The sequence below is a fragment of the Rhinolophus ferrumequinum genome, chromosome X (genome assembly GCF_004115265.2).
Source record: "Rhinolophus ferrumequinum isolate MPI-CBG mRhiFer1 chromosome X, mRhiFer1_v1.p, whole genome shotgun sequence".
Lineage (NCBI taxonomy): Eukaryota > Metazoa > Chordata > Mammalia > Chiroptera > Rhinolophidae > Rhinolophus > Rhinolophus ferrumequinum.
In genome coordinates, this window is record NC_046284.1 from 53,057,144 (window position 1) to 53,160,298 (window position 103,155).

The 103,155-nt window shown below is 41.8% G+C and overlaps 5 protein-coding genes and 1 long non-coding RNA gene across 8 annotated transcripts; 3 read left to right on the forward strand and 3 right to left on the reverse strand.

Moving 5' to 3' along the window:
* Positions 1–33,588: 33,588 nt before the first annotated feature.
* HNRNPH2 (heterogeneous nuclear ribonucleoprotein H2) lies at positions 33,589–39,424 on the reverse strand. Of its 2 annotated transcripts, none has more exons than XM_033116860.1 (2): positions 39,250–39,424; positions 33,589–35,818 (listed from the first exon to the last, which is right to left on the reverse strand). In XM_033116860.1, the coding sequence occupies exon 2, from the start codon at positions 35,763–35,765 to the stop codon at positions 34,416–34,418; it is 1,350 nt and encodes a 449-aa protein (XP_032972751.1). In that variant the 5' UTR covers positions 35,766–35,818; positions 39,250–39,424; the 3' UTR covers positions 33,589–34,415. The 2 variants fall into 2 exon arrangements, with proteins under 2 accessions (XP_032972751.1, XP_032972743.1); XM_033116852.1 differs by having other exon boundaries at positions 33,597–35,818; positions 39,238–39,361.
* A 152-nt stretch (positions 39,425–39,576) lies between these two features.
* Positions 39,577–47,941, forward strand: GLA (galactosidase alpha). Of its 2 annotated transcripts, XM_033117025.1 has the most exons (7): positions 39,582–39,845; positions 42,915–43,089; positions 44,115–44,292; positions 44,874–44,965; positions 46,720–46,881; positions 47,091–47,288; positions 47,650–47,941. In XM_033117025.1, exons 1-7 carry the CDS (start codon positions 39,637–39,639, stop codon positions 47,917–47,919), a joined length of 1,284 nt encoding a protein of 427 aa, XP_032972916.1. In that variant the 5' UTR covers positions 39,582–39,636; the 3' UTR covers positions 47,920–47,941. The 2 variants fall into 2 exon arrangements, with proteins under 2 accessions (XP_032972924.1, XP_032972916.1); XM_033117033.1 differs by lacking the exon at positions 46,720–46,881 and having other exon boundaries at positions 39,577–39,845.
* A 914-nt stretch (positions 47,942–48,855) lies between these two features.
* RPL36A (ribosomal protein L36a) lies at positions 48,856–51,604 on the reverse strand. Its single transcript, XM_050708027.1, is given in 6 exon segments — positions 48,856–49,002; positions 49,278–49,400; positions 50,713–50,780; positions 50,974–51,079; positions 51,489–51,578; positions 51,581–51,604. Coding segments are annotated over 6 exon segments (432 nt in total). The 3' UTR covers positions 48,856–48,981.
* Positions 51,605–56,269: 4,665 nt separating this feature from the next.
* BTK (Bruton tyrosine kinase) lies at positions 56,270–89,844 on the forward strand. The gene is made up of 19 exons (XM_033110098.1): positions 56,270–56,438; positions 67,685–67,855; positions 68,528–68,626; positions 71,348–71,416; positions 72,943–73,024; positions 79,590–79,718; positions 80,028–80,095; positions 81,005–81,189; positions 81,460–81,522; positions 82,118–82,172; positions 82,452–82,531; positions 82,704–82,831; positions 83,614–83,688; positions 84,180–84,351; positions 84,868–85,081; positions 86,113–86,177; positions 86,792–86,910; positions 87,435–87,592; positions 89,356–89,844. The coding sequence occupies exons 2-19, from the start codon at positions 67,715–67,717 to the stop codon at positions 89,425–89,427; spliced, it is 1,974 nt and encodes a 657-aa protein (XP_032965989.1). The 5' UTR covers positions 56,270–56,438; positions 67,685–67,714; the 3' UTR covers positions 89,428–89,844.
* On the reverse strand, positions 85,069–90,207 carry LOC117024687 (uncharacterized). Its single transcript, XR_004423494.1, has 3 exons — positions 89,957–90,207; positions 88,805–88,948; positions 85,069–85,196 (listed from the first exon to the last, which is right to left on the reverse strand). It is a non-coding gene; the product is annotated as an uncharacterized LOC117024687 (long non-coding RNA).
* A 136-nt stretch (positions 90,208–90,343) lies between these two features.
* On the forward strand, positions 90,344–93,584 carry TIMM8A (translocase of inner mitochondrial membrane 8A). The gene is made up of 3 exons (XM_033110113.1): positions 90,344–90,445; positions 90,799–91,018; positions 92,570–93,584. Exons 2-3 carry the CDS (start codon positions 90,887–90,889, stop codon positions 92,729–92,731), a joined length of 294 nt encoding a protein of 97 aa, XP_032966004.1. The 5' UTR covers positions 90,344–90,445; positions 90,799–90,886; the 3' UTR covers positions 92,732–93,584.
* The last annotated feature ends 9,571 nt before the right edge of the window (positions 93,585–103,155 follow it).

The window sequence follows — 103,155 nt, forward strand, 5'->3', positions numbered from 1 at the left end:
TACCAGCAAGGATATAGAAATCAAAATCACAATGAGTTATCACCTCACACCAATAAAAATGGCTATTATAAAAAATACATACAGGATAGCCGGTTAGCTCAGTTGGTTAAAGCATGGTGCTGATAGCACCAAGATTGCCAGTTAATTCCCCCCAGGGGCTACTGTGAGCTGTGCATTCCTAAAAAAAAAAAAACTGCAGGTGACATCATAGGAATGGCGGCAGTGAGGCGGTCTTCTTGAGTTCTCCTCCGGAACGTACCACAAATTGAACATCTATAACCCATCAAAGGACTCTCTGCTCATCACAAAGAACAGATAAGAGACTCCTACGAGGATTACTTGAAGGTGGGCAAACTGGGCGAGCCGGGCAAGACGGAAGGGAGCCCAGTGGAGACACAGAGGGTCCAAGGACAGAACAGAGACCACAAGAGCCAGGAGGTGGGCCCTTTCCCTGTGTCCCACATCTGATCTCTCCTGCCCAGAGAGCAGCATAGCCAGCATTGGAGGCAGTAACCTCAGCTGAGATCTCCAACTGGGCCGTAGGTCAGACAAAGGACATAAACACCTTACCTGGGCCCCTCCCGCCACTCTCCCAATCCTACCTCTGCCCTTCCAGAGATGCAAGCTGGCCCCTGAACTGAGGAATAGTGTCAGATTACAGAGGAACAGTAGTGCTCAGGATCTGGGAGTACCCGGCTTGCAGCTCTGACCCAGGGAAGAGGGTGGGAAGAGTGTGACACTGCTGGGCTGGGAGAGAGAAGACTCCTCCATTCCCAGCCCCACCCTTTCTGGCCTGCCTAGGGCAGGGCAATTACAACTGCAGAGACACTCCCAGCGGTCAGCAGCAGGTGGCAGAGGCAGCTCGGAACTTTCAGCAGCTCAGAAATCTCGTGCCCTACACACACACACACACACATACACATACACACACACACACACACACACACACACACACACACACACAACACATAGAAGAAGAGCCGTAAGCTCAGGAGATCTGGGCACAAGGCTGACTGTGTTACTCTCAGTGCGCATACGTGCAGGCAAGAGCAGAAACTGCACTGACTTTGTAAAAACTGCCATCCAGACCCCATAGCCCAACTCATCTAGAACTGCAGTCCCAGGGTCACTCTGGGCACCAGGTAACTGGCTCTCCGTGCACAAGACGCAGAGGACTCTTGTACAGCAGAGGACAACCTGCAGATTACTTGGTGGGAGTAAGCCAAGACTGGCGCTACTTTTTTTGTTTCATTTTGTTTTGGTACTTTTGATATTTTTGACTGTGTTGAGTGTGGGTTATCAGTCATTTTTACATGTGAGTGTATTTGGTTTTTTCTTTGTTGTTGTTGTTGTTGTTGTGCTTTGTTCTGAAATTGCCCTACACCAGAGCCCAGCACAAGAGGCACATGGTTCAAAACACCCAGAGGCCAACTCCAGACCAAACCAGAGTATTACTGTGTTTGACTTACAAGTGACACACCCAGAGGGAATTCTCTACAGGCACAAGAGCACATAGGGGCCAAGCCTCATTTGAGCAGTCCACCCTCATGCAGCAGATCATCCACTCTGGGCAGAGCCAAGTCTCACAACTAGTCAAATTAGGAGTCAATCCCACCTACTGACAAACCAAAAGCAATTAAAGTTCAACTTTCACAAGACAACATACACAACACAAGTGTCATCTTCGGAGCACACACACAGGAGAATAGGGAAGTGGTGCAAGTCAAATATAAAGGACACATACTACATAAGATAACCCAGCAAAAACCAAGAAACCTAGGGGATCTACCTAATACATCAAAGCAAACACAGAGAGTCAGCCAGAATGGGTAAACAAAGAAACATGTCCCAAATAAAACAATAAAAGAAACCTCCAGAATTGGAACCAAATGAAATAGAGATAACCAACCTATCAGAGACAGAGTTCAGAACACTGATGTTAAGAATGGCTAAGGAGCTTAGTGATGACATAAAGAATGATAGAGAAATAATAATGAACAACCAGTTAGAACTAAAGAATACAATAACTGAAATAAAGAACACACTTGAAGGAATTACCAGCAGGTTAGATGAGGCAGAGGATCAAATCAGCGATTTAGAAGACAAGTTAGCAGAGATCACCAAATGGAACAACAAAAAGAAAAAAGAATAAAAAATCAATGAAAATGGTTTACGAGACCTCTGGGATAACATCAAGTGCAACAACATGGGCATCATAGGAATACCATAAGGTGAAGAGAGGGAGCAAGGGATCAAGAACATATTTGAAGTAATAATGACTGAAACTTCCCTAACCTGGTGAAGGAAACTGACATACAAGCCCAGGAAGTGCAGAGAGTTCCAACCAGGATAAAGCTAAACAGGTCCACACCACGACACATTATAGTGAAAATGGCAAAGATTAATGACAAAGTGAGAATCCTAAGAGCAGCAAGAGAAAGACAGTGGGTTACATACAAGGGAACTCCTATAAGACTATCAAATGACTTTTCTACAGAAACTTTGCAGGCCAGGAGGGAGTGACAGGAGGTACTCAAAGTGATGAAAAAAAAGGCCTACAACCTAGATTGCTTCATCCAGCAAGGCTATCATTTAAAATTGAAGGAGAGATAAAGAGCTTCCCAGAAAACAATAAACTAAAGAAATTTATTACCACCAAGCAAGCATTGCAGGAAATATTAAAAGGGCTTCTGTAAACAGAAGAAAGATGAAAAGAATCTAACTACAAATTTAAAAAATGGCAATAACTATGTATCTATGAAACATCACTTTAAATGTAAATGGATTAAATGCTCCAATCAAAAGACATAAGGTGGATGAGTGGAAAAGAAAGCAAGACCCTTGTATATGCTGTATACAAGAGACTCACCTCAGATCAAAAGACACACACAGGCTGAAAGTGAAGGGTTGGAGTAAGATATTTCATGCAAATAGAAATGAGAAAAAAGCTGGAGTTGCAATACTTATATCTGAAAAAATAGACTTTAAAATGAAGAATGTGGTAAAAGACAAAGATGGGCACTACATAATAATAAAAGGATCGATCCGACAAGAGGACATAACCCTAGTAAACATCTATGCACCCAACATAGCAGCACCTAAATATATAGAACAGATACTGACTGACACAAAGACAGAGATCAACAGTAACACTATCATAGTAGGGGATTTCAACACACCTCTGACAACACGAGACAGGTCTTCCACACAGAAAATCAATATGGAAACAACGGCCTTAAATGACACATTGGACCACTTGGATTTAATTGATATTTTCAGAGCATTTCACCCCAAAGTTGCAGAATACATGCTCTTCTCAACCGCACATGAAACATTTTCCAAGATAGACCAAATGTTAGGCCACAAAACAAGTCTTGATAAATTTAAGAAAATTGAAATCATACCAATTGTCTTCTCTGACCACAGTGCTATGAAATTAGAAATCAACTAAAGGAAAAAAAAACTGGAAGACACACAAATACATGGAGGCTGAATAACATGTTACTAAATAATGAATGGGTCAACCATGAGATCAAGGAAGAAACCAAAAGACATGTTGAGACAAACGAAAATGAAAACACGATGGCACAAAAATCTATGGGATGCAGCAAAAGCAGTCTTAAGAGGGAAATTCATAGCAAGGAAGGCCTACCTAAAGAAACCAGAAAAATCACTAACAAACAGTTTATCTTCACACTTCAGGAACCTGGAAAAAGAACAGCAAAATAAGCCCAAAGGGAGTACATGGAAGGAGATAATAAAGATCAGAGCGGAAATAAACAAAATAGAGAACCAAAAAAATATATATATATCAATGAATCCAAGAGCTGGTTTTAGAGAAGATAAACAAAATCGACAAAACTTTAGCCAGACTTAGCCGCAGCAATCTTGAGAAATAAGAACAAAGTGGGAGGTATAACAATACCTGACATCAAATTATACTATAAGGCTACAGTAATCAAAACAGCATGGTGTGACGTCATAGGAATGGCGGCAGCAGGGCGCACTTTCTGAGTTCTCCTCCGGATCTTATTACAAACAGGACCTATAACCCATCAAAGAACTCTTTGCTCATCACACAGAACAGCTAAGAGACTCGTGCATTACTTGAAGCTAAGAATTACTTGAAGGTGCGCTAATTGGGCGAGCACGGGAAGGAAGGAAGGGAGCGGAGTGAAAACGCACGGCCGGCTGCGGGGGAAATCCCAGCCCGCAGCGGAGTCTCAGCCTGCGGCGGCGAAAACCGCGGTGGCACCCGCAGTTCCGGGCACGCACAGGATCCCAGGGCGGAACGGAGAGCACAGAGACCAGGAGGTGGGCTCTTTCCCTGCGTCCCACGGCTGATTTCTCCCGCCGGGAGGGCGGCTAGTGGGCCCTGGGGCGGACAAAGAACACAGACTCCATACCCGGGCCCCTCCCCCGCCCCTCTCTTCCAATCCTACCCCCCCTTCCAGAGACTTAAACTGGCCCCTGAACTGAGGAGTAGTGTCAGATTACAGAGGAGCCGTAGTAGTAGTGCTCAGGCTCCGGGAAGCCTGACAGGCAGCCCTGACCCAGGGAGACTGGGAAGTATGTGATTTTGGCTGGGCTAGGAGAGAAGAGACTCGTCCACCCCCAGCCACCACCTTTTCTGGCCTGCGGGAAGAGGGTGGCGCAGCTGGGCTGGGAGAGAGAAGACCCCTCCATCCCCAGCCCCCACCCTTCCTGGCCTGCCTAGGGCGGGGCAAGTGCAACTGCAGAGACACACCCAGAGATCAGCAGTAAGGCAAGCCCAGCTCTGGGCTTTCAGCAGATCAGAAATCTCCCGCCCGCACCCCCCCATACACACACACACTGAAGAAGTGCCCTAAGACTCAGGAGTACTGGACACGGGGCTGGTGGTGCTACTTTCAGTGTGCATATGTGCAGGCAAGGGCAGAAACTGCACTGACTTTGTAAAAACTATCATCCAGACCCCTCAGGCCCACGCATTTAAGTCTGCAGTCCCAAAGTCACTCTGGGCACCAGGTGACTGGCTCTGCCTGTGTAATAAGCAGGGGGCTCTTTGGTACAGCAGAGGACAACCTGGACATTCCTTGGTGGGCTTAGGCCGAGACTGTCGCTGCTTTTTGTTTTGCTTTGTTTTGTTTTGTTTTGCTTTGTCTTTATATCTTTGATATCTTTGCCTGTGTCGAGTGGGGGTTATCGGGTGTTTTTGCATGTGAATGTATTTGATTTTTTTCTTTGTTGTTGTTGTTGCTGTTGTGCTTGGTGATTTGCTTTGTTCTGAAACTGCCCTGCAGGGGCTCAGCTTGAGAGGCACGGGATTCAGCATATCCAGGGACCAACTCCAGACCAAACCAGAGTGCTGCCGGGTTTGACCTGCAGGTCACACACCCAGAGGGGGTTCTCTGCAGGCACTGGAGCCCATAGAGGCCAAACCACATTTGGGTGGTCAACCCTCACGCAGCAGAATGCCCTGCGGGGGACAGAGCCAAGTCTCACAACGGGTCAGCCCAGGAGTTAACCCCACCTACTCACAAGCAAAAAGCAATTAAAGATCTTATTGAACGGGACAGTGTGCACAGCACAAGAGTCACCTTTGGAGCACATGCAGAGGAGAAGGACGACGTGGTGCGAGTCAAATACAAAGGACACATACTACATAAGATAACCTAGCAAGAAATAAGAACTCTAGGGGATCTACCTAATATATCAAAATAAACACAGAGAGTCAGCCAGAATGGGGAAACAAAGATACACGTCCCAAATAAAAGAACAGAAGAAACCTCCACAACTGGAACCAAATGAAGCAGACGTAACCAACCTTTCAGAGACAGAGTTCAGAACACTGGTGATAAGAATGTTTAAGGAGCTTAGAGAAGACATAAAGAAGGATGTAGAAATCATAACAAACAACCAGTTAGAGCTACAGAACACAATTACCGAAATTAAGAACTCACTTGAAGGAATTACCAGCAGGTTAGATGAGGCAGAGGATCGAATCAGCAAATTAGAAGACAAGGTAGCAGAGATCACCCAAACGGAACCCAAACAGAAAGAAAAAATAATAAAAAACAATGAGGATGGCTTAAGAGACCTCTGGGATAACATCAAGCGCAACAACATGCGCATCATAGGAATACCAGAAGGTGAAGAGAGTAAGCAAGGGATTGAGAACATATTTGAAGTAATAATGTCTGAAAACTTCCCCAACCTGATGAAGGAAACCAACATACAAGCCCAGGAAGTGCAGAGAGTTCCAACCAGGATAAACCCAAACAGGTCCACACCAAGACACATTATAGTTAAAATGGCAAAGCTTAATGACAAAGAGAGAATCCTAAAAGCAGCAAGAGAAAGACAGAGGGTTACATACAAGGGAACTCCCATAAGACTATCAAATGATTTTTCTACAGAAACATTGAAGGCCAGGAGGGAGTGGAAGGAGATACTCAAAGTGATAGAAAACAAAGGCCTGCAACCTAGATTGCTTTATCCAGCAAGGCTATCATTGAAAGTTGATGGAGAGATAAAGAGCTTTCCAGAAAAAAATAAACTAAAGGAATTTATTACCACCAAGCCAGCATTGCAAGAAATACTAAAAGGACTTCTGTAAATAGAAGAAAGATCAAAACAACCTAACCAGAAATTTAAAAATGGCAATAACTATGTACCTATCAATAATCACTTTAATTGTAAATGGATTAAATGCTCCAATCAAGAGACATAGGGTGGCTGACTGGATAAGAAAGCAAGACCCTTGTATATGCTGTATACAAGAGACTCACCTCAGATCAAAAGACACACACAGGCTGAAAGTAAAGGTTTGGAGTAAGATATTTCATGCAAATGGAAATGAGAAAAAAGCTGGAGTTGCAATACTTATATCTGAAAAAATAGACTTTAAAATGAAGAACATAATAAAAGATAAAGATGGGCACTATATAATAATAAAGGGATCGATTCGACAAGAGGACATAACCTTATAAACATCTATGCAGCCAACATAGGAGCACCTAAATATATAAAACAGGTACTGACTGAGATAAAGGCAGACATCAACAGTAACACTATCATAGTAGGGGACTTCAACACACCTCTGACAACAAGGGACAGGTCTTCCAGACAGAAAATCAATATGGAAACAACAGCCTTAAATGATACATTGGACCACTTGGAATTTATCGATATTTTCAGAACATTTCACCCCAATGCTGCAAAATACACGTTTTTCTCAACCGCACATGGAACATTTTCCAAGATAGACCATATGTTAGGCCACAAAACAAGTCTTGATAAATTTAAGAAAATTGAAATCATACCAATTGTCTTCTCTGATCACAATGCTATGAAATTAGAAATGAACTACAGGAAAAAAACTGGAAGACACACCAATTCATGGAGGCTGAATAACTTATTACTAAATAATGAATGGGTCAAGCAGGAGATCAAGGAAGAAATCAAAAGATATCTCGAGACAAACGGAAATGAAAACACGACGACCCAAAATCTATGGGATGCCGCGAAAGCAGTCCTAAGAGGAAAATTCATAGCTTTGCAGGCCTACCTAAAGAAACAAGAAACATCACTAACCAACAGTTTATCTTCACACTTAAGGGATTTGGAAAAAGAACAGCAAAATAAGACCAAAGGGAGCACAAGGAAGGAGATAATAAAGATCAGAGCAGAAATAAATGAAATAGAAACCAGAAAAACAATACAAAAGATCAATGAATCCAAGAGTTGGTTCTTAGAGAAGATAAACAAAACTGACAAACCTTTAGCCAGACTCATTAAAAAAAAGAGAGAGAGGACCCAAATTAATAAAATCAGAAATGAAAGAGGAGAAGTGACAACGGACACTGCAGAAATACAAAAAAATGTTCAGAAATTACTATGAGCAACTATATGCCAACAAATTTGACAATCTGGAAGAAATGGACAATTTTCTAGAACCATACACCCTTCCAAGCCTCACTCAAGAAGAAATGGGAAACCTGAATAGACTGATTACCAACAGGGACATTGAATCAGTAATCAACAAGCTCCCAACAAACAAAAGCCCTGGACCAGATGGCTCTACAGGTGAATTTTACAAAACGTTCAAAAAAGAATTATCACCTATTCTCCTCAAACTATTCCCAAAAAATCCAGAAGGAAGGAAGCCACCCAAACACTTTTTACAAAGCCACTATCACCCTGATCCCAAAATCAAACAAACACATTACAAAAAAGAAAACTACAGGCCGATATCTCTAATGAACATACATGCAAAAATCCTCAACAAAATATTAGTGAACAGAATTCAGCAATACATTAAAAAGGCCGTACACCATGATCAAGTGGGATTCATTCCTGGTATGCAAGGGTGGTTCAACATCCGCAAATCAAATAATGTGATACAGTACATTAACAAAATGAAAAATAAAAATCACATGATCATATCAATAGATGCAGAAAAAGCATTTGACAAAATCTAGCAGCCATTTATGGTAAAAACCCTTCAGAAAGTGGGAATAGAGGGATCATATCTCAACATAATGAAGGCCATAGATGACAAACCCACAGCTAACATCATACTCAATGGGAAAAGCTAAAACCATTCCTCTTAAGATAAGGAACAAGGCAAGGTTGCCCACTATCTCCACTTCTATTCAACATAGTGCTGGAAGTTCTAGCCACAGCAATCAGACAAGAAAAAGAAATAAAAGGCATCCAAATTGGTAAGGAGGAAGTAAAATTGTCATTATATGCAGATGACATGATACTATAAAGAAAGAACCCTAAAGACTCCACCAAGAAACTATTAGAGCTGATAGATGAATTTAGTAAAGTAGCAGAATACAAAAGTAATATTCAGAAATCAGTTGCATTTGTGTATACTAATAATAAAATATCAGAAGGAGAAATTAAGAAAACAATCCATTTACAATTGCTTCAAAGACTATAAAATACCTGGGAATAAATTTAACCAAAGAACTAAGAGATCTGTACTCTGAAAATTATAAGACACTAAAAAGAGAAATTAAAGAAGATAGCAATCCTAAGAAAAAAGAACAAGGCCAGAGTTATCACACTCCCTGACTTCAATTTATACTGGAAAGTGACAATAACCAAAACAGCATGGTACTGGCATAAAAACAGACACACAGATCAATGGAACAGAATAGAAAACCCAGATATAAATCCATGCCTATATGGTCATTTAATCTATAACAATGGAAGCAAGAATTTACGGTGTGGTAAAGAAAGTCTATTCAATAAATGGTGCTGGGAAACCTGGACAGAAACATGCAAACAAATGAAGCTGGACCGCCTCCTTACACCAGATACAAGAATAAATTCAAACTGGATTAAAAACTTAAATGTAAGATCTGAAACCATAAAACTCCTAGAAGAAATTTTACAGACATTACCCAGAGTAAGATTTTTACTTATATATCCCCTCGGGCAAGGGAAGTAAGAGAAAAAATAAACATGTGGGATTACATCAAACTTAAAAGCTTTTTCACACCAAAGGAAACCATCAATAAAACAAAAAGGGATCCTACTGAATGGGAGAAGATATTTGCCAATGATATATTCGATAAGGGGTTAATATCCCAAATTCATAAAAAAACTCACTCAAATCATCTCCAAATAAAAACCAAGCAACCCAATTAAAAAATGGGCAGAGGACATGAAGAGACATTTTTCTAAAGAGGACATAGAGATGGCAAACAGACATATGAAAAAATGCTCAACCTCACTTATCATTAGAGAAATGCAAATAAAACCCACAATGAGATACCACCTCACCCCAGTCAAAATGGCTATCATCAATAAATCAACAAACAACAAGTGCTGTTGAGGATGTGGAGAAAAGGGAACCCTTGTGCACTGTTGGTGGGATTGCAGATTGGTGCAGACACTATGGAAAACTGTACGGAGGTACCTCAAAAATCTGAAAATGGAGCTACCTTATGACCCAGCTATTCCACTCCTAGGTATATATATGGAGAAATCAAAAACTCTAATGCAAAAAAACATTGTGCACCCCTATGTTTATTGCAGCACTATACACAATAGCCAAGACATGGAAACAATCGAAATGCCCATCGGTAGATGACTGGATTAGGAAACGGTGGTACATTTATACAATGGAGTATTACACAGCCATGAAGAAGAGTGAAATCTCACCATTTGCAACAATATGGATGGACCTAGAGAATATTAGGCTAAGTGAAATAAGTGAGACAGAGAAAGACAAATACCACATGATCTCACTTATATGTGGAATCTAAAGAGAAGAACAAATGAATGAACTAATTAGAAACAATCTCAGAGATATAGAGGAAAAACGGAGGGTTGCTAGATGGGAGGGTAGGTGATGGGATTGGAAAGCACAATCGGGGGGGCCGGCCCAGTCCCTCAGGCTGTTGGAGCTCCATGCTCCTAAAGCCAAGGCTGTCAGTTCAACTCCCACATGGGTCAGTGAGCTCTCAACCATAAGGTTGTCAGTTCGATTCCTTGACTCCTGCAAGGGATGGTGGGCTCTGCCCTCTGCAACTAAGATTGAACACGGCACCTTGAGCTGAGCTGCCCCTGAGCTCCTGGGTGGCTCAGTTGGTTAGAGCATGTCCTCTCAACCACAAGGTTGTTGTGGGTTTGACTCCCGCAAGGGATGATGGGCTGCATCCCCTGCAACTAACAATGGCAACTGGACCTGGAGCTGAACAGTGCTCTCCACAACTAAGATTGAAAGGACAGCAACTTGACTTGCAAAAAGTCCTGGAAGTACACACTCTTCCCCAATAAGTCCTGTTCCACTTCCCCAATTAAAAATCTTTAAAAATAAAAGAATAATTACCGATCTGTTATAATTAAAAAAAAAAAGGAAGAAAAAGAAAGAAAGCACAACTGGTAACCACAAGATTGCCACGGGGCTATGAAAGTCAATTTGGGATCTCGGACTTCATCAAAATGGCGGTGTGAGGTGAGCCTCTGGAAATCTCCCCTGGAATTTACAACAAATTGAAAAACTATAACTCCACAAAGGACTCCCTGAACAGCAGACAGGGAAGACCAAGAGGCACACTACTGAATTCACATAAAGGGGGGCAAATTCTGCGAGCAGGGGAGGAGGGGAGGGAGAAGTGTGGAGACTGGGCGTGTGGGTGCAGGACGCAGACCTAGCTCAGTGCTCCAAGCTCGCTGCATCCCGGAAATACCGCAGCTGTGGGAGAGAGAAGAACTCAGACTGCTAGGGCTCCGCTTATGGCCCACAGGGCTGAGGGGACAGCATATGACACGGCTGAATCCGACGCTCACAGCAGAGACCTCAAGCAAAGACTGAGGGAAGAAGGCTGAAAATGGTGGTTTAAGCCTTCACTGCCACAGAGAACGGAAGCCTTAGGCACTGAGACTAGCCGCCCCCTCCCTACCCTACCAGAGCTCACCCCGCCCCAACCTGCCCAGTGCTAGAAGTGGAACAGTACCATGTGTCAGATCAAAAGAACAGAATATTTGCAGTTCTGAGAGCTGTGGACCGCAGACACAGATTGGCAGCCCAACTAGTTCCGGCAAAGGGGAGGGAGCTGTGGAAGCAGGACTGGCTGTGGTGGTGGTCACCGCCATTGCTCTGGGCCACCTCTCACAACTCAACCTGCCCCTGGCCCCACCTATCTGGGCGGATCCCTGCAGGAGTAAACAGAGCTGCTTAAACACATGGGCTCTGAATCTGGTGCAGGAGGAGCTTTGTAACTTCAAAAGCTCTCCGCATCCCCACACGGAGGCTGTGCCCTATGACCCAGGTGAACTGTTAACAGAGAAGAAGCCCACCTTCCAGGGAATCCCTCATTGTGTGAGAAGCTGGAATAGTGCAGAGAAAACATAACACAACAGTGTGAGAGAGGAAAAAAGGTTACGGTCGGAGAGAAAATAAAACGTTCTACCAACAGGTACTGGAAAACAAAAGAAAGACCTCTTCCTATCAACGTGTTGCAGAACCCACTCCTGTAAATGTCCAGGAAGAGAAACAATAAATCATTAATTGCCATGATTAACCAAGGCAACAAGACAGCTCAGAAAGAAAATGAAAAGTCTCCAGAAAAAGAACTTAAAGACATGGAAATATGTGACTTAAATGACAGAGAATTCAAGATTGCAGTTCTTAAAAAACTCAACGAGATGCAAGAAAACACAGAAAAGCAGTTTAATGAACTCAGAAACACAATCAAAGAACAACATGAGCATTTGACCAAAGAGACTGAAATTTTAAAAAAGAACCAAATAGAATTTCTGGAGATTAAAAAACTCAATAGAAGAAATTAAGAATGAAATAGCCAGCTTAGGAAGTAGAGTTGACCAAATGGAGGAAAGAATCAGTGACATCGAAGATAGAAACTTGGAAATGACACGGATGGAAAACTAAAGAGACTTGAGACTGAAAAGAAAGGAAAGAACTCCACAAGAACTTTCTGACTCCATCAGAAAAAGCAATATAAAAATAATGGGCATACCAGCAGGAGAAGAAAGAGTGAACGGAACACAGAGTATATTCAAACAAATGGTCGATGAGAACTTCACAAAATTGTGGAAAGAACTGGATCCTCCAATCCAAGAAGCAAATAGAACAACTAATTACCTCAACCCCAACAGGACTTCTCTAAGGAACATTATCCTGAACCTGTCAAAAATCAGCGACAAATAAAGAATCCTCAAGGCAGCCAGGGAAAAGAAGATGGTAACTTACAAAAAAAAGCCCATTACATTATCATCGGATTTTTCAGGAGAAACTCTACAAGCCAGGAGGGAGTAGAACCAAATATTGAAACTATTGAAAGAGAGAAACTATGAGCCAAGAATAATATATCCAGCAAAGATATCCTTTAGATATGAAGGAGTAAAAAAGACCTTTCCAGACATACAGAAGCAGAGGGAATTTTCTAATACACGACCTGCACTACAAGAAATATTAAAGGAGGCTATTCGACCACCATCAACAGGGACAATTTGTGGCAACCAAAACAGAAAAAGAGAGTAAAGGCGTGAACCGGAACATGGGAATGGAGAAAGTAAGCATGCTGAAGAATATGGAATACTCTACATATCAAACTTTCTTTCACATAAACTTAATGGTAACCACTCGAGAAACACCCAGAACTGAAATATGTACTGTAATAAAAGAAGAAACAGAGGGAAAAATCATAGAATACCACCACACAGAAATAACAGACGAAAACAAAAAAGGCAAAGAAACAATGGAGACACAGCCTTACCAGAAAACTAAAGATAGAATGACAGGAAATCCTCACATATCAATAATCACCCTAAATGTAAATGGACTGAACTCACCAATAAAAAGGCACAGAGTAGCAGATTGGATCAAAAAACTAAACCCAACCATATGCTGTCTCCAAGAGACACATCTCAGCTACAAGGACAAGCATAGACTCAAAGTGAAAGGGTGGAAATTCACACTCCAAGCAAATGGTATCCAGAGAAAATCAGGTGTAGCCATAATGATATCAGATGAAGCAGACTTCAGGGTGAAAAAGGTAACAAGAGATAAAGATGCACATTTCATAATGGTAAAGGGGACTATACAACAAGAAGACATGGCCGTCATGAACACTTATGCCCCCAATCCTGGCACACTGATATATACCAAGCAACTACTAAGAGAACTAAAGGGAGAAATTGACCAAAACACAATTATACTAAGGGACCTAAATACATCATTGACAGCTACGGATAGATCATCCAAAGAGAAAACAAATAATGAAATAGCAGCCCTAAACGATACATTAGATGAAATGGACATAATTGACATTTATACAGCACTTCATCCTAAAATATCAGACTATACATTTTTTTTCTAGCGTACATGGAACATTCTCAAGGATAGACAATATACTGGGACATAAAATCAGCCTCAGCAAATTTAAGAAGATTGAAATCATACCAAGCATATTCTCTGATCACAAGGCTTGGAAATTGGATATCAACTGCAAAAAGAAAGCAGGAAAAACCACAAGTACATGGAGATTAAACAACATACTTTTAAAGAAAGACCAGGTCTAAGAAGAAATTAGAGGAGAGATCAAAAGATACATAGAAACAAATGACAATGAAAATACATCCTACCAAAATTTTTGAGATGCAGCAAAAGCAGTTTTAAGAGGGAAATTTATATCATTACAAGCCTATCTCAAGAAACAAGAAAACTCCCAAATAAATAACCTCATGTTACACCTTAAAGAACTAGAAAAAGAAGAACAAATGAAACCCAAGGTCAGCAGAAGAAAGGAAATAATAAAAATCAGAGCAGAACTAAGTGAAATAGAGAACAAAAAGACACTAGAAAAAATCAATGTGAGAAGGAGCTGGTTCTTTGAAAAGATGAACCAAATTGACAAACGCTTGGCTAGATTCACCAAGACAGAGAGAGAAGACACTAATAAAATCAGAAATGAAAAAGGGGAAGTTATAACGGATGCCACAGAAATACAAAAGATCATCCAAGAATACTATGAAGGACTACATGCCACCAAATTCAATAACCTAGAAGAAATGGCCAAGTTCTTAGAAACATGTAGCCTTCCTAGGTTGAACAATGAAATACTGGAATACCTAAACAGACCGATCACCAGTAAGGAAGTTGAATCACTCATCCAAAACCTTCCCAAAAGCAAAAGTCCGGGACCAGATAGCTTCACTGGTGAATTCTACCAAACCTTCAAAGAGGATCTAATACCAATGCTGCTCAAACTCCTCCAAAAAATTGAAGAAGTGACAGTCCTCCCTAACTCATTTTATGCGGCCAACGTTACCCTGATATGAAAACCTGGTAAGGACAACACAAAAAAGAAAACTACAGACCAATATCTCTGATGAATACAGATGTAAATACCCTAAACAAAATTCTAGCAAATCGAATACAACAATGCATTAAAAAGAATATTCATCACAACCAAGTAGGGTTCATCCCAGGGGCACAAGGATAGTTTAACATCGGCAAAATGATCAATGTGATACATCACGTAAACAAAATAAAGGACAAAAATCATATGACTATATCAATTGATGCAGAAAAAGCATTTGACAAGATACAACATCCATTTCTGTTTAAAACACTAAATAAAGTAGGTATAGAAGGAAAATAACTTCACATAATAAAGGCCATATATGAGAAACCCTCAGCTAATCTCATAATTAACGGGGAAAACCTGAAGCCCTTTGCTCTACTGTCAGGAACATGACAGGGCTGTTTCACCTCTGCTTTTCAACATAGTGTTGCAAGTCCTTGTCAGAGCAATCAGGCAAGAGAAAGAAATAAAAGGCATCCAAATTGGGAATGAAGAAGTTAAATTGTCACTCTTTGCAGATGACATGATGCTATATATAGAAAACCCTAAAGACTCCCCCAAAAAGCTATTAGAAACAATCAACGAATACAGTAAAGTTGCTGGCTACAAAATCAACGTACAAAAGTCCATTGCATTCCTATATACTATCAATGAAATCTCAGAAAAAGAAATAAAAAAAAAAACAATTCCTTTTGCAACTGCAGCAAAAAGAATAAAATACCTAGGAATAAACTTAACCAAGGATGTGAAAGACCTATATGCTGAAAACTATAAGACATTTTTGAAAGAAATTGAAGAAGACAGAAAGAAATGGAAAGACATTCCATGCTCATGGATTGAAAGAATCACCATAGTTAAAATGGCCATATTACCCAAAACAATATACAGATTTAATGCAATCCCCATCAAAATCCCAATGGCATTTTTTAAAGAAATAGAACAAAAAATCATCAGATTTGTTTGGAACCACAAAAGACCCCGAATAACCATAGCAATCTTAAGAAAAAAGAACAATGCTGGAGGTATCACACTCCCTGACTGTAGCTTGTACTACCGGGCAACAATAATCAAAACAGCATGGTATTTGCAGAAAAACAGACACGTAGACCAATAGAATAGAATTGAGAACCCAGAAATAAGACCACATAAATATGGACAGATAGTTTTTGACAAAGAAGCAAAAAATATGTAATGGAGAAAAGACAGCCTCTTCAATAAATGGTGCTGGCAGAATGGGAAAGCCACGTACAAAAGAATGAAACTGGACTGCTATCTGTCACCATGTACCTAAATTAATTCAAAATGGATCAAAGACTTAAGCATAAGACCTGAAACAATAAACTGCATAGAGGAAAACTTAGGTACTAAACTTATGGACCTTGGGTTCAAAGAGCATTTTATGAATTTGACTCCAAAGGCAAGGGAAGCAAAAGCTAAAATAAATGAATGGGACTATATGAAACTTAAAAGCTTCTGCACAGCAAAAGAAACCATCAACAAAATAAAGAGGCAATCAACTGAAAGGGAGAAGATTTTTGCAAACAGTGCCTCTGATAAGGGGCTAATATCCAAAATATACAAGGAACTCATGCAACTCAACAACAAAAAAACAAACAATCCAATTGAAAAATGCGCAGAGGACCTGAATAGACATTTCTCCAAAGAGGACATACAAATGGCAAATGGGCATATCAAAAAGTGCTCGACATCACTAATTAGGAGAGAAATACACATGAAAACCACTATGAGATATCATCTCACCCCAGTTAGAATGGCTGTCATCAACAAGACAAATAGTAACAAGTGTTGGAGAGGCTGAGGAGAAAAAGGAACCCTCATACACTGTTGGTGGGAATGCAGACTGGTGCAGCCGTTATGGAAGGCAGTGTGGAGGTTCCTCAAAAACTTACAAATAGAATTACCCTATGACCCAGCAATCCCTCTCCTGGGTATCTACCCCAAAAATATGAAAACATTTATACATAAAGACACGTGTGCTCCAATGTTCATTGCAGCTTTATTTACAGTGGCCAAGACATGGAAACAACCAAAATGTCCTTCAATAGATAAATGGGTAAAGAAGTGGTGGTATATATACACAATGGAATACTTACTATTCAGCGGTAAGAAAAGATGATATAGGACCATTTGTGACAACATGGATGGATCTTGAGATTATAATGCTAAGCGAAATATGTCAGACAGAAAAAGCAGAGAACCATATGATTTCACTGATATGTGGTGTATAAACCAAAAACAACAGAAGAACAAGACAAACAAATGAGAAACAAAAACTCATAGACACAGACAATAGTTTATTTGTTACCAGAGGGTAAGGGGGAGGGGGATGGGAGATGAGGGTAAGGGGGATCAAATATATGGTGATGGAAGGAGAACTGACTCTGGGTGGTCACACAGTGGGATTTATAGATGATGTAATACAGAATTGTACACCTGAAATCTATGTAACTTTACTAACAATTGTCACGCCAATAAACTTTAATTAAAAAAAAAAGAGTCTATTTTGGGAATGTAATCAATAATGTTGTAAATTTTTTGTCGGGTATCCAATGGACACTTGTCTCATTAGGGAGACCACCTCAGGGATGGTGTAGCTGCCTGATGACTGCACTGTAAAGCTTAAGCTGAACAATAATGAATGCCAACTACAATTTTATATATATATATATATATATATATATATATATATATATATATATATATATATTTACAAGAAGTGGAGTACAGCATTAGGAAATGAGGCAGTGGAAATGCAATGGTTATATACAATGTCAGAGGGGTTGTAGATGGGGTAAAGGGGGTTATCACTGTGTGAGGGATATAAATGATAAATGTTTAACTATTACATTGTTTTGTACACCTGAAACTAATAAAAAAAATACTTACAAAAGAAGTACTTTTAATACACTGAATGGAAATAGACACAAAAAATAATCTTAATATATGGAATTAATGTTAAAGGATTGAAAAGGAATGTGAAATTATTTTTAAAGAAACATTTTTACTTCTTCATTCGTCTTGTTCTTTTCTTGTTTTCAGTTTATATTAAAAATTAATATTTTTATCATATTTATTTATTCTATCACTGCATGTTAGAAAAATAAGTATACCATACCAAAGTAAAATTAAATAGTTCATGTCTTTAAGCTTTATTACCTACTGATACACACTAAAAATGCTATTGTATAATAAAAAAATAAAGGTTAACTATGTTTTTTTTCTCAAAAAAAAATCCGTACAAGTAATAACAAGTGTTGGAGAAATTGTGGAGAAAAGGAAACCCTAGTACACAGTTAGTGGGAATGCAAACAGCCACTATGGTAAACAGTATAAATGTTCCTCAAAAAATTAAAAATAGAAATACCATATGATCCAGCAATCCAACTTTTGGGTATTATCCAAAGATATTGAAATCAGGATCTCACAGAGATTTCTGCATGACCATATTCATTGTAGCATTATTCACGAAAGCCAAGATATGGAAAAGAACCTAAGTGTTCATCAATGGATAAGTGGATAAATAAGATATATAATCTATATATCTATATCTATATATATATATGTTGTTGTTCATCTATGAGAAGAGGAAATCTTGCTGTTAGCAACAACTTTGATGAAACTTGAGGGTGTCATGCTAAGTGAAATAAGTCAGACAGAGAAAGACAAACAAACAAACAAAAAAAACAAGACTCGGGAACAGAGAGTAGAGTGGTGCTTACCAGGGGCTCGTAGGCGGGAGGATGGAGATATTGGTTAAAAGGCACAAACTTTCAGTTATAAAATTAACAAGTTCTGGTGAATCTAATACGAGTATGATAAATAGACCAGCCTTTCTCTGTCTCAGCGCCATTGCAGTCACCATCAACCAAGTTGTCTGCCTGAAACCAAAACCATTGGGCTTCACCATAAAAGCAAATCTAACATTGGGCCAATAATCTCTAGACAAAGCTTTGGACAAATATCCGTTTACCTATCCATCCATTTGTTCATTCGTTCAACAAGTATTTATTGAGTACTGACGATGGGCTAGGCCTCATGTGAAGTGTGACTGTTAGCCCTGAATTGGAACCATTTATCTTCCACAAATGAAGCATGACCCTTGTAGAGACCTGAGTTAGGAGTGAGTAGCTTTGGGGTTGAGGATATAGTCTCAGAAGGAAGAAAAGAAATATTTACTGAGCACGGATGGTGTCAGACCCATGGAATCCTGAGACGTTAATTAACCCCCAAGAGGATTCCTAATTCTCTGCCCAAGGCAGCAGCATTTTGGAGGGCTGCCCTGGAGGTGGGGCTCTGAGGGGTCTGAGGCTCAGATGTGCCCCTTTCAGTTTCCTCCTCTCCTCTCTGTGCTCCTGTGTCTCAGATGGTCATACTTGTCTCTGTATCCAAACCCCTACTTTAGTCTATGTTTATTTCCTCCCGTGCTATAAGGATATCTTACTTACGTGGGATGGTCAGACTTGAAACTGGAACTCCTCACCACTTTAGAGGGGCTCTGTATACGAGCATACAGTGTATCTGAGAGAATGAATTAGGTCTCCCTAATTCTAGGGAGACCTAGAAGGGGTTAGGTCTCCCTTCCCTGGGGAAAGCAAACCAAAACAAGTACAGAAATCTATCACTATGACCGAGGTTTGGATTAAAGATTAACTGTGCCTTCCACAGAAGTTTTCCTTAATACATATTTTCTGTATTCAGTCTTGCGCATTGTTTTGTGGCTCTATAACAACTCTGTACTTTCTTCCCAGAATTTCACAATGTTGCCTAAACCACTGATAAAAAGTTAAGGAATTGCCCCACATTCGGTCTTATAAAAGTTTATGTCTCTATGCTGTACTTTACACCCCTGATAGTCAAAAATATTGTAATAACTATATATGGTGCCAGGTGGGCACTGGATTTACCAGAGGGATCACTACTAAAATTAGGTAAATGTCTAACCACTATGCTGTACACCTGAAACTAATACAATATTGAACGTCAACTCTAATTGAAAAAACTTAAAAATATAAGAAATAAAAAGCCTGGAGAAAAAGTTTATGTACCAAATTCCTTAAAAGCAGATATATTGATCACTTTTCCCCTAGTTTTGCAAATAGTTCATTTTTGCTGATCAGGAAGTAATAACAATATTCTCTGTAGAAATTTATGAAAGTACAGAAATACATATGCCAAAGGAAATAACTGTTGACATTCTGGCATATTTTTCTCCGGTTTAAAAAAATCAAAAAACAAATCTTGAATATATAATCTTCCCCAAGCTTTACTGAGATATAATTGGCATATAACATGAAGTTTATGGTATACAACCTGTTGATTTGATACATTTATATATCGCAAAATGATTACCACCACAGCACTAGCTAGCACCTCCATCTTGTCACATAATTACAATTTCTTTTCTGTGGTGAGAACATTTAAAATCTACTCTCTTAGAGACTTTCAAATTTATAATACAGTGTTATTAGATATAATCACTGCTCGTAGACCGCCTATAAAACAACTAGGCCAGTGTTTGACACAGAGCAGTCATTCAACAAACATCCGTTCTCGCTCCACTGAACCTTCCCTAAAAGAGACAACTTTGAGAGCAACTAAGTAGCATAGCTAGCATAAAAATCTCTCCAAAATGGGTCAGCAAACAGGAAGATAAATAGGCACGTGTAGGGGGAATAAAGGCATATGTGTTATGGTTGGCTTTCATGGTCATTTCCCCGTTGTAGGAATGAGTTGTCTGGTGGAGTCTCAGGTAGAAAGAAAAATCATAATCCTATTTTTATTTACATAGGTATCTGCAATGTCTTATTATGCCCCCACAGGACAAGATACAGAATATTTGTCAGTACTAGACTATCACTAACTATAGGATCTTGGCAAAGCCAAGAAGCCTCTCTTGTCTTCACTTCTGTAACAGGAGAACAACAACTATCTCTCTCAAATAGACCACCCAGGAATGTTGTGGTAGCCAGTGAAAAAGCCCTCTCCATTCTTATTTGGTAAGAAAGAGGCTATGTGAATCCAAGGATGGGTCTAAGAGTGATACTGCAAATATAAATTGTCCTTTTAGATGTAGTAGTAATGATAGGAAGGGTTATTTAACATCCAATGGATCAAGGACAGAATGTTACTTGAGATTCAAAGGTTGCAGGTTTGCAACCCTATAGGGAAATAAGAGAGTCATCCAAAATTAAATACTTTCCCTGTGGCAGGCAAAGCGCTGTACCTGTATTCTTTCACTGAATTCTTAAAACAAGCCTAGGAAGTGGGGGTTATACACCCATGTTCTGAATGAGAAAACTGTGGACCACAGAAGTTAAGTCATTTCCCTAGGGTCAAATAGCTAGTAAGTGGTACAGCAGAGATTCGAAGGCAAATCTGTCTGACTCCAAAGATACCAGCTTTTAGAGAAATAACCACAACAGAAGTGAGAGCCCAAAGACATTATACATATCTAATCCAACTGCAAAAGAACAGGAAGAAATGTTCACTCCCAGAAGACATCCTTTAACCACAGACTTCTTTGATTCTACTTCCTGAATAAATTGTCCTCTGCATTTTCCATTTGAGGGGAATGTGAACATTTGATTGGCAGAATTGGGGGTAGAATCAGCTTCAGTGCCTGGATGTGCCATCAACTCTCTCCCAAAAGGATACAAGCAATAAAGAGAAAGGAGTGGAGAGAAGGAGAAAGATAAGAAAGGGTTAAAGGAAGGAAGAAAGAGACTGACTAAAGCATCTGCATCTTCTTTTAACTTTTTAAACTGGGTACAGCATTCACACAGTAAAGTGCACAGACGTTGAATGTATAGCTCAATGAACTTTACATATGCGGTGTGATAAAAAAAATACGGTGAATGTTTAAGTTTTAAAAAATTATTACAGTAAAAGACACATTGACTTTAATCCCCTTCAAAATACTCCCTCTCACTTCAAACACACTTTTCCCATCACTCTTGCCACTTTCTGAAGCAGTTCTGGAAGTCCTCTTTCATCAGTATCTTTAGTTGCACTGTCGTGCCTTCCTTGATGTCCTGAATCAACTCAAAACATTTACCTTTCATGGTCATTTTGACTTTGGGGAAGAGCCAGAAGTTGCACGGTGCCAGATCTGGTGAATAAGGTGGATGAGGACACACCGTAATGTTTCTATTTGACAGAAATTGCCATGCCAGAAGTGATGTGTGACACAGAGCATTATCATGATGGAGGACGAAGTCAAGATACTCACGAAAGAGGACTTCAAGAACTGCTTCAGAAAGTGGCAAGAATGATGGGATAAGTGTGTTTGAAGCGAGTGGGAGTATTTTGAGGGGGATTAGTGGCAATGTGTCTTTTACTGTAATAAATTTCTTTTATTTAAACATTCACCATATCTTTTGATCACACCTTGTATATATCCACCTGTGTAACTGGATCAAGATAGAGAACATCTCAGGGCTGGCCCGGTGGCTCAGACGGTTAGAGCTCCATGCTCCTAACTCCAAAGGCTGCCGGTTCGATTCCCACAGGGGCCAATGGGCTCTCAACCACAAGGTTGCCAGCTCAATTCCTCGAGTCCTGCAAGGGATGGTGGGCAGTGCCCCCTGCAACTAAGATTGAACACGGCACCTTGAGCTGAGCTGCTGCTGAGCTCCTGGATGGCTCCGTTGGTTGGAGCGCATCCTCTCAACCACGAGGTTGCTAGTTCGATTCCTCGACTCCTACAAGGGATGGTGGGCTGCGCCCCCTACAACTAGCAATGGCAACTGGACCTGGAGCTGAGCTGCGCTCTCCACAACTAAGATTAAAAGGACAACAACTTGACTTGGAAAAAAGGCCTGGAAGTACACACTGTTCCCCAATAAAGTCCTGTTCCCCCTCCCCAATAAAATCTTTTAAAAAAAATGGTCAATTAAAAAAAAGATATAGAACATCTCTATCACCTCATGTTTCCTTCATACCCCTTCACCGTTAATTCCCACCCCCCCAGAGGTGACCCACTAATCTACTAATCTGATTACTGTAAACATACCTTAATTTGTATTTCCTAGGATGTTATATAAATGAAGAAATACAGTGTATACTTTTTTTTTTTTTGGTTTGGCTTCTTTCAGTCAGCATAATTATTTTGAGACTTTTTTATGGCTAAGTAGTATTCCAATGTATGGATGTATCACAGTTTGCTTATCTACTCATTTGCTTATGCACATTAAGGTTGTTTCCAATTTGGGGCAACTATGAGTAGACTTGCTGTGAACATTCGTGTACAAGTCTTTGTATACACATTTGCACTTTCATTTCTCTTGGGCACATACCTAGAAATGGAATTGTTGGATCATAGAGTAAGTACATCTTTAGCTATAGTAGATTCAAAAGCATTGAATCTTAGATCTCTGCCCTTTGCCTATCCTGGCTTTTTATTTAGAAAAGGTAACTTCATTTTCCTCCACAAAATGGAAGTTACATATACTCTCTATAGAAAATTGGAAAATACAGCAAAAGAGAAAGAAGAGAAATTATATCAATGACCCCCATTTTCCTAAATGTAATCCAGCCTCAAATAAGCTCTCTCCTTTCTGGAACTAGGTGTTGTCTAGTGGCTGACTTGAGAATGCAGAACCACAGCTAGAGAGTTTCTGGAAAATTAACTGAGCAAACTGTCAAGCATAAAACCAATTTACAAAGCCATGGAGACTCTGTCTATGAAAGAGTCAGGGCCCAGTACACTGTGAGGCTTAGTTTAGACAGAGCCTGTAGTCCGGCCCAGAAAGGCAAACAACTCCATGTTCTCCGCCAGCCTTCCTGAGCTTTCTTACAAGACAGCACAAGAGGGCAAAGGAACATACAACGCAGTGTTTTCCTGTCCTGGCAACTGACTTGTGGCTATAAAAAAAAATACTTAGATTTCATCCTAACATGTACCACATCCATACAATATAGTGCACCATTAAATATATTTAGGTAGATCTATATGTATCAATGGTAAAGTGTGATCAGGACCTGTTTTGGGACATATTGTAATGTAGTGGTTAAGATCATGGGCTTTGGAGACAGTCTATCTGGGCTCAATACCTGGCTCCAACCTAAGCTCTTTGATCTTAAACAAGTGACATTGTTTTGCTGTCTCCCCATTTTATCACCTGTGAAAAGGGAGTTATAATAATACCTACCTGTGAGACTGCTTTGAGGATTAAATAAGATAAAAATCTGGGACACTTAGAAAAGCACTCAGAACAAGTAAAACTTGGTTGATGATAAATTAACCATCAACAACCTCAAATGGTCCATCAACATTACTCCACAGTCCTATTTTCCTCTGGTCAACACACTCTCACTGTTACAACTAATTAAACCTCTCCAATCTCTTCAAACTTCCAACTCCTTCTCTTCCTCATTCTTTCTACATGTAGAAATGACCACACTCCCCTTTACAAAAAAGAAAAAAGAAAAGAAATGGGGGGAGCCTTCAGAAGGAAACTTCCTCATCTTTCCAACACCAAACATTAACTTGCTGACACCTGCACACAAGCTGTTAGACAGATGCTCTCTCCTACTGAACACTATGTCCTCCACCTGTGCTTTGAGTCCCAGGCCCTCCTCTTTCGCAGCAAATGTACAGTATATAATTTATCCCTTCTCTCTACTGTATTTGAACCACTCACTCCCAACAGACCCTTTATTGTAAACTTTACACATCCACAAAATTTATTTCTGTTTTTTTTAAGGCCTCTCTGCACCCCCAATCCCACTCCTGCTACAACCCTGGCATTTTTGTGCCCTTCTTAGTCAAACTGCTTCAAATAGTTGCCTATATTCTTTGTTTTCACCACCTTAACTTCCCCTCTCAGCTAACCACACTCCAATCCCCTCCAATCCAGATTCTGGCACTGTCACTCCATGAAAATTGATCTGGCTAAAGTTGTCGATGACCTCTATATTCCTAAATGCAACACATTTTTTCCAGTCCATGTTTTATTTGATCCCTCAGCACCAATAGACACCGTTGACAGTTCACTCCCTACTTGTTGAAACACTCTCTTTTCCTTCAATGACATGAATCCCTTCTAACATTCTTTTAAACCTCCCTGGCTGCTCTTTCCCTGTCTCCTTTGTAGGCTGATCCTCTTCTACTCCACATTAAATCCTGGAGTTTCTCAAGGCTCCTTCCTATGTTCTTTTACATTCTCCCTCTGATACTCTTCTGAATTTGACAATGTTATCCCCACATATGGCTTCAATTACCACCTATGTGCATAGAGCTCACAATTTATATCTCCAGGCTAGATTCCTCTTCCAAGCTGCAGATCCAGCCACTTAATTATCTATATGGCTCCCTTGGTGTTCTCAAAGTGAGACAGGTTAGTTAGCATGTCCCTAGGTAGACAGGGAGATCCCTGGTGAAATAAACAAAAGACAGCCATACCTAAAACTTCAGGTTTTGAAATCACTCCTTCGCTCCAGGACATAATGTAACAAGGCCCTAAGATTAATCATAAAATTCCTTCTGGCCTGACAAACGGAGAAGATCTCATAGATAAGAGTAGGTTATTTCACTAATTCCTTTAGGATGGGCAAGCAGAACAAACCTGGTGGACGAATTTCATGAGAAGGCACCAAGTTCCCTTCTTCAAACAGTTCCCTTCTCCAAACAGCTCCCTTTCCCCAAACAGGCAAAGGGAAGGTATGAAAGTAGGAGCTTTTGCCTCAGTCACCGACACCTCCATTCGGGACCCCCTCCCGCTCGGGAGCTGCAACCTCTTCTCCTGCCTCTAATAAACTATCCTCTTTTTAAAACTTTTTGCCTCTCCCTAGTCCATGTTTCCATTTTTCAGCTTCACGAGACACGATCCTGGCCCGCACTCAGAAACTGCTGGCAGATCCAACATCACCTACATCAAAAGGCATCTCCAACACAACATGTCTAAGACCAATCTCACAATTTTCATCCTTGAACTTGGTATTCAGTGTCTCTGACCAGCACCCCCAAATATCCAGTGGTACAAGCCTTGACCTCTTACTCTCCCTCACTCCCAACTCCAATCCATTGCTAATTCCTGTGGATTTTACTTCCTATGTAACTCTAAAATATACCAATTCCCTCCATCTAAACCACGACTACCCCAGTCCGATCTACCATCACTTCTACCCTAGATTGTAGCAATGATTTCTAATAAGACTCCCCAATACATTCTGATCCCTTCCCATTCCTTTGTCCACACTGTAGCCATGGTGATATTTTCAAAAGACAAATCCAATCCATTACCACCACCACCACACACACACAGAGGACTGTCAATGGCTCTTAGGATATAGACAAAATGGCTTAAGCTGGCTTGTGTTGACAGTCCAGTCATGACAGTTCACATGTGTCCTGGCCCCTATATACCAGCACATCCTCAACTCCCACCACACTGCTCTTGCACTGCCTCTTGAACTCCAGCGGTATTGACATTCTTTCAGCCCCTTTTACTCACTATGCTATCTCTTAACATATAGCCTTAAGCCTTTTCCCCCAACCCCCATCTCCAATCTAATAATCCTCTATTTTTCCTTTACCTCTCAGCTCAATAATCACATTCTCAGAGCAGAATTCCTGACCACCTTGACTAGTCAAATCCCCCTATTTTATAGGTTCTCATAGCACCGTGGACCCTTTCTTCCTAGTACTTGTCCTTATTGCAAGTACACACTTTTATGGCTATTTGCTTACTATTTGGTTCCCTCACTAGACTATGAGCTCCATGAAGAGCTCCTTGTAGATGTTTTTTGCTCACATCTGTTTCCTCAGCACCCACGACAGTGCCTGATAATAAGTAGGCCCTCAATAAGTATTTTGTGAGTGAATGAATGAATGAATGAGTAGGCGCTTTTCAGTAGTCTGTTAAAAAAGAATTGCCCCCCCCCAAGAAGGCCAGCCTGATATACACTACCAGAAGCACTGTCTGAAAGTGCCTCTGTCAAAGAGAAACAGCCAGATACTAGTTAAAAGCTGTTAAAGACAGATTTTCAGTATTATTACAATAGGGGGAAAAAGAGACTTCAGTATAGAACTGAGTTCAATTCTGAATACAACAAAGACAAGTAGGGATTTGTACCAAGGAACGGAGTGAGGGAGTCAGTGGATGGAAAATTACTGAGACATCATGGAGGTGATACTGGCCAACGAGTAGCCCCTCCACTGAAAAACTTTAAGTTTTCTTTCCTGTAGAAATTTTAAGTTTCCTTTCCCCAGTTTTTAGCTCCTACTCCTGCTTGAGATAATTACCCTAAAACTTGTGATTCATACTTGTTGATTGTAATCATTGAAGCCTAATGTTCTCTCCTACCAGTTCTGGGTCTAACTCCTGGGCAATTAACAACAACTGAATGACTGGTTGAATGGATACAGGTTCTATAGAGCTAATGGATTTATTAATTAAAATCTATTTTTCTTCATTTAGCGGACTTGTGGATACAAAGAATACCCAGCAAGATTGTCAGTCGCAACCAAAGAAGCCAACACGGTCTTCCAGGCAGATCTTGTGACCCCCTTCCTCTCATCTAAGATCAGATAGGGCGGGAGTTCCTTGAATCTCCCAATAGGTAGGGACAGCTCTCCACCCCTGCTCAGCATGAAGCAGATGCAGAAGAAAAGGCTTCCTGTCCCTCAACTTCCCATAGAGATTTTAGGAGGATCACTTCTCCCAAGGGAAAAACAAGGCAGGCAATTAGAGATAGGCATCAGATCTCTGCATTCCTGCATCACCCACAGAATGTGACCGCCCAAAAGACCTCCCCTCTTTGCCCAAAACTTCCCCCTTTCATTGTAATTATCTACCTCTATGAAGAAACAAATGGGTACAAAATACCCAACTAGATTAGACCAGTCACTTGCACCTGCGCAGTAAAGGCCACAACGACCTTCATTTCACCTGGGCCTCATTATACCAATGACTATAATATCATACATATGCCTGGACGTTCATTAATATCATTATAACAGACTGAATTCCGGGAAGGAACATACGCAGTCTAAAAAGATGAGGTAATAGCCTCTTGTCAATCACAGGTGTCAATGAAGTGGTCCCACTCCCGGAAAGGAACAGCCCATTGTAGAGGAAAAAAGGATAAAAACTCCAAGTGCTCACCAGTCCACGCCCTTTGAGCCTTTTGAGCCTTGCTTTTGCTCAGGGGCTCGCTCCAAACCCTTTGGAGTGTCCTTTTTCTTTTAATAATGAGACCTTGAGCCATTCTCTGCTGCTCGGGTCCGCTCCTATTTCTTTGGAGTGTACTATCTCTTCTAATAAACTACTCTTTCACCACTTTATTTCTGTGTCTCATTCAATTCTTTGCTGGAGACGCCAAGAACCTGGACACCGCGCCAAGAAGAGCCCACTGTCCAGTAATAGAAGAGGGGAATTCTTGCTAAACCAACTGAACAAGATTCTTGGTAAAAGCAGGCCAAGGTGATCAGGTATCAAGGGCAGGAGAAAGGTTATTGCTAAAACTGGACTAGGCATGTGTAGGACAGGATCCCGGGACAGGGCCCACGGATGAAGCCTAACTGAAAAGAGGACTTAGAAGAGACTGTCTAAAGTTTGGTGAAGGAGAGAGAGTCTGTCATTTCCTTAAGTTGTATTTTTATTTATCCTGCTAGTCTCTCCATAACATATATTATATGTCCACTATTATTTACTTTTACTCCATAGGATTTGTAAGTTCTTCTTTAAGGTAAAAGTTTATATTCATAAATTTCACCCATTTACAATTCAATGGTTTTAAGCAAATTTACAGAGTTGTGCAAACTATCACCACAGTGAAAGTGTAGGACATTTTCATTATCTCTAAAAGAAGGGAAAAAAAATCATGTCCATTGCCAGTCACTCCTCTTGCACCTACCCTACAGGCACGTTTGAAGCTCCTCATATTTGCCTTAGGATAAAACATACAACCTAGCCAGACAAGCAAAAATCAAAATTATCACACGTGAAATAATTTGAAAACCAAGTAATAATTGTGCAGTCTGATTACTTGCTCAAAAAGATTTAGAGGACAAATCAGTGTGAACTGAGGAGTGGGAAGCAGTTTCAAGGAAGAGGTAGAACATTTTAGGGCTTTGTTGCAGAGAAAAAAGAAATGCAAAAGAATAAAATGAGTTGAGAAATACTCAAACAAAAGAACCCACATGTTTTCCGAACTTTTTAAAGTTCCAATATGGTATTTTGACAGTTAGGGAGCTGTTTGTCCTTGATCCAGTAGGCAATGGGAGTTTTGACAACAGAAGAAAAAGGATTAATCACAATCCATAAAAGTTGAATCAACACTTAACTGAAAATAAACACGTACTGAGTGCCTACTGTGCGCAGGGGAAAGCAGCTCCCCTTCCCTCCTGCTCTCCGGGCTGCCCTGGGGAAAGGGAGCGCTAATCTGGAGAGTCTCGAGAAAGCCCTGGGAGGGGACGCCAAAGAGGTTCCAGGGCCCTCTCTTTCCTGCCCTGTAGCCGGGTTTGGCCTGGGTTGTCCCGCTCCCGGATCCCAGCTGAATCGAAAGGAGTGAGAGGGGCCTGGGAGGGCAGGTGCTGTTCCCGGACCAGTTATCAGGCCCCGCCGCGGTTAAAGTGGAGGTCTCCACTCAGAACTCCGCTGACTCCCTACTCCCCATTCTTCCCCTCGACAAGATCCGCCATTCGCCACGCTGACCACGCCCCCTCTCCAGCCGCCCGCACCAGCCCGGAGCCGCCCGCCGCCCTTGCCCAGGAGGCCTCTTCCGCCTCCATCCCCGGAAACCAAATATACTAAGGGCGAGGATGGGCGGATTGAGGGAAGGGTGATTCTTATCAAACTCTCTCTCCGCCCTCCTGAGGCCCCCACTACCTAACCTTTTCTCCTGATTATCAGAGGGCTTTCCGTAGGGAAACGTGACTTTGGGCTGGAGGTGGGGGGCGGGGGGAAGCTGGACCGAGCGCTGGTCACCGCTGCCCTCACCACACAGGTCCCACGGCTTGGCTACCCTTACCTTATCCCATGCGGGGCTGAGCCATGACTTTCTCTTTCTCTCGCCAGACCGTTTCCTCCTCCCCTCCGGCATCCCGCTTCGTTCCCAAAGACAGAGTTGATCCTTCACCCTCCCTGAGACTGTTTCCTCGTCTCTAAAGTGGGGATAGCATTGACACGTAATGACATCGCGTATATGAGAAACAAGCCCAGTGCAAAGGAGGGAGGGGACAAGAAGAGGGAGGGAGAGAGGGAATAAGAAAAAGGACCGTGAAAAAGAGTCCTCACAATATGCAGGTAAATGTCCTAATTAGTGTATTGGTCCGACATGGCACTGGAATAGGAAAATGGTTCAGAAATAATTACTGAATAAATTACAGTGATTCTCAGATGTTTCTCAGTACCCATCTCTTCTTTCAGAAGCCTAGCATCGAAGGGCTGGTGGCTGGCAGGTGGCGTGTTCCATGCATCTATCTGCCTGTGCAGATCACTGCTGGGAGGCAGGGGCTTCCACACACAGGCTCCAGGCACACCCTAATGATACAGGAGACTTAGCATGTCCCTAGGTAGACAGGGAGGTCCCTGGTGGAATAAACAAAGACAGCCATATCCTAAAACTCCAGGTTTTGAAATCACTCCTTTGCTCCAGGGCATAATGTAACAAGGCCTTGAGGTTAATCATAAAATTCATTTTGGCCTGACAAAGGAGCTGATCTGATAGATAAAGAGCGGGTTACTTTGCTAATTCCTTTAGGATGGGCAAGCAGGACAAACCTGATAGATGAATTTCATTAGAAGGCGCCAGTTCCCTTCTTCAAACAAGTTCCCTTCTTCAAACAGTTCCCCTTCCCCAAGCAGGCAACAGAAGGTATAAAAGAGCTTTTGCCTCAGTCATGGGGCACCCCCCCATTCGGGAGCCCCTCCCGCTCGGGAGCTGCAACCTCTTCACCTGCCTCTAATAAACTACCCTGCTTTTAAAACTTTTTGCCTCTCCCCGGTCCGTGTTTCCATTCTTCGGCTTCACGAGACACGATCCAGGCCCACACCTAGAAACTGTCGACGGATCCAACATCACCTACATCACCCCTCCTGAGTGTGGTCCTGCAGGGCGATAACCTGGTGACCCCTGGGACATGCCCGCTTTACATTCACAAGACTGAAATTCAGTCAGGTGAGGGAGCAGGTTGTGAAATGGCCCTTGTGACTCTCCCAACTTGGTATCAGGCACAGCGAGTGAAATTTCATGCCCTCAGCGGCTATCACTTTTGCAATAGTGCTAGAGGCCCATCTTGGAGAAATCTTCCTTTTTGCTGACAGCTTAGGAATTCTCCCTAATGGAAAAGGACCTTGATTTGTGAAAGAATTTGCAATGCATTTTCGTATCAATTTGCTGGGAGCGGGGAGGTACAGAGGATGTGCCATGCTTACAGATAAGATGGTGTGTGGTTTAGGAACCTCCTTTATGGTTGGATGAATGAATGCAGGAATAAATGAATGGGTGGATAATTAAATCCACGCAGAAGCCAGTGGTTCTGAGTATCAGAATCACCTGGGGGGCTTGTTAAAACAGATTGTTGGGCCCTAGCTCCAGGGTTTCTGATTCAGTCGGCCTGGGATGGGGCCTGAGACTTTGCACTTCCAGCAAGTTCCAAGGTCATGCTGATGCTGCTGGTCCAGGATCCCCACTCTGAGATCCACTGTAGTAATTCATCAGTAGAGACCCCTTTAGGCCATGAGTGTTGTGGCTGGAAACTCTTTTGGCTGATGCTGCCAAGTAGCTCATGGGTGCAGTCTAAAATGAATCCCCTGCCTTGATGATTGGGAGATATGGGTGGGTTGCTCACTTTACCTCCCAGGAAATTCTGTTAGAAGTGGTGAGGAGGAAGGGTAAGGTGTGCACGTGAGCGTCCCTCAGCGCGTGCATCTGTGCTGCGGTCCCGACAGGTACTTCTGTCCCTTTCCACACTTCTAGTGCTGATTTCCAGAACCGCTTGCTGTCTAGGGCCCTTCTGAGTTTTTTATCCAGCAAAAAATGGAAGCAAACTACCTTAGATCTCAGAGCTCAGCCTATCCTTTCCTGGGGTTTGGTGACATCTAGTGGCTAACTGGAGAATCTTTGCTCATAGAGAAAATTAACTGAGCAGCATGGAAAGCAAAAACTGGTACTTGTGAACCCTCTGAGAAAGGTTTCCTGAAGAGCTGAGAATGACTGACTCAATGTAACATCAGTGAAAATGGATTTCTTGCTCTTGCAGCTGTGTCAGAAATGAGACTTCATCAAAGACTTTCCACTTCAAATCACTTTCCACTGTATCCTCAGTGTAAATGATTTTCTAGAAATGGTGCTCAATAAAGTGTACTTGAGGTAATACCAATTTGGTATTTGCTTCCCATCTCAGTGTTTCTCTGGGCCCCAAGCTCTAAATATACCATGGATAACAATTCATTTCCAGTCTAATCCAAACTATAGAGATCTGTGTAAGTTCAGATGCAGCTGGTACTGACCTGAGGGCATCCAGGCCTGAAGATCATTGAGAGGTGTTTTTTATTGACCATTATAGGGGCAGAAATGTAAGATAACCCCAATGTCACAGGCGTTCAAAGTCCTAAAGGGAGATGCAAGATATTGTAAATAAGCATATGCAATTTGTACTTTTAATAGAAAGTTTAAACTGCTTGTTACCAGAACAAGGGGAGGCAATCAGGGATCATGAAGGAAGCTGCTTCTTAAAGCTGCTGTTTTAGGGTTTAGGCAGGCCTTTAGCCATTAGAGCTGTGATGGGTCACAAAACTTACCGTGTTTCCCCGAAAACAAGACCTAGCCGGACAATCAGCTCTAATGCATCTTTTGGAGCAAAAATTAAGACCCAGTATTACATTATAAAGACCCAGTCTTATAGTAAAATAAGACCGAGTCTTATATTAATTTTTGCTCCAAAAGACGCATTAGAGCTGATTGTCCGGCTAGGTCTTATTTTCGGGGAAACATGGTAGTTGTGAAACCAGCACCATTGGCAGATTCTCAAGCACCACCCCAGAACTACTGAATTTCAGAAACTCTAGGAGTGGGGCCCAGTAATCAATGATTTAACAAGCCCTGCAGAGGATAATGGTGCATGCGTAAGTCTGAGAACCATTGGTTTAAATGCCCTGGAAAACCTTAAAGGTTGTTTCAAGACTACTAATGAATTCATGGGGGAGACTGAATTATTTCTGTAACACAGGCCTACTTCTTTTTCAAAACATACAAAGGTGCTTTAAATCTTCTCATTTACAGTTAAATGAAAGAAGATTGTGTATTTGCTTTTTCTTTGAATTTTGGAGAATGCTGTCTTTAGATAGTCTCCAGAGTAGCCCCAACAGTCCTGGGGGCATGGTGATAAGTTTAGAAACAAACAGAAAATTGTTCCACCTCAATATTAACCAAAGAAATACAAACTAAAATAGCAATGGGATACCATTTTCCAACTAACAAATTGGCCATGATCAAGAATGTACATCAAGATTATGGGGGAAAACTTAAAACAAAACACACACACTCCTGGTAGAAACACGAAGTACCATGATCTTTCTGGTAATACAAATCAAGCCTTAAAAATGTGTGTACCTTTGACTCAGCAATTCCACTGCTAGGAATATAGCTTAGAAATAATGATATATGCAACAATGTAGGTATAAAGATGTTAATATGTTTATAATTAAAAAATTGAAAACAACTTAAACTTCAATAGCAGAGAATTGTGTAAAAGAAATGATTCATATGACATAATAAAAATCAAGCTTTACAAAATTATTTTTCCAGTTTTTAAAAGGAAGATTTATTTAACAAGTTTCACTTAGTACAATACATCTAATGGAAATCACAATACAAGGAAGATTTAAATCAAAGCTCCAGAATTTCATACAAATGACATGACCAAACTCCTGAAGTATAGATATTACATCTCAAAATTGTCCCAGACCCAGATCTTAAAAAAAAAAAAAAAAAAAGGAAAAGTGTACGCTTACGTGCCTTACTGGATAGTAAACGAAAAAGCTAGAATTAACAAACATGCCAAATGTTTTCACTTTGAGTCATAGACAGAGCTCCTATATTTGAGTTTTACAAAAAAGCATGTTTCTCAACATGCATCCAAAGTTTTCAATGTATTGTGGTATAAGAGCAACATTTAACATAAGTGAAACTGCTTTAACCTAAATACGCTTACTGCTTAGGTACACTCCTACAACAAAACTAACTTGAGGAAAGCTGAAAATTGTTTTAACAGTTATGGTGAATACTGAACTGTTATTATATCCTAGATGAATGTCTCAGTGTTCAAAATTACTGAGCCTGAAGTCTGAAAACAATCTTGACTTCCATTTTACAGTAAGCATAAATCACAAGCCTGTAATGCAAAGTGTTAAACTTAATCTTTGCTTTCTTAAAAAAAAAGAAAAAAAAGAGGAAGAAAGAAAAAGAAAAAAGGAAAGCTGACCAAGAGTGATCAGAATCAGTATTTCCCATTTTACCAATCATACTGGATATGCTAGACATCCCTCCCATTCTATTCAACTCCCATAAATGCACAGCTTTTATTTCTGTAGTAGCTGTTTAGTGCTCCTTCCTTACCTACGCAAGGTTTGACTGATAGTCACTGGAGTTTTCCTGAAGAACTTGGTCATATCCACTCATACTGCTCTGACCACCATAACCACCTCCATAACCACCACTCAGCTGCTGGCTAGCAGGACCCCCATAACTAGACTGGTTGGATAAGCCCATCCCTCCCATCATTTGGCTACCATAAGCTCCACCACTTGCCCCTGCTGTAGAATTCAAAAACAGTTCCACATAGCTGTGATCATAAGCCCCCCCACTTGTTCCTGCAGTAGAATTCAAGAAGAGCTCCACATATCTATGTTGCATGTTGGCTTTGTCTTTTGCCATAGCTGCCACAGCATCTTCATGAGTAGCAAATTCAACATCTGCCTCACCAGTGACTCTACCATCTGGCCCAATTTCAATGTGTACTCTCATGGGGTTAAGAGGTGAGAAAAAATTATAAATATCATTCTCAGTGGCTCTGTAAGGTAATCCCCTCATGTGTACACAGTGCCCTGTGGTGCTCTGGAAACTGGACCCACCATCTCCATATCTATGATCAGACATTCCTGAAAAACAGTAATTGAGGTCTCTTCCAAATCTATCAGACCCAAAACCATACCCATCATTATAGCCACCATAGTCATCATAGCCTCCATACCCTCCACCATAGGCACCCCGCCTCATCCTTTCGAACCCAGCCCCTCTGCCAATGCTATTATACCCTCTTCCAGCCCCTGGCCTATCATAGGGACCTGGCCGCTGCATAGCCATGAGCTTTCGAGGGGGGTCATAGTGGGTTCGGACTTCAGCTCGGCTGCTCTTAAAGATTTCAATGTACCTGTGCCCTATTCTTTCCTTGTGTTTCTTTAAGGCCTTTTCCGCTATCTCCTGTGAAGCAAACTGCACAAAGGCTTCCCCTGTGCTCCGCCCCTGAAAGTCCACCGGCAATGTCATCCCATTTGGCACAATTTCCAACCCTGAAAAAAACTGAACAATCTCCTCCTTGCTACAGCCAAACGGGAGTCCTCTAAGCCGGACGAAGCCATCATTGGCAGTATCAGGACTATTCGGACCTGTATGCTTCAACACCCAATCCATTTCAACACTGTTGGACTTGAATACTTCAACATATCTGTGTCCCATGGTTTCTCTGTCCTTCTTCAAAGCCAATTTCACTTCATCTTCCGATTCAAGTTCGACAAATGCTTCACCGCTTGGTCTGCCTTCTCTGGTGTAGATGAAACGAATACCTGATGTACCATTTTGGATTTTGCAATCAGAGAAGAAGCGCATCACTTCCTCGGCTGAGCAGGACCAGGGCAGGCCCCTGACCTTCACCACGAACCCCTCCCTGCCTTCCGTGCTCAGCATCATGATGACTGTTAGGCTCTTGGTGGCAAGCTTGGCTCAATGCAATTTCAGTGTAGCTGAAAAAAAAATTAGAACCCTATTATTGTGGAAAAATGTTCACAATATAGTAAGAGACAAAAGCAAACTATTAATGCAAAACTCAAATACACTGACAGCTTTTTTGGTAAGACATTCATATAAACAAAAAGACTGCACCACATTTCTAATTCATTCATTCAACAATTATTTATTCACTACCTATAGTATGTGTCAGATACCATTAATGGTGGTTATTTGTGGGTGGTGGGATTATGGGAGCTTTTTGTTTCAGGGAATGTTTTCTTTGAAAATTTCTGTATGTTCTACATTGTCTACATTGACCATATATTAACATCATAGTCAAAATAAAAAGGTGTAAAAAATTAACATCAACAAAATCAGTTGAAGACATGAAAGAAGACATGAACAAATAAAAAAAATTGCTACATGATTACATAAAAATTAAAAACTTCATTGCATCAAAAGTAAGATTAAACAGAATTAAAAGACAAACAATACACTTGAGAAGATATCTGCAACAAGTAGATTAATATCCTTATTATATAAAGAACTCACATAAATTAATAAAATCAGGGAAATATTAAGGCCTAAGAGACAAATGGGAAAAAGATATTACAGGGAATTCACGCTTTCATTTTACATTTTTCAGCTGCCAGGTCCAGTACTTGGCTCTGGCATACAAGGATCAGTAAGTCCAGAAAGGACTTATGGTCTTACAGGGGCCCTGTCTTTACCAAAAACAGAAGGGCAAATAAACATTATCTCCGCTATGACAGAATTCTGTGCAGGGTGAAAAGGGCGTTATAAAGCAGGACCTCATTGGTCAATTCTATCAGTTGCCACAGAATGGTTAGATGAAACAGACTAACTGGTTCAGGGATCCACAAATAGTTTTTAAAAATTATGATGGAGCAAAAAATAGGAAGAGGCAAGACAGGAGATAAGGCTGGCAAGGTAGAGATCAGATCCCAAAGGCATTTCATAAGACAATCGCTAAGGGGCTTGAAAGAGGGAGTGAAGAGAAGGGAGTGAGGGGTGATGGGAAGGGAAGGGAGTGAGGAGGGGGAGGGAGTGAGGGAAGTGAAGTCTTTCAGATAGATTGCCATGACAACAGTGTGGCACTCAAACAGCGGGGGTTGGGGTGACACTAGCATGATCAGTTAGAACCCTGCTCCTAGAGACAGGGTAAGGATTCACCTAAGGCAACAGCAGTTTTTAAAAAGTGAGGAAAGATGTGATCATTCAAAACAGTGAACTCTGCAGAACTTGATAACAGATTAAATGTAGAGAAACAGAGATATGAGGATACAGGAGTCTGGGAAATGTTTAAACCTCATCAATCATCAAGTAATGCACGTTAAAACCAAAATTGCCATTTTTCGCCCATGAAGATAGTGAAAACTAAACACTGAGGATAAATCAATGCTGATATTCAGGGTTCACAAACTAATAACACTCCCAGAAGTGAAAGTTTATACAGTATTTCTGGAAAGCAATTTGGAAATATGTATTGCTTTTCATACAGTAAATCCACCTCAGGTTATGTGCCCTAAGGAGATGATCTGAAATTCAGACATATTTATGGAGCTATATATTCTTTGAAAGGCATTTTATTAAGAAGGACAGAATATTACGTATTTAAAAATTATAAAAATATTTAATAATATGAGAAATTACTTATGGTATAATCCTAAGTGACCCAAAACCACAGCTACTTTATAATCTCAACCATGTAAAAAACATATATCCTTCAACCCTGCTAGAATTAATTGCAGGACCCAATCAACAGAAATACTCACAAATGTTCACTGCAGCACTGTTAGTAATAGCAGAAAATTAGAAACATAACTATCCATCAATAGGGGGATGGCTGAATGAATTATACTTTATCCTTAAAATAGAATGTTATGAAGCTGTTAAAAAAAGATCTGCCCTGACCGAGGATGATTTCCAAAATACATTGAATTAAAGAATATGCACAGTATGATCCCATTTATTTTAAAATATAAGCATGCATGTACACGTTTACAAATGCACAGAAGATCTGGAAGCATATAATACAAACTTGTTTTTTGAGGAAAGAACTGGAAGGTAGGAAGAGTGAAGTGGATTTTTTTCACCCTACATACTACTATATACTTTTAGTTTTTAAAAATCACTGTAATTGAAATAAAAGAAAACAATGTTAGGTAAAATATATGCAGGGGGAATATGTCAAATATTAACAATGGTTTCTCTGAGTGACAGGTTTATGTTTTTTTTCAATTTTATTTTAATTTTTTGTGCAATCTTAATTTTCTAGAGTAATTACTTTTATTTCAGCAAAAAGAAAACATAAAACAAATTAAAACGTTTGCTTTTCTGGGATCTGGTATTGCAAATTTTATGTAAGTTTCTAATTTGGTATGTGGATGGTTTATCTGACATGGTCTCGGAACAGTGGGCCTCTAGGAAAGAAAGTACAAAGTGTAATAACTGCCATAAAACTACACTGAGGATTGAATTCAACAAACGTTTACTAATTGCCTATTATGTGTCTGGCACACTTCTCTGCAGTGGTAATAGTCTTCCTATAAACCACCTTTTGGTCTGAGCAACAGATTTACAGACTGGTTTTTCGCCTGCCTTAGCTCTTGGATGACCCATCCCATTTAATGTCCCTGCACTCTACGCCTTAATATCCCCTCTGTAGTGGCAAGGACGTTCTGCTTCATTACTGTGTGTGTCTCCAGGGAAGGCCACCAGAACTGTTGCCTGAAGTAGGAACCAGGAATCCATTTGTGAGTTAAGAATTCGTGTATTTATATGTGTGTTATACACATACTTTTTATACACCATAATGCTGAGGAGTTATCTCTGGGTGATGAATTATGTGTATTTTTAAAATTTATAGTATACTGTTATTTTTCGAATGTTCAAAATTGAACAAGTAAATTGTTATAACCAGAAAAATAAACGTTAAACATTCAACTCAGTAAACATTTATTGGGCGCCTCTGTCAGGCATGTTAACTTTTGCCTACATGTGATTTTAGAGATAAAACTGACTTGATGCCTCCCCCCGCAGACAGACAAGATTATCAGGCAGTGGCGACTGAGTGCCTAACGATGGACCAGCACTCAGACCACTGGTCTCAATATCTGTTTTTCCTAAACCAGGGACGTAGTTTTCAAACGTTTTTCACCTTCAGGTTTCTCTTAAGGGCCCCCTGAGACGCGCACCGACAGAAAGATATACAAAAACACATACACAGTCACGAACGTCCACCATTTCCCCACCAGGCGCAGCAAAGGCGGCTTCCCGGCACTGAGATGGGGGAGGAGGGGAGCGGGGGAGGGGAAAGCAGAGAGCGAAAAAGGCGGAGGCGGCCCGCGGACCCCGCTTTCGTCTCCATCATCACCACCCCTGGGTCCCCAGTTCCCACCCACACACCAACCTCTAAGGATACCGGATAATTTTCCTCCTTCTTCCCTCAAACGGCTATAGCGAGACGGTAGACGACGACCAGAACTACTTCTGCTCACGTAAGCGATTGATCACGTGAGCACCTACGTCATGTGAGATCTCGGTCACGTGAGCAACTCTCGGCTTAAACTCGGGATCACTAAAGTGCCGCACTTCCTTTTGGTATTTCTATAGGGCGGGCCAATGTCAAGGAAGAAAGAGTGTGATTGGTTGCGGTGCGTCTTACGTGACTGATCATTGGTCCGCCTCTGGGGATAACCCTCCCAGTTGCTGGAGAAACAATAACGTCATTACTTAATAACTCCCCAGTGATTGGCCCGCCCCTAAGGTTAGACTGAAGAGCCCAGTTTAGCGCGGAAACCTGTTATGCATGATTACAGTGACGATGAGGCTCGCACGCAGAGTCCAGCCGCTGGGTTGCGTGCTGGCGCTTCGCTTCTTGGTCCTGGTTCTCTGGGACGTCCCTGCGGCCTGGGCCCTGGACAATGGCTTGGCCACGACCCCTACCATGGGCTGGCTGCACTGGGAGCGCTTCATGTGCAACACTGACTGCGAAGAAGAACCGGATTCCTGTATCAGGTATCAGAGATATTGGGTACCCTCTTTCCCTCGCCTTTCCGTGTTTGGAGGAATGGAGGGTCTCAGCGGGAACGTTTGAGCCCGAGGGAGAGCTTCCCTACTGCTGCTGCTTTTTTATTTCCAACAAACAGCTCCGGATGGGGACAGCCCCAGACTTTATCCGTGTGAGGAGTCCTGGGATGGGAGCCTGGCCAGCGGCCCCGGCTTCTCCATTTCTGCCGGATTCCCCAACTAGGGATTTTTCCCATTTACCATCCAGTTCCGTTTAGACCCTTTTTGTGAGCCGCTGCTCTGCCTCTGTTGCACAATAAAGCAAAGAGCAATAAAGTGAGATGTGCCTGTATAAAGTTCCTCCAGGTCAGCCTTTCAGCTAGACGCCACATTCAAGGGCGAGAGGGTGGGGAGATCGCAGAGACTCCATGGTGTCTCTAAAATCCCTCAAGTTACAGCAAAGGGACCCAGTGACCCAGAAAAGGAGAAGAAAAGTCATCTGTCTCTCCTACTCACCGCAGCTGTGCTCGCAGTTGGTATCCGCAGATATTGCGGGTTCCCCGCCACCCACCCCCCAAACTACCACCGCAGTAAAGCGAGTCAATCTTTTTGCTGGTGGAGGGTCTTGCCTTCAATTTGTAAAAAACGCAACATCTGTGAAGCGCAGCAAAGCAAGGCATGCCTGGGTATCTTTCAGATAGTATCAACACATTTCTAACTCAAGGCTACCTCCTTGGCACAGCTTCTGGGATGGGGGAAGGCAAGCAGAATGCACAGTCCAAGGACAGGGGAACGGGTGAGGAAACTTCCCATTGCCAGGTCCCACTGGAGAGTCACCGTCTTCTCCCTGACCTTCCCCGACAAGGCTGGATAAGACAGGTATTGAACCTATCTGTTCCACACATTCCTTGTCTGTAAATTGGGAATAACAACTCTTACCTCAGAGAGCTGACTCAGAAGGATCTATAAAATAGTTCTTTAATTTTTTTTCAATTACAGTTGACATAGAATATTACATTAGCTTCAGGTGTACAACATAGTGATTAGACATTTATATAACTTAAGAAGTGATCATCCGGATAAGTCTAGTACCCATCTTTCATGTCAGTTTCTTATTTTAATATTAAGTTTATTGGGGTTTTTGTCTTCACATTTTTCTCCAAGTGGTGTAAGAAGAGTATAATGAAAAGAAAGAGTCCCCTTATTCCACCAGCCAGAAATAATCGTAGTTAAAATGTTAATGCACAACCTTAGAATAGTTCTCTAGTAAATAATAGACTTCTTTTTTTCATTATTTTTTTATTTACTACATTTATTGGGGTGACATTGGTTAGTAAAATTATATAGCTTTCCAGTGTACATTTCTGTAATACATCTATATATTGCATTGTGTGTTCACCACCCAGAGTTTTTTCATTATGTTTCATACAAATGAGATCATGTTTTTGTTGTGAGTTGTTAACAAGACTCTGAATTTTGCCTGGCTGCGTTCAAATTCTGGCTCATCCTGACTTAGCCATGTGACCTTGGGCAAATTCATTACCTTTCCTAAACGTAAGTAGAGTGCCTGGCACAGAATAATAGCTTCATAAATGCAAATTTATGTATATGCCATAATTTAAGCAAATTCCTGCTGATAGCTATTCAGGCTCTTCCATTTTTTCATTATTGTGAACAAAACTGTTCACAATACATCATTGTTTATCATCTGAATCTTTCCTTAGAGGTCTAGTTACTGGGTCCAAGGGTTTGCTTATTTTCTGAAATGCCAAACTATCTCCCCCAAAAGTTTTACAAATGCACATTCCCAACAACCGTGTATGAGAATGCCCGTTTCTCCTCACCCTGGCCAACACTGCATTTTTGTCATTCTTGTAAAACGTTGCCAGTATGGTAGGTGTTTTTATTTTCATTTATTTGAGTACTAATAAGGTTAAACATCTTTTCATATGTTAAATTGGCTCTTTGCACGGTTTCTTTTATGGATTGCCTGTTGGTTCCCTATTTTTCAATTGGAATGTTTTCTTGTTTGTTTGGGAGGGGGGCTTGCTTTTTGTGTGTAGTATTTTATTTTTTTGTCTATCATATGTTGTGAATATGATGGTTCTTGCTATATGTTGGTTTTTATATTTATGTATCAAACATCAGTTTTTTTCCTTTGTGATTTCTGATTCTGGCATTATACTGAGAAAGTCCTCTCTAACCTGAAGATAATAGAGTCACCTACATTTTCTACTAGTATGTTTATGGATTTTTTTAAATATTTAAATCTTCAGTCCATCTGGACTTTATTCTCCAATAAGGAATGCCACATTTAATATGTACTAAAGTCCATGGTACCAACTGGCTGGAAGGATCTCTTTCTGAACTTTCTCTTTAATTCCATTGATTGGTGTATTCTCATGCTACTGGTACTACACCAACTTCATTTATCTTTTGCAGAATGATCACATGTTTAATCTTTTAGGTGAACTTTTCAAATCATGTTGCTAAGTTCCTTAAAAAGGCTTTTTGGGATTTGTTCAGGGCTTTATTAAATGCAGAAGGTGTGTAGGGAGAAGTAGCTTCTTTTTAATATTGAGTTATCCAAGCGCAAAATAGTGTCCCTTCATTTATTCAAATCATTTGGGAACAGCATAGTTTTAGTCATATGGGCTCTAAACGTATCTTAAATTTGTGTCTAGGTATTTTAGATTTTCCTGTTGCTTTTTTGATTGCTCTTGTCGATGGTATCTTTTTCTCCAACTACGTTATTGTTGATATCTAAGGAAGCTGTTGATTATGTTAACTTTGTAGTTTCTGACTTCGCTCAAGTTTCTTCTTAGTTTTCTAATAGCCTTTTCAATTTCATGTATTTCTCATTCCTATTTTAATTGTTCAGGGTTCTTAAGGTAGAAATATTAAGAGGGGAGGGGAAGGAGAAGAAAAAGGGCCCAGTCCATTTTACCTTGCATTGGTTGTGATTACTACCTATTACTGGGTTGAAAAAAATTGTGAAACCCCAAGGTGCCTACCAAATAGGAGGTACTCAAACATTTGTTTAATGGATTGTGATGATTCTTGGAATTTTTCTTTCAGCGAGAAACTCTTCATGCAGATGGCAGATCTCATGGACTCAGAGGGCTGGAAGGAAGTAGGGTATGAGTACCTCTGCATTGATGACTGTTGGATGGCTCCCCAAAGAGATTCAAAAGGCAGACTTCAGGCAGACCCTACACGCTTTCCTAGCGGGATCCATTACCTAGCTAATTATGTGAGTTTATAGATAATTTTCTTTTTCATTCAGGAAACTGTAAGCATTTCTGTATGGAAACTTGTTCAGAAACACTTAGAAAGTAAAATAGTGGCCATTATCGGAACGTTGAATTGTAAGCTTAGCGGGTGGAATTTTCATCCCATCAGCAGATACATGTTTTGCAGTAGTTCTTGAGGCCCATCTTAGAGTTCTCCTTTTGCTGAATTCTCTAGGAGGAAAAAGGAACTTGGTTCTTAACATATGTGTACATATATTTCCATATAAGCTTTGAGCAGTATTGTAGTAGTACTATAAACTAGAATTTTAGAAGATAGGAGGAATACATTCAGGAGGCTGTAAAAGAGTAATAGAGTCAGGCATTAGTTAAGGACAATGAAGACAGATTTTATTCAGCACTATTGCAGTAGAGGAAGGAGCCGAGCTCAATTCTGAATATAATAAAGATGAGTGGGAATTTATAGCCGACCAACAGATTGGGAAGGGTCAGTGGATGGAAAATTACTAAGAGGAGACATCAAGAGGAAGGGGATTCTTGCAAAAGGCAGGCCAAGGACTTAGACATCAGGGTGGGAGATAAGGAACTTGATCACATATCAAGGGTGGGGGGATGACTTAGCAGGATTCTTGCTGAAACTGAACACGGAAGGCCAAGATTGAGGCCTATACTTGAGAAGAGGGCTCAGAGGAGCCTAGGTTTGGTCAAGTAGAGAGTCATGTCCAGACAAATTGCCCTGGAAAGGTAACTTTTAGGTTCCCATCAGAGGAAGATTAGAGTGGCTGATAGCTTTCTCTTCAGTTCTATGCCATAGCTTACATGTGTAGTTTGAACTCAGCAGAATTGTAGAATTTGCTCTTTGTCTTCCAACAAACTCATCTGGATAATTTTGGGGACTTGTGGAAAAAAAAAAAAAGCCCCTGATACCTGGTGAAGTGTAAGTGTTTCTGCCGACAGCCTGGAGTGGGTCTCTCTTTCTACTTCATGACGGCCCTTCTATTGTGGTGACTCTGTCCTCTCATTTCAGGTCCATAGCAAAGGATTGAAGCTAGGAATTTATGCAGATGTCGGGAAAAAAACCTGTGCAGGCTACCCTGGGAGTTTTGGATACTATGACATTGATGCCAAGCTCTTTGCCGACTGGGGAGTAGATCTGCTAAAATTTGATGGTTGTTACTGTGACAGTGTGGAACAGTTGGCAAATGGTATGTTTTATTTAAGAGATTTAGCCATGAGCAAAGAGAAGAACTTTGAGGCCAGGTAACTGAGCATCCACAGAACTAATCTTCCCATTTTTAGTACCAAGTCACAATACTGGAAATAATCATTCTCAATGTGCCAGAGATCCTACCTCTTCTCTTCTTTCAGTTTGTCCATGCACTCATTCATTCATACAATGTTAAATCCATGCTTGCCTAACCACGGCTAATATAGTGCACTTTTAATTCAAGAGGACTCTGAGTTAATTACAAATAGTAATTCTAACTCTCCATAACATCACTTGAGAAAGCATCCAGTATGTCAAACAGTCACAGAAAAAGGAGCATCTTCATTTCTGCCTTTCCTTAATGTATGCACCAGCCCACGCTACATCCTCAGAAAAATCCCAGCAAAAAAAATACCTTTGGGAGGTATTAGACACAATTTCAGCACAGTGCAGCTACCTGTCTCTGCTGCTGGTTTAAAATATAAACATGGCCCTTCCAGGCAGCCTCTTTTTAAACTATACAACCACAGCTGGAAATTCCCTTCTTTCCCTTATTTTACCCATTGTTTTCTTATACAGGTTATAAACACATGTCCTTGGCCCTGAACAAGACTGGCAGAAGCATTGTGTACTCCTGTGAATGGCCCCTTTATATGTGGCCCTTCCGTAAGGTGAGCTAGTGAGCCCAGAATCCAATAGAGCCTTGCTGATAAATTCTCAGGACTTGAGAACAAAGGAGACAAAGGTCTCCTTCAAAGTCCAACCTTACTTAACAGTCTCATCCTCATTTCTCCCAGGAATCCAACCACTTCTCACCATCCCCACTGCTATTATTGGAGTCTTAGCTACCACCACTTGGGCAGTCGGTCATTTTTGAATCTTCCCTTTGTCTCACGTTTCACAACCTATCCACCAGCAGTCCTTTTAGTTCCAACTACAAAATATATCCTGAATCAGCCCATTTCTTTCCATCTCTGTTGCATTCACCCTGGTCTTTCAAGCCACCATCAATTCCCACCCAGGCTTCTCCCAACGGCCTGATCTCTCTGCTTCTACTGTCCCTTACCCCCATCCATTTTCTAAGGAGCACCAGAGATTCTTGTTAAAATGGAAATGGAATCATATCACTCCCCTGCTTAAAACCCTTAACTAGTTTCCCATTGTACTTGGAATCAAACTCCACTGATCTGGCCCTGATGTGCCTCACCAACCTTATTTCACATCCCTCTTTCCCTCACTGCAGTGGTGTTCTTTCTGTCCTTTAAATGCTCCAAGCCTATTGCTGCCTCAGAGCCTTTATACTTGCTTTTTTTCTGCCTGGTACATTCTTCCCCAAGATTTCTCATCTCCTTAACAGTGAGGTCTCGGACCAAATGCCACATACTCAGATGGGACTTCTCTACTCTAAAATAGCCCTCTATCCATTCATTCTTTATCACATTCACCTGTTCAGTTTACTTTTAAGACCTTAGCACTATATGGAATTATGTGTTGACTGGCTTATTGTCTGTCTCCCCCACTAGAATGTAAGCTCCAGGAGGGCAGGGACCTTGTCTGATTGTATCACTATATTCCTAATACCTGGTAAGTGTTGAATAATTACTTATAGAATGGATCCTTGTTATTTGCTTCTAATCTCTGTAAAATACTCTTCACCTCTTTCTCAACATCTTAAGCCTTTTAAATATACAGGTTTTTACTGTGTTCCCGAAAATAAGACCTAACCAGACCATCAGCTCTAATGCGTCTTTTGGAGCAAAAATTAATGTAAGACGCCGTCTTATATTATTTAACATTATATGAGACCGGGTCTTATGTATTATATTGTATAAGACCCGGTCTTATTTTACTATAAGACCTTATTTTACTTATATTTTACTTATTTTACTTATAGTAAAATAAGACCGGGTCTTATATTAATTTTTGCTCCAAAAGAGACATTAGAGCTGATAGTCTGGCTATGTCTTATTTTCATGGAAACACGGTATTCTATTAACAAATTATGTGCATAGGATTCAGATTGCCTTATCATATGTTTGATGAGTTCTATGTAATTTTGCAGCTGTTATTTTTACGTATTGTTATTTCTGTTTATAAAAGTAATACACGTTCATTTTAGAAGTTTGAAAATACAGTACAGTGTGGAAAAAAAAGTTAATCCACCATAGTCCCAATACCTAGTTACTGTTTGGTAAATTTCCAGCATAGTATTAAAGCCATTTTAAGTAGGGGTTTTAAGTTATATTGCCTACTTCTGAAACAAACTTCTTACAATGAAATTCCATTATAATAAGGATTTATCTCTCCTCATGGAGACCTTTAAGCTGTAAACTAGAGAAGGCTACAAGTGCCTCCTTTAAACTTGACTATTTTCATCTCGCAAGAATGTTAGTAGAAAGTAAACAGAAGTTATCTGTTTTCACAGCCCAATTACACAGAAATCCGACAGTACTGCAATCACTGGAGAAATACTGGGGACGTTTATGATTCTTGGCAAAGTGTAAAGAGTATCTTGAACTGGGTATCTTTTAACCAGAAGACAATTGTTACTGTCGCAGGACCAGGGGGTTGGAATGACCCAGATATGGTAAGAACCCAAGCCTGCCTTGTTCAAACCCCTGCAGTGGGCCTGTTTCCTACTTGACATTCAAGGTAAATTGGAAAGTTCTTGGGAGTAGGCTTTATGTGATAGAGTACTCAGAGCAGGGTGCCGTGGAAAGTGGCTTGTGTCTGGGCAACTTTAAGAATGGTTTTTGTCTTCTCTCATTTGAACTCTAACTTCATCCTTTGTCCCAGTTAGTGATTGGCAACTTTGGCCTCAGCTGGGATCAGCAGATAACTCAGATGGCCCTCTGGGCTATCATGGCAGCTCCATTACTCATGTCCAATGACCTCCGACACATCAGCACTCAAGCCAAAGCCCTCCTTCAGAATAAGGATGTGATTGCAATCAACCAGGACCCCTTGGGGAAGCAGGGGTACCTACTTAGAAAGGTATAGTAAATAATGTTCTATGGGAGAAAATAGGAATTGGCCAGGAACATGTTCCCCTGCCTTCTAGTCTACAGTTCATCCAAATGTTTATTTTGGGTGTGTATTTTAAGGTGGCTTTATACACCAAGTACCAAGTTTGTCTTGAGCCTAAATCTGTCACATATTAAGGATATGCACTGATCTTTTGAGAATATTTTTTAAATCTGGGTATGATGAGGCTTTTTGCTAGAATCACTTCCAAAACATGCTACAGTATAATTTTAATTTTCCCTGGAAGTGATAGTTCTAATAAGACTGTCACAAAGCAGTTTATTGCTAGCTACCAAGCTATCACACCTGTTTTTCTTGGTTTACTTTTCAGGAAGACAACATTGAAGTGTGGGAACGCCCTCTCTCAAACTTAGCCTGGGCTGTGGCTATGGTAAACATGCAGGAGATCGGTGGACCTCGTTCTTTTACCATAAACATTGCTTCCCTGGGTCAAGGAGTGGCCTGTAATCCTGCCTGCCATATCACCGAGCTCCTCCCTGTGAAGACAAAGCTTGGGTTTTATGAATGGACTTCCTGTTTAAAAACTCGAATAAATCCCTCAGGCACTGTTTTGCTTCGGCTAGAAAGCCAGACTACATAAAAATAAAAAGCTTCCTTAAAAATTTGTATTTTGTTGCCAAAGTGACTACCCCACTTCTGACCTTTCCTTCCGATTCTCACTTCAGCCGTCCTTTTATTGCCTTGAATAAAATTTTACTACATAAACAGGGCACATGCTCACTCAAAATACAAAGTGTATGTTGTAACAATTCCTTTGCCTGTTGGGTGATTACCAATTAGTTTCAATAAAACTGGAAGACTAATCATTGCCAGTTGATAAAAATTGAAATGAAACTAGTAAACCCAGACTTAAGTCACCTGCGGATATACAAACATGGAAGCAAACTGTTCCATCCCATTGAGATGCACTTCCAGTTACCAAAATGTGTAGCGTATTTGCTTTGTCATCATTTTGCCATGCAAGTATGAAGAGCTAAAATCAGTAAGAATGAAGTATACAATAATATACAAAGAGGAAAGGCATGTGAAATTTGAAACTGTTAGGCATTTTAAAAAAGGGAGATATCCCTGCTAAATTCCATTGGGGATTTTAATTCACTAGAAATATATCCTTTGCAGTTATTTCAACATGCAAAGAATTTATGTTGAACTTAGAAAGGGGGCATGTCAAAATGCTTAGGTGGTATGAGAATGGAGACATAATATATATAGTATGCTATGCCTAGAGAACGGGTCCAGAATTCTTCATTAAATGACTGAAGTAGCAAAGGTGAGAAAATCACTCTTGGTGAACTTTATAATATTCTCTGGATATAACTGTTACTGAGCTCACCGTTAGTGAGTTTCAGGTCTCTACTTACATCCCATGCTTGGGAAGTAACCAATAACCCTTGCTTGGTAACAGCAAAAGGGATCCCATGAAGCCCCAAGTGATCAGTGTCAAAACTAAACCATCACAACATCTGATGTAATTTCAACCAGATTCAGTCCAAAATGAGTCAAGTATCCAGAACCATCAAGCATAAATTTCCCAAGGGAAATTTTTTTAATGACACTAGTTTATTTCCCTCCCCAAAAGACCAACCATATGAAGCAAACATATTCTCAAGATTTTATTGTCTTCACGATAAAAATATGAAGTTTAGAACTGGATCACTTGGCCCTGTAACAGAAAGGGAAAAAAAAAGTGATTTTTTTGTATTTTGAACAGTGTCTATTCCTAACTGGATCACCATCCTTAATAAAGTAAGTTCTCATGCTCCCTTTCCTCTTCATGCCAAACCCAACACCAAAAACCTCACACCTTCAGCTATGGATCAAATTATTTTGACGCTTGCCCCTGATCCTGATGCCACAATAAATAAGTGGGCAGAAATGTTCACCTCTCCAAATAAAGCTATATAGAAAAGACTGCACCTTCCACCACAAATTATGTACCTTTCTCTTCTTATCTCCTCCCAGTTCAAAATGTTTGCATCTCTTAATAGCCAGCATTCTCTTAGATCTGCAGTTGGGCTCAACACATTCAAGCCTCAGGACAATCTTCTTTGTAGTTTTAGCCTGGAAAAAAAAATAAATCAAACTCTTCATAAATCACTGCAGAAAAGCTGTTTTCAAAAAAACATGACTCTGTTTCGTTAATACTACTTAAAGCAAAGCTTTGCAAATGACAGTTGTCACAATTTGTCTTTGGCTATAGGGAGAAAACAAATGTGAAAACCAGTGGATTTAAGAGAGAATAGCAAAGGTGGCAGGTTATCTGTTATCAAGTTCTCCATTCACAAACACCCTAGAGGGCTTATCAAATAGGCACTCATCACACCACCTTGAACTTGTGTGGCCTTCAGCAGCTCTGCATAGTTAAGTATTCCACAACCAAAAATGGGTCATCCAAGTCTATGCAACTATGAAATACACACACCTTTCGCAATTCATTAAATAGGGTTAACAACTGTTACGTAAGACCTACCAGTTCTGAGACTACATACAATTACGTCTAGAATTTGTGTGTATTCAAATTATTATTTTAACACAAGGTAGATGCCCCATGAATTCTCAACTTGTTAAGCCTGCTCCTGTAGTCAGAATTCTACCGCTGCTAATTTACAGCTCTCAAAAAATCCAAAACCTAGCTAGAAGCTTCCCATCTTCTCAACAGATTAACTGAATGTGAAAAGGCAAGCAAGCATTCCTTTTATCACTTTGAGATCAAATCATTTATTGCACCTAAATGAACACTAAAGTCATTCCTTGGTACCTTCTGGAACCAGGCTAACGGAAGAGCAAAGTGCCTAAAGAAATTCTATGGTCCTGGGAATGCTGTCCCGGCACTGTGTACTTACTTTAAGAAGTAGCCAAATAGCCCGGGGTAAAAACACATTCAGCCAGAGAATGACAAGAGTTCAGGCCACCAGTAGAAGGCCTAAATGGCAATTTTAAAGAGCTTTATGACTTCATGAGGTAGATAACCGATTGCAGGCTGAGCTGAGAAGCAAAATAAGAACAATTCTTACTGCAAGCAAGAGCTGAGGATTCACTAGGATATGAGGAGATAGGAACAGGGCAAAGGAAAGGATTTGCTGGTATACTCAAACTTCAGTCCTTAGAAAGGAAGGGGACATGTTTGCCTCTTCAAAAAGGAAAGGACAAAAAACATAAAACACTGTGATGGGGCAGTGTTGTAGACTACAGTCAGACCTGGGTTGTACTTCCCGCTCCACTGCCTACTAGGTATGTCACTGCAGGTGACTGAAGATAACTTCTCTGAAACTATGAAAACATGTATCTTTATCGTAGAGGTGTGTGGGCTAGCAACAAATGCAAGGTCTTTACCAGTCAGTGGGAAGCACATCAAACAGTAATTACTACTCACCTTTTTGCGGAAAATTGGCTTAGTCTGCCCACCATAACCACTCTGTTTCCTGTCATAACGCCGCTTTCCTGGGAGAATGAAAATTATTTGTTACGATATACCAAAGATAATAAATCACAACAGCCACGTGGAAAATCCTTCTTAGGGGTTTTATCTTGAGGTTTCCAGCAGAAATATCAATGCCCAAGAGGCGGGATGGGGGCGTCTGAGCTCGTATGTACTATACAAATGTCACATTCAAACCCAATCACGTAGACTTACCCTGTGCATACAGAGAATCCTTGCCTTTCTTGTACTGTGTCACTTTGTGGGGCTGGTGCTTGCCACACTTCTTACAGAAAGTCCGGCGGGTTTTAGGAACGTTCACCTAATAAACAGTTCAGAACGTGGTGTTATCAGATGCCAAAGGCACAACTCCGACCCAGCTGACGCTAAGGCAGTCCACGAGGACTCGACTCTCAAAATCCTCGCTAAGACACAACGCAGACTAGGTGGTCCAGCCCTATGTGCTTCAAGTACAGCTGCGTCCGACGAGCCCTAAAGTGTTAGGAGAGCATATCCACACCACCACTCACTAAGTCTACCTCTTTGATCCAACCACTTCAATTCCTGGCCCCGAAGCCCGGTCCCTTCGGGGTCGATCCCATCAACACTGGGTTTCTTTGGTATAACGAATCCGCACAGGGGCCCGGACCCATCCCGGATGGCACCGTTGACCTGGGGGCGGGGGGCGGAGATTAAACTGGATGGTACCGCATTCCCACCCCAAGACCTACCATGTTTGTGAGAGCGCTATCCGCGCGGAAAGAAAGAGGCCGGGCTGGAAACGGAAGTATGTAGGCGGTTCCTGGTCGCCCTTCTTCATGTCATGGGAGTCAGTGGGAGCAACCATAGAGTCTAAACCTCTGTGCGCAGCGCCCTCTGGCAGCTGAGAGGACTCGATTCGGAGCTGGGGACGGGAGCTTAAGGAAGGGCTCTGCCGAGGCTAGCACATTCTCTGGGACTTCCTCCCTCCCCCTAGCTTTGCGACTTTTCCTCGCTTCATCACTTTTGGCAGACGCTGATTCAGTGCAGCATTAAGTGAAGGAAGCAGTGCTCTTGCAGACCCTCTGGCCTCCCTCTCCCCGTCCCCGATGGAAGGCAGGACTAGAGGCAAGTGGAGGGGCCCACCACCTGCATGTTCCATTCCTGTTCCACCTCAAGGACACTGGGAACATCTTTTGCAGGAACTGCTGGTTCACTGAAGACTTGGAAGGAGCCAGTGCTCTAGTCCATCTATCACATAGCCAGTTGGTCCACTCAGCAAATGCATATTGAATGCGTATTCTGTGTTGGGCACAATAATCAAATAATCATGCTCATAATGTATAATTACAGACTAAGTACTTTGTAAAAAAGGAACAATGATCAGCATTAAAGCAGCCCCTTTTTGTTGAGGGAACTAGTTGGCTGCCCTAGGTTCTGAAAAATGAGAATGAAATTGTTCAGCTGCTGCAATCAGGTCAAGATACAGGAAGTATCCAGCCATGCTTCCCTTCCCTGGATACCTGTATGAACAAAAAAGGAGCCAAATACTAAACCTGACAAGCTCCTTACAAACTCGGTGATCAAAAGTAACCACACAGAAAGGTCTGGGCAGGTCACGGTAGGTAGTCTCGCCCCAGGCCTATAGCTTCCTCAGCAAAGGTCAATCTTCACGTTAAGTGAGCCTTGTCCATCGTTCTTATGCATCTAGGATAACATACTTCTGAAATGTCTGAGTAATTTTCTCTTATAGACTCCTCGAAGGCACAACAGCAGACACCAGAGCACAAGACCCACCACCAGAGCATGAGAGCACAGAATCCTTGGTTGTTATCTTGTTCTCTGCATACCACCTCTATGTGCTGTCAGTGTTAATTAACTATCCTGTACCCACCAATGTAAAAGAAGTATGTGTTTCTCCATTTTGCTTTTTATCCAATCCTAGAGATTTCCCCATTTTGCTTTCTCCCGCGTCTTTAAACTACCACCAATGGCTTTCATGTGCCTCCCTTACGTTTTTCCTTTTGATTCTAAATGCATAAAAGGAAATGCACAGAATTGTACACCTGAAATCTATGTAACTTTACTAACAATTGTCACCCCAATAAACTTTAATTTTTAAAAAAAAAAGGGAAATGCAAAACTGCCGTTCTCCAGAGCATTTTCTCAGTCTGTTGAGATTTTTGTTTCCGGGCGTGTCCTCAAAATTTTGGCTCAAATAAACTCTTATAAGACGAAATAAGTCAGACAGAAAAAGTCTGTTACTGATATATGGTATATAAAACTGAAAACAACAAAAGAACAAGACAAACAAATGAAGAAACAAGAACTCACAGACATAGACAATAGTTTAGTGGTTACCAGAGGATAAAGGGGTGGGGGGTCCTAGAAGAGGGTAAACTTCTGGGGGCGTCAAATATATGATGAAGGAAGGAAAACTGACTCTGGGTGGTGAGCACATAATGTGAGATATAGATGATGTATTATGGAATTGTACGCCCGAAATCTATGTGACTTTACTAACAATTGTCACCCCAATAAACTTTAATTAAAAAAAAAAAAACTTTTCTATATGTTTGGATGTTTTTTCATTGACAGCTGGCAGAAGGCATTGCTAGGTTTCAAAAGAGTCCAGCAGAGAAAGACTTCAGGGTACTGAGCACTTAAAATGGATTGTCTCATAAAATTCTCACAGTAATTCCAGGAGGTAGGTGATACTATTATTCCCATTTTACAGATGAGGACATTGAGGCTGCAAGCTATTTTAAAAATTTGCCCAATGTTGACAGTATTTAGTGGAGCCAATATACAAACACAGGTGATCTGAATCCAGAGCCTGGGTTCTCTTACCGTTATACAACATGACAATTGTGGCCTGTTAACTATAATAGGTAACAATTATTGAACACTTATTATATACCAGGCATTTTCCTAACCACCTTATATACTACCTCTTTTAATCCTAACAATCCAGGCAGCGTATACCATTATTAGTATTTAACAGGTTGAGAAACAGAGGCACAAGAGGCATTAATTTGCTTACCCAAAGTCACACAGATGGTTATTTTGTGGAGCTGGAATTTGATCCCAGGTAGTCTAACACTATAGCCTTGCACTTAACCACAACATCACACCGAGGAAGCAAGGGCATTTGCAGGGTGGAGAAGGATGAGGAGAGAGAATTGGGCAGAGGTGTAGGAGGAGCTGCCAGTGAATTAAGGGCCAAGGAACAATGAGAGCCTGTGGTCTCCTGCTTGCATAGCCCTCCAGGAGCACCCATGGGTCCTGAGCTGACTCTCTGATCATCCCCTTTTTGTTAGATGGTCTCTGGGAATGAGATAATAAAAACATTACCACTACTTGTTACATTTCTTAAAAGTTTTCTTTGCCAAACAACTAGCCTGTAGTCTCACAGCATTTTCTTCTCTCCGGGCTCTTAGGCAGCGTCACTCACACTGGCCTTTGAGGAGTTTCTAGAGGTTTTAGATGTTAGTAACATGGAAATATGAAGACAGCGAACATGGTCCCTCTTAGTCTAATCAACCTTAGTTCTTCCTATGACATCTCATGTGACATGGCTTTGGTTTCGATTCCCTTCACCAATCCTGGTATCTGTTTTGGACAAGCTCCTGCCCATTAATTTCCCCTAGGGTGAGCCACTCAGAACTGAACACAGGACTCTATATATAGCCTGGTCCTGCAGAGTAGGTGGCCTGTTCACATTCCTATGCCTAGATATTTTACTTCTGCAAGGAAATCTAATATCACTTTATATTTTCTGGCTGCCATGTTACTGACATGACATTTCTCTTGATTACTATCAGCAAAAACCTCTGAAACATTTCCACAAATGCTACTACTACCTCACTTTCACCTGGAGTCATTTGAAGTTCAATGTCAGTGCCCAATTATGGGACATGACCCTTAGCCCTGGTAAAATACATTTTGTTGACTTTGGCTTGTCACACCAGGTGATCAAGATCTGTTGGGAAACTGTTTGCTCTGGTTCTGTCATCCCCATCTAGCTCACAACAGCCTTGTGCCGTTCACTGATTGGCTAGGCTACTTTCTATAGTTTCCTCCAAGGTCATTAATAAAAATGTTGAACAAGATAGCACCAAGCACAGAACCTTATATTATACTGGGAATTTCTTGAGGTGACACTAGGCCATTTATTTGCACTATTTGGATGCAGTCCTTCTGTCCATCTAGCCAAGTGTGTTAAGGGAGTACTCATGGGCAGAAGGTGAAAAAGCACCTAGGTTTACTTTCCCCTTTTCCTTGCCCTGCTCTCCCTTGTCCAGCCTCCCCATTTTATGCCCGTTATTTCCCCGTCTCCACCCCAAGATGCACCTTGAGAAGGGATAGGGCATGTGACAACAAGTAGAATCTGAAGAAAAGGGGAATAAAGGCAAATGTCTGTGACCAACTCTCAGGCAGGTGACTGGAGACGCTGTTAAGAGGTGACTAGTTGAAAGGATATAAATTATCAATAAAATAGGAAGATCGTACAACACTTGCCACCCGTCTATCTTGTGCAGATGTGAGGATTAACCACTCTACAAATGCTTTTTTTAAAAAGTCCTGTTGCCTTAAAAATTCTTATGGACTTCTAGTGAGATCTGTGATCTGTTTCTATATTAGGATACAGCACCTGGGGCAAGTAAACATGGCAGTGCCTGATGTGTCAAGGTGGGCAAGCAGATCGGTCACCAGGGGCTCTGCTGCCATCCTGTCTGCAGCCAGTACTGGTTGAATTTCCTAGGAGAATCCTCAGGGAGAAGACTGCTGCTGGAACATAGCAGAGATAGCTGAGGAAATATTCAGGCTTTAAGTAACACACCTAGTCTGGTTTATTGCTTTACAGGATTAATGTGAAAAGTGTAAATTAGGAGTTAATCTCTGCAGCAGAATCTTTAATGGAGAAAATCAACATCCACAGAAAATAGGGAAGGTCACAAGTCTTTTTGTGGTCTTACATTTGGACATTTTTATCTGTAGAAAAAATGCTTTCTTTGAAAATGACTCAGCAGGGGGAAGTCTTGTCTCTCCTGTCAGGCTCCGTACTTTGGGGTCCCTTCATAAGCACTCTCCATCCTTCAGTGTCAAGTTTAACTGTGTGACCCTGAGTCTCTTTGGCCTTAGAGGACATGAGACTCTAAAGGCTCTCTTCCTCTTTAGTCCCTTTGTTTTGTCTTTGTGGGGTCTGCATTTCTCCTCCTTCCGGTAAGTCTCCACTACCTCTGCTGACCATTCCCACAGTCCTTTAAGCATGTTGTCCCTTTACCTTGAGGAAGTTTGCCTGATGACCCATGTGCTCAACCCAGCCCCATCTAGAGCTTCAGTGGCCCCAGTAATGTTGAGAAGGGTTCTTTCAGAGAGGACTCAAGACAGTAGTGTCAGAGGTCCCAAGCAAATGAAGGGCGGAGACAACTGGGAGGGGGTGGTTAGAATAGGGACAGCAGCAGGGAACCAGATACCATGCTGCTGAGAAGAAGAAAAAAAAGGCATTGGTTTAAGTCAGGAAACGAAAAAAGGGAACTGAGTGGCTGTGAAAGGGTGGGGTTTGCTCAGACTGTCCTTCCTCTCTGGACTGTAAGAATATGTCTCCAGGGCCAGTGTCTTCTGAGATCGAGTCCCACCTTCAAAGTCCTGGCATCTCAATGCATCTGGGAAGCTACCTGCACTAAGTCAGGACTAAGGTGGGTCTGCGGCACGGCAGGGGCTGGGCAGCAGCAGCAAATATCTTTTGTGGGAATCCTGAAGGCCAGAGAGAAGGCATGGCTGCTGCCATGTAGTTGGCTGATGGAGGAGGATGACTGAGGCTGGGAGTATCATCAGCACAAGGTCCCCTGGCAGTCCCCACCGATGATCAGAACAGGCTGTTAGGGTTCTTTCTGAGGACGGTTGTGGGGGAAACCGGAAGAGCAAAAAGTGACATGAGGTGAACATCTGAACAGGTAACAAATGTTGGAAAGGGGCGCCTGTGAAAAAGTTTGCTGAAAAGTAATATTGTCGGTGGCAATAGGATAAAAATAAGGCTTTGTTCAAATATTGCTTGAAGACCCCAAATGTGTACTTGTGTCATTGAGGTCCTTGGAAGAAGAAATTCTAAGGGGTAGATTGTCTGAGAAAATGGTGAAAGCTCCCACACTGCAATAGGCCGTTGACCTTTGAGAGCCGGGGAAAGGTATCTGCTAAACCAGCCTTTAGGCAACCTGCCTCAGGCTGCATCAGGCCCGTGTTACGGAGATCTGAGCTGTCTTGTTGGAAGGATTGTGTGCACCAGCCTCCGTGGTAATAGTGGGTAAGAGACTGGGGCAGAAGAAAGCAGCTTCAGCCTCAGCCCAGACTGTGTGGTCAACCCCTGAGGTTTTCCCTATTACCATTGCCTGCCTGCCATGTGCACGGCTTTTCTCTTGTCTTCATCATTTCTCCTTTCCTCCTCTCCATCCCCCCTTCTCCTCCTCCTCCTTTCTCTGCCTGTACCCCTTTTTCTTTATTCCCTCCTTTATTTTGTTCATTACCACATTCCCTGAAACAGGGGCAGCACTTAATAAATAATTGTTGAATTGCATTGCATTTTTCTTGCCCCTTTCTTCCCCTGCTCTTTTCGCTTTTCCTTCCCCTTACTTGCCTAGTGCTACTACCTTCCCCATAGGATTGTTGGGGGGCAATAAGGGTGTTAATATATGTAAAGCGGTAAAAACAGGGCCTGGCAATAGTAAGTGCTAGTATCTCAGTGTTTGCTCTTATTTTTATTCTGCCTGAGACCTGCCAGTGCCCCCAGAGGGCCTGCCTAGAGCAAATGGTGTGGGATTTAGAACAAAAGGGATCTCTGGCTCTGACCAAGAAATCCTTGGATGTGTTGCTGGACCTCCAAATAGAATCCCAGTCCAGGTTGCCAGCCATCTGGGTCTCCAAGCTCCAAGTCTCTATCCCATGCTGTGCATTTCCAGAGGCAGGGCAGCAGCAAAGCCCAGAGGCAGGGGTCTACCAGCTCAGGGGCTGTCCTCTGTGCTGTTAGCACAGCTCACAGCTCTGTGTGCTAGCTCTGCTCTTTCTCTCCTTTTGCATGCCAAGTCTCTGAACCAAAGGTGCTATAGCCTCTCTGGAGCCTCAGTTATTTGATAAAACAATGCCACCCTCCAAATAAGCCACAAAATGCAAATACTCATGGAACTTAAAGCATTTTACTGAAATAGTATCCCTTAGGGCTAGCCCTATCTGCTCTATTCTGACCCATTTTATATTCAGACTACTTAAACTACCTGATGTGTTAAAGTCCAAATTCCTGTTGCTTATGGTCAGTGCTGTGTTTGTTTAGAATCCTTTGTAAACTCCTTGTGGTGAGAACTAGCACAACTTTCCATCCACTTCTAGGGTCTTGGTGCAATTTTAAAATATCATTACTCTGATTTACTATTTCCATTAGAGCAAATTTCCTATAGAGTTTCCTTTCAGTGGACTAGACCTATACCAGGAAGTGACTTAGGTATAAGAAGATACGGCTTTTGAAAACCAGTTTGGGTGTTCTCCACAGAGTCATCAGATACCTGCTGTTTTTCATCCAGTGATGCCAAGATCCAACTGTTAACTTCTGGGAATCAGGGAGAGCTAGAATTTTCAGTGTGGTAGTGCTCAGCAAGAAGCTAGAGACAGACCTTGACCTAATTCACTCTAAAGTTGCTTGGTTATGCAAATGAAGCCATCAGGGGAGGGGGAGAGAGAACTCCTCTGAGGACCCTGAAACAAATGGGCCACATGTGACTTTCAGTTTCTGTAGAGGTTCATGTGCACTGACTGAGGGTGTTCAGAGAGCACTGGAAACATGAAAGCCTTAATCTCAGAATTTCCTTCTCACTCTCTGAGAGCCGTCACCCAGATGCCCTTAGGGTTAATTTTGGACCTCGAGAAGCTCATCTCACTGCCTTGCCTCCCTGAAAAAGAAATGAACAATAGTCTATTACCGTGTTTCCCTGAAAATAAGACTTAGCCGGACAATCGGCTCTAGTGCGTTTTTGGAGCAAAAATTAATATAAGACCCAGTATGATATGATATGATATGATATGATATGATATGATATGATATGATATGATATGATATGATATAAGACCCGGTCTTATTTTACTATAAGTAAAGTAAAATAGTAAAATAAGACCGGGTCTTATATTAATTTTTGCTCCAAAAGATGCATTGGAGCTGATTGTCTGGCTAGGTCTTATTTTCGGAGAAACACTGTAGCTCATCCCTAGAAGAAGAAAATTCTAGAGTCAAGAGAAGCTAAATTTTAGACCAGGTCGATGTTGGAATATATTGGAGTTCAAGATCACTGGCTCAATGAGAAAACAAATTCATCTGCAATAAAAACAGTAAAAAATTGATTAGAAATGGAGCAGAAAGAGTTAAAAGTATGGGGAAAGCAGACTCTCAAAAATGGCTGTGTAGAGTGAAGTTGGTATAATGTTTCTGGAAACTACTTTGTCAATATGTTTCAAAATGCAAAATGCACACACTTTTTGACTTGGTAAATGATGCATATATAGAGATCCTAATATCATGGGGAAATAATCACAAGTAATGTTAAATAAAAATTTTAGATATTTGGGGGGAAGAGTGTGCTGGATAGATGGGTGGATGGATGGATCGATAGATGCATGGATAGGTAATATAAAGAAAAATAAGCAAACTACAAATAGTACTATGTGCAATATGATCTTAAACATAAGAAAAATGCGCAGAAAAAAAAGAAGGTAATGTGGCCAAATATTAATGTCTCTGGATAATGAGCTTATAATTGGTGTTTTCTTTTTAATATTCCTGTAATTAAAACATTTTCTACAATGAACATGTTATTTTGATATCAAAGGAAAAAAATAAAAATATTTAAACCAGAGAAAACAAAAAACTAAACTGAAAGAAAAAAAAGACAAAGAAGAACACAAGTCCCGAATGAAAGATATACACCCCAGCAGTCACCCTCAGGGCAGAGGGACAATGCCGAAAGTATTACCACCAATCTGATGCTGAGTGTAAACTTGAGGATTGGTTATCTGGCTCTCCTTGCATCATCACTTGGCCAGAATCTACTGTCTCCAGTACAGGGTAGAAGAGATGATGAATCCCAGAGACCTAGAAGTTTCTAGAACCACAGAAGAAAATATAAAATGTTAACAATATGAAATACTGAAAAAGAACCATAGCCCTCAAATCTCTTGGAAACGACTACAGCAGATGAGAATTTCTCTGGTTAGCATGCAGCCAGAAAAGTGATTTTGGCTGGAAGTCTTCGCCACAAATTGGTTTACCTGCAGCACTGACCCTGAAGATTATCATCAAATAATTATGTCTCACTGGAGCCTGAATAGAGCTTCTTGGAACTCAACAAGAACAATTAAGTTTCTTTGTTGCTATGGTAATGATGTTTTAAAGAAGACTTCTCTTCTGCTTCCAGGGCCAGGGCATTCTCAATCAAAATCTCAATCAGAACCTGAGAGATGCTTCTTATGGCTGAGAAGAGATTTTTGGTAGGCCAAATTTAGTCCATCAGTTATACTCCAATTGGAGACAGTTGATAATTCTATCAGATTGCTTAGTAAAGCACCAGGAAGATAAGGACTGAGGAGGGAACAAGGGATAGCACAAAGTGTCTAGTCCAACAGATAAGCCAGACGTGGGTTTGCCACTTTGTCTCAATAACTGAGAATTCATTCTGAGAGTGGAAAACTATGATCACATGTACAAGAATGTTCTTGGCAGAGAGACAACCAAGATGGCATAGTAGGTAAACACTGTGTTTACCTTCTCTCACAGCCACATCAAAATTACAACTAATTTATAAAACAACCATTATTGAGAATTGCCTAAAATCAAGCTGAACTGATGGCTTTCAATTAAGGACGTGCAGAAGAAGCCACCTGCAGACAAGTAGGAAAGTCAGAGACGAGGAACAGGCTGGTCCCACACCCGTGAGTGACCATTAAAGATCAGGAAGGCTATTTCGGCTGTGGGGGTCCATCCCCATCCCCTAGAAGGGTGAGAGATCCCAGCCCCACTCCAGCCCAGGGTCCCAGTGTCGGGGAAAGAAGTCCCCATAATTTTTGGTTATGAAAACTGGCGGAGATTGTGACTGAGTGAGAGTGTGGCTGCACTCACAGGCGCTCTTCTTAAAGGGACTGCGCGAGACTTGCCCACCAATGGATCACTCACTCTGAGCTTCAGCGCTGGGGCAGAAGCTGAAAGGGCAGCAGAAACAGATGGTGGGGAATTGAGTTGTCTGGCTTGGGACAGGGTCTGCAGAGGTGTCTTTTTCCTGGACGGGGAAGCTAGTGGAGGCCATTGTTTCTTTGTTGAGCCCTCCCCCATCCTGGCGTGCGAACACAAGTGGCCACCATATCTAAGTCTCCCCAGTTCGTTTTCCAAACCCCGGTGATTCGAGACCTGACCCTGCCCAACTTTCAGGCACACCCGGGCTGCATTCAGTGGCTTTCTCGTGCAGGCTGCCTGCCTTGGTGCAAGCTGCAGACTTTCCTAGACTCTCAAAGTTTCGCGGAGCCCAGCCAGGCACTATCTGGCTTGGGCATGCCCTGTGCCTCTGGCTGAGGAACCCTAAGCCGGCACTAGCGGCAGCTAGCCATGGTTTGCGGCTTGTGCTCTCAAAGTGCTTCCAAGCACAGCATGGATGATAGTCATTTGCAGATTTCTTTGTGGTTCCTGCTGGGTGGCCCTGGGTGGGACACAGACTGTGGCTGAACTTGACCTACAGCGGACCCCCTCTAAGGTGGTCCTGGGGCTGGCACCTCCGGTGGCCAGCTTCAAAACGAGCTGGAGCATCACCCAGCCGCCTCCTAGAATGACACACCCAATGGGCAGATTGGGCAGGCACCAGAGTCCTGCTGAGGCAGATCCTGCTCCATAAGATCAGCCCCTGCACAGCAACTCTTCCACTGTAGTCAAGGCCAGTCCTCACAACCAGTGAGCCCAACGGTCAGTCCCTTCCATTGATTTGCAATTATCAACCAAGGCTCAACTATTATATAAGAGGAGGGCACACACAACCCGCACAAGGGACACACCTAGAGTGCGTGGCTCAGGGGACCAGAAAGACTGCGCCACTGAACCCCACAGCACACCTACTACATAAGGCCATTCTACTAAGATTGGAAGACATAGCAGCTCTACCTAATACATAAAAACAAACACAGGGAGGCATGCAAAATGGAGAGACAAAGAAACATGTCCCAAATAAAAGAACAGAACAAAGCTCCAGAAAAAGAACTAAGTGAAAATAAATAAGCAATCTATCAGATGCAGAGTTCCAAGCACTGGCTGTAAGAATGCTCAGTGATCTCAGAAAGAACTTCAACAGAGAGATAGGAAACATAAAAATGTAGATGGAAACCAAAAAAAAAAAAAGAATGAGCCAGAAATAAAGACTACCGTAATGGAAATGAAGAATATATTACAAGGAATCAACAGTACATCAAGTGAAGTGGAGGATCAAACAAGCCATGTAGAAGAAAGGGTAGTAGAAAACACCCAACCAGAAAAGCAAAAAGCAAAAACAATCCCAAAACACTGAGGAGTTTAAGGGGCCTCTGGGGCAATATCAAGCATACCAATATTCGCATTATAGGGGTACCAGAAGGAGAAGAGAGAAAGCAAGGAATTGAAAACCCACTTGAAGAAATAATGACAGAAAACTTCCCTAACCTGATGAAGGAAATAGACATTCAAGCCCAGGGAGCACATAAAGTCCCAAACAAGATAAACCCAAAGAGGCCAACACTGAGGCACATCATAATTAAAATGCTAAAGGTTAAAGACAAAGAGAGAATCTTAAAAGCAGCAAGAGAAAAGCAGTTAGTTACCTACAAGGCAGCCCCCATACAACTGTCAGCTGATTTCCCAACAGAAACTTTGCAGGCAAGAAAGGAGTGGCAGGAAATATTCCAAGTGATGAAAAGCAATCACATACAACCAAGATTGCTCTACCTAGCAAGACTGTCATTTAGAATTGAAGGACAGATAAGGAGCTTCTCAGACAAGAAAAAGCTGAAGGAGTTCATCACCACCAAACCAGTATTGCAAGGAATCTTAGAGGACCTTCTTTAAGATAGGAGGGGGGTTAAGGATGGGTGAAAGGGGAAGGGATTAAGAAGTACCAATTTGTTATTATACAGTAGTCATGGGAATGTAAGGTATAGCATAAGGAATATAGTCAATAATATTGTAATAACCATGTATGATGCCAGATAGGTACTAGACCTATCAGGGTGATAGATGGGAATGGGGTTGGGGGCAGGGTGCAAAAGGTGAAGGGATTAAGAAATACAAATTGGTAGCTAATACAGTATGGGGAATATAACCAACAATGTTGTAAAGATTATATAAGGTACAAGATGGGCACAGGACTTATCAGTGGGATCACGTTATAGACTGTGCAGATATTTGACCAATGCACTATCCATCTGAAGCTGTAGTAGAATAATATTGGATGTCAACTATAACTAAATATATAGGTATATATAGTCACGGGACGTGGAGTACAACATAGGGAAGATAGACGATGGTATTGTAACAGCTATACAAGATGTCACAGGAGTAGTAGCTTGAGGGGTGGGTTATCACTTTATGAGGGGTTTAAATGTCTATTACATTTCTTTGTACACCTGTAACTAATAATAAAAAAAGAATATTCATGGCAGCACTGTTCATAATTGAAAATAAACAACCTCAATATTCATCAATAGGAGATTGGATAAAGTGTGATATAGTCAATATACAAAATACTTTATGCATATAAAACATGAATTAAATGTATGAACTAGAGTTACCAAAATAAATCTTAAAACATTACATTGAGGGGGAAAAAGGGAAGTTGCTGAAGAATATGTACCACGTACATAAAAATATAAAATACAAACCAATACTAAATGTCTTTTATGGATATTTACCTATGTAATAATAATAATATAAAAATATGGCCAGGAATGACAAGGACCAAAATCAAGATACTGGTACTTTCTAAAGAGGGAGGGGACTGATTGTGGAGAAGGACATAAGAAGATTTTGACTCTGGATAGTATATCTAAAAATACTAGAAGCAATTATGGCACAATGTTAGGACTCTACAGAGCTTAGCGGTGAATACATGAGTGTAATGTTAGTCTCTGTACTTTTGGCTATTCTCAATATTTCATAATATAAAAGAAAGTGTGTTCAATCGAAGTTTTACATCAACAGTAAGTATGAACAATCCAAGGGACAAAAAATAGGTGTTCCACCTAAACCCCAAGCTTTTATCCCATCAACAATGAAAAATCCTGAAAAGGAAAGAGCGAATGACTAGGAATCCACTAGTTAAGATCTCCTTGTGGAAGATTTAAAGGAAAATGTAAGAAAACCTGGTGGGACTGAGAAGAGTCCTCATGTGGGAAAAAGTACAGTTGACAGTTAACAAGGACAAATCATTTTTTCCAGCCTGGAGAAATATTGCAGAGGAAAGTGCTCCATGATCCTCTCTTATCCCCTGTACTTACCTACCATTTCCTCTTTTGCTGAATGTTCCTAGAAGATGAAGAAGGTCTATCCCAACTGCTGTTTGATGACAGTCATGGGAAATGACAGGATGCTGAGGTGGATGGCATTGCACCTCATTGAAGGCAAAAAAAAAAAAAAAAAAAAAAAATCCCTCTGGGAGGCAATGAGGTATCTATCACAGAAACAGCAAGGGTTGGGGAGTCCAGATGGATGAGGTTGGGCAATCACATAATGTTCACGAGTCTTACTTTCCTCATCTGTTTGTTGTGAGGAATAAATGAAATAACGTGTATAAAATGCCTGACAGGTAGACCGCACTGAGAGAAACAGTTCCCTTCCCTTTCCCTGGGGAGAAAAGGGAATGGCCAGAATCGTGCTGGGCAATTAAGTAATGCTTTAAAAAAAGAAATAAAAAGAAACACTGCTTCTTGGATATTCTGGTTAAGCAGTTATTTGTACTATGACTGACTGGTTACTTCTAACTAACATCTGGATTCTTTCCAATAATAAGCAGGCTATAAAGTTTTCTCAATTGTCCTCTGGTGTTGTCCCTAATAGTGTTTTATCTCAGCGTGGGTAAAGATAGGAACCAAGGGTGGCTTAGTTTACTGATTCTGTGCGTGCTGTTTAGACTAATTCCTTGGCATAGTGCAGTTTGTCAGATGGCTGAACTCTTACTAGCAAACATCCTCTTTCTGAATTCTTCTGCTCCATAGGGAGCTGGGAGGATGCAAAAGGTGGCTACATGAAAATCCTTGCATTTGTAGTTTAATAAAGAGAATGTCATAATGCTGGAATTCTATGTTTAAACAAAGAGCTCTGTGTCTTTTTATTATTTTTCCTCCTCCTCTTTCTTTCTCTATACGAACTGTGTGTGTGTGTGTGTGTGTGTGTGTGTGTGTGTGTGTGTATAACACTCATGTCACTTCCATTTCCACCCCCTGAGTGAGGTGCAGGGTCAGTCCTCAGAGTGCATCTTTTGTGGTCAAATCACCTCTGTAAGCTGCTGAAATTGTTAGGAAAAAAAATTGGAACCTGCTACAATAAGGACCCAAAGAAGCTGCAACAACCCTGTAACACAGTGTGTCCCTTACACACCAACCTTCAGGAAGACGTAAAGATAGATACCTCTTTTTTCACACTATTGCTGGATGAAGCAGCCGTGACCAAGAACTACCACATTTTCAGGCTGTGTGTGTCTGGACTGGATCACAAGGATTGGGAGGAAATCAGTCAAAGAAGTGGTGACCAGGCCATGGAAATCCCAGTAATCCTCCAGCTTAATGATCTAGAGGTAGAGGCCATTTCAACCCTTGCTCGCAGAGGCAATGGCTGGTGAGAAGCTTACTTCCTCATACTTAGACCAACACTAAGCCCTGCCCCAACACAGACATTTGAAAGGGAGGAAGGCTTCCTTTTGTACAAACTGGATTTGTTCTAAAAATGAAATGAGCAAAGGCAGTTTCCAGAAGGACCTGTATTATAGGAAATAAGAACAGAGACCAAGACTGAAGCAGATGTTGGGTCTGAGCAAGGAGTGTATTCACCAAGAGTTCGCAGAAAAACTAAAGGCAAAATGCTGGATGTGCTTTACTCAGTGAAAAGAAGCACAACTGGATGTGGTTTGGTGGGTAGCTTCTAATCCAATTTACTGGTTATGCTACTCAGTTCTTTTAGGGTTTTATTTTGTCTTCTGTAATTTGAGTCTCTGATTGTGAAGAGGTACTTAATTGGAATTCACCATAGGAACAAATGCGATATTATTACAGGATCCCGATGAGTTGGCAGCTGCTGAGAATAGAGTATTATTATTTGGTGACCACTGCTTCTGGGTAAATGAATAATTTCAATGGTCAGAGAAATCTCTTTGGGGTTTGAGTTGAATCTGAATGTTAGAAAGGACTTTCCTTGGTTGTAAACCCTTATCAGTTTGTCACCCCTGTGAGAGACCACTTAAATCAGGGAGTCAGGGAAAAGAGCTGTGTGGGGAAAGGTTTGTTCCTTTGCCCAATTTTTCTCAAAAGACCATTTTCAAACCACTGAAGTCATCCACCACAAGACAATGGCATCCACATAGTGGATCATTCTGAACATCCCTGGTGTTCCTTTAACCTATTTTTGTCTCCCCAGTATGATACCAGAACCTTTCACACCACAGGAAAGAGCAAAATAACAGTGTGGATAGTCTCAGGCTTCAATAAAAACCACTCCCTTGCTTTCCTGGTGTGAGCAACAATCTGTGCTTCACAAGTAGAAAAAACCTGCTGACTTTATTCTGCTTCCTTAGTGCCACCAAACAGCATAAGGAGTTTAGTTTAAAAAAATAAATCTCCCTCCCAAGACAAATCCTACCCCAAACAAAACTTGAAGGGGAAGGGTGATTTTTTTTCCAGTATTTATTTAGCGCTCCTTTTTTTGTGACAATATTTATATTTTCATTTTATCTTTCTAATGAAGGTTTGGAATTAAGAATATAAGACCGGTTGATATGAAGTGTTGTTTTGTGTGAATAAAAAGACCAATGGTGACTTTTTGCAACTTTCTTTGCCTTTCTGTACTTCAGTTACTTAAACTGAATCTTTCTGGGATACTGTAAGTCTGGATAGGCCAAACGAGTTACTTTTCATAAATGATCAGAGATGACACCCATAAGAGTAAGACAGTGGCATCACTTTTGCATGATGCTGTTTAAAAGAACTAATCTAAGCAAAAAGGTGGGGGAAAGCCAAAAAAACAAAAACAACTCCCTCCCAAAAAACTGTTTTTCAATTTTAGAACAAAGCTTCCATCCTTTGTAGCTCAACCAGTGGGTGATGGGCTAAATCGGTTGCGCATCAGTTAGTGCACGTCCATAACTGCAGGTGCAGCCTCCATATCCTTATTAGACCCCTTGGTTACAGATCCCAGTGGGGCAAAGTTTGAAAAATTACATTCACTGTCTAGGAAACTGGGAACTGAAAGTCCAATATCTGCCTCAGTGGAGTTCTGGCACCTGCATTATCCCATCTGGGGATATCAGGTCAACAGCTACACAGATACTTTTGCTGTTCACAGATTCTTCATGTATCATAAAAGGGTGGTTAGTATGTATTTGCCTCTAGACATTATTACCAAGCACACAGGTACATGTCATTTGGCTTCCAGAGCATTCCATTGCCTTACACAAGAACTCAGTTTACGTGAGCTCACAATGCAGAACCAATCCTCCCAATTCAATGTGTATCCACTATACCTGAAAACTAACAGAGATGGGGGCTGTGGAAGGAAGACAGCAAAGTAGGAAGAAGGTCTTTTGTTAGCTTTGCATGTTTCTGTTCCATTTGAAACTAGGTGGCTAGGCTGAGGGGGAACCAGGAGGGATGAGGATTAATGTGCTGGGTTGTCAAGAACTTTCATTATCAACAGCACACAAGTGAGCTCCAGAAAGAAGAAGCTATGGCTGCAGTGATACTGGAGAGCATCTTTCTGAAGCGATCCCAGCAGAAAAAAAAAACATCACCTTTAAACTTCAAGAAGCGCCTCTTTCTCTTGACCATGCACAAACTTTCCTACTATGAGTATGACTTTGAACGTGGGGTAAGTTTCTCTGAATATCGAGGACTTGGCCTCAGATCTTCGTTGGGGAAAAAGTAGAGGCTTTTCGGTTGGAGGGGAGTAGTGGAAGGGGCCTAAGCACATTTCAAACTCAGCAAAATATTTCCTAGCCTAGAACAGCTATGCTGGAAGAAAAATTCAAAAGTGCTAAGAATACAAATATATGGTGATGGAAGGAGAACTGACTCTGGGTGGTGAACACACAATGTGATTTATAGATGATGTAATACAGAATTGTACACCTGAAATCTATGTAACTTTACTAACAATTGTCACCCCAATAAACATTAATTAAAAAAAAAAGAAAAAAAAAGTGCTAAGAAGCCATGGGGGAAATCTTACCATAGAATGCCATTGGTGAGCACTCATTAAATGATCGTTGAGAATGAAATCCAAGACTTGGAAATTGATTCCTTATTTTTTATGGTAAAGACACACAGTCATCCACTCTTCCATAGTATTTGCCCTCCATCTGGTAGTCAAAAAAGGTTAGACTAATAGATCTGGAAGTTGTATTTTTCAAAATGACAGGTCCTGATGATAGAATGTGGGTGTCATCTCACTATGTAGAATGATTAGATAACAAAATCTAACCATCTGGTTGCTTAATCGCTCTTAATCTTTCTCCATTTTCTTCCTCATTCTCTTTCTCAGAGAAGAGGCAGTAAGAAGGGTTCAATAGATGTTGAGAAGATCACCTGCGTTGAAACAGTGGTTCCTGAAAAAAATCCTCCCCCTGAAAGACAGATTCCGGTAAGAGGAGACCATTGTCAGAGGAGGGGGTGGGGGAGCTGTTAAGAAACTTGGGACACTTCAATTCTCTGTAAATAAACTGGTGATGCTGTGCAATGTGGAACACAGAAAAGCTTCTTTATAAAATTCTTCACTCTGCTGTGTATTGATTATACCAACTCTCAGCATCTTTCCCCCAGACGCAGAACAACTCACTCAACCTAGAAAATTGGTAACACCATTTTTTTTTTGGTAACACCATTTTAAAGATGACATCATATCAAGTTTTCAAACTGATCAGAGATGATTGGTTTTACTCCCTGGGTTACCAGGATCAGATTTACATGCTTGAGTTAGTCTGACAGCCAGAATCCTAGGACTCTTAGTCATATAAGATTTTTTAAATAGCTCACTGTTTATTCTCTTGTCATGTCCCAGAGCCTCTCTGGGGCATACTGCCTTCTGACTTGGTTATTTGAAATATCGTTTATTTTCCACCTAATTACAAGAGTAATGAGTATTTATTATAGAACTCTGGAAAATATAAAAAAAAGCGTACAAAGAAGGTAAAATCATGCATAATCCCATCATCCAGCTAAAAAAGCTATTAACATGTTGTTGTATGGACTTACAGATGTTTTTCTCCACTAGCAACACATACAACCACACTAGTATGTATATTATATACTTAAAACAAATCATACTACACATCTTGCTTTGCAACCTACATTTTCAATTTAACAATATATGAAAACTTTTCCCCTTGACAGTAGATAACTCTTTAATAACTTGAGTTTCATGATTGCATAGTATTCCTTATCATGGGTGTACTATATTGCAATTTGTTTAACCCATTTCCTATTACTGCACATTTAAGTTGTTTCTAATTACTTGATATTATAAACCATGTTGGAGGAACATCCTTGCATGCATCTTTACATACTTTTGTTATTCTTTTTCTTATAACAACTTCCTAGAAGTAAAGTTTGTCTTCCCTTTACAAAATCTGTGCACTTTTGGTTTTTATAAATATTTTTTATTCTATTTTGTTTTCTAAAAGTGGAATTTGAATTTCATACACTCCTACAAACTGTTTCTATTTCTCTACACTCTTTACAATTCCAGATATTTTAAATATTTGTTAATTTGGCAGCCAAGAAAAATGCTGTTTCATTGTCGCCTTATTTTGAACTTTTTTACTCATAAGGTTGAACAATTATGTCTCTAGCTCATTTATATTTTTCCATTTGTGAATGGCCTGTTAATTTTTGCCCATTTTTTATTGACATATTTACCTTATTCCTAGTACTTTTTGTTTAAGTTACCAAAAGCCACTGAATTGTACACTGCCGTAAAAAAGAACAAAATCTTGCCATCTCGACAACATGGATGGACCTACAGGGTATTTCTAGTACTTTTTTTTTTTAATTCTTAGCATTATTTTTTAAAGATTTTATTGGGGAAGGGGAACAGGACTTTATTGGGGAACTGTGTACTTCCAGGCCTTTTTTCCAAGTCAAGTTGTTGTCCTTTCAGTCTTAGTTGTGTAGGCGCAGCTCAGCTCCAGGTCCAGTTGCCATTGCTAGTTGCAGGGGTCACAGCCCACCACCCCTTGTAGGAGTCGAGGAATCGAACTGGCAACCTTGTGGTTGAGAGGATGTACTCCAACCAACTGAGCCATCCGGGAGCTCAGCGGCAGCTCAGCTCAAGGTGCCGTGTTCAATCTTAGTTGCAGGGGGCAGAGCCCACGATCCCTTACGGGACTCCAGGAGTTGAACCGGCAGCCTTGTGGTTGAGAGCCCACTGGCCCATGTGGGAATCGAACCGACAGCCTTCAGAGTTAGGAGCATGGAGCTCTAACCGCCTGAGCCACCGGGCCAGCCCCAATTCTTAGCATTTTTTAAAAATAAATTTTATTAGGGAATATTGGAGAACAGTGTGTTTCTCCAGGGCCCGTCAGCTCCAAGTCGTTGTCCTTCAATCTAGTTGTGGAGGGCGCAGCTCAGCTTCAAGTCCACTCACCGTTTTACAATCTTTATTTGCAGGGGGTGCAGCCCACCATCCCATGCAGGAATTGAACCAGCAACCTTGCTGTTGAGAGCTCGCGCTCTAAACCAACTGAGCCATCTGGCCGCCCCTATTCCTAGTACTTTTAAAGAGATCTTGATATATTAATCTTTTTAACTGTAATAATATGTTGAAAATATGTTTCCAGTTTTTCATTTATCTCTGAATTTTGTGTATGGTGTTTGTACTATATTAGATTTTAAAATCTATACCATCAAACTACTTCACCTTTTTCTTCAAGCTTCTGACCTTTTAGTATTATATTAGAAAGGCCTTGCCTCCCACAAGATTATATAAAACAAAGGTTTTTTTCCTCAGTCATTCAGTTTCATTTTTAAAACATATATTAAGTTCTTGAATCCGTCCAGAATTTACTGTGGTGTGTTGTGTGAAATAGCTACCTAACTGCCCCCTCCCCACAATATTAGTGGTTAAATGTTCCAGCACCATTTATTGAGTAACCTTCCTTTCCTCAAGCTGCCTGTGGTTTTTTTGAATAAGTATGTTCTGGATCCTATGGATATGTGTCCTTATTTGGTTATAGGAAGAGGCACTAAGAATTTGCATTGTCTGTGCAGGACAGCCTTCTGGAGCTACTGCAAAGAATTCCCAGTACCTAAGAAAATCCAGGAAAGAACAATGTATCCACCAATAACCGTTTCTTCTTTGTTGCAGAGACGGGGTGAAGAGTCCAGTGAAATGGAGCAGATCTCAATCATTGAAAGGTTCCCTTACCCCTTCCAGGTGAGGTATTTTCTCTCCCCAGCTCTCAAAGGGACCTGCAATGTAATTGTTAGTGATGGGGTGTGGGACAAAGGGAAGGATACTAAGTCCCAAGGAACAGAAGCTGAGGTGGACAAGGTGGTTGGACTGAGAAATGAGACTGACATGAGCTGAGAGCATTTGTTTTTTCTATTTTCCTAATCTAACATAGCTTCTTTTAGTCTCTACACCTCAAAGAGACTCCATAAAGGCACTAATTCTATTATGGTATGTCTTATCTATGGTAACTGCATTGAGAAAGATGCTCTGTTTGTTGAGTGAGCATTTCACTTCCTTCTGGTTCAGCCTATCTGTCGAATGGTGGTCATGTGGGTTGAAAAGTCAGAAAAGGGGTGGAAAGGAGTAGTATTAGGAAGTTTGGTATGGGGAAGACTTATTAAACTTACACACATAAACCTAAATTCTAATGTAGTCTGGAATAACTGAAGAGCCACATAGACATCTGTTTGGTTGATGCATTGTAAGCCATAAAAGAGAACAGGAGCTTCAGATTTGATCTTCAGTTTGGCTTGCTTATGTCCTGAGAACTCTGTAGGCCACATGTCACGAATACAGCAGCCTCTGCAACGGCGAAAGCCAGAAAAGGAAGTGGAAAGTCTCGGGAGGGGTCTTTCTGTCATGGATTTATGAGCACAGAAAGACTAACAAGCAAAAAGAAAAATATGAAAGGATCTTGTTCATGTCTTTGACTGTATCAAAGTTTACAAAACCTGTGAAGGAGGGGTGTTTTAGACATACGTTTTCTACCGCTGTGTTTCAATTAGATGACGTTGTTTGACTGGGCTAGTGGATGATGCTAAACAGTAGATAATTCAAAATTAATTTACATTTGACTTTAGAATCTACTATGTGATGTTTAGTAAGTCTGTGAAACATATTATATGTTTTATGTGAGGTTTTCAAAAAATATTTAAATGTTTAATTTGATGACAGTGCTTAATATATACTTTACTCTTTTTAAAGTAGTTTGGTTTATTTTGGCAAATATTGGCAAGGAGAAGCCACTAGACAATGAGGGGGAAATTAGCCATGAATTAAAATTGTGCTCCATATTATCCAAGTGAACAATCCATATGTATTAACCAAGACTTAAGTTATATAAATCATTACTTCAATTCTTCTCTATACAAACTCAAGATTTAAGATCATAAAATACCCTTTGTTGGATAAACAAAAATCCTTTCTCCACCATGGGATGAGGAAAACATGAACTAAGTTTACACACAAATTGAAACATAAGTCAAGAGAACCTAGGGATATTCAATAAGCTAAGACCTTCTAAGTCGTATGTCCCTGGACATGATTTGCTTAGGCATTCTGCAGATAGTTCACATGACCCCGGCTCAGCTGCTGACTGATGATTCTGCCTTTCTTTATTTTCCACTATGAATATAAAAAGTTGTAGCTTAAGATTAGTTCCTTCAAGGTCTTTCTTTCTTTTTTCTTCTGAATGCTAACCACTGAAGTCTGTGTGTCCATTGTCCCAGGTTGTATATGATGAAGGGCCTCTCTATGTCTTCTCCCCAACTGAAGAACTGAGGAAGCGTTGGATTCACCAGCTCAAAAATGGTGAGAATTATTTGGAAAATATGCATGTTTCCAAAGGAAGAAAGAAGGGAAGGAAGGGAGGAAGGGGAGAGAAATTAAAAAAAAAAGGAAGAAAGAGTGGGGAAAGGAGAAAGGAAGGGAGGGAGGAAAGAAAAACGGATGGAAGGAGGGATGTAAAAGAAAGGAGAGAGAAGGGAGAGAGGGACAAAAGAAGGGAGGGAGAGAGGGACCGAAAGAAATAACTTTTCTAATGTTAGTGATGCAGTTGAGTTTAATATTCCATCATATGAATAAAAGATCATGTCCTAGACTTTCAACCCACTTCTACCACTATCTCTGTAGTGTAATTTTGTAATTGTAGGTACCTCCATTTCTCTATTTATAAAAAAGTCCCACTCTTTACACTGATTATAAGGGTGGTATGGTATGGCATTCAATGGTTATTGCAATATTTTGAATCCTAAGTATGCAATACATAGTTCCACAAAACTAAATAGATAATTATGAGAGCCAGAGTAGAGAACCTGCTTCCAAACCCCCTTCTACCACTAATAAGCTGAATGACCTGTGGCAAGTAGGCCAACAAGTTTCTCTGAGTCTCAGTTTCTTCAACTGAAATAGGAATAATAACGATGCCTGACGTACCTACCTCCAAGGTTGTACTAAGGATCAAATAAGGTAATATATGTGAAAGCATGTGGAAAACTGTAAAGCACTACACAAGAAAGCACTGTACATATCTTCATGGTGGATACATATTGTCCAAGTAACTATTTCATGTTCTTAGCTTTGAGGACCTAAACCTGAACTTAGTTCCAGCATTTCATATAGAGCATACAGTGTGTTCAGATAAACTTGACTGTAAATGCTTGTAGCACAGGATGCATGCACACATATTTGTGTATATATATAGCCACATGTCAAGTGACTGAGAGATTAACTGGTTGAGTTGACATCAGGAAAGACTGCCTAGAGAAACAGGAAGGATGGCAGACTGATAACAGCATGGTTGGGTTATTGCATGACAGCCCTTTGTCTTAATAAACATTTAGATTCTGATACTTGGTGGCTGGCTATTATCAGCTTTGCTCAGTCCCTTGAATGCAAGTCAATTGGTCGAAATAAAAATTACCAAATGTTTCAAGCTGAAAGAGGAAAGGAATGGGAAGAGAAGGGTCATTTATTAAATTTTTGCTATGTGCCAGACACCAAGCTAGATACCTTATCTCATTTAATTCTCATGGCAACCTTGAGCAAACAACAACGATAATAACTAACACTTAATGAGCACTTACTATGTACCAGACCCTGGGCCAAGTGTTTCAAACGTACTAGCCCATTAAATCCTCAGTGAGCTTAGGAAGTATGTATTACTCACCTATTTACAGAGGAGGGAACTGAGGCTCAAAGAGGTTAAGTAACTTGCTCAAGGGCACACAGCTTGTGAGTGGGGAAGCCTGGATTCTTATCATATCTCTAGGTTTGTATGACTCCAGAGACTAAGCTTATTACATAGTTTTATGCTGCTTGGTTCTCAAGCCCAGAATTTGCATCTGTAGTTGGCTGCAAGATACCGTCATGTGCTGCATAAAGACATTTTGGTCAATGATGGACCGCATATATGGTGGTGGTCCCATAAGATTATAATGGAGGTGAGAAATGCCTATTGCCTATTGGCAGTGTAGCCACCATGACATCGTAGCACAATGCATTACCTACGTGTTTGTGGTGATGCTGGTATAAACCAGCCTACCAGTCATAAAAAAGTAAAGCACATACAGTTATGCACAGTACATAATACTTGATAATGATAAAATGGCTATGTTACTGGTTTATGTATTTACTACACTTTATATTGTTATTTTAGAGTATGCTTTCTCTACTTATAAAGAGAAGTTTGCTGTAAAACGGTATGCCATGTTATGCCAGAAGCAACCTCATACGTCTTATCATGTCTCTCTATTGCATCATTTTATCTTGTACTTGCTTTAATCTCATGTAGTTTTGTACACTAACATTCTGTACAGTCTTGTAGCCTAGGAGCAAGAGGCTATTCCATATAGCTTAGGTGTGTAGTAGGCTCTATCGTGTAAGTTTCTGTAAGTGCACTCTGTGATGTTTGCACGATTAAATCACGCATTTCTCAGAATATATCCCCATTGGTAAGTGGTGCAAGTCTGTGTTCTAGAGTAAGGCTATGCTGAGTATTATGAGTAGGTGATATCTTGCACCACACAGTTCAGTTCTTGGCATGTTTTGAGATAAGAGGCCTTCTTTAGCTCTGGGGGTACAAAACAAGCAAATGCTTCAGTTGTGCTTATTATGATCCAGGATCCTCTAAGTTCTTTACGTGTATTAACTCATTTCTTCTTCATATTAACCATATAAGGGAGTTATTTTCATCATCCCCATTTACAGATGAGAAAACTGAGGCACAGAGAGGTTAAGTAACTGGCCCAAAGGCACTCAGTCAGTCAGTGGCAGGGTCAGGCTTTGAACTCCATGCTCTGAATGAACAGGCTGTTTCCAAACCAGGGAAATACTTACAGAGGCTGAGATAGGTGCTCCAGAGGGCATATATATTTGTACTTCTTTGGTTCTCTCCACAGTGCCTCATAAAGTGCCTTGCACACAGAAAGGGACCAATACATAGCTGTGTTAATTGATTTTTCTGTGGGATTACACAACCACCACCAACTTGTGCTCCACATTGATGAATAGCTAGGATTTAGTTTGGAAATAGGGGAAGGTAGATACTCATATACTAGCTGAGGGAGAAACAAAAGAGGAAGAAAATGTGGCATGTACAAGTTAGCACCTCCTTTACACTTCAAATGCTAATTTTAAAACCAGTCATAGGTTAGCACAACAAATATTTATTGAGTGCCTACTATCTTCAAGGTATGAGTAATGACCAAGGATAAGAATTTCAAGGTTATAAACTTGGCTTATTGACTCACATGTTAGCCTTACTATGTTGATTATGCACAGCTATTAAAGGTCATTAGGTAAGTAAAATTACAGTAAAAATAAACCTAAAGCAAACAAACAGAAAACACCACCACTTCAGTTGGGTCATTAGTGTGGGTAGATGCAATTTTGCCTTCCCTTCCCTTATGTTTTACCGAAGGCATTTTTTTCCAGTTGTTCCAGTCCTGGGTGTATGTCTTGTTGAACCTGCTTGGGCTGACAACATGAGCCAAAAAGTAGGTGCCCTTCAACAAAGACCATCATTGCTGGGAGATTTAGGTACAAGTTCTAACAGCCCCAGGTGCTTGCTAGTAATGTCAATAGTGAGAGAGTCTAGGAGCCATAAAATCCCATTGTAGTGATGTTATCCCATTTTAGGGGAAAATGCACCAATTAAAAATCACTAACATGAAACAGGGACCTCATCAGTGTCCTGGCTACCTGTGCTGTCAAGGGGCATGAGGGAGCCTTCTGAGGTGCTGGATCTGGGTGGTGGTTAAACGATTGTAGACAAATGTGGCTAGCTGTATACCTTAGATATAGGCGCTTTATGATATGTAAGTTATACCTCAATTTAAAAAGTAGGGCCTCAGGTACCTCATATCCAGCTGCCACCTTTTTCCAGTGGCACTTTCCATGCAAAGATTGTATGCCTGAGGACTTAGCCATGGGCTCTCTCCTTCCATTTTCTTGGACATGGCAGCGGACACTTCTATGTTACAATACAAGGAAGTAATTGGCCATATTTACCTAGAATCTTTGTTTCGTCAAGCCCAATTGAGCCTATTTTAACTGCAACTTCAAAAATAAGCAAATGATGCGACCTCACCAAAATGAATGAGTGGCCTTGGCAAAACTCCAACAACCAGTATGGGAGGAATAATTCATTCATTCCTGAAACAGAATTTTAGACATTATCCTAATAAATATGGGTATGAGACACCAGCCCATCAAGTACTTGGAGAACGTGTACCAACCATTAGTGCTTCCCATACAGGGCTGGCCCTGTGCATTGGTGAAGTAAGCAGTCTGTCCTAGCCTTCCCACTTAAACACTGTCCTAGTCAGCTCGGACTGTCATATCAAAATACCATAAACTGGGTGGCTTAAACGACAAACATTTATTTCTCACAGTTCTGGACGCTGGATCCAAGATCAAGGTGCTGTCTGATTTGGTTCTTGGTGAGAACTCTCTGCCTGGCTTGTAGACTGGCTACTTTCTCACTGTGTCCTCATGTGGGTGGGGGGGGGGGAGAGAGGGAGAGTGAGAGATATGAATGAATCTCGAGTCTCTTGTTTTTTTTTTTTTTAATGAGATGTGATTTTTTTTTTTTTTAAAGATTTTATTGGGGAAGGGGAACAGGACTTTATTGGGGAACTGTGTACTTCCAGGACTTTTTTCCAAGTCAAGTTGTTGTCCTGTCAATCTTAGTTGTGGAGGGTGCCGTTCAGCTTCAAGTTGTTCTTTCCGTCTTAGTTGTGGAGGGCGCAGCTCAGCTCCAGGTCCAGTTGCTGTTTTCTAATTGCAGGGGGCACAGCCCACCGGTAACCTTGTGGTTGAGAGGATGCACTCCAACCAACTGAGCCATCCGGGAGCTCAGCGGCAGCTCAGCTCAAGGTGCTGTGTTCAATTTTAGTTGCAGGGGACAGAGCCCACCATCCCTTGCAGGACTCGAGGAATTGAACTGGCAACCTTGTGGTTGAGAGCCCACTGGCCCATGTGGGAATCGAACCGGCAGCCTTCGGAGTTAGGAGCATGGAGCTCTAACCACCTGAGCCACCGGGCCGGCCCTCGAGCCTCTTGTTTTAAGGGCACTAATTCCATCATGAGGGCTCTACTCTCATGACCTAATTACCTCCCAAAGTCTCCATCTCCTAGTACCATCACCTTGGGGGCTTCATAATGTGAATTTTGAGGGGACACATTCAGTCCATAACAGACACTCTGCTTTTGCAATTCTCTCCTAAGTAGCTGGAAATATCAGCTCTGGATTAGCCAATAAAAAAAGAACTATCATCTCAAAGGGAACTCTTAAGAGGCAGACATTATTTGGTAGTGAGTGTGCTGGAGGTGGGGAGGCAGGAAGCCTTGTGGCTCCTCATTAGCATATTAGCATAGCTTAGTTCATCAGAGTAGTTAGTTGTCAAGAATTCTTGGCATATCTACTGGTGTCCAGGACTGCACCGGAGGGTCTGCAAAACCCTGGGAGAAGAGTAGAGTTATGGGGGGAGGGGAAGAGGGTGGAAGTGATGGCAGCAGTCAGTCTTTGCTGGGAGGAGTATATGGAATATTATTCAGAATTCCCAGTGCCTGGTAATAATATAAGTCAGACAGAATTTTGATTGGTTTTACTATTATTTTAAAATTCTCTATAGACCATGCAGCCCCTTATAGCCTGCATCCCATCTGAACAGCTCCCACCACCCTCTACTTGGTGCAGTGGTAGAGTGCTGAAAAAGTGAGGGGTGAGGGTGGGCAAGGTAGAGTGGTTAGAAATCTTAACATCCATGTTTAGAAAACATAAAGATAGCATTTTTTAAAAGGATAGCACTTTTGTTCCTTTGCCTTTAAGTGCACCTGGCCACCAGAAGCTTCTAGGCCTCGCCCCAAAACCTTAAGTAGAGTAGAGTGTGACTAGCAAGCTCTTAAGAACTGGAGTTGGTATCTATAGAGGAAGGTTTTGTTTTGTTTTGTTTCGATCTTTTTGCAAAAGTTATACAGGGCTTCTTCATATCAGTAAAGGCTGAAATGTGTATGTCCTAAAATGTGCGTATTCTTAGACCAGCCTAGGTCTTTGCCCCAATGCTAGCTATTGTCAATTATTTCAGTTGTCGTTGCTTCTGTTGTCTGAAAACATGATCCCAGGATGACTTGTCTGACTTCATGTTGAGGTTCTTGAGATGCCTAACATGCCCGCACATCAGTATTAAAAACCGTAAGACCAATTCTTCCTTCCTACAGACCACACTATTCTTTTCAAAGTACTTTGGCTTCTGAGAGATTTTTTGAGCCTCACAACCCTGTGAGGGAAATGGAGCTGCTGTGTTTATCCCACAAGGAGCACAACGCACCTTGATGGCCCTAAGATTGAAAACATGTTTCTTCTAGAGGCAGAATCTCTTCATTTGCCCCTGAGCTCACTCTGTTGACTCTTCTATGAATACAGAAAGCCTGATGCAGTTCTCACTAAGGCAAATATCTCTAAAAGATCACTCAGGGAGCTGGGACATTGGTATATTGAAAGCTGGAGTGAGAGTTTGGCTTGAGCAAATTGTGTCTCGTATCTGGAAAAGAACACCACAATCAACAACTGCCTTACAGGAAGATTGTAATGGCTACCGAGAAAACATAGATAACATATTTTTGTTCTTGAGCTCTGGAGACATCAGATATTCTTATCATGTTGGTCAGGAGATAATCATCATGACTGACCACTGAAGAGAACTGCACAGGAACTCTCCAGGGCCACGCATGTGAGTCAACTGGCCCTGTCGTCTGCTTCTCTTCAGGGCAGTTGTTTGAAGCTCACCACTAAGCTCAAAGAGGAAAAAATGGAAATGGTGGATTCTCCCACGTCAGATGTGATCTTCCTCTCTTCTCTTCTCTCCTGTTACAGTAATCCGGTACAACAGTGATCTCGTACAGAAATACCACCCTTGCTTCTGGATCGACGGGCAGTATCTTTGCTGCTCTCAGACAGCCAAAAATGCTATGGGCTGCCAAATTTTGGAGAACAGGAATGGAAGTAAGAGATCTGATCAATATAATTTCTCCCTGCTTTGACTCTATCACCCACTCACAAGGGTCTATCAAACCCAGGTTTGCACATTTTGGCTACTGCACAGAAGGGCCTGAGAGAGGAAATCAGTGGGGGCCGAAATTCAGCTAGTGCCTGACTCTCCAAGCCATGCGACCTGGCATGGGGCTGTATCCACCCAGACTTTTCCTAACTTGCTAAATGCACTGTGGATGAGAGCAAAGTCCCTGACCAAACCTGTCCCCGGGCCCTTTCCTAGGATACATTCTGTATCATCACCGGTTTCTTGTTTTGCAGGTTTAAAACCTGGGAGTTCTCACAGGAAGACAAAAAAGCCTCTTCCTCCTACGCCTGAGGAGGACCAGGTATACAGGGAAGTTGGGTGCTACTACTGCTCAAACAGAAACTTACAGTCACCAGGGAAAACACACCAGAGTCTCAGAATTCCCCTGGGACTTGGCAATGTTAATTGGTGTTCTTGCTGAGACAGGGGATTTGTCCTTCTAATTAGGACTTCCTCTTTAGTGGAATGAGAGAGGGCTATTAGGAAGCTCTTGGCAACCGTTTAATCCAGTTGCCTGTTTAAAACAAAACAAAGTCCAGTTTTTTAAAATGAAAAATATTTTCAAACATAAACTTGAAAGAATTTAATAGTAAACACCCATATACCCGATACTACCACTAATACATTACTTTAAAACTTGATTTTTTGGTTACTTTTTGAGATCTAGAAAGCCCTTCCTCATATATAGACATAGCTCAGGGATACTGCGGGTTCAGTTCCAGATCACTGCAATAAAGCGAGTTGTAATTTTTTTGCTGGTGGAGGGTCTTGCCTTCAATTCGTAAAAAAATGCAACATTTATAAAGTGCAATAAAGTAGGGTAGGAATCATTATGCTCATTTTACAAATAAGGAAACTGAGATTGAAAGCCACTTAGTAGACCCATGTACCAGTTCAGTGCCAAATAGGTTTCCCGATCATATCTGTACATGGTTTTTATCCTGGAAGAAAATACTGACGTCTGGGTGACATCCCCAGGAATTCTGGTGTAATTGGTCTGGGAAACTGCCTGGGTGTCAGGATTGTTAAATGCTCTCTACACAATTCTGATGTGTACTCCAGGCTGAGAACTCCTGTGTAAGTGCTTAAAAAATGGATGCTGAATAATACGCCTGATTTGAGTTACAATGGTAGCTCTAGGAAGCCAGAGTTGGGAGCGAGTACTTGATGTCTAGCCAAACCACCCTACTTTTTTCTCCTACCTACACAGATCTTGAAAAAGCCACTGCCCCCCGAGCCAACAGCCGTGCCCATCTCAAGTGAACTGAAAAAGGTTGTAGCCCTTTATGATTACATGCCAATGAATGCAAATGATCTACAGCTGCGAAAAGGCGATGAATATTTTATCCTGGAGGAGAGCAACTTACCCTGGTGGCGAGCACGAGATAAAAATGGGTGAGTCCACACCAGCCCTACATCTGGGCACCTCTCTGAGCCTGTAGGGTCTGGCCCACATGTACACATGTAATCAATGCTGCGCGTGCAGAAGCTACATACTTCACTGGCCTAGCAATGGGTTAGTGATACGATCCTCTTCGAGGGAGGGGCGTGGCTTAAGTACGTCCATTGGAGACTGGTTCTGAGTGCAGGGATACGGGCGTATGATTCTGTCTCTCCCCCAGGATGGGGAGTGCTGGATGATCTACCACAATGTCTCCTCTACAGGCAGGAAGGCTACATCCCTAATAACTATGTCACTGAAGCAGAAGACTCCATTGAAATGTATGAGTGAGTATGCTTATGTTCCCAGCGCATGGTCTTCCAGGAGAAATAAAATATAGTGTATACTTTTTTGTAGTTTCAACAAAATTTTCATTTCAAGATACTTTATTAAAGTCACTGCCAACTAGGTCAAATGATGCCATCACCTCAAGTTAGTACCTACAGCTTACCCTCATCCCAAACAACCTCTGCTTATGAGAGCTGGAGAGATCGCCATGCCCCCCAAATCCAGAAGAACCACACTCAAAGAAAGAGTTGACAACCTAATAGGAAACATTTGAAAGGGTGACTATGTCAAACTTCTGCCATTGTCCTCTCCCCCTAATCATGGAAGTGGATTGTCGAGTGCCCTGTCCCTGAATCCTTCCCTGCAACCTCTGCCACTTACCTTTGCCCTCCACTCTCCATTTCCATGAATTTTCAGTGCCAACCGGGGTTTGGGAAAGGGAAGCAGTTGTGTTATCCACAAGACAAGAACTCAGTATATAGGGGTTCAGTGAACTGACTGAATCACTGGCATGGATGAGCCCTGGAGGGCACTTTAATCTTGGAGTCGCTTACATCATGGCCTCGGAGTCACTCAAGCACTCTCTCTTTACAGGTGGTATTCCAAACACATGACTCGGAGTCAAGCTGAAGAACTGCTAAAGCAAGAGGTAAGTGTGTGACCACAAGCAAACAGCATTCTCCTTCCACAAGTGAGGCTCCAGAGTTGAGGGCTTGCTGCTGTCCACCACCTTTGGGCAAGGCAGTGTCAAGAACATCATTTTACGGGGTCCCAATTACACTTTTCAATATCAAAAGCAATGAGGCTGCAGCTGAAACATGGCATTTGGCAGTGAAATCAGGGGTTCTATATTCTCCCAGGTTTGGGCAACAAGGTCACAAGTGTGAGCACGGCTTCCTTACAGTCAGCTTCTTTTTCATTGTTTCAGGGGAAGGAAGGAGGTTTCATTGTCAGAGACTCCAGCAAAGCTGGAAAATATACTGTGTCTGTGTTCGCTAAATCTACAGGGTGAGTGCTACTGTTCCAAGGCCCTGGGGACAAAGAACAGGGGTGCCCACCCAACAGCTTCTTAATGGTGTGACCCTCCTATTTCCTCTGTCCCTTAAACTTATCTCACTTCACTTCTTGGGTTCCACTGACCGTTGTTCCCAAGTTGCTGACTCAGAATCCACTTCTTCAGGGACCCTCAAGGGGTGATACGCCATTATGTTGTGTGTTCCACACCTCAGAACCAGTATTACCTGGCTGAGAAGCACCTTTTCAGCACCATCCCAGAGCTCATTAACTACCATCAGCATAACTCTGCAGGTGAGTATCAGTGGCACCAGAGAAGAAGGGTGTAACAAGCACCAGGAGAAGCAACTCAGGACAAGGTGGTGAGGGGAAGAATAAGCCTCGCAGGGCAGTGAGAATTACCGTAGCTGTGCAAGTCCACCCGGAGGTCAACTACACAGGTGGTCAAAGGCAAACCTTATACCCATAGGGACTGATCTCTTATTTGATGATTGATGCTCAGTGCTAAGGAAAGACATAGAAGAGACTGGTGATTAATCAATCAGCAAGTATTCACTGAGTTACTACTGTGTAGCCAGCAATTTCCTTGGTACTAGAGGAAAATTATTAACCGAGATCCTTGCCCTCAAAGAATATACAGGTTAGAAAACATCAGACGAGACAAGACAGTTTTCAAGTATAGTTAAGTCCTCACTTAACGTTGCTGATAGGTTCAATGGCTTGAAGTAAAATGACATATAATAAAACCAACTTTACCACAGGCTAATTGATATGGTGAGGGGAAAAGTTTCAGTGAGAAGGTAGAATGTGAGTTAAGCCTGGGCTGGGAGCTGGGGATGTATTTAGTTGGGTAGTCTTTTTCAATTAGCATTTTCTCTTCTTTTTTTGTCCCTGAAAACTCTTATGAGAGGAGAAACTTCCAGAAAAAAACTGGGTTCGTGGAAATCTTCTGGGATTCAAAATGTACTAGAAAGATGGACATCGGAAGTGTGAGGTTTTAAGTGAGGGTGTGTGAGGTGTCCCACCGCCTACACCCTACACTGCACTAGCAGCATGACCCTCTCTGTATGTTTCAGGACTCATATCTAGGCTCAAATATCCAGTGTCTCAACAAAACAAGAATGCGCCTTCCACCGCAGGCCTGGGCTACGGTAACTACTTATTTCTCTGGGGTAGGGTGGACGGCCAGTTGCAAGGACTACCTTTGGCAGATCCAATTAGACTTGCCTCACCAGAGTCCTTGCAGCACACTCTTCTGCACTAGCTGCCTCCAGGAAGGTTAAGACAGAGCCCAACAGGTTATTTAATAATTTTCTCCCTCTGGTGGCTCCTACTGGGACTGCAAGAACATAGATTCATAAAGGTTTAATTGTGCTAAAAAGAAAACATAATCATAAAGGGTTTTACGAGGTGTTCTAATCTATCTTCTTGCCTTATGGCTAACTTGCACCTAAAATTCCCAGATTACTTCAACAAGTAACCCCTTGTCCCTGAGATTTACCTGAGCAAAGATGGATTAGTATTCTTGAGAATTTCCCTTTTACTGCTTGCCTATTTCTACACCCAGTAGGGATTCTTATCTATTGTAGAAATTATACATACATGACTCCCAAAGACTCACACCAAGGCTCTGTTGTTATAGGATCATGGGAAATTGATCCAAAGGATCTGACCTTCTTGAAGGAGCTGGGGACCGGACAATTTGGGGTAGTGAAGTATGGGAAATGGAGAGGCCAGTATGACGTGGCCATCAAGATGATCAAAGAAGGCTCCATGTCTGAGGATGAGTTCATTGAAGAAGCCAAAGTCATGATGTGAGTTATAATCCAACTGAACTCTCAATCCAGTTGAGGGAGTCTAGGAATTACTAGGACAACCCACTGTGGTTTAAGGTGACTTTCAGTGAGAGAGATTGGAGACCAGGGCTTGAGTTCAACCTTTGACAGGTGGGAGTCCTAACTGCTAAGGTAATCATTTATCTGCCTTAGATATTGGTTGAGATTAGTGTTGATCATGGGTGTTTACCATCTTAGTAGCATTTGGGGTAGTTGTGAAAAATGAGATTTTCAAAAGGAAGACTGATTCTGATTTAGCCTTAGTGTTCATTCAGCTCTGGGGTTGTTTCTGATCTATTAATGGCTTCCAAGTCCCTGCTCACCCTCACATATTAGGCATGTTTGGGGTTTAGGGTGGGAAGGAGGAAAGTCAGCTTGCTACTGGGGTCCTTTATCTGACACTCTACGCCCAGGCTAACCCCTTTTCACCCCAGTCCCTTTCTGACTGGAATGCAGAGCCAGAAGGGGAGGACTGGTTCATTGCCTCTCCTGTAGGAATCTTTCCCATGCGAAGCTGGTGCAGTTGTATGGCGTCTGCACCAAACAGCGCCCGATCTTCATCATCACTGAGTACATGGCCAATGGCTGCCTCCTGAACTACCTCAGGGAGATGCGCCGCTTCCAGACTCAGCAGCTGCTGGAGATGTGCAAGGATGTCTGTGAAGCCATGGAATACCTGGAGTCAAAGCAGTTCCTTCACCGAGACCTGGTGGGTCCTCAGTAGGATTAGCCTGAGACCAAGGGCTCAGGGGGTGGGAAGTCGCAGAGGAAGACATATCATACGTGGATAAGGAGGGCTGCTGGAGCCATCATTTCAGTTTTATCTAAAAACAAAACAAAACAAAACAAAACACTAAAAGTTAGGTGAGCCTCTGCCCCAGTGGTCAGCCAGTCAAGGATGTCCAGCCTCAATACCATGAGCTCTGCCATGGTGGCAGTCACTAACTCCCAGCCCCCTGCCACACCAAGGAAATGGGGGGGGGTCTTTCAGGGGCAGATGGGCAACACTGCTTCCCAATGGGACTGCTCCTGGCACAGAGCCATCATTTGGTTACATCACAGTCACAAACTGGGGACCTGTGGATGCATTTTTTAAACGTCATATATTAGTTAGCAAACACTTAAAAAGAAACATTTCACATTGGGGAAAAAAAAACCCTGAACGTCCAGCTTCTCTTGAAAATCTAGACTATCTTGTAACCCTGGATCCACAATCTCATAGGCCATCTAACAGGGGGCTGGAGCTGAGGAGCAGCTGCCTCCCTTACACCAGCAGCGTGCTCTCCACTTTCTCCAACCTCCACCCACCCTCCTTCACTCTATCACTGCCTGCCTGCCCTCTGGAGGCATCAGACTTTTTGCTCCTGTTTATTTCAGCCAGGCCAAGGCTCAAAGGGCCCTCGTCCCACTGGCAGAAAAAGAAAACACAGTTGCCTTCTGTTGTTGTCCCTTAATTCGCTCAGCATTTTAGTGCAGAAAGGGGTGTCATGGAATTGTCAATGTGAATGAAATCATTGTGCACGTCCTCAGTGTCTTATGCCTTCACAGCACATGGCTTTCCATGTGGTGAAAATGCATCACCATTGCTCAGTGGCATCATGTGACTCCTGTTAGGTGGGAAGGTGTCTCTAATTGAAGGTGATGAGGCTGTCCTGGCTTCACTTCCCTGGTGGGCAGAAGCTTTGTGCCTTTAACCTATGTGCCAGGGATGGAGTCTCACTGCTATCCGTTGCACTACAGGCAGCTCGAAACTGTTTGGTAAATGATCAAGGAGTTGTTAAAGTATCTGACTTCGGCCTGTCCAGGTGAGTGTGCCTTTTTCATCTTTCCCTCTAAAGGTACAAATAGCACAGTACAAACACGAGGAGGCGTTATAGTTTTTAATCCTCTCCCTTTCTTTTTTCTCATTCTAGCCTTTTCCCAACATTTTTCTATATCTTTTCTTTCTCTGAATGATTTTAAGTCACTTCTTTCATCCTTTTGTTTTATTGTTATATCCTTTTCTTCTCCTTTTTCCCCACCCCTCTTTTTTTTAAGTTAATCTTCCCAATACCTTATTCTGATCTGTTAATCCTGTTGACTTTACTCCATTCCTCCTTCTTTCCTAATCAGTGTAAGTACCACTGGCAATTGCAGAATAGAAGGAAGGGGAAGAGAAAAAATGAGAAAGGAAAATGAAGAGGAAGGGAGTACTTATTACATCTTATTTCACTCCATCCTTGCTGTAACCATATTGTTAATCAGGAAAGCTAAATCAGACATAAAAATAGGAATATATTAAAAATAACATTTGTAAAAGACACTGGTTGGCCTGTAGGCATGTATGTATTTGCGCAACTCTTGTGACTGTGCCAGGAAAACTTAAGCAAATATCAAGCTCTTCAAATTCAAACCATAACAAGTCCTGAATCCTTTGTAGGTATGTTCTGGATGATGAATACACAAGCTCAGTAGGCTCCAAATTTCCAGTCCGGTGGTCTCCACCAGAAGTCCTTATGTACAGCAAGTTCAGCAGCAAATCTGACATTTGGGCTTTTGGTGAGTGGATAAAATTAAACAGATTATGCAGCTCAAAGGAGGAGGAACACAATGGGGAAATTGACACTTTGCAACCTGCACACAGAAATTATTTTTTCTTGCTTTAATTCACCTAAGCCTTAGGGAATGCCTACTATGTCAGGCACCACAGGGTTTCTGAGGATAAAACCAGTAAACAAGACACGATCCCTGCCTTCTTAGAACTTACAGTATATTGAGGGGAACAAACCGTTCAGTATTCGACAGCTTCTGAATACTGATTATGTACCAGGGACTCTGCCAGACCCTACAACCACAAAGACAAATAAGATGCTGTCTCTCTCCTGGAGGATCTAATGGTGCAGTGCAAACCCTGATTACCTCCAGTGTGGTCAGTACTATAGCAGAAGTTTGGACAAAATGCAAGACGCACAGAGGGGGGAATCAGCTGAGTCTAATCTTTGAGGTTGATATAGGAAGACTAGGATCTCTACTACCAAAAAAGACTGCAAACTGACTTAATACTTTTCTCTCCCATTTTCTAGGGGTTTTGATGTGGGAGATTTACTCTCTGGGGAAGATGCCTTATGAGAGATTTACTAACAGTGAAACCGCTGAACACATTGCCCAAGGCCTGCGTCTCTACAGGCCTCATCTAGCTTCAGAGCGGGTATATACCATCATGTACAGCTGTTGGCATGAAGTAAGTGTTTTACTGGGACCTCTTAAATTATTTCTTTGAACCTCCTTTCCCATTTAGCCGGTCAGGCCCCCAGTCCCCTCTCTCCCTGGCTGCATGGAGCTGTACACATTCTCAGACCTCTGCCTGCCACCGATCCTTTTATAGCCAGAGGCTTTCCCAGACCCACTCCATTCTCACTAGAGTATTATTAGCAGACCCCAATAGCAACTGAGCTTTAGGGAGAAGGGTTGTCCTGAGACCATGTCACCTAGCCTACCCAGGCAGCCAAAGGCACTCAGACAACTACATATATAGACATTTAAAAAGAAAAGTCATTAAAATTTGTGTTCATTCCTTTGGGAGTCATTGACCCTTTCTTCTACTTTACTAACTGCCAACCTTCTCTGGCTGTGGTCCTAAGTGAGATTTAAAAACAAACAAACAAACAAAAACAACCCTATGACCTGAAAGGAAACTAAAGTAGGTAGTGATCTATTTTTTAAAATATGGTGCAATATGAGGCATGCGGTATTTTGAAAATAAGGAGCCTGTCCCCCTATTACTAAAATGCTTTGCTGCTCTCACCTTGGGTTCTTCCAGACGTGCCTTCTCCATTTTTCAGTAGCTACGTGGCAACCTTAATTTGGCAACCTAAATCTCTCGTAGGAAATAAATGTTCAGCATTAAGTTCTGCCCTTCTAGAAATAAGAGAAGTGTCCAAGAAGCACATGTGAATCTGGAGCCCTTTTGGTGGCGTGAAAAATTGGGGATCTGAATTAGAGCATAGCACATTTCCCTTCAACAAGTGGCAGAGGTCGCAAAGAAAGTGTAGAGAAAGGGAGGACACCATGGAGCCATTTTCCTTCTCTCTCCTCAGGATTAAGGGTGATTGGCTATGCTCCCTCCAAACTAGGGTACCCTCACTCTGCTAGTCAGCTGTTTCAGATGGGCACTTTCTCCACGGCCTGTTTAAAGTAGCAGTCTTGAAACTGGCTGCACATCAGAATCCCTGGGGAACTCTTAAAACTACAGATGACTTGGTCTTATCCCCAGAGATTCTGATTAGGTGTATCTGGAGAGGGACCCAGATATGTCTTCTTAAATTTCCCAGGAAATTCTGATACTCAGATAGGTTTGAGAACCACTGATTCAAAGGAACACAAAATTGATGGCTTTTTGGTTCTGATGGATTGAGACCTTTCTGGCATGAATATACCCTGAATCACCACATACCTCAGGGGCTTATGGACCACGGCTGTCACAAAGAGCCTTAGTCTGGAGGCCAGACAGTGGTAATGAAAGGTCCCAGGTACTCAGGATCCCTGCCCAGTGATGCCGCCGGTGGTCTTGAAATGTTCATTCTTTTGTTAACTTTGGCTATGAGAATGATAGAAACAGTGTTTGAAACCAAACTAAAAATTATCACAGCTTATAGGATTTCAGTTCTGTTGACCACTTAAACTCTTTTGGTAGCCATTTTCAGTTGAGGAGCCAAAATAAGAATGCATTGGTGTACAATTATGTAATGAATTTGCCCCGTTTTAAGCAATATATTTGTCAGTTTCATTTGCAAATTGTCCTCATCACATTAATGACCTGAGTTGCTAAAGATGGAAAGTGCACAAGGATTTTATGGAGCACTACTATTTTTCCTTTTTCGTAATCGACAGGTTATGTTACTGGGCATACAGTATATACTTAAACACTTGCTGCTTACTCATTACATTTCCCTGAAATTCTGGATTCTAGCCCACTAAACACTCTTACTTTTTCTTTGGTTTTAGAAAGCAGATGAACGTCCCACTTTCAAAATTCTTCTGAGCAATATTCTAGATGTCATGGATGAAGAATCCTGAGCTCGCCAATAAGCTTCCCAGTTCTACTCACCTCCACAAGCCCCAATTTCACTTTCTAGGAGGAAAACCCAGGCTACCGGCCCTGGAGCCTTTGTGCTCTCGCTGAATACACAAAGGGCCCTCTCTACATCTAGGACTGCCTCTCTTTTTTGATTCCCTGGGATAGTACCTTCTGAGCAAAGGCCAAGGAATTGTTGTGCCTGGTTCTGTCCCCCAAAGAGGAAATTTCCCAAGAGTATTCAGACAGACTGAAATTGGGATGGAAACAGTTTTGGGGAGGGAGGGATGTAAATAGCCTCACAAGGGGTCCAACAGCTCTTTGGGTAGGCATTAGAGCATGGGGGGAGGAAAGCCAAATTTGGCCAGAATAAAAATGGGAGGGGAGGGTGTTTTGATAAAATAAAATTAGTGGAAAGCATGAAGATTTCTTGCTATGCCGATTAATCATGCAGACTCCCCAGCCTCCCTGAAGCGCCTATCTCAGTGTTCCGGATAACTGTTGTGTGGCATTGGCTTGGCATATTCCTACCTTGAGAACTGGGCAGGATCTTTAGCATTGAACCCTTCCGGCTTTTGGAATCAGAGACAAACTCACAAGCCAAAGCACAGTGCCTTGCCTGGCACACAGTAGGCATGCAGTATTATCGGAATAACGCTGACAGTTGGGGACATATTCTGCCGGAGCCTCGTTTCCCCACATCAGGAGAGGAAAATCATCCAGGGGCCCAGGACAACTAAGAGACTGGCCCAGCAGTCCCTGCCGGGCACCAAGACGGCTGCTGGCAAAGCGCTGGCCAGTTTAGAAGCCAGCAGTTGCGGGGTTGTTGGGCCGGCCAGTAACGGGCCACGTGGTCTGCAGCAATTTCCTTTTTTTTTTTTTCCCTTTTCTTTTTATCTAATTCTTTTCTTTTCGGAATAACGTCTGGACAGTGCCCAGGCCCTGGGATGCCAGCCCTGAGACCTCAGTGCGCAGGCCCGGCGCTGCCACGCGGAGCGCCGAGCAGGGAAGGGGGCGCAGGTGGGAGCGGGACGCGGGGGCGGCCGGGAAGAGCGCCCGGAGTGGGGGTCAAGGAGTGGGAGCAGGGCCGGGGGCGCGAGCTGGCCTGGAGAGCGCGGCCCGAAGGAACCCCGGGCACGGGCGGAAGCAGGGGGCGGGGCTAGGGGGCTCAGGTCGGAGCGGGAAGCGGGGGCGGCCGGGCCGGGCGCCCACGGGGGTGAGGGGCCGGGAGGGGGCCCAAGGCGGCGCTGGGGACGCAAGCGGGAGCAAGGCAAGTGGGCGACCGGGAGGCGTGCAGGGCGGGGGTTAGGGGTGGGGCTCAGGGGTGGGGCTCGCGCAGGCGGAGTGCGCTCACGGGGCGGTCCCCGAGGCAGCGGGTTGTAGTTCCGGTTCCTTGGCGGAGACACGTGAAGGTCGGTGAGTTGGTGCGGAGTTCATCTCGGCACGCGTGGCCGCGCTGGGATGGATTCCTCCTCGTCTTCTTCCGCGGCGGGTTTGGGCTCTGTGGACCCGCAACTGCAGCATTTCATCGAGGTGGAGACTCAGAAACAGCGCTTCCAGCAGCTGGTGCACCAGATGACGGAACTTTGTTGGGTGAGGAGCCTGGGGCCGCGACCTGGGCACTGTCTGTACCCACTTTTCCCCAGTCCTTGACCCGCGGGACTCGCCACGACGTCCGGGATTCGGGAAGGGGGAGTACCCGACAGCACCCCTTGATACCCTTAGGTTCCTCAGGCCGAGCTGGATGGGAGAAAGGGTGACTCCGCTTCTGAGGGGACTGTCACTCTGGACTTCAGCTTTGTTGGTGCAGAGGACTGGTGATCGTAGGACCGGGGATTATGCTGCTGTCCCAACCAGTACTTTAGGCACCTGAGGTTGAAGCTGTCTAGAGCTGGTCAGCGAGACTGATGAGAGCAGCCCAGTACTGGGTTCTTATTTTTGGAACCCCGAGTCCCAGGGAGTGAGTGACTCTCCTGTTTCGGGATTCCTTGGGGTTTGCCTTCATTACCCAGTTGCTCTAACCGTCCCCTGGCAGAAATGAGTGGCTGTAGCCCACTAACTGTAACATACACACTACTGGGTTACAGTTAGTGTAGCCCAGTAACTGTATCATACACACTTACTTGCCTTCTTGTTGTGTGGTTGTATAATGTCAAGCCATTTTGGGTCTGAAGGTTGAGGAATTGAGTATGCCCTGTAAGGGGACTTTGGCAAAAGGGCGGAAGACATTTACAGCTTGGGATCAGAGTGTTCCCTGGCTGCCAAGGACAGCATAACTGCACTGCCCTGACACACACAATTCACAGAATTCAGAGGCCAAGGGCAATTTTTCTTGGAAGTGGAGGGTCTGAGGCTTGTGTACACAGCAGAGAATAATGAACAAAATTCTTTTGAACTGCTTAACTTGAACTATATACATTCGTCGGTTTTCATAGTTCTTTTTCCATAAACTTAATGGTATTGCTGGACTCCGATCCTTAACAAATGCTTACTTAACTCTGTCTTGGACCAGAGTGCTTTGATTATTTTTTAAAAATCTGATTCATTACATTTGGGCCAGGAGTGGAGTGTGATTAAGGACTCCTATAAGAATTGGTAAGCATTTGGAAAATTGATACAGTTTCCCATTCATCTTGAGGATTCAAGAACCTCTGGCTTAAGTAGACAAGGTCACTTAATTACAGATTCTCAGGTTCCTTTGGAAGGTTTTAAGGTGTCTTGCTGCAGTGATTTATCCTTTCAACCTTTTATTCTGCAGTTAAAGGCATTTAATGCATTTGACATTGTGGAGTTGTAACCAAATTCAGCAAAGGGTTAATTCACTTGTATTTTGCCATTTTCCTTGTTCAGTAATATCTCAGCTCCACAATTTTCTGGCCCTATGACTTTAGGCAAAATATCTGTGCGACAGCTTCCCTCTTTTAAAATGAAGATTAATAATATTACCTATTCCATAGAGTTGTTAGGAAAATTTGAGGTAAGGCTGTAAAAAATTACTCACCACAAAGTAAGCTGCTGCCAAATGTGAACTATTATTAACATATCAGATACTGTTTTTAAGTGGAGTTTATTTCTTTTAGGCAAGAAGTTACCCCCTCTTTCTTCCCAAGTTCCCTTCATGATTCTGTATTTTGTCCTGAGCAGGAGAAGTGCATGGACAAGCCTGGGCCAAAGTTGGACAGTCGGGCTGAGGCCTGTTTTGTGAACTGCGTTGAACGCTTCATTGATACAAGCCAATTCATCTTGAATCGACTGGAACAGACCCAGAAATCCAAGCCAGTTTTCTCAGAAAGCCTTTCTGACTGATTTTGGCATTACCTTTTTGGAAAAGGAAGGTAGTTCAAGAAATGAAGAGTGGTTGATGGAATGATTGAAGAAAAGGCTATGGGGTACTGGCTCCCACTCTTGTCACTCTTGGGACGCCCTGTCATCTGAGAATGACCAAAGACCAATTTTTTTGTGTGTTTGGGGTTTGAGGGTCATATGTGTATTTGGTTTTTTTAAATGTTAATCTTGTGAAAACAATTGATAGATGAATGGAAAACTTTACTAGATGCATATTACTGTATGTGGGACTATGTTTTTCTCAAAGTCCCATTAACTGCTTCCTATAATTTGGGTAGTGGAACTGCTTTCTATAATTTGATAGGGGGACCACATGGGTATAATCTGTCATTTGTGTGGATTCAGTGCTCATTTCTGGGGACACTGATGTACAGCTTTGTGTCTCTGAGAAAGGGCAGCAGTGGGGGAAGAATAACTTGGTACTTAACTGTAGACCTCCTTATCTAGTGTTTTGACCATCAGTGCTGGGAAAAAAAAATATGGAATGTTCATACAATTCAGCTTTCTAAATTATCTCCCTTCCTTATACTGTGATTGAGGTAGTACAGGCAGCCTCAGTGTCCAGAGGCCTTTAGTTATAAAGGAATCTAGCCAGTGAACATAATTCTCATTGCTAAACTGCCACAAGGAAGAAGTTACCCTGTGTATCAGGGTCCAAGAAATTCAAAGATATGCCTAAATAAGTTATAAAGATTTAGGCCTGTCAAAAACTAACAGCAGTTTCAGGTGGAGGTGCATGCCTAATGTTAATCAGTATAGATTCCATTTACTGCATTCTTTTGATCACTGAAATAAAAGCTTCTACAAGATTCAACTCTGTGATTGAGAAGGCTTTCTATTCTGGTTATCACCAGTACCCTGGAAAGATTTCGGTGTGGGCTGGTTCCAAGGCTGAAATGTAGTCAGTCTGGGTACCTGCTCTGTGCAGGTACAACACAGTATTCCAGGGATAGCTGACCTTTTTGTGAGAAGAGATCCTTTAGATGAGATATGGAGGGAAGGAATTCAGTGCTGACAGTCAGTTCTCTGAGTGTAGTAGGAGAGGTTACATTGAGTGGGTTCCCTTCCTCTTCAGATCCTAGTAGATTGGAGTATAGACCTAGAGCGGAATTGCTTGTTGGGTGCCTCTAGTGCGGATCCATGAAAGTTGGGGAAATACACATTTTTAGAAGCCTCAAGTCCTTTTTACTTTTCCCCATATAGGCACAACAAGGACATTTTTAAAAACCCTGATGACAACAATTCAACAAACATTTTCAGTGTTTATTTTTTGCCAGACACTGTTTTTGGTGCCAGGGATTCAGCAGTGCACAAAAACAAATCCCTGCCCATGTGTGGCTTATGTTCTAGTGAGGGGAGTCAGGCAACAAACACGTAAATGTATCAATATAATAAGTGCCATGGAGAAAAAGCAGTGTTAGGGAATGTTTGTGGGGTGTTGTTATTTGAGATAAGATGGTGAGAGAAGGCCTCCTTGGGATGGTGGTATTTCAGCAGAGATCTGAAAGAATTAAGTGACCAAGCCACGTAGGTATCTGGGAGAAGAACATTTCAGGCAGAGGTGATGGCAAGTCCAAAGGCCCCAGGGTGGGAGATGCATGCTATGATGTTAAGGTAGAACAGTCAAAAGGTCAGTATGGCTGGAATGAAATGAGTGAGAATGATGAAGTCAGAGAAATGCCTGAGACACATCCGGGCTGGGGGTAGGGACGTGTGCTGCTCATGTAGGGCTTTGTAGGCCATTGCAAGGACATGGCTTTTACCCAGCGAGATGGGAAGCCATTTGAGGGTTTTTAGCAGACAAGTGATGTGATACAACAATTTTTAGGAGGGCTGCTGTGTGAAGAACACGTGCATGGTAAAAAAAGAAGTAGTAGCAGCACCAGAGCAATGAAAATAATGCTATTTTGAGGTCCAGTGGAAATCAGGCTTTAGGGTAGGTATCTGGCATATACCTTGTATCTATATGCCCCTATTTTTTTTCCCCTACAAAATTTAGTGTGTCCATGTAAAACCTCAAATCATAAAGTAAAGTTCCTTTGGTGTTTTGCTTGTCCTTCTTATTATATATTATTTATTTTATTACTATATCATTCCTCCTTACTCTTCCTTCATCTAGTGTTATTACATTTAGACACAAACTTACACGTCTGTTTCACAGTATTATTGCTTTCTCAGCTCATATACATAATGAGAAAGAGGGTCTCAGATTCATACAATATGCTTGAGCACCAAGCATATGTTTGACACTACTAGGTACCAGACAATGGGAAAGAGGCAGAACATTTGCCCTCATCCTCAAGGAGATTAAGTACCAGAGGAACAATGTGAGCTTCTGTTTGTTTTGTCAATCTCAGAAATTTATGTTCACAACCTTGACAGAAAGGTGGTACTATCAGCCCTGAAGGCATTCAAAGTCCTCATTTCAAATATTCAGGGTAGGACACTCAGGACTCAACTGTAAAACAAGAGGATTGGATTATCAGACTCTTCCTGAAATGAAATATTTCTTAGAAGCCTACCTAATTTATAAAATAGCAAAGCAAAGCTGCTGTGGCAGGGGAATCTAGAGGCCTGCCCACTTTTGTCGCATTTCCGACCCCCCAACCCCCATGCCCTCACCCTGTGGTGCCTAAGGCACTGTCTTAGGATCTCTAGGCTTTTACCAAGCACACTGTGCAAATGAACCAGGCTATCCCTAAGGCCTCTGCCCATGAGTCCATGAATGAGGACTAGGGATGACAGATACAAGGAAATCAAGCACTTCATATTTATGGTAACAAGTCTCCATAAGGAGTTTGAATTACAAAACATAACAAGTCAATAAACCCCCTGCAAAATAGCCCTTACAAGGAAAGCAGTCAATGGTCCTTTAAAAATTTCCCTCAAATCAATACCTTAATAAAAAATCTTGGTCTAGGGAGATTTTATTCTAAAGACCACCCAATAGTGCCTCTCAAGTCGCTTCATACTCAGCCTCATTATTGTTGGCATCGTCTGGACTCAAAAGAGGCTGATGGAGAAAATTCTGGTAACCTTCAGTTTCGTTCCATGGAAGAGTGAGGATGTTGTTTAGATTTATTGCTCTCCAGTCGAAGGACAACAGATACAGGTACAGACCAAAAGGGACGTTTCAAAAGATGTGGAGGAAGAAAGGCCAAGGACTATGGTAAGGAAACCACAGGCAGTACCACTGAAGCTGTTGAGGGCCTATGCTGCCTTTCTTTGAAATGAGTGGCAGAGCAGGTGGTGACAGCAGCAGGGAAAAGGAAATACTACCTGGGAATGACCGCATAGGTACTGAAAATATCCAAGGCCTTACTCAGATAGATAACTCGTTTGAATGCTTACACAAATCACAAGACAAATCAAGAGTATCCTGCCCAGGGCTGGTTTTGTGATACGATTCCCTAAAACAGCTTCTTCAAAGCAATGCCCAAACTTGATACCTGACATGGAAAGTGAACCAGCAGAAAAGCAGATAAGAATATACACCAGGAGGTTGCTCTGGCCATCATGAGGTCATACTATGAAGACAGGGCAAAAACGATGAATCCTGTGATAAGAGAAAATAATTGAATTATTAGTTTTAGTACTTATATAAGAAACCCTAAAGCAATTTGGCAATGGAATCATTACATTTTGTAACACCTTAGCAAGTGACCAGCATTTGAGCAATTAGTCATTTAATTAACTAATTATCTATTAACTAATGAAATTTGTGTATCTAAAGCTACATCTTGCTAAGATCACTCTCAAAAAGGCAAATACAGTATAATTATGGTACTTTCAGCTACACAGAAATGCATAGAAGGGACAATTAGGGTATAGCAAACCATGATTCAGATATAACAATCAGGAACACTAGAACAAAAGGGCCAACACAATTTTAAGCTATAACTGCATTATGATAATAGTTATGCTTTATTGGGGGGGTGTGTACTGTTTGCCACACACTGTACTAAGTATTTTGCATGGATCATCTTTTTAAAAATTACACAAACTCTGAGAGGAACTATTATCATCATACCCATTTTATAGATGGGGAAGCTGAGGCTCAGAGAAATAAACTTATTCAAGGTTACACAGGTAATAACTTGTAGGTGGAATCTGAACCCTGCCAGCTTGACTCCAGAGCTTATGGTCTGAACTACTATACTAAATTGCCTCTTAATGTGTATTTAAAGATACGAAGTAATGCTTCTTTAAAAGTCAGGGCCAAAATGACCAGAACATTTCATTCCAGAGATAGCATGGTATAGTGGAAACAGCATAAGTTTTTTAGAGTTAGCAGAACTGGGTTCAAATCCCGAGTCTGCCAACACCTATGTGACCTTAGGGAAGTCACTTTACCTCTTCAATCTTCAGTTTCTTTATAAAACTGAGATGGTAATACCTACCTTACAGGGTTGAAAAATGAGATCACATGTAAAGTGCTTCGCACACTGTAGATGCCTTAAGTGATGATATTTATTATTACTTTTTAAAAAAGATTTTATTGGGGAAGGGGAACAGGACTTTATTGAGGAACAGTGTGTACTTCCAGGACTTTTTCTTTCTTTTTTTTTTTTAATTTATTGGGGTGACTTTTTCCAAGTCAAGTTGTCCTTTCAATCGTAGTTGTGGAGTGCGCAGTCCAGCTCCTGGTCCAGTTGCCGGGGGCGCAGTCCACCATCCCTTGCAGGAGTCGAGGAATCGAACTGGCAACCTTGTGGTTGAGGGCCCACTGGCCCATGTGGGAATCGAACCGGCAGCCTTATGGCGTTAGGAGCATGGAGCTCCAACCGCCTGAGCCACCGGGCCGGCCCCCTATTTATTATTATTAAGAGAGCTGAGCATCTTTGACAACCCTGGCAGAGTCATTATCTGTGAGAACAAGAGAAATGCAAGAAGTCACTTAATGAAGCTGACTAATGGATGAAATGGCACAGCTAATGGAGCATATAATAAGAATTTTGAGTTTTGTATTGCAATCAGTGGAAGCTACAGGAGGATTTTAAATAGTGGAGTAATAAAATATTTGCACTTTTTTACAAAAGTACTACACACGTTTTAAAACGTTCAAAACTTATAGAATTGCTTAAAATAAATGAAAGTCCTCCCCTTACTCTCACATGTGCATTTAGAAAGATCACTTTAGCAGCTATATGGTAGCTGGATTAAGGCAGAGAATAGTAGTAAGAGTATTTCACTAATTCAGCCAAGAGAATATGGAGGATTTAGTTCACAAGTGCAGATGGACAGGAGGGGACATATTAGGAATATGGGGGAGCTGTGAGAGAGAAATATGGAGTAAAGTGGAAAGGGAGTAAAACAGATGGTAGGAAAGGAGGTAGCGTATAGAATAATGTGCCAATGAGAGGATGCCGTGGGGTTCAAAGGGCAGCAAACGTTACTGGAAGAGAGGAAGATAACAACTGATCACGTTGAGCAGGCTACAGAGAAGAAGAGACACAAATGGCTCTCCCCAGTTCCATAGCTCCAGAGTCTGGGTAACCCCTGGAATTGTTTATTGTCGCCTTCCAATTTAAGGAACATAAGCATACCCCCAAAGTCAGAAATACTTAAAAGATTACTCACAAATACAGTGTTCTATAAGCTTTTATCAGGAAAAGTTAGAAATGAGCCAAAAAGGGAAAAAAAGATAAAATGTCACTTGAGTTATAACACTGTGTTTTGATGAGGAAAGGAGGAAGGACTAGAAAGACAAAAAGGAAAAAAGAACAGAGTGGGGAGTCAGAGACTCAGCAGTAGTATTCGTTAAACTGTACTTCAGACCTGTAGTTAATTCCTTAAGGCTTAAAACCATTTGCTACATAACATGACTGACCTGTGTACTAAACCAGTATCGTTCACATTAAAAATCTAATGTGGTCACGATATTGCTAGGTATACCTTATTACTACAAAGGAAACCTCATCAACACTGCCTAGTTCTTTTTCCAAACAGCTATCTTTCAGCATCATTGTGTGGCAGGATATACCATCAGGTCAAAGGAGATGATCCTCATTTTTCAAGCACTTTCTTTTTTTCCCCTTCCCTCAGGCAGGTCCCAAGGATGCGTTCTTTTCTTCTTTTCTTAAAGCTGCTAATACCTTTGGGTTCTTCTTCCCATCAGTTTAACTATTACTCCTAATTCATCCGTTCTTCCTATTCAAGACAAGCACATAAGCCCTTAACATGTTAATGGTTTTGCTTTGAATCACTATGGGGAAATAGATATGGGACAACCCACAGAATAAATACGGGGGAAATTGCAAAGGTCATGAAATTTTACAAATTTCTAGCAGTCAACTCTGATTGACATTCCCTTCCTTACTGATACGGTGATTACCAAGATCTCCCTTGGTCTTTATTCTTAACTGGGCTTTCATCAAGCTTTCCCACTTCACGCAAAACTCAGAAGCCACAAAATAAAAGGTTGTTGATTTTGTCCACATACAAAAATTCTGAACAGCAAAAACTTCCATAAGCAAAGTTAAAAGAAAAAAAATGGGAACGCATATTTGAAACTGTTTTTCCAGTTTTTATTTTATTTATTATTTATTTTTCAGGTGTACAGCATAGCGGTTAGACATTTATATAATTTACGAAGTGATCCCTCTGACTAGTACCCACCTGGACATAGTTATTACCATATTATTGATTATATTCCCTATTTGGATTTCTTTATCCCTTCACCTTTTTCACCCTGCCCCCAAAACCCCTCCCATCACCCCGCTACATCTAGTACCCATCTGACACCATACATAAATACATAGTTATTAAAATATTATCAACTATATTCCTTATGCTATACCCTACATCCCCATAACCACTGTGTAACCAACCAATTTGTACTTCTTTTTTATTTCCCCCTTCTTCCACCTGCCCGCCCCCCCACTCTGGTTCAAGCCGTTGTTTCTCAGTCTAGTCACACTGGCTGCCGGCCACTCATGCAGGCCACTGGCCACTCACGGCAGCACACAGCATCCCACAGTAGCTCACGCCAACCTCTAGCTGCTGACGCCAACCTCAGGCTGCTCACGGCAGCCCAGCTCCAGGGAGAGCTGTTGTTCACAACCTTAGCTGTAGAGGGCGCAGCTCACTGGCCCATGTAGGAATCCAACCGGCAAACTTGGCATTAGGAGCACGGCACTCCAACCACCTGAGCCACAGGTGGTTGTACTTCTTAATCCCTTCCAATTGAACTTCTTAATCCCTTCCCCTTTTTCACTCACCCAAATGCCCCTCCCATCTGGCAACCATCAAAATGTTTTCTGTATCTATGAGTTTGTTTCTCTTTTGTTTGCTTATTTATTTTGTTCTTTAGATTCTACTTGTAAGTGAAATCATATGACATTTGTCTTTCACTGTCTGACTTACTACACTCAGCACAAAACCCTCTAGGCCAGGGGTGTCCAAACTTTTTTCAACGTTTTTTACCAAGGGCCATATGCGGTGAAATACACAAACAGTTGGGCCACTCACTCGAGGTGAAGTACGTATTACCTCACCTGGTTTATTTAAGTAAACTAAATATATTTTTGGAATTTGCTGTGGGCCTGTTAAAAATGGATTGCGGGCCGCAGTTGGCCCGCGGGGCCGCAGTTTGGACACCCCTGCTCTAGGCTCACCCATGTTGTTGCAGATAGCAAGATTTCACTCTTTTTTATGACTGAGTAATATTGCATTGTTTATATGTACCACCTCTTCTTTATCCATTCATCCGTTCAGGGACACCCAGGTTGCCTTCATATCTTGGCTATTGTAAATAATGCTGCAATGAACATATGGATGAGTATGTCTCCTCGAAGTAGCGCTTTGGGTTTCTTCAAATAAATACCCAGAAGTGGAATTACTAGGTCCTTCTTTGTCTCTTGTTTTATAGTCTTTGTTTTTAAAGTTTATTTTGTCTTGTATAAGTATTGCTACTCCAGCTTTTTGTTTCTTGTTTTGTTTACATTTTCATGAAGTATCTTTTTCCATCGCTTTACTTTCAGTCTGTGTGTGTTTTTCCATTGACTGAAGTGAGTCTCTTGTAGGCAGCATATGTAAGGGTCTTGTTTTCTTATCCATTCAGCCCCACCTATCTTTTAATTGGAGCATTTAATACATTTACATTGAAAGTAATTATTCATAGGTATGTTGTTATTGCCATTTTATTATTATTATTATTATTTCGTCTTAAAGAAGTCCCTCTAAGATTTTTTGTAATACTGGTTTGGTGGTGATGAACTCCTTTAGTCTTTTCCGTCTGGGAAGCTTTTTTTCTGGCCTTCAATTCTAAATGATACCTTTGCTGGGTAGAGTAATCTTGGTTGTAGATCCTTGCTTTTCATTACTTTGAATATTTCCTGTCAATGCCTTCTGGCCGGCAAAGTTTCTGCTGAGAAATCAGCTGACAATATTATGGGAGCTTCCTTGTTGGTAACCAACTGCTTTTCTCTTGCTGCTTTTACGATTCTCTCTTTGTCTTTAACCTTTGGCATTTTAATTATAATATGTTGTCATGCAGGGTGGGCTGTGGGGTCTCAGCTCCCGCTCCCCACATAAGAACGCAGGATGTGGCTAGGCCAAAAAGGAACACCCACAGAGCCATAGGTAGGAGAGTCATACCACTATACTCTTGCTGGCGGCTGGGTTGGAGACACAGGAAGCAGGAGCCACAGAATCCACAATCCACACCGCCACACTCCGCACTTGCCAGCCACCATTTTCTTGCCAGCCCCCATTTTCTGCTAGCGTAGCCACAGCAGTTATATTAGTGGCCAGTGGCTCACTGGTTACAGCTGACAGCCAACTAACCACAGCTGATGGCCATCCAATCACAGTTGATGGCCATTTACTACCTGAGTCAGCACCTTTCCACGTGAGGGCAAGAGCCTGGAAACTGCACTCCTGGCTCTGTCCCCACATATGTCTTGGTGTTGGTCTCTTTGTATTCATCTTGTTTGGGACTCTGCACTTTTTGGGCTTGTATATATCTTTCCATTACCAGGTTAGGGAAGTTTTCTGTCATTATTTCTTCAAATAGATTTTCAATTCCTTGCTCTCGCTCTCTTCTCCTTCTGGTACACCTATGATGTGAATGTTGGTATGCTTGAGGTTGGCCCAACCCCTTAAACAGTCTCATATTTTTTGGATTTTTTAATTCTTTTTGCTGTTCTGATTGGGTGTTTTCTGCTACTTTATCTTCTAAATCATTGATTCAGTCCTCTGCTTTATCTAATCTAGTATTGATTCCCTGTAATGTGTTCTTCATTTCTGCTATTGTATTCTTTATTTCTGGCTTTTTTTTTTAATGTTTTCTATCTTCATGTTTATATTTCCTGTCTCTTTGTTGAAGTTCTCCCGGAGATCATTGAGCATCCTTAAAACCAGTGTTTGGAATTCTGTGTCTGGTAGATACCTTGTCTCCATTTTGTTTAGTTCTTTTTCTGGAGCTTTGTTCTGTTATTTTTTTATTTTTATTTGGGACATGTTTCTTTGTCTCCCCATTTTGGCTGCCTCCCTGTGTTTGTTTCTATGTATTAGGTAGGGCTGCTATTTCTCCCGGTCTTAGTAGAGTGCCCTTATGTAGTAGGTGTGCTGTGGGGCTCAGTGGCACAGTCTTCCTGGTCACCTGAGACGGGTGCTCTGGGTGTGTCCCTTGTGTGGGTCATATGTGCCTTCATGTTGTAGTTGAGCCGTGGTTGCTGTTTGCAAGTAAATGGGAGGGATTGACCCTCAAATTCATTGGTTGTGAGGACTGGTTGTGACTACAGTGGGTGAGTTGTGGTACAGGGGCTGACCCTAGAGCAGGATCTGCCTCAGCAGGGCTCTGGTGCCTGCTCAATTTGCCCCTTGGGTGTTCCATCCTCAGGGGTGGCTGGGCGATGCTCCAGCTTGTTTTGAAGCTGGCCATTGGGCACACCAGCCCCAGGGCCACCTGGAAGGGGACTTGCTGTAGGTAAAGTTCAGCCGCATCCTGTGCCCCACCCAGGGCCATCCAGCAGGAGTCACAAAGCAATCTGCAGATGGCTGCTATTTGCACCGTGCTTAGAAGTGCCTCGAGAGGCCAAGCCATGAACCAAAGCCAGCTGCTGCTAGTGTCAGGCTTGGGGCTGCTCAGCCAGAGGTATGGGATGTGCTCAAGCCAGATGCTGCTTGTCTGGGTTCTGCGAATCTTTGAGAGACCCTAGGAAAGTCTGCAGCATGAGCCAAGGCAGGAAGTTTGTATGAAAAAGCCACTGGAAGTGGCTTGGGTGTGCTCAAAAGTTGGGTGGGTCAGAGTCTCAGAATCAGCAGGGCTTGTTGAATGAATGGCGTTAGCCAGCTTGATGGAGATTCAGATATGCCAGCCATCTGCATCTGCATGCCAGAAAGAGGGAGGGCTCAACAAAGAAACAATGGCTTCCATCAGC

Bases quoted from the DNA above. Each gene is read 5' to 3' on its own strand.
- TIMM8A (XM_033110113.1), top strand. From the start codon at position 90,887: ATGGATTCCTCCTCGTCTTCTTCCGCGGCGGGTTTGGGCTCTGTGGAC. The intron at 91,019-92,569 runs GTGAGGAGCCTG...TGTCCTGAGCAG, and splicing joins AGATGACGGAACTTTGTTGG to GAGAAGTGCATGGACAAGCC.
- GLA (XM_033117025.1), top strand. From the start codon at position 39,637: ATGATTACAGTGACGATGAGGCTCGCACGCAGAGTCCAGCCGCTGGGT. The intron at 39,846-42,914 runs GTATCAGAGATA...TTTTTCTTTCAG, and splicing joins GAACCGGATTCCTGTATCAG to CGAGAAACTCTTCATGCAGA. The intron at 46,882-47,090 runs GTAAGAACCCAA...CCTTTGTCCCAG, and splicing joins GTTGGAATGACCCAGATATG to TTAGTGATTGGCAACTTTGG.
- HNRNPH2 (XM_033116860.1), bottom strand. From the start codon at position 35,765: ATGATGCTGAGCACGGAAGGCAGGGAGGGGTTCGTGGTGAAGGTCAGG.
- BTK (XM_033110098.1), top strand. From the start codon at position 67,715: ATGGCTGCAGTGATACTGGAGAGCATCTTTCTGAAGCGATCCCAGCAG. The intron at 68,627-71,347 runs GTAAGAGGAGAC...TCTTTGTTGCAG, and splicing joins CCCCTGAAAGACAGATTCCG to AGACGGGGTGAAGAGTCCAG. The intron at 71,417-72,942 runs GTGAGGTATTTT...CCATTGTCCCAG, and splicing joins GGTTCCCTTACCCCTTCCAG to GTTGTATATGATGAAGGGCC.